The sequence below is a fragment of the Rousettus aegyptiacus genome, unplaced genomic scaffold (assembly GCF_014176215.1).
Source record: "Rousettus aegyptiacus isolate mRouAeg1 unplaced genomic scaffold, mRouAeg1.p scaffold_m13_p_4, whole genome shotgun sequence".
NCBI lineage: Eukaryota > Metazoa > Chordata > Mammalia > Chiroptera > Pteropodidae > Rousettus > Rousettus aegyptiacus.
The window spans coordinates 87345242-87489420 of NW_023416307.1; the positions used below are offsets into that span (position 1 = coordinate 87345242).

The window sequence follows — 144179 nt, forward strand, 5'->3', positions numbered from 1 at the left end:
AATAAATTCATTTAGCTTTTCTTGTCCGAGAAGCTTTTTATCTCTCCTTTGATTCTATAAGATAGCCTTGCTGGGTAGAATAATTTAGTTTTTATGCACTTGTTTTTTATCACTTTAAATATTTCTTGCCAATCCCTTCTGGCTTGCAAAGTTTTTTGTGAGAAATTAGCTGACAGTCTTATGGGAGCTCCCTTGTAGCTAAGTAATTGCTTTTCTTTTGCTGTTTTTCAGATTTTCTCTTTGTGCTTAATCTTTGGCATTTTAATGATTTATCTTGGTATGTTCCTCTTTGGGTTCATCTTGTTTTAGACTCTCTGTATTTCCCAGACTTGTATGTCTATTTTCTTTGCCACATTAGAAAAGTTTTTTGTCGTTATTTCTCCAAACAGGTTTTCAATTCCTTGCTCCCTCTCTTCACCTTCTGGTACCCCTGTGATGCAAATGTTAGTATACTTGATGTTGTCCCAGTGGTCCTTTAAACTATCCTCACATTTTTCGGATACTCTTTTCTTTTCATTGTTCTGATTGGGTGTTTTCTGCGACCTTGTCTTTTAAATTGCTGATTGATCATCTGTTTTATCTACTGTTGATTCCCTCTAATGTATTCTTCATTTCAGTTATTGTATTTTTCATTTTTGTCTGGCTAGTTTTTGTTTTCTATCTTAATTTTTATGTTTCTTATCTTTCTGTTGAAGTTTTATTTGACTTTTTAAAAATCTCAATGTCTCTAATTAAATCTCTCATCTATTTACACATATAATGCATTCTTTCCGCACACTAATTATAGTTATCTTAAAGTCTCTATCTGGTAATTCTGAAACCTGGAACACCTCTGCATCTGCTTTTGTACACTGTGTCCTCTCTTTAACATGTATTATGTTTGCTTCTTTTATCAGTTGTCTCATAGCATTTTTTATTATATTTAGTCTAGACACAGCATGTAAAAGAACAGTGATGACTAAAGTAAAACACCATTTTCCACAGAAAAATTAATCCCTTTTTCTGTCACACTGTAAGTTAACGAGCTGGTAATCCTAATCTGTAATCAATCTATGTTGGGACATTATTTTCAGGTTTGCTTAGATTCAGTTTGCCACTGACTACAACTTATTTAAGAATGGGATCAGGAATTTCCCTTCAGTTGTGCTTGGAAATCTTAGCACCAGTGATACTCTAGGGATTTATTTGTTATTTTCGTCCAGCTTACAGCTTTTTGAAACATAAGCCATCTTGTTTTATTATTTATAGTCTTGATACTAGAATTTTGAGTCATTGGGGAGTTCTTTTCGCTTTTCTGTCAGAATTCCTGAATTTTAACCAAGGATCTACCAAAGACTGATTGTATGACTTGGGCTAATATACTAAACTTTTCCATCTCATTGCTAACACATATTAAAAATTACAACTCTCGTGTATATTAAGGTGCAATAACATGAAAAAGCTAATATGTGAATAGGAGAAATATAATGTATTTAGTGCTTATGTATAGTTCAACTAAATAGAAAAGTCAAAGTCAAATTTGCTATAGAAAATCAAATACTTTTTTAGATTGATCTATCTCTATCATCAATATTTTGAATTCAATTGCTAAATCAGCAAGTATTGACATTTCTCTACTACAGGCCCATCTCTTTACAGATAAGTGAGTATTAAATCAGTCGAAGTTATTAAAAGAGAGAGTGAACACACCTAATCAAATGAAAAACCATATGGACTCCTGAAACAAATTTTTGTTTGCAACTTTGTAATGACTTTCAGAACTTTAGAAAATGTAATATTTTAATGCAGAAATATTCTGTAAAACATATAACATGGATTTTCACAACATGCTGTAAGAAAGAAGGAAATAGGGATAATAAGAGGGGAAATAACTATGAACTTAGTATTTAGTATTACTTTATCAACCACTACAAAGGTTTCTCATTCTTTACTCTAGGATTATAGCCATATAGAGTAGCACAGAGAATTTCAAGGCTCTCTGTCCGTAACTGTGGTTCAAAAGAAGAAGTTTCCCACAACCACTCCAACACTTGTTACTTGACTTATTGATAACAGCCATTCTTATGGTGTAAGGTGGTATCACATTGTGGTTTTAATTTGCATTTCCCTAATAGCTAGGGAAGTTGAGCATCTTCTCATGTCTGTTGGCCATTTATATGTCTTCTTGGGAAAAGTGTCTGTTTGAGTCTTCTATCCATTTTTTTAATTAGATCGTTTGTATTTTTGTGGTTGAGTTGTAGAAATTCTTTATATTTTTTGGATATTAGCTCATTATTGGAGGCATTGTTTGCAAATATCTTCTGCCATTTGTTGTTTGCCTCTTGTTGTATTGATGGTTTCTTTTGCTATGCAGAAGCTTTTTAGTTTTACATAGTCTCATTCATTTACTTTTGCTTTTACTTCCCTTGATTTTGAGGTTAAATTCATAAAATCCTCTCTAAGACCAAGGTCAATGAGTTTAGTACCTATGTTTTCTTTTTATGCACTTTATTGTTTCAGGTCTTATATTTAGGCTTTGACCCATTTTGAGTTAATTTTTGGTGTTAACAGAGAGCAGTCTAGTTTCATCCTTTTGCATGGGGTTGTCGGATTTTTCCAGCACCATTGGTATGTATATACAATGGACTATAACTCAGCTATAAGATGAAATGTTGCCATTTGTGACAACATGGATGGATCTTGAGATAATTACACTAAGCGAAATAAGACATACAGAAAAAGTTGAGAATTCTATGATTTCACCCATATGTGAGATATAAAACTGAAAGCAACAAACAAGACAAACAAACAAAAACTCATAGACCAGGACAGCAGTGCAGCAGTTACCAGAGGGAAAAGGGAAGAAGGGTGGTAGATAAGGGTAAAAGTGGCCAAATACATGGTGACAAAAGAAGATTTGGCCTTGTGTGGTGAACACACAATGCAGTATACAGATGATGTACTGTTGAATGGTATACTTTAAGCCTACAAAATTGTATTAACCAATGTCACCCCAATAAATTTAATAATGTATGTATACAATTAAAAAATAAATGAAGAAAAAATAATAAAATAAAATAAATAAGAAGTTTGCATTGTTGAAATTACTCCATCCATATCCACTGCCAAAGATACATGATCCAGGGGCTAACATGTAATGAATGATACTATTTCTGAAATCTGTGTTGTAATTAAATGTCATAGTCTTAATGTCATAGTCTTGCATATATTTTAGACAACTCAGCACTGAAGTCAAGTCAGGTCACTGATAGAAAATTATTGGTCAATGATCCCATTAAGCAAGTGAAGACATGCTCTATATTCAAAATGACTTTATCTTCTCTCAGGATTAAACCACCACATGCTCCCAAAGGATGTCTCATTGTCCTCATGAGAACTCCATTAAACATTAATATCTCAACCAATTACAATAAACTGTCATGAGACTTCAAATTCCTTGTGGTGAAACTTTATTATAATGAGAACATTGCTAGGAAAAAAATATTCTGAAATAGCAGGGTATAAGGTCAAAAAAAGTAATTAAAAGAACATCTTCACCTTATTGTCTCACAATAAGACCTATTTGCACTTCAAGATTGCTGTGGCATACAATGTACCATGCCCATATTTGTAAAACCCTGTACTAAAGGCCAAATAAACTTTAATACTGAAGTGTTTCTCCTGAAATCAGGGGAAATAATTTCACCATTATAAGTTCTCATAAGGACAATTTCTGATATAGCATAGACTAAACATACATTATATTCTCCCTCTCACTCCCTCTCACTCTCTCTCACATAAAATAACAAAAGCAGAAGTATTTTTAAAAAGTATTAAAAGTATTTTTAAAAGTATAAAATTAGAATCAATAAACCACAATGTTTTGGAATTTTGAAGATATAGAGAGATATATACTCAGATCTTCATCAAAATAAAACTCGAGTAAAATAAAGGCTCCAATGAATGTAGAGAAATTTGCTGTGGAGGTAAAAGGTTTGAAAGTCTCTAAGCCCAGTGTCAATAACTCCAAGAATTAAGAGAAAACCCTGGAACATTTAGAAGGAGTTTTAATTGAAGAGCTTAATTTGGAGCAGTCAGGTAGTCAGTTTCTTCTTTTCTCATTCTTTTGTGCTACGTGAGCTTTAACACTTGGCTAAAGAAGAATTTGGAGGTTGACGAAATTTTGTCGTGGTCACATAGCTACTGATTTCTGGGAGTAATGAGAATTCTCATTTTTGGAATACAAGTTTCCATTCCAAATGTTTGCTCTGTAAATTGGAGACAGGTTATACAAAAGGCACATTAATAATGATTCTCAAAATTAAAGCTAAAGGCACCCAAAAGGCACTGAACATTTCAAGTCAATAATACAGAAGCTAGTCAATAACAAAAAGAAGAATGAAGCCCCTACAGAAGAGTTAATAAAGCTAACAAAAAGACTTAGAAGTATAAATATAGTTAGACTGAGTTGAAAAAACATTACATATATGAAAATTATTTCCTAGAACTCTTAGAATAAAAACAAATCAGAAATGAAAAATTGCAATAGGTAGGCAATCACAACAGTAATACATACTACATAACAAATTAATGGGATAAAAAAATTCACCTGAGATATTCTTATCTGGAGTAAAATCTATGGACAAAAAAAAAAAAAAAAAAAAAAAGCAAAGGCAACTATAAGTGTAAAGTGATATAAAGAATACCTTTAGAAATTCCAAAATGCAAATTACAGAATGAGAGAAAAGAGAAAATGCAGAGAAATATACAGATGACCCTTGAACAGCACACGTTTGAATTGTGTGAGTCCACTTACATGCAAATTTTTTCAATAAATTTGTAAATATATTTCTTCTCATAATTTTCTTAATCACATTTCTTACTTTACTGTAAGACTATAATATTTCATACATATAACATATAAAATACATATTAATCGACTTTATATTATTGGTAAGTCTTCTGGTTAAAAATAGTCTATCAGTTGTTAAGTTTTGAGGAGTCAAAAGTCATTCACAGATATTTGATCGTGTAGGACAGAGGTGAATTCAGAGCTCTAAAACCCCCACTTTGTTCAAAGGTCAACTGTAGAATCAAATAATTACCAACAGAAAAATTTGAGGTCTGAAGAAAGTATGTATCTTCTAATTAAAATTGATAAGCTAGGCTTTAAAATAGCTAAAGCCACATGCATCATTGTGAAATTTCAGAATTTCATGGATGAATAAAATCCTAAGAATTTTTAGAGAGGGAAAAAAAATAGATAACAACAACAAAAACTGAAAAATCAGCCTGCTGTCAGTTTAACTTCTTATGAGCATAATTCAATACTAGAAGATAGAGATTACTATCTTCCAAATCAAATGGGAAGGGAGAGGAGACAATTATTTCAAACCTATAATCCTATATTTGGCCAAACTGGCATTAAAGTGAAAGACAGTATAGATAATTATTCAGATAATCAAAGCCTGAGAATGTTTACCAAGCTAAGAGATCTCTGAAAGAATTAGTTGAGGATACACATCAACAAATAAGCAATGCATCCAAGAAAAAGAATATGATATAGTCCCAAATATTCAAAGAGCAGTAGCAAACTTATGGCAACATCTAAATAATTATTGACGTGCAATGCAAAACCAAAAGCACAATAATTACTTGGAATGAAAATTTCAGTGAAATGCAATATAAGAAGTGTCTGGGTTAGTGAAGAAGAAGGTGAAAGTGAGATAAGATCTTTACTTTTTCAGAAGAGAAAATGTATATATTTTTAATACTAAATATCAACATAAAAATATAAATTTTTTAAAGTGTGTTGAAATTTTAACAGTAAGTATTAGCAGGATAGGATTTACAGTTTCTCAATCACAATGTAAAAATAAGTGGATCTTAGAAATAATACTAACTTGAAAGCGCTTTCAGTCTTCCTCATACCTTTGAGGTAGATGCCAAATGCAGTCATTTTCTGCCAAGACTGCATTACTTTTGCTGAAATGTTTTCTAGCTATTTGTCTATTAGTATATTATTTTACAATATATGCTACATCATGTCACAATGCCAAGAATTACCTAACAACTTAAAATTCTCTGAAGATAAAAGAGACTATTAGAGCTACTGAGTACAGTCTGCCATATGTCTTCAACTTCCTTCAAGTTAAGTTTAATCAGTGGTTCTCCTGCAATGCACTTGCAAAATTTCCATAAAAAACTCCCATTCAAGCTGTTACCGTAGTACTGAGTTCGAACATAGTCTTCTGAATTTTGAATGTGTCTGTTTTATACATTCTGGTATAAACTACCATTTGAAAAACACCCTGTGATTTTCATAGATGAGGACTGCATCCTGATATGTACGAATGAGTCTTCCCTTAAATCTATTTAGACACAGAAAAAGATATTCAGAAAAGAAAAAACACAGGTAATTTTATTACTATCACATGACAAAATGTTGCCATTTATAAAACTAGATTATCTCTCTTTAGTTGGTCCAGGGAAGGGTCTTGAGGGAGATGGAGCGAGGGTGGACTTGAAAGAACCACTAGGTACCTGGGGACCCAAAGATTTTATTCATTGTATGGGGTCTTTGTTGACACAAGGACAACTTTAAGGTCATATTTTATAAATTTTGAAAGATGGTTGCTCCTTTATAGCTGTGTGCTTTTAAAGTTATCATCAGACCATTATTGATATTTAGTAAATTTAACTGATAATTAGCTGAATATTCACAGATATCATTCATACATACAATGTAATTAGCAAACCTTTGTTGCAATTTTTCTATAATGTGCATCATTTTAATGAAATCATGTGGAGTAAAAAATGAAAGCTCCAGAATGAATTTAATCTAATAAATCTTAGAAATCAGTAGTGACTTGCTAGACATGTGTCGATGAAATCTACCTAACATTTAGCTATTCTTCTCCTAAAAGGATTTGAAATTACTTTAATGAAATGGAGAATACAGAGCTTGCAAAAACGAGCAATTGCTTGGCTTTGTCAAACAGCATAGAAAACCCCTGTAATGGATTCCTTCTATCTCGAATTCAGTCCTTGGAAAGAAGAGATGAGATTAGAAATGGAGTTACTGACACTTCCAGCAAGTCTCTCTTCATATGCCCAAACACGTACTCTACCAACAACAGCAAACAATTTCAGCAGAGAGTAAGATCTTATGGGTAGTGCAATGTCTAATCTGATGAGATGACGTGGAATCTTGGGTGTGTACTTTCTGTCTGAGAACCACAGGGATTGGGTGTTCCAGCATTACATTTCATATGTTACCAAACTTTTAAGACCTCTTGCTGTGTAGAGAAGGAAAATAGAAACTCTAGATTTAATAGTACCACATAAAATTCTTGAAAGATCTTGATACCTCGTTCGTTTGTTTGTTTGGGGGGTGTTTCTTTGTTTTACCTCCTATACATTGTTAAGAGTTTCTAATATTTAAAAGTCATAAAGGTTACTATAGTTAAAAAGATATTACTGAATGTTACTGCTCCTTCACAGAAATTCATCCTCTTACTCTTTATTCAACTAACTATTTATTCAATTGAACTCACGGAAGAGAGCTGCACTGCAAATATTTAAATGGCTCTTGTTAGAGACAAAGTGACAGCATAAGTAGGCTGGGGAGCTCCACTGGCACAGCCTGAAAACAAATATTTGGAATAAAGAGCCCAATTTTAAGTCCAGGACACCAGCCTCAAGCAGTTCCATTACCAACGAGACTCTAAGTTCACATTGCTTGTGCTTGAGATATATAAAAGTGCCATTTAAAACTTAACAAAAAAAATCATACTAAGAAATGGTAAGGGGAGGGCAGAGAAAAACCCAAAGTCTGAAGCAACAGGAAATAAAGCCACAACTCAGTTTTCCTTCCTACCTCAGGCAAATAATTGACTTTGGACCCCATAATGACCTGCTTATAGCTCTTCAGAGTGTCAAGTGTCACCTGGTTTCGCGTCGCAGAACAGAAACAAAGCACAGAAAAAGAAGGGCTGAGGTATTGGGGGAAAAGGAACATATAAATTGTATCCTGTAATGTCAATCTTTTTCAAACAAATGTAAATACTTAGATGCAACTGAATCATGTATTTTGAAAACCCAACAGAGCCTTTCCTGGGCAAGCTGGAAAGATTAAAGCAACAATAACGTTTGCTTTGCTCAACTGATTTTCTAGATTGAGCTGACAAAAGTGCTCTTGCAGAAACCTGGCTTTGCTTCCTTTCACCTACAGAATTAAAATGTTCCTCCTGGTTACAGTGCCAGAAAACCACAGCAGAAGTAATGTAGGGAGGAGGCAAGAGAATTAAAATGTTTATCAAGCCACATTCAGAGACTGCAATATGCTGATCAGTTCTGCAGGCCAGAAGGACACCATCAGAACAAAGAAAAATTTCTACTGGATTGCTAACAACCCATTCCCTGTGAAAGGGAAACAGGAACCAAGAGTCATTTCCTGTGGCTAAAATCATGGGGAACCTATGGATTAAAGGCTGGCAATTGCCAGCAGGCTTCTCACTCTACATATTTTTACCTTTTCATACCACATACTCTTTCCCTTCCTCACTGGCCAAATCAAAGGAAGTGGGAACTGAAGAATGATATCTAAACTGAATTCCCTGAACATTTTGCTCTTTCTCTGTCTCTCTCTCACTGACCCTACTCACTGTCTTTCCATGTCTCTCTTGGTCCCTTTCACTCTCTGCCTCTGAGAGGAGACCACACGCTGTGCAGTGTTACCCCTTTTCTAATAAACTTTCCTTTTGGCCCTAACTTTGGCATGTGTGTTGAATTCTTTCTATGCCCTCCACCAAATGACCCTCTTCTCTCAGTGCAGAGCTTGGCCTTCCCACCCCACCGCAGGGAAATTTGCACTGCACTGCATCAGAAAGGTCAGTGAAATCATAGCAGAGGTGAGCAACCCAGAGCTAAAAGGTCTGCATTTGAACCACATATTGACTGATTTTATTTATAGTATTATGATAACTTTTCAGATTGAGCTAATCTGCTAATGAACAACTTCATCTGTGACTGTATCTGATCACATTACCAATAAACTGGGAAGGTCTCGATGTGCTAGGGGAAGAGTGGGAAAGTTTAATATAGCTAGAGAGTAGGATGCAGAGGCAGGGATGAAAAGGAAGGGACAAAGAGTAACCAGGGAGTTGGAAGAAATAACCACTGAGGTAGGTCACTGTCCAGACTGCTGCTCTACCTCCTGCCCACTATGTATGACTTCACTCCACCACTCTGAAGTTACGTGTGCCAAAGTCACCAATGAATTTTTTCTAACCGAATACATGGGTCATTTTCAGCCCCCATTTAACTTATTATGTAGGCCAGTAGAGTACCAAAGGCTGGGCAGTGAGAGTGGAGTCCATCATGAATATAGTTCATAAAGGGATATATTTTCCATAAAGAATTTAAAAGCAATAATAAAAATTTACAAAACTTAGTCATTTTATTTTTATTATTGCAATATACCAGCAATTCCAAACAATGTAAGTATAAAATAGTTCTTCCCAAAACTCTTTTGTTTTTTGTTGATCCAAGTTCTATGCAATCACTATGGTTTTATTGCAATTTAATAACATTATTGTTATATCTGTATATTATAGTGCATTATATGTATATGTGTGCAAAATTCAAATAAACCCCTTTTATTATTTATTCTTTAAAAATATCATAGTCTACCTGAAAGCTAATTTCAGGATGCTGCACTTATGCAGTTCACTCCAGACACACATGGACTCATTTACATGTATTCATTTCAAGAGAAAATCCACAATTGTTCAGAATTATTCCGGCTTGCTTTGGGCATGCTTTGTGGCCCCAACAAGTATTCCCATGTTTAGTCAGTGGATTCATAATAAACCATGATGACACAGAGATTGTAAAGACAAAGAAACAGAAACTGAGCTATTTTAATCCTGTCACTTCATGTTGCCACATGTTAGGAGTTTTTACTTACATCTAAAATTGAAAAAAGCAAACCAGAGTGTGACCTGTGAGATGTTATTTGCTTGGTAAATACAAATTTTGATTCATCCATGGAATAGTTTACCGAGTTTAAATTATTCCTTTAAAAATAAAATTTATTCTTTGAAAATTGTGTTTATATTAAAATTTAAGAACAAATCATGAAAAAGATGATTATCGATTCTTATATTATGATGACTGAAAACAATTTCACCATATGGGGGGGGGGGGGCTTCCACCCTGGGTATTAAATGTACTTGGTGCCAATCAAGGCTGCATTCAGCTTTTCTGACCATGCCATCCTTCGCTAATCACTCCTGTCTTGAGCGCCTATGATACATACTCTCCCGGTTGTTCTCCTATTTTGCAGTTTCCTTAGCAAGATTCTCTTCCTCTCATTCCTTAACGCAACATATTTCTCAGGGTTCCATCTCAGGTGTTCACCTGCAAGTTTCTCTCAGCAACCTTTCTGGGCTCCAACGGCTTCAATTATCGACTGCATGCCGACAACTCCCAAATCTATTCCTTGGGCCTAAATCTCAATCCTGAGAGAGATTTGGATAAAATAACTTGTTTATCCAGCTGTCTGCTGAACATCTTCTCTTCAAATAACTTAGACATCTCCAACTCAGTCACATGAAACTGAGCTCATTGACTGCAACTACTACTTGGTGACGTCTGGGAAACCAGGAGTCATCCTTAACTTATCCTTTTCCTTTTCTGCCCCATGCATACTCAGTCACCAAGGCTGACAACTGTCTTTCCTAAATATTTCTTGTGTCATGCATTCATCTGATTCCTTACTATCACTACCATTACCTAGGCCACCATCACCTCTTGCTGCAATAGTTCCAATAGGCTTGTGGACAGGGAGCTCTTTCTAAAATGTAAATTAGGTGTCATCGCTAACCCACTTACCACCATTTTATAACTTTCATTGTCTTTATTTACAAGATGCATATAAAGAGGTCTCTTTTTACCTTCAGAGCCTCATCTCTCTGCCATAGTGATCTTAATTTCAGTCTTTTAATCTTTCACATTATCTCCTGCCTCCAAACCACTGCTCACACAGTTTCCATTCTCTAAGTTCCAAGGAAAATGTTATTTCCTTTGCAAAGCCTGGCTGCAGGTCAGATTTGGGTTCCAGGCTTTTCTACTGCACCCTATTAGAGCTCCGACTGGTAATTGCTGTTTGTCTGCCTCTCCTGTTAGTCCTTAAATTAATTAGACTTTAAATTCCTGAAGATCAAGCACAGATTTGTCTTATTCTTCATTGTATTTGTATAGGACATTACACAATGCTTTTTTTATAGAGTGGGCACTAATAAATCCATTGTTAACGAATGAATATATTTATGAATCTCTTTTCCCCTAATGATAATTTCTCTGTACCATGGATCATGGCTGTTTTGTCTATGGCCTATGGCAACAATTGTTCCATTTTGACTTATTTAATTCCTAGAAAACTTTTCCTATGATTTAATATTTATTATTACATTAATGATTTATCTCAGAATACATTGTAATAGCAAAACGGATACATGCTAAATGAAATTTGGCAGGTATTACTTTATATTTTTACCTCAAGAAGAAAATGTGGATGATAAATACATTTAAAATCCACCACGTGGGAATGGAATATAGGGCTTCTGGCCAACCTTAGAATCATCCTTTCAATTTTAAATCTATGTACCAAAAGTGATGATCATTTTAAATCTCTCTGGGCTCTGAGCTTTCAGGGGAGAATGTGTAGAGTGTATCTTTTCTGATTCTAAATGAAGGAATATGCAAAAACTACTGAAGTCAAGGCATTTCATTAAGAAAAGAATGAGACTTTTATCACTGAAGAGGCCCAACTAAAATCTAACGCCTAGGAAGAGACAAGGAGGAATCTCATCATAGTTTCTAGCCAGCATAACCTTCCCTTCATGCTTATATCAATAGCAGTGGCTGCTTCCTGGTCTGGTGTTTACATAAAGATAAAGGGCAACTATATACTCTGCTCCTTGCTGGCCCAAGGCAAGGCTGACAGCAGCAGGTAACAGCACCTGGGCAGAGCTCCCCACAGGCCATCAGGGGTTCTAATCAGTTTCTCTTAGCTGGCAGATTTTGAACAGTGGGTATGTTCCAAATGTGTCAGGGCATATTTTTCAAACATCACTGCGGATTCATTTGTTATGTCTTGCCATTTTTTAGACCTTGACAATAAAGGGACATTTTTAACCAAGGAAGGGAAAGAGAAGCTAGTGCACACTGATGTTTTATGACACGCTAGGATCCACTGTGAGATTAACCTATTTCTTTGAGATCTTTGGGGTCCTATTATCTGTGACTCCTTGTTATTTTCCTTTCTATGACAGCAATTGTATCTCCAAAGGGGGAGGATTCAAATTACACTTTCATGTTTATGTGCTCTGAATTCTGACATATTTTAAAGTGTGTATTTCAGAGTGGATTTTGAAGAAACATAGGGCTCTGTACTCTCCTCCAGGTGTTTATGTCTGTCCATGTGTGTCCAGCTTAGAATATAAATAATTGAAGCATGAGAATCTTATCTTTGCTTTATTATTCTCCACAGGACAGTAAACACTTGATACTTCACAAATTTCCACACACATATAAAAAAAACCCCCAAAATCTCTAATGTATTTTGTGCTGTTTACCGGAGCCTACACTTACCTTAGGAAGATATTTGAGGAATAGAATTAGGAGCATTAAAATGAGTTTCTTTGTATTTCATTCATTTCCTGTGCAGCAGCAAGTTATGTATAAATATCCTAGGGCTTCTGTGACAAATCAAGCCATAAACTTGGTGGCTTAAAACAATAGTAATTTATTCTCTCACTGTTCCAGAGACCAGAAATCCAAAATCAGTTTCACTGGGACAAAATTAAGGTGTTAGAAAGGCCATAGTCCCTTCAGAGGCTCTATTGGAGAATTTGTTCCTTGCTTCATCTAGTTCCTGGTGCCTGCTGGCATGCCTTGGTTTGAGGCCTCATCACTTTAATTTTTGGTTCTGTGGTCACATTGCCTTCTCTTCTTCTGTCTGTCAACTCTCCCCTCTACTGCTCACTTGTAAGAACTCTTGCAATTGTATTTCATAGCCATTTGTATAACCTTTGATAATCTTCCCATCTCAAAATCCTAAACTTAATCTCATCAGTAAATTCTATTTTATCATGCATATGTTCCAGAGATTACATTATGGATATCTTTTGGGAGCCATATGTAGCCTAGCATAGGTGGCGAATGCATTACCTTACTAAAAACAAATTTCTTTCTGTGATACAAGCTTCCCAAGGGAAATCAAATGTTAACAGGAATAAGTCGTGTCAGAAAGAACCATCCTCAATAAAAATCTTATGTTGACTATGACTTAGAAATCAAAAAAGAGTTTCCAGACTTTGGAAGAAGATTGTGCTCCAAAATTCTGGGAGGCAGTTGTGTAAAGTTTGGTCTTAGAACACTTTTTTGTAGAAATAACAATATTTAGGATAGTATGATTCTAATGAGCCATGTAAAGCTAATTCAATGTAACTGAGGTACGGAAACTATTAGCTTTGTCTTCTAAAAACCTACTCTATAGAAATAATCAGAAAAGCAAAACAAAATGTGTGTGAAAATGTTTTTGGTAACACTATAAAAAGGATGGAATTACAAAAATGTTTACATAAATTATAGAATATTCACACAATGGAATGATATTTAGCCATATTAAGTTGATGTAAAAACTTTTAAAGGCATGAGAACATGTGCACACAAAATTTAAGTAAAGCAAATAATGACGATATTTGTTTTTAGGGGGAATTTGTAATTTGGGCAGGGCTCACTGGGGACAGCTTGTCTCCATTTCACTTGGTGTCAGTTGTAACAGCTCAAACGCTGGAACCATCTGAAGGTGCATTTGCTCATATGTTTAGTAATTGATGCTGTTAGTCAGAACACCTACACATAGGTGCTCCATGTAACCTAGGCTTCCTTGGAACATGGTGGCTGAGTTCCAAAGGCCAGTGTCCTAAGAATGAGAGGCAGGCAGAAGCTATACTACTTTTTGCAACCTAGCCTTAGAAGCCATACAACATCACTTTTACCACATTCTATTCCTCAAGGCAACTGTAAGTCCTGGTCAGTGATACATGGAGGGAAAATAAGACTCTACCTCTTGATGGAGAGGCAAGGTTCTGGCACTAAAAAAACATTTTGGCCATTTTTGGAAAATACAGTCTGCCATGGAGGGACACATACTATATGCAGAGTATGATTCTGACAATATTAAACATCAACATTAAACTACTAGCAGATTAGAAGAAAATAATAATAGCATTTTATGTTAATAGAGATAACTAATAGCATTGATATCTTGGTAGTAAAATTGTAAGTAACTTATATTTTCTTCATATACTTTTCTGAATTCTTCATAAATTTTATGAATAAATATAATTATGATTGAAAATATAAATATCTTCTTTAGAGAAAAGAATATATGAACAGTACTTTATATAATACCCTCACATGTAATACATCATGTGATCCTAGAAATAATTCAGTGGACAAGAGGTACTAAACTCATTTTCAAGCCAAGAATCTGAGCTTAAGATAGGTTCACTGCTAATTTGTGATGGATCTAGACTTCAAATTCCAGGCTTTTGATTCCAAAGTTTTGTTTTCCATTGTACCATAGTTCTTGTGGTTTCTCCTTAAAAATGGGGTGAAAATTGCAGCCATATATATACAACTTATAAGATAAAATCTCTTCTTTTTCCTTCTTCCCTATGCCATCTCTTTAGCTCTAGAGGTTAGTGGTGGGAAGAGGGAAAACTAAACACTCTCGAGAAGCTTCTGGAAAGGTTCAGTGAAAAAGAACGGGGGATATAGAAATTTGGGATGGGGATTTGGGGGAATTCTAAGCAAGAGTATGGAGATAATTTGGGCTCTCGTTGAATGTAAGCTTAAATAGCACAGGTAGGGACAGGGGGCATGTCTTCACCTTGACCATAGTAATGCTGAGACTAGATGAGAAGAAAGGAGGCAGGGATGACTTTCCCAAGGACAGAAATTTTTGTAAGGAAGAGAAGTTTCTGGGGATTGAGTGAACTAAAGGAGTGCCTAGTTCTAACAACTGTTCGTAAATAAATAAAGGATTTTCAAAAGATGGGTGCTGGTAAGTCAGAAGTTACTTGAAGAAAAAAAATGTTTAGGTTCAAATGGAATATCCTACTTTTTAGAAAGAATATAAAAACTTTAATAAACAAACCCAAATAATAAATCAATAAATGTATATGAATATACAGTTATGTGACACCACGAGTGAACATCTCTCTATTGTTATTCTGAGCCTAGTTGAAAAGAATTTATCCTCAGTCATTCTGCATCTAGCGGTGTCACCCTTATCAACTCTACCAGTCACATATTAGATCTCATGCCCTGACTACTGCTGGCTTCCTTATAGTCAGCCTACAGAGCTTATGTTACAACTTGTCTTTTTCTTTTTCTTAGTAAATACTCTTTGAGCCATTAAGGCTAGTTAATCTTAGCTTCTAGTCTCTAGTCTGAAGAGGGAAGGCAAACATTAAAATATAATCAAATTAGGTTTAGTGATCAAAAGATCCTTATTTTATTCTCAGAAAAATTGAATAATAAAAGTAGTTTTACTGAGTGCTCATCAATATTTCTGATTCTTCTTCTAGCTACACTATTTAACTACAGTTCCAACGCCCTGAAGTAGATTAAAGCTTTGTTTTACATAATGTGAGGTGTTTAGGTCTTTTAAAAGTCAATCAATGCTCAATGTACCATGTTTTTCTGCGATGACAAATAGTTAATTTCCAGATAGTGGAGGCTCCCCCACCCTGGGTCCCAGTGAGCACGACCATGAACAGAGACCCCTGTCAACTCAAAATGAACATGTAATAAGAATGTAAAATAAACTTCCACGTTTTTCAGTCACTGAGAGTTTAGGTTGTGTGATACTGCAACATAACCTACCCTATTTGGATTGACATGTCCAATGAAATTGATGGGCTTAGAATTGAAGTAACCATCAATTTCTTTTGATGTACCTATCAAAAAAGCTTTTTTTTTTTTTTTTTTGAGCCAAGGAGTGGAAGAAAATTTCAATTACTAGAAGGTAGGCTCTGCCCTCTGAAAACACATATCGAAACTTTTATCCAAATAAAAAGCTGTTCACTAATGTTTATAGCAGCTATATTCGTAATTGTCAAAAGTTTGGAGACAACCAAGATGTTCGTCAGTAGGTGAACAGATACATACAATGGAATATTATTCAGAGATTAAATGAAATGAGCTATCAAACTACAAAAAGACATGAAGAAAAAATTACACACTGAATACATAAGAGATGGCAGGTTGTTGCATTGCAGTTGGTCTGGTGGGTTCAATTGTGGAACACTTGATGGGCAAGAAAAGTTGTAAATCTGAATATTATCCCAACAGAATAAAAATAAAATTCTTGAAGAGATAAGAATATATTTAGGTAAATTATGGTTAATGGGAGGGAGAAAAAGAGTCTTTTAAAAGAGCATGCAATTTAGTCTCTGGGGCCAGAAATATGCCATCCTATGGATAGAAACAATGTTGCAGCTCAATGTTGCATAAGCAGGAAACTCTGGAAGACTGTGGCTTTGAGAACACTTATGATAAGGGATCCACTTTTGGAATGGAAACCTGAGGAGCTCTGTAAACCAGCTCCTCAGCAAAACTATATAACTGGCGAAAATTATTTTTGAAAAATACATTGAAAAATTTCCCAAGGGCATATGGTAAATGAAGGTACATTTATGCAAAAAAACCTGCCAAATCTTCGTGAGAGCAGTAAGAGTCTATGGTGTTTGTGCCATGACTTGCTCCTTCTCTCTCGCCTCATCTTGGCGCGGTGGAAGCTACACTCAAGTTGGGTGTGGCTGAAAAGATGAGGATCACAGGTAAAGGTGTCAATATCACCTTGGGAAGGCCAGGTCACCAGACTTTCCCATCCTCTGTGTTGCAGAGGCTAAATCACAGGTGTGTGCTGCTGAAGGTCAAGTTTCTCTCTTCCTCTACCCAGCTTTCATGCTGAGGGCAGAGAATCTACTCTAAGTGTGGCAGGCCAAAAATATTTGGCTTTGATCCCCCAACCTCAGCTCACTCACACAGGGTAGAGGTTCCATATTCAGGACAGTAAACTGAGAAGACAAGAAGCTCTAATTCCCACCCTGCATCCTGCTTATAAAATAAGAGTGTCAATCTGAGAGAAGCAGGCCACTGTCTCTGCCTCAGCAATGGAGCAAGGTTCATAACACCAGACCAACCTCAGTGCAAATTTTGAGGACTCACAGTTCCTGATTTAAAAAATGACTACAAAGCTACAGTAATCAAGATGGTGTGGTACTGGCATAAGATAATCTTATAAATCAATGGAACAGGATTGAGAGTCCAGAAATATTCTCGTTGTGCACGTGTGGCAATAACCAAACCAAGTTTTGGTTTGTTGTCCACCCTGTTTTTGAAGAATGACTACAACAACAAAGTTCTTGGCACAATTATTCACAAAAATGAAAACAATACAAATGTCTACCTACCAGTAAAATGAATAAGTAGAACATGACATATATACATGTAATGGGAAATTATTCAGCAATAAAAGAGAATGAAGTACTGACATATGCTAGCACATGGATGAACCTTGAAAACATTAAGTGAAAGAAGCCAGTCACAAAAGATCACATTTTATATTATTTGATTTATATGAAACATCCAGAATATGTAAATCTACAGATATAGAAACTGGATTAGCTCTAATGCCTACCCTGCACCCTACTTATAAAGTAAGAGTGTTACTCTGTGGTTATCTAAGGCAATGTGAAGAAATAGAGTTTCTTTGTAGGGTGAAGAAAATGTTCCTAAATTTATTATAGTGACTTCATGAATATACTATATACTATAAATCATTTTGTTGTATACTTCAGATGGGTGAATTATATGTCAATTATATCTCCATAAATCCATTACATCGAGGGAGGGAGAAGGAGGAGGAGGAGGTGTGGGAGAGAGCATGGATGGGAGGAATAATCTGGTAAGTAGGGTGTTCTGACTTGTTTTCTTGCTTGAGTAAGATTTTACTTAGTGATGATCAGAAGCAGCCTCTAAGTACTTTATGGTCCCATTCACCTAGTCGCATCAACATCACCATTATCTTACAAGTTGCACTTTGTATACTCAAAGACCCTTGGCTTCTGGGAACCTTCTTCACATTACTATCAGTTACAATTTGGAGCAAAGGAGAGTCCTGAAGTACTACATTAGTGTAATCGCCCCACCCTTAGTACATCATACACCGGTTCTACAAGTCTACAACCTTACCCAGGGATGAAGAGATAAATGCTGGGAAAAATCTGATCTTAAATGTCCAGTTCACTAGAAACTCCTTTCATTTGATGAAAGTATGAATTTGATTATCCTCTATTAGAGTAGTTAAGATTAGAAGCCTTCTTGATATACTCACGCTATACACTAGGAAGAATCGGCTTAGGGAAGGTCTCCTCCTTAACAAAACTAGAGACACTGTGCTTCCAATTTCTCCATCCTCCCTCTAAATCCATCTGTCTCTAATGTCCCTCTAATTACATAAACACCTACATGAAAATGTTCCCTTTATTTGAGAAAGACATTCTCGAAGCTAGAGGTTTCCATCTGTTTCTTCCCCATGGCCTTATATGATTTCTATCAAAATGAGTCATGTTTATCAATCCTGCTTGGCTATGGAAAGAATTCCATTTCCACTGCAAACCAACATCATCATCCTGAATATGCTCTATATTTGAATTTTTCACTGCCATTTGGACACATAGCAAGTGCAGTTTCAACCAAGACCTTAATTCCTCTCTTGGGAATGAGTACAGGAAATATGGTTTTTCTGAAGAAATAAAATGCAATAGTTAAAAATGTTTATCACATCAATTTTATATCAGAATAAAAAAAAATTACATCAGCCCAATTACACATATTTAAAAAAGAGATTTGCCCGCATTCACAATTTAACACACCGGTATTAAGAACCTACTTATGGTTCTTATTCAGTGGAACAAATGTGTTACTTTTCTAATACTCTCGAAACCTGGTGTTCTGGTCTTACAGCCCTCAAATGAATGTTCACGCTAGTGGACTAGTTTATCTGTAGCACAGGTTTCTCTCCTTTCTTTTCTTCTTTTACTTTCTTTCCTTTCCTTCCCTTCCTTTCCTTCCTCTTTTTTTTCTTCCTTTCTTCCTTCTTTTCTTTCTTTTTCTTTCTCTTTTCTTTTTTTCTTTCCTTTCTTTTCTCTCTCTCTTTCTCGATGGTGGGAAAATGAGCTCAAAATATGAAAATGCAGGCAAGGCCAGAAGTCAAAGGGCACACTATAAAATGTAGCAAAGCTAACTGACACACTCAAAGAAGTCCTCAAAGTCTTATAGGGTTTGCAGCTTACTTACAAAACGATTATCTACAATGGCTGCCAGTCAGCCCTTCCAGTCTGGAGAAAACTGCAGTTTAAGAAAATCATCTCACTGTTCTATCCTTAAAGTATCATTTTATACCAATTAGCTAAGGTAAAATACAATCTCAGAAAAATGTACTCATACTGTGGCTGTTGGTGTAGCTTACAAAAAATACAGGTTATGAAATCTATACGATGTTAGGTCATTCCTTTCCTTTTCCAGATGTGATCGCAGAGATGAATGTTTATAAGTAAAAATTAGCAAAATGGACAGTTCCAAAAGGATTGTACATTTTTCTCAAAGTTTAGAGCACCTACTAATGAGGTTTGGTAAAAGCAGGCTGGAAAATAGAAGCTTGCCTAGGTCTTTGTATCAATAAAAAGGCTGTAAAAAGACTGAAATGGCTCAAAATTCCTCTTCTTCTGGCTACGGATGTATACTATTTAAAAATTTGGGTTACTGTTGAAAAGGTTTATCCATTTGCTTTTAGACACTTAAAAGAGGATATCTTAAGTGCAGTAGCATTTCCCTGGGGCTGGAATCGATAAGATTTGAATTGTAGTTCCAATCATTCTGCTACCAATTAGAGTACATTAATTCTGGTCTTTTAGAGCAGGGGTCTTTAACCTACCTATGAAGATGGCATTTTAAAATGTTGTAAATATTATTGTACCATTTAGAGAAACGAAATAGTGCTAAATTATGCTAATAGTTAAATTCCTCCACCAACTCTTACAGGGTGGTAGTGTTAAGATACTTAGGTCTAAGTTCTATGGAATAAATGAAAAATGGCAGGCTTAATAACAAATATTTAAAATCTATTTTCTGTAACCAAACAGGTCATAGTTTAGTGATATCAGTGGCAGAACAAAATTTTCAAAATTATTTTTGTTGAGATTCCCACATTAACAAACTTTAAGAACTTTGCATAGCACGGGTGATCATAATCTGATTTGATTATTGAAGACTCTCCATATTAAAATCATTAGTAGTACCTTATAGTCAAGAATTACGGATGGTTCTCTTTAAAATCCCTCTTAGACAATTTAATACTTGATGCACTTATGTTTTACCATGTAAATCAATAAAGCATGGTTGTGCATTTCTGAATCTGAACACAGTGTCTACATATATATCAAGATTTAACTTTTCATCATTTTAATAATGTAGAAAAGCTGGACGTATTTCTATTGGACATTTTTTAGGTAATGTTTATAAACATGTTAGAAAAGCTGTAAATTTTTCAGATTATAATAGGCCTCTTTTGTTGCCAGAAAATAGAAACTCATCTTTGGGAAAATGATTTTCTCCTGAACTATCATTAATAATATGTGAAAATAAAAATTTCCAGACCATGTTTTTTTCTTTTTAAAACAAAGTGGACTTTATTACTTATTACATATGTATATTGCTTATGATTTTAAACTACCTATGGAGTAAAAATTTATATATATGTGTACTCACACACATTTATTTTAGAAGAATGATGGAAGACCTTCTTTTATATAAAATGAACTTAACAGTGAAACTTAAATAAAAATCTAATAAAATATTAAAACAAGTATATACGAAATCACTTTATTTTTAAAAATTGTATGAACTCTTTTCCACTTTAAAAATCTAGTGATCATTCCAGTTACACAACAAATAACAGAATCAACACTAGGAAGGACAGGTAGATTATCTTTTCGAGCTATGCTCAATTGCCCTGTCTTTAAATACACTAACTTGCTGGCATTTTTTTGTTTTGTTTTGTTCATGTTTCTGAGAAGGGCAAAGCAATCTTGGAAACTTATTGCTATTTTCATGACCAGAGACTTTTATGTCTATAAAAAACCTAAAAGCCAGAGAAACCCACAAAATAACAGTCATTTCAAACCAGAGATAATGCATTTTTCTCATTTATTCAAATTCACTGCAGGAAGTAAACACTAAAAGATTAAAAAAAAAAGACAAAAAAATTCACACTGCAGTCTGTACAGTTTCATGACATCACATGAAGAAATTAAGTTTCTAATAAAAATGACAAATTATATTACTGAGAGCACATCAAAATTGTGTGTAAACCCCAGAATTCATACCATGAATGGTAATGCGCCTGTATTCCAATATGCTGGAATACTCCTGTTATATTGTTTTCAATGGGATTAAAAAATTCATGAAAGTAGTTGTGAGAACTCTTTATGTTGAAAAATGATTGACTTGATTTTAAAAAGTTTTAAGACCCTTGGATTCAAAGCACATTCTTTCACAAAGCTTAAACCACAGAAGTCATGTCCAGGAATGGAATACTGTCATGTTGGGATGAACATCCGATTTGACTTAAGACAGTTTGCCAAATGCCAGATGCACAGATGCACAGGGTCCCCCATGCACTTTTCATGCAGCAGGTAATCACAACTTAAATAAAAGGTTTATTCTATACATTTGTCCAGACTTGCAACTGTATACATACATGCACAATTTTTAAACCTGTCTGATTATATTTACACTTATACATGGAATATACAGAAACCAAAGAGATTAAAAGGCTTTTCTGTTGCATTGGAACAATACAAAATATGTATTTTTCATTAAAGAAATCACTATTTACATCACCTTTAAAAACCAATTTTAACATCTTCATGTAACAAGTCTATATATATATACATGTTATATATATATATATATATAAAATATATACTCTCACCAGTTTACTCTTCTGTAAGATGCAGCAGAGAATAAACAGGTAATGCTACCTTACCGATGTCATTGAGAGCTGCAGTACCCTTTCACAAATGACTTCATTAGGAAGAAAATGTCCAGATATCTAAAATAGTCCTTGAAAATGTGTATATGTGCATCCTTGTATCTACATGTGCATTAAATAAAGTGAATTTATGGATGTATGTCCTTTCTCACAGCTCTTCTTCAAAATCATCCTAAACTCAAGCTGTGGACATGTTCTAGTAAATCAGAATAGCATTGTGTGTGGTCATATTTACGTATGTATTACATACCCTCATTCCTTTAACAGTTAACAACAAAAAAACCCAACCAACCAACCAAAGAAACAAGGAAAAAACAAACAAACAAAACAAAACAAAAAAGCAATGCTGGCCCTTGATGTTCCTTTCCCTGACCTAAATTCGTAAAAGCCTATTTTTTGTAGTATATCTCTAAGGCTCCAGATCTTTCACAATGGGAGAAAAAAAATGACTTGTTTAAAACCTTATTTATAGAGTGTAGACAATAAGATTGTCACAGAGTAAATATGGGATGGAGTAGAATATATTTACTGGTCAGTGGAATTTTCATTTCAGAATAAGCATATGCCTTCATCTCTCCATGATGTAGCGTAATATTCACTCCTATTTTATGATATATCCAATAACTATTTACAAATCATTTTGAGAAAAAAATAATCATTTAGGGTTTTTAGGTCATATTAGGAAATAACACCCATTTTTAATATAAAAATTTTAAAACTAACTTTGAGTCAAAACAACTTCAATTAGATTTCCTTCTAATAGTTGATTATATAACAATTTTCGATAGGTCAGTTGCCACTCTGGTTCATGATTAAAAACAAAAATATCTGGTGAATGAATTGTGGATTATAAAAACTGAACTTAAAAACACGGACTTTGTTTCCAGATTGGAACCACATGTGGCTCAATAATACGTTAAGTTCTTCCAAGACAACATCGATGTTTACTTTTAACCACTATTTTAAAATACTAGATCAATGAAGTGACTGCGTACAATTATATTGTCATGTATACGTGCCTTTTGCACTTTTCTGTTTAGTTGATCTGAGTTAGTGCCATTCTTGAGTTTGAAATAAATGTTTTCATCTTTTCAGCACTGTTATTAGGACAATGATTTTAAAAGAAGTTAAGGATGTATTCAGGAGAAGTTTCTAAACCACCCTGGAATCACCTGAGTTTGATAAGTGGCCCTGTTTTTTCCATCCCTAAGGCTAATTAAGTAGATGTTACTCATTAGAACACACAATAATCACAGATTTTCCTGAGATGTTGAGCCAGATATGAAAGTTGTCCCCTCCACCCAATTTTTTTGTCATAAAAAGTGTTCTGAACCTGATATCCAAAGATATAACGGTAATATATGAACTACAATACTGCAAATATTTAGTTGATGTGTGGTTGTATTGGGGAAAATATAGGCATCAAATATTTTTTTTACAGTCCTGTGTTCTGAGAAAAGTTATAAGCGACAGTTCTGTTACTTCAGTGTGTAGAAGGAACACCTAGGGAGTTTCTTGTTAAATGTGTTATGATGCAGATGGAAGATTCCCAGGTCCACTTTGCAGAGATTCTTTTCTGTAGAGCTGAGATGCTGCCTAGAAATCTGCATTTTAAAACGAGTGCTCCAAATGGTTCTAATACATGTGGTCTGAGTCCAGCTTTAAGAAAGCCTAGTCATGAGACTCATAGGTACCATAGTAAAGGTGAGAAATAACTTTTACAAGAGATGATGAAAACTGTCCAAAGAAAAGCCATTTTGCTTCTGTTAAAAACAACTTAAATATTCAACTATTCAGGAAACCATCTGAAGATAAATGTTAACTTTCCTAATTCTGTAAAAGGAGAAATATTAATTTAACAAAATAGTTACAATACAAAAATGGAAATCTACCTTTTTTTAAGGATCTATCAAATGTCCGTCAATTGTAATCAATTTTTACTAAGTAGTACAAGGTTTAATGAAATAGATATTGAAAAGGACTGGGGTGGAACAGACACATTGGGAACCACAAAATCCTTTCCAAGAGTTAAAAATAAATATGCTTTTTTAGCAAAAGTGAAAAATGTAAGCATATTTTTTTCTAATTTATTTTTGAATTGGATAATGAAAAATGAATCGGCACTAGGACCTTTATTCAATATTACCCTTTAAAGAGTTATTTAACAATTTGGACTTTAAAAAAATGTGTTACATAGGCTGACTTCTGAAAAGCAAAATAAATTACCCTAATAAAGGCAGCAAAATGCATTAATCCACTATGGATGGAAATTTACATTTTAATTTATGCCTATTATCTGTGATTATAAAGAATTTCATTCATAGGCTACTCACAGTTGTCTGATGCATACAGAAGTGTTAAACAACCAATTGCTAGTTCAGTAGTTTCCTCATGACATCTAACGTAAAGCAAAAAGTAGTATGCATATTTAAACATCACCAGTAACCAATACTTTTCAAAATGAAAAAAGTTTCAATTATACCATGCTTTTCTCAAATCATGCTCTTATTTATACAGATCTCAAGTTCATACTATTTAGTTTTAAAAAGATCAAAGCTGAATGGCAGGTATATTTTATTCTGATTCCTTTTTTATTGTTAGCACGTTTCCCACAAGTCCATAAACTTCTCCATTTGCACTGTGTGGACAAGAGGCATTATTTCCCATATGGCTATTATAAGGGCTTCTTATATTAAAGAAAGAAGCTTTAGTTTCTATAGCAGGAAGTAACTCTTCTTTGACTGTAACCTGTGAGACACTTTCAGCAGATGAAGGCTCCCTCCAAATGTCCTTGTCCTGTGTTTCTCGACTGGTAACAGAATTGCCTCCTTTCTGGAGCATGTAATACAGTATTGGGTTAGTTTTGGTCAGTCTTGGAGAATCTTTTTCATACTCATTCTTATCCACATCTGTGATAACCCACTTAATGGGTCCTTTCTCACTGGGCAGGGAACACCCATTCAGAAGCCCAGATTCTGATCTGGAAACCGCACTACCCAAGTGTTCAGGAAAAGGAGGACTTGTGGGAGTTTTTACTGCTGGGTATGGAAATGTCCTGTTATCCATGCAACTGCTGGGCTGAGAGGAATTGTACATCAGTCCATTTAAAGAAGAAATGCTGAATTCAGGTTTGCTATTGGGCACATTACTTTTGTGTCCTTTCTTTTTACTTTCGGCGACAGAGTTACTCCTGTGCTGGGACAAATCTCTCACACAGTTTTCTGAGAGAAGAAGCTGTTTCAGCACATTGAAGCTTTTGCTCTCTCTGGCCCAATTCCTATGTTCACTTTCACTAGCTGAACCATGGCTGGCAGGATATTTAAATTCAAGATCATTTCTGCTAAATTTCAGCTCTTGGGGGTTTATCAAGGACCCATACAGTACCTCTGAAGCACTGTGACTGTTTGCAACATCAACTATGTTACTTTTCCTCTTTTTAAATGGATTTTCTAATGGCTCAGTATAAAGCTTCCTTTTTTTGGGAACCATACAAAGATTCTTTGATTCTAGGAGTGTCAGTTCACTGTTTCTGTGACTGTTGTCCAGATCATCTTCCAGGTAACTCTCTTGATTTTGTCTCAGCAATCGACTTAACAGACCATTTTTTGAGAAAGAAAAATCCTGAGGTGAAACAGGCTCCGATTTAAAGTCCTCGGAAGCTGGTAAGGCAGCTGCGCTTCTCTGCACTGGAGGAGCCATACCTAAGAATGAGGCACCCTTAGCATCATGGCCCAAGTGCACACTTGTATTATGAATACGTAAGTCATCACAAGGCTCAGATTTTATTTTTACCATCAATATTTGTTCACTTAAAGCTCTATCTGTATGTTCCTGAGTACTGTCATCTCTTAAAGGAATTTTTTCTCTCTTTTCACTCTTCCCTTTGTTGGGGTTTCCCAGGAGCAACTGGAGGACAGTGCGCCTTTCAAGCAGATTTTCTATTTCAGAACCAGAAAGTCTTGCTTCAGAACCTGTTGCTTGACTACTGAATGCTTTGTTTTCTTCAACTGCATTTGTTTTATTTGAGAGCAGAGGGCTACTTAATCTATCGATCACACCCATGGGTTTATCTGTATTTACAGTTGGCAGTTGTTTACTGGGTCTTTGCTCTTCCCCTGAAGTAGAAGACTGCATTCCACACTGCGCTAAATTCTGTAACAGTTTACTGGCACTGAAAGTTGCAGAGTTTTGTGCACCTTCATTTTGGACTGCTTTCTCTCCTTGTGATTCTTTGCTTTTCGTAAGGTCCATTAAGTGGTTAGATGTGATATTTGTTGGCTTTTCAGACTGAGTGCCACAGGTGTATGGTGAATTCCATTTGATGACCAGAGAGTGCTGGGAAAGATTGATGGGAGACTCTGCTTTGGTGGATGCAAGTAATGGTGGAGTGCTCACAGGAGTAGTCCTATGTGTACTGGGGCTTTCTATCACAGAAGTTCTCATGTAAGTCTGTGTATTAAACTTTGTCACATCACTCTGTATTTCCTGAGGACTGCTGTTCCTTTCTACATTGTCTTCATTCTTATGGCCGAGTAGCAACTGAAGAAGTGTTACTTTCTGGTGTGAATTTAGCTTAGAATTCTTTGAGGTATGTTGATCTTCTTTGATATCTACATTGGGGACTTTTGGATCCCAAGTGTTCAGCAAGGACTGAGTTAAGTTATCCAGAGAAACAGGCTGGTCCGGTTCTGGTTTTTCAATTCTGTGTTTGCAAGACAAGTCTATGGGAACACAGTTGGAGTAAGAACTTTCATCACCACTGCTATCATCTGTAAAACTAGGATTGTTATCTGAGTATTCCTCAATAGTTGTAGGTGTACTACTATCCTCAAAAATGCTTCCTCTCTCACTGTGATTGTGTCCATTCATTGGCTTAGGTATGGTCTGGCTTTTAAGAAGATGTAAAAGCAAACTATTATTAGCAGCTTGTTTTACGTTGTTTCTTTCTTGTAAATTCTTACAGCTTGCATTTTTGGGGGAAGAAGAAACGATACCCATCGGATTCTGAAATGCTGCACTTCTGCTAGCCATTAGTTTGCTTGATGATGTTCTTGCCTGACCATTAAGATGGCCTGATATTCCTTTTGAGAGCTGGAAACTGCCAACATCCTTCTGGCCATTTTCTTGTAATCTGGCCATAGCAGCAAGTCTTTCACTTGCTGCTTGATTTGCATTTTGGGTTTTTAAAGCATGTTCTCGAGAATACTGCTGTAAATGGGCTTCACTTGAAAGGAGTAATGCTAACTGACTACAAGCAACACTAGGTTTGGGTGAGGTGGCAGGACTAGCCCTTTTTTCCACCATACTTGCAACAGCCTGTAATCTTGCAGCACATGACAAGGGTTCACTCATAACCTTTGTTCCACTTTGTCCAACATGGTGAGGTGACTCTACAAACCTATCTCTGATGAGGTTTTTAGTTACGTCAGGAAGATTGGTATCGGGCTTTTGATCTTTAGCTTTACTTTTCTTCAACAAAGTTTTTAAGTGACTTGATGCAACACCATAGCACCTTAAATCTTTCTCCACTTTTAAAGAATCATGACTGAGGGCATATCCTTGCTCCTTGAGGCTCTGCCTAATTTGTTGTGACAGAGCAACAGTCTGCAGCCTGGAGCTGAATGACTGAAGCAAAGAGGCCAGTAATGTGCTATCCTGTTTGCCTTTAGGCACACTGTCGACCATGCCAGCTAGCAAAGCTTCCTTCTTTACGTTTAAATTTACGATGGAATCAGACAGCCTCTTCCGCTTCGCTGCATTCCAGTCCTCAGAAGATTGCAACAGTCTGGCTTTTTTGAGATGCAGCATGCCAGATCCCTGATATGTATGTGTATTGAGAACTGGACCATTACTTTGACAGGTGGGAAATGCATTACCAGAAATGTTAAAGTTCTGATCTTCTTCATTATGCCCAGAAGACTTTTTGTCGATGGCAGTACCTGATCCCTCTGCTGCCTGATGCATTAGTAATCCTTCTAGGTAAGTTAAAACAATAGAATCCTGGTGCACATCAGAGCCAAGCTCTTCTCCATGAGTCATGTTCAATAGCAGTGTTCACAAGGGCTTGGTTTCTATCGTTTTAAAGAATGGTTTTCTGTGGGTGAGTGAGACGTAACTTTAAAAAGTGAGTGTCAGTTTATTACCTTCCATAGTCATTAGACAGTGATGTAACTGTTACATTCCAATCAGGATTTCTTCTGGCAATGTAAAGGTAAAAAGCAGTCAAACTCCAATGCAGTCTGATCACAGAGCTGATCAACTCCTAAGCAAGAAGCAGCAGCAGAATTTCTTAGTATGTAGATCTGCGGCAGCAAGCAGATGTAATCCTTAGTGAATATCCTGTTTCTCCTTCATCTTTTGTTCTTCATTAAATGCAAATATCAGGATTCTAAAAATATAAAAAAAAATAACAGTTGAGGTGCAGAACTAGAATTGTGCTATAATATATATAAACAAATACAGTATTTTGTTAAGTTTATGTGTATATATACATATATAATATACATACATATGTATTATAGTCTTTTTTAGTAATTATTGCCATTCTTATTAAATTGGAAATCCTTCTTGGAAATCTTATGAATTAATCCATATTATAAAAATGATCAATTAGAAAAAATACTTTAATATTATATAACTGTCTTCCAACGCCCTGTAAGTTTTTGAATTTTCATAAGTAGCTTTCTGCAAAGTACGTGAATGCTAAGTCTTGTTTAATAGCAATATAGCTCTATAAAGGAGCTGGAATTAGCTTCCTTACATTACCGGGAGCTTAAGGAAGGAACCAAAGTGGAAGTGCAGAAAAAGGAAAAGAGATGCACATGACATGGACCCATCTGATGCATCTGATGTGTGATGGAGGTCTACAGAACAGATTCACTTCTGACATCATCCTCCAAATATCAGATATTCCATAAGTAATTGTTAGAATTCTGTTTCCAAATAAATGAAAGCTAACAAGTGTAAGGTTATTTTGTAGGCCTGTGCAAAGTGTGACAGTTTTAGTCATATTCACATTTAAATATTCACCTGTAATTTTACCATGACATTAACAATAGCAGAGAATGGTTCTTTAGATGCTCATTCAGATATATTAAAGGTTTAATGTGTCCGCTTTTAAATTTTTACTTATGTGCTTTGTGTATAAATTTTAATGTGAGATCCATTCCTATCAGATGCAAAGACAAGATACAGATAAACCTGTAATCCTAAATTTCAAGGATATTCCTAATATAAAATATTCATTTCACCACCTATGCTATTTCTTTCTTTTTGTGACTTGGTATCAATAACTATTAATATATTAAAATATTATCTGTGATTTGAAAAAATCTTTTAAGAAGGTTTTAAAATAAAAATTATAATTTAAAAAAGTGTTAGGGTACTTGTACCAATTTTTAATTACAATATATAGTTGCTGTACTACATATAACTATAACCATGTATATACACTGAGCTTATCATATTGTGCTGTATAAATGTGAGCAAGAAACAAATTTAGAATAGATTTGAATGGAAAATAAATAAATGCTTCCAGAAAGTTTTGTCTAAGTGAAAGCAGTTATTTTTCATTAATTTCTTTGAAAAGAAATTCTATAAACAGCACCAATTACACGTAGCAGTGAGAGGAAGAGCTTCACATAAAACTTGTTTTTTAATATGATAAATCTGTAAATCAAAGATTATGTTTACTGAGACTGCTTCAGGTGCCACTCAATGGCAACAGTTACCACCATTCTAGGAGAAAAGCAAACATTTAAGAAAGAAGGAATTCTGAGACTACTGAAGGCCAAAATTCACTCAGTTTCAACAATTAAAAACTCTTCAGGAAACTGAGACAAATTTCTTCAGATTAATGTCCTTTTCTATTCCTTGAACAACTAAAGAGGAAGAAATCAATAACAATCTTTCCTATACCTTTTCTAAGTTTTTCCTTTTCATTTCTACAGTACAGAATTTAATTGAGAAATTTAGGGGAAAAGGAGGCATGAGACTTGGATACAACACAGCTCGTTAGGACCAACAGATATTATGGCATTATGAATATAAAATATTACCACCTAATAAATATACTTCATAAGGTTAAAATTGTTTAATTTTAAGTTAGTATTTGCCTGACTAATTTTCTTTTAGTAAAAAGACGGCCACATTATTTTTAATCACCAACATATAGTTCACTTGCTTGACTTTAAATACATGTTACTTAAGAATGTTGCCTGGTGTTCAGCACTACTTAAGTATGTTCAGTTAAAAACATCTAAATGTCAACACATATTTAAGAATTTGGCTTCTTCTATACCCAATCTATAATGTACATCCATGCAGCATTACTGACAGCAGTTAAGATATAAACAAACCAAATGTTTATCGATGAATAAACAGATAAAAAAGATGTGATTATAATATAAAATGAGATTATTCGGCCATGAGAAATGAGGCTATCTTGCCATTTGCAACAACATGGATGAACCCTGAGTATATTATGCTAAATGAGATAAGTGAGAAAGAGAAAAGTACTGTACAGTTTGACTTATATATGGAAACTAAAAAAAGTCAACCTATTAAAAACCAGAATAAAATGGAGTTACCAGGGGGTAGGGAATGGGGGGATAAGACGGATGGTGTTTAAGAGTGTAAACTTATAAGGAGTAGTAAATAAGCCATAGAGAGCTAATGCACAGTATAATTAATATAGACAATAATATTGTAGTATAATGATGTAATGTGATAAATATTGCTTCAATGGTAATTATATTGCAATATATAAATGTATCAAATAGGCTGCGTTCTTTAAATTTATAAAATGTGACATGTTAAATTTATCATCAGATAAAAAAGTAAAAAATAAAGAATTAGGGTTCTTTAGATTCACAAGCAATATATTCTAAAACTGGAGTATTTTATGAAATATTATGATTCACTAGCCTGTCAGTGTACCTATTGGCTTGTTTGTAACTTCAATGATAACTTTATTAGAGTTTGTGTACATGTCTATTTAAAGATACTCAATATTCTCTTTATTCTCATAAATAGAATCTTAAGAGACTCTACTTGCATGGCATATACTTGTTAAGAGACTTCTGTGTAAAGGGAACAGAATTATTCATAACGTTTGGTTTATGGAAGGTAAGAATAACCAAAGAGAGTAAAAGTAAGGAGGGGGCAGAAAAAAAAAAAAAGAAAAAAGAAATTCAAATGAACATCTAACAAATTTTGCAACTCTCAGGAGGCTTTAGAAGGAAAAATTTAGCTTAGCAACTAAAATAGATTATATTAATATCTTGTCTTTAAACAAGCAAAGGAAGGATAGATTTCTTTAATGAATAATAAAAATACATTTCTTGAAAAATGATACAGTATTGATGGGCTATGTAATTAAAACTGCTAATGATGACTTTATGTCATTAGCCTTCTAGGCAATTACATTATTTTCTTTCTGGCTTATTATTTTGGTCTTTATTTGGCATAGCTTGAAATAAATGAATTAATTTCTAAGATAAAATGGCAAAATGCTTAAAGATATAGAAAAATTTCACTAAGATTCCACAATATATTTCTGATTATAAAAGGCTTCAGCGGTGGACACATATGGTAACAGCAAAATATGTTTCTTCTATTGAAGACACACTCATCAAAACTTTTTAAAAATGAAAAGTCATGTAATATAGTCCTCCCTACTGGTTATATGTATAATTATATATATATTAGTTATACATTATATAAAAACTTCAAAAACTAAAACTGGGTCCAAAGAGCTCAGACAGTATACAAAGGGTTAATGCATTTCATAAAAATTTAATAAAATTCATGCTTAATTACTGTACAGTGTTAAAATTATAAATGTCTTCTTTTTATTAATTTGAAATTATGTATAAGCATTAAAATTTTAAATTTTATAAAATTGAGATTTTACTGGTCCACTGGCATGTAGTGAAAAAAAAAAACTACTATGACGGCAAGGCGGAATTATTTAAGAAAAATAACAAAATCATACTAAACCATGAATGAATTCCTTGTAGGAATCTTGACCATATTCATTAACGGATTATGGGAAAGATCCAAGTTTCGACACAAAAACTAGTTTAATAAAATATCTAGTAAAATGCTTGAATTCAGAGTGTATTTTTTAAAAAGCTACATTTTCTTTTGTTTAAATAGCTAAAAATATAAAGTTATGTTGAAGTAGAACTTTTTTTAGTCTTTAATCAATAAAGGGCAGTTGTAAATAACTTACATATGAAAAGTTCCCAAGTGGGTGTTATATTCATTCTCTGAAGTGAACCATTTCCATTGCAATGTATTTTATACTTTCTATCTGGAAACGGTTTATTCAGCAAAGGGAAAGTCTGCTGAATTTTTAAATGCTTTTTAAAATGGTAAAGTTAAAGTGATAAAATTTTGGATAAATGAAGGATGCAGCTAATAGGATTCTTCTATGTGGGACTACTTTTGGTTGAGAATAGATAAATAATGATTAAGGTCTTTCTCCAGCTGTTTTTAAGAAAAGAATTCAGTATCTTACTTGCAATCAAATTCCCCATTAAAACACATTTCAACGATTAAACATCTATGAAGTTACTCTGTATGCTAAATTACGTCTAATGAATATCTCATGTCTTCCAATAGTTTCCATGAACTCTCCTCCAATTTCTTTTACATTATCAAATAATGTAATAATGTAAATAATGTAATAATGTAAATAATGTTTGAGTACTAAATTTAAAGGTGCTGCTTTAATAAGCGTTTGGATTCTTGGTTTTGGTTCCTCAAAATGCAGAAGTGACTAAAAGGCTACTTAATTGTGGTATTCAAGAATAACTCCTATTGAAAAATATTATCTAAATTCCACTGTTGATTATTTGGGGATGTTGTTTATACAACAGGATAAAAAAACATTAAGATGTTTTATTAAAGATTAGAAGAAACATATCTTAGTACAAAGTCCTAATTATTGATCCTTTTATTTAAGCAACAAAAATCCAGGTAAATAATTGAGAGAACTCTTGGTGTTCTCTAAGATGAGACTGAAGAAGAAAATCTTAAAAGTTGAACAGAAAAAAAGAACCCAAGAACAATTTATCAAGAAGATATAACACCAAACATTTTATCAAAATGAGTAAGATTAGCTTTCTAAATCAAGGGTCAATGAAGAGTTAGAATACATAAATCTGAACACTTGATTTCACAGAACAAGATAGGAAAAGTTACATTTCAGATAAGGGTCCTGGGGATTCACTGAAAAGTGAAGACTACAGTGAATCATCTTTATAAATTTAGTTTTTAAAAAAAATTAAGAAAAAGAATAAAAGAAACATTCAATTGCTACCATTTCACAGCAGGAAATAATAACTACATAGTAGGAAAGTAGGCCTGAAATTTCATTTATAGTATTTCTAATTTTTGGAAAAAAAAGGAATCAAAATTAGTATATATTCTTGGACATAATTTGAATTCCAAGGTAACACCTTTCTTTGTAGTAATATCTTTATCAAAAGATGAATGTGTGGTTGTACAATTTGATGGGTGCCAATAAAACAAATTTAGCTAAAAACATTTTGTTCAACTGAGGGCCTCGACATTTGAAATTAGACAATAATAGCTTCTTGCCCTCTCCCAGGGGTCCTCATTTTAGATGTAAAGTGTCTTCAGAGATTGGTAACAGAAATCACTGAAACTGCAGTGAGTAAAACAGTTGTCCGGACTGCTCTTCACTGCAACCTGAGGGACATATATTTTTGCCAAAGGCCAAATTTGCTCCTAACTTCCAGGTCCATCAGCTTTAACTTGCTGTCGGCCGCTTCCATCAGAGTAAAATAATGTCACTCACATTTTCTATTAAAAGGGACTCACTAGGACACACTAATGCTTGACTGACTTGAGTGTTCAACACAAGGACATATGTATCTGAAGATCTCTTCAATTCTAAAATTTTATTCCTACGATTCCAAGTAATTTGTCAAATTGTAGTTGATAAAAATGACATGCATTTTAACCAAAGAGATGATATTGCTGTCAAAAATATCATCTTTGTGGAAATAGCCATGACCAATATGCATTATAGTCTTTTTAGTGAATTCCAGGGTAAGGAAATGATTCTAAAATAGCCATACCTTTTACCCGTCCAATCCTCAAAAGTTATTTATCTTCATTACTTTCTTCAATGGGGTCACAGAATTTCAAACATGTTTATTTATAAGCTAAATACATACTCAAACTGGAGCTTTTGCTTATCTAACAATGGCTATATACTGAATAAAGTGCAACAGTAAAGATTTAGGATCTCTAATTACATAAATTCATGAGAGAGGTGAAATAATTATCTTGGTGATAGATATGAATATCCCCTATAATTGATAAAGTGAATTGATAAGGGTTTCTTTGTTCCAAATTACCCTCAGAAGGCTTATGTATGTAAATTAGGTTCAATAATATCTACCATCCATTTACTCTGCCTATACAATTTATAAAAAATTAATTTTAAATCAAAATTAAGATAAAAAAGTTGGAAATTGTAAACTAAAAAGATGCACAGACACAAAGGTTATCTAGAAAAAGAACTTAACTGCCAATTTTTATTCCAAAAAATGCAATATCTTCCTAGTTGCTGGGTTGCATTATCTTGAAAACACAGAAAACTAGAAATTGTTAAATAAAATTCTAACTACAATCAAACAAACCTAGGAACATAACTGTATGATAAAGAATACACATGATATTTATTTAGCATTAATATTAATGTGTTCACTGTCTTTTACTGTTCTCAAAAACAGTAAATGTTCTCTGAAGAAACATAATCATTAACAAATTATTTTGGTAGCACGTAAGTGTGAAAAAAGGTTTAAATATAAAATGAACAGAGAGTATAGCTTAACCTAACCTTTTCTGACAGCTCTTCATAGTAACTAGTGTTTCCTATCAGTTTCAAAAGCATAATATTTTCTAATCTTTATCAAAATATAAAATATAATGGAAAATGTATGTGTGTGTGTGCGTGCACGCGCACATGTGCACACACACACACAATCTTTTGAGATTGGGGCATAAATCTTGTTAAACTCAACTATGGTCTCCCCATCCCTAAAAATAGATTTGACATATAGACACAAGCACAAGGTCAAGGTCACAGATCAGTAAGAAAGATTACCAACAGAACTGATACAACAGCTGGCATTTGATCAAAGCTCCTGGGGTTTCTGGTACACTTACTAGACACTCTGCATTTACTCACAGGGTACACTCTGTTTTAAATATGTTCCCCATCTTTGAAGACAAGATCTTCATGTACTTTTTGTTACAAAGCACATTCTGCTAAAAATGTTGCATTGGATCCTAGAATAAGAGAAAAAAACAGGTGTGTGTTTCAGAATCATGAGTTTTTACATGTGTGTATGTATATGTATGTATGCTTACATATTTATTTGTTTATTATAACTGATCACTGCTATGTGACAATTCTGAAATTAACTTGCAGGTCTCTGAATCAACTAAGCTTGCTTGCACCACCAAACCTTTATACCAGTTGAAATGAAAATTAATTATACATTCCTCAGTATCTTGGGCCATTTCACAGATTTGAAAACACAGATTTAACTGCTACAGATTTAACTGCTAAAAATTGGTTCAACCAGGGAAGTTTTATAATGTATTCATACTGTCTCCCATGATACTTTCCAAAGTATACCTATAGGAATAAACTTTGGTTACCGACATCAGCAATAAATGTGATTTTTAATGGAATATATTCTTAAACACTGCAATTATCTAACAAACCATGCTTTTGGTTTCAGTTGTTTAAACAAAATATTAAATTTATCTTAAATTAAATTTATGAAACTAAGAATTATGTGATGAATGTTCTTACTGAAGTAGTCTGATCAAGAAATCTTTTTTTAAGGATGCATAATGCTATTGAGGTAAATTTATAATATAAAAACTTTCCTTGTTAAATCGAGTATCACCTACTGTAGCTTCATGTGCAAGTAAATGTTCTCAATTATCAATTTTTCATTTTGCAAAATTATCTTTTCGTGAATTAAATAGGTTTGAACAAAAATACAAAAATTGTACTATTGCAGAATCATATATATTATATATTTATACACACACACACACACACATATCATACATAAAAATAGCAAAACAAATACCACTGAAAATTGAATCTTCTTTACCAGGCAGAAATAAAGTGTGGGTATATACTAGTTATGGACACTAATTTGTACATCAAGCTTCAACACAAAAATCTACCAACATTTTCTTTTAAATAGAATTCTTTATAAAATACACTATTAAGGTCTATTTAGAGGAATAACTTATCAACTAATAACTACATTTTCTTTATATGCTGCCTGAGTGAAGTACAGCCTTGCTATGAGTGATCCATGAATTCTAACTTAATTTTCTAGAAATGGTAAACGTTATGATATCACTCATGCCCATAATGGCCCAGACCACAAAGCTTTCTAGATTGAAGATTTTAGTCATTCTGTGGCAGAGAAATAGCACTATAAACACAACACATGGCAAGAGAAACATAGTGATATCTATCACTATGAAGTCAATAAACCTGACGGGATTAATTAACAAAAAACAATATGCATGATGTACCTAGAGAATTTCTGTTTTTAACTATTAACAGGTAACATTAAAATATGTTCCTCAACTAGGAAGATAAAGCTAGTGGCATACCATCAGTAGGCTATTTACTTTAAATGATCTCCTTTTTATTGAAGAAATTGCCACCCATACGCTTCCCTGACCTCTATTTTGCCCATCTGTACACATAGGCAAATGTCTGCAGTAATAATCTTAGTAACTGTAGCCAGTAATTGCCAATCTGAGACCTAGCTTTGCTGCTATCCATATCTCAAGCATGTTCAGTATGTACAGTAGGGACAGCTTGCATGTGGCCCTTAACAGGGTACATGACATTAAAACATAGATATATACTGTGGGGAGAGGGAGTATAAGGAGTCTTTTGAATAGATTTCTATGAGCTGGAGAGAAAACAAGAATAGCAATCTAGAGAACAAGGCTTTTGTGACTTATTAGACAAAAAATATTTTTACTTTTTTACATTTTTACTTCATAATAAAGATCATTAAAAAAATTATCTATTATTATTATTTAATAAAGTTAAAACATTTTAACACCAAAAAATTAAATTCTTTAGCTTATGAGGATCTCAATCTCATAAAATATACATTTTTTTTTGTGATAGAATGATGATATGTGGAACGACACACATATATTATACTTATCACTTTTCTGTTTAGTTTGTCCAACTTTAGTATCAATTACTTAAATTTTTAAATCAATATTTCATACTGTTTATATATTGCTTTGTTGTTTTGATCCTTAGCATGCTTTCAATTATAGAATTTATATAAAATAAATCATTTGTTTTATATTCTTGTCATCACATGTGAGGATAAACTAAGAAATAACAGTGGGAGAAATAATGTGGTATAGAATAAAGAGTGAAGAACCTCTGCTTAGTGTCCCCCCCATTAGCCCACACAATCTCTACTTTCATCATCATTTGATAAAATGTATAAGACGTAAAAATACATCATATAATGCAATTTTGAATCCTATAGTAAAGCCCCATTTGCCATATAACATCTTTATTCTCTAAGTCTTAGCTAAGGATTCACCCTGACTTGGGCAGCCTTACCTGACCGCCAATCTAAGGACAGTTTCTCATCTCTGGAACTTCACAGCACTCAGTAGATCTTTCTTTAACCTCATTACAAAATTGTATTTTGGTTTGTTTATGCCTGGCCCTCACCCAGAGTGTAAACTCCTTATGGGCAAGGATTACGTCTTTGTCACCCTTATGTCTCAGTACCTGGCAGAGACAACATTCCCCATAAAACATGCGACAAGTCAACCTCTTGAAGCCTTAGTCTGTAAAATGAGAGATGTTACCTTAAGATTTAAAATGATATGATAATGCTACTTGTAATGTTTGGTTTCAAATTCAAGACATAAACTAACAAAAAAAATCAGAAAATTAAAGAATAATAAAGTATTTTATCATACACAGGAAGGTCTGTGGAATTGGAAATCATGTGTGACTAGTGTCCTGTTATATATATATAAAAAAAAGGTTTAAACACTTAAAAATACATATATATATATTTTGTAAAAGATTGTAAAATTTTTACAAGAGGATCTTTATTTTAACACCTGACTGATCATATTCATTTAATTTCCTTTAATCAGTGTCACCTTAGTCAAGGTTTATAAGATCTAATATGCCCATAGACCATACCAAAAATGAGCAAATGTTTTAAAATACACGTTTCCCTCTCGAACTCTAAAGAAAGTTGAAAAAAATCTGTTAACATTAAAATATTACACATTAATTTTTCTTACAACAGAGATGCAATAAGAAATGAAGTATCATATTGAAAGATTTATTCCATAAAATGAGACAAATCAAACTAATCCTAAAAAAGTTATAATAAAATAGGGAGAGCCTTTATGAATTAACTTTGTACCATAGCAATCAAAATGGGAGAAACTGTTTCCCTGTGTCCATTTTGAAAATCAATCACTGAAATAAATAATAATCCCATGTTAAAGAGTTAGAACCCTTTAAATTGTGTGACAGATTAAATCAAATTGGTCAAAGCTATTCTTAGGGGAATCTTTTTCATTTGAATCTATATTTTTGGAAGAGTATTAAGTAGGAGCTAGCTTTCACTGTGTTTGGCTAAATAAAAACAATATTCTACCATGAAATGATTTAATTAGAAAATGTGAAAGTAGTAAAATTAAACCTGATAAACTAAAAACTAAATAATTTAACAAAAACAAAAGTTACCCAAGCAACTCCTAAAGACTGATGCAAGAAGAGTCAACAAATCATTGCCATGGCTTTTCTACGTCTTGCAGCATCTGCATGTTGCTGTTAGCAGCAACATAAAATCAAGGAATTTCACTCCTTTGACCTATATTGAAGGGGTAAGCTTCAGGTCCCTTCCTGCTTTGTGGCATGTTATTAAACCTAAATAATGTTTCTCAGGTTTGAGGAGGCTAAGAAATCGTGCAGGTCCAGAAAATATCTAACTTTGATGTAGATGTATAAGATTTAAGAAACCCAGTTTTCTAAAATGTACAGTAAGATATTCTCTTATAATAAAAACAAATGTTATATATGAAAAGGTATTTATTTAGGCACTTAAAGATACTACACTACCAAATTAATTTCCTTGTCTATCATTGTTTTTTTTTTTTTTTTAATTTTTTTGGGCACTTTATTCACTTGGACTAGTGACTTCTTTTTAAAGCTAAACTGACAAACACCTTAGCTTTCATTATACTGGGAATACAAATTAATATAAAATTTGCAGAGCAGCTAATTTTTAGAGAAATCTGTTTGCTATAATGATTTTACAGTACACCTTGCAAATTGATTCTACAAACGTGATAAGGTTATAGAATTTAAAAGTTAGAAAAGAGTTAAAAGATCATCTGACTAACCAATCATCCCAATTGGTGTGTAAACACCTTTATAGACTATCTGCTAACTCTAGCTGTCTAGTTCATTTCTGGAAACCTCTAGTGACTCTGGACTATTTTCCAAGGCGGTATCTTTAGGGATCAAATGGCTCTGCATTTAATTTCTGGTTCTTCCACTTACCAATTATTTAATCTTGGGCAAGTTAACTACTCTCAAAAGTTTTATTTATAAATGTGCAAAAACGAATACCTATTTCACAGAGCTACTGAGAGGAATAAATATAACAATGTTCATACAGTTCTCAGCACAGTGCCTGTGCACCAAGCAGGTGCTCAATAAGGGTTATACATTATTCAGAGAACTGTTCCATATTTGCACAACTCCAACGGTATAAAATTCTTCCCTGCAATGGGCTATAATCTCTCTCCAGTTAGTCTGATCCACTGGTCTTTTTGGAGACACAGAAAGCAAAGCTAATCCTTCAATTATCCTTCGAACACTAGAAAATACCTGCTATATTCTACTGACTTAGTTTACCACCTTGTTAAAAGTCCAGATAAGAGCTAAATTCCACTGCTGACAAGAGTTTAGCAAAGGGCAGACAAAGGAATAAAAATGCTCCTGGGCACCAGTTTGTGGTAGGTGCTACAAAGATGCAATTCTTTACAAGTTCTTGACTGGCCAAAGCAGTGTATAAAAGCTCCTGGGAGCTCTCTGTCACAAAATATTCACTCCTTCCAAGTTCACTATACATTAAAAAAAAATCCCTGATTTTTTCCCAACTGCTTTAAGCCATAATTCTTCCTCAAATGAAATACCAAGATATATTTTCTTTGTTTCTCCTCAAAGGGTTGGTTAATATTATATTATCTTCATTTACATTTTAACAAACAAGAATAGGAGCAATTAAGTGGTTAAATTGGCCAGTAAGTGGCATCCAAAACCATATTAGGGTCTTCTGATTTCTAGACTTTCCTACTATATTAAATTGCCACACATTATAACAAAAGTGAATTTGGAAACATTTGGTAAGGCAAATACTTTTGTAGCACTTTGACAACTTTGGGTTACTTTTCTTACTCTAAAACTTTGTCTCCATTATTTGAAATCTCATTTTTATTAGAAAGGCAACAAAGCACAATACTTTAGCAGAGTCTGTATTCTTGATTCTGCAGTTCCTTAGTAGGTTGATTTTGGTAGTTACCCATCCATTCTGGGGCTCAGTTTCATTAGGTGTAAAATAGGAATCATTATAGTTATCTACCTCATAAGGTGTTGTAATAAATGCAATATGCATGTAAAATTCTTAGACATTTAGTACAACACCTGACATTTTCTAAGCACTTGATTAATGTTAACTATTCTATTACTCATGGATATAGCCCCAGAACACAGGACTTCCTCAAAAAAATTTTACTTCACTCGCCAGTCACCCCCACATACAGTTCCTTAAGAGGTGGGATTGTCTTCTGCATTTGTATCTCCATGCCTGACAGTTTAGAGGCACTCAAAATTATCTGTCAAAAGCTTTGATATATTCCCTATAGTTCATGAAAAAAACAACAACAACAACAACAAAACATTACTTTGGATTTGTAAAATAATTTAATAACTTCCCTAATTAATTTTATAATTTTGTAACACATATTCACTTAAACCAGTGAGTAGTTTCTTATACAAAAGATGCCTATCATTTATTTCTTACCTCTATCTTTTTCTTATAGAACCTGTTCCCGGTCTATTAGCCACAAGGGTAATAGAACCAACTTTGGGAACTAGACAAAATTGGCCCACTTCATTTTCTCTCTTGGGATCTGGAATTCTAAGAGACTGAAAACTTTCATTTTTTGGCTTGCTTTAATGAGGCCACATCTAATAAATTAGTACAGAAAGTAGTCAATGTTGAAAGAATGAAATAGGAAGTTCTGATCAAGATGGCAGAGTAGGTTAATACTGTGTTTGTCTCTTCTCACAGCCACATCAAAATTACAACTAAACTGCAAAACAACCATCACTGGGACTCACCTAATGTATAGTTGAACAGAAGTTACAACTGGGGACATATACAAGAGGCCATCCTGAGGCTACGAAGAGGGGGACTTGGATTGGAACTAGGAGGGAGGGAGACTTGGACTGGGCTAGTTCCATACCCATGTGTAGTAGTTAAAAATCTGGATGGATTACTTGGTTGTGAAGGCCCCTCCAGAGAAGAGAGGGTCTTGGCCCCACACTTGGCTCCCTAGCCCAGGGCTCCAGCTAGGAAGAGAACTCCCCAGAACTTCTGGCTGTAAAAACCCACGGAGACTGTGGCGGAATAAGATGGAGGGCTATGGGAGATGCAGACATTCCTCTTAAGGGGTTCGTACACGAATCACTCACTGATGGACTCTCTCACACTGAGCTCCAGCACTGGGGCAGCAGCTCAACAGGCACAAGAAACATCCAGGGAGGAATTGAATTGTCAGGATTCAGGGAAAGGGCTGGAAGGTCAGCTTTCTCCCAGAAAGAAGTGCTAGCAGAAGACATTGCTTCTTTGTTGAGCCCAAGCCCTTCCTGCTGAGCAGAGGCAGCTGGCAGCCGTATCTGAGTCTCCATCAAACTGGCTTACTCTGGTCACACCCCACACAGGGTGAGACCCTGCCCCACATAATTTGCAAGCCTACCCAAGCCACTTCCAGTGGCTTTTCCATACAAATGGCCTGCCCTGGCTCATGCTGCAAACTTTCCTAAAATCTTTCAAAGGTTTGCACAACTCAAAAACAAGCAGCATCTGGCCTCAGTGTGCCCTGTAGCTCTTGCTGAGCAGCCCCAAACCTGGCACTAGCGGCAGCCAGCCTTGGTTTCAGATTGGCCTCTCAAGGCACTTCCAAGCACAGGAAAGGTGGGGCCATCTGTGGATTCCTTGGTGACTCTTGCCCAATGGCCAAGGTAGGGCATAGGCTGTAGCTAAACATGGCTTGCAACTGGGACACTCTCAGAATGCCTCGGGGCTGGCATGCCCCATGGCTGGCTTTAGACCCAGCTGAAGCATCATCCCTCACTGCATCATAGGATGACACACCCGAAAGGCAGACTCTGGGTACCAGGACCCTGCTTAATTGAATCCTGCTCTATAGGGTCAGCCCCTTACCAGCCAGTCCTCACACATCAGCATCTCCCAATGATGAGCAAACAGCAACTAAGTTTTGACTGCAACAGAAAGGCACACACAACCTATACAAGGGACACATCTGGAGCAACTGGCCCAGGTGACCAGAGAAGACTGTGTCAATGGGTGCCATAGGACACCTACTACATAAGGCCAATCTACTAAGACATAGCAGCCTTACCTAATACACAGAAACAAACAGGGAGGCAGCTAAAATGGGGAGACAAAGAAACACCTTCTAAATGAAAGAACAGAACAAAGTTCCAGAAAAGAACGAAACAAAATGGAGACAAGCAATCTATTAGATGCAGAGTTCAAAACACTGGTTATAAAAATACTCAAAGAACTTAGGGAAAGAGTAGCTAAACTCAATGAGAACTTTAACGAAGAGATTAAAAAAAAAAAAACATGAAAATGAACCAGTCGCAAATGAAGAATAACAAATGAAGAATACATTAGAAGGATCAACAGTAGATTATAACAAGCAGAGGATCAAATCAGCAATTAAGAAGATAAGGTAACAGAAAACACTCATTCAGAACAGCAACAAGAAAAAATAATCCAAAAAAAAAGCTGATAATTTAAGAGGCCTCTGGGAAAACATCAAGCATATAAACATTTGCATCATAGGAGTACCAGAAGGAAAAGAAAGAAAGCAAGGAACCGAAAACTTATTTGAAGAAATAATGATGGATGACTTCTCTAATCTGGCGAAGGAAATAGATACACGAGGAAATAGATATCTTGTTTGAGAGTCCCAAACAAGATAAACGCAAAGAGACACACACCAAGATAAATGATAATCAAAATGCCAAAGCTGAATGACAAAAAGAGAATCTTAAAAGCAGGAAGAGAAAGGCAGTTAGTTACCTACAGGATTTTCCCATAAGACTATTAGCAGATTTCTCAACAGAAACTTTGCAGGACAGAAGGAATTGGCAGGAAATATTCAAAGTGATGGAAAGTAAGTACCTACAACCAAGAGTACTATTCCCTGCAAAGCTATCATTTAGAATCAAAGGACAGATAAAGTGCTTCCCAGACAAGAAAAAACTAATGGTGTTCATCGACACTAAATGAGTTATACGGGAAATATTCGAAAGATTTCTTTAAGAAGAAGAAGAAGAAGAAGAAGAAAACAGATCAAAAATATGAATAACAAAATGTTAATAACTACATATCTATTAACAATTATTTAAATGTAAATGGATTAAATGCTCCAATCAAAAGATAGGGTGGCTGAATGTATAAGAAAACTAGACCATGATATATGCTGCCTCTAAGAGATTCACTTCAGATTAAAAGACATACACAGACTAAAAGTAAAGGGATGGAATATTTCATAAAAAAGGAAACAAATAAAAAGCTGGGGTAGCAATACCCATACCAGACAAAATAGACTTTAAAACAAAGACTATAACAAGAGACAAAGAAGAACCCAGTAATCCCACTTTTGGGTATTTAGTTAAACAAACCCAAAACAGTACTTCAATGGGATATGTAAATCCATATGTTCACTACAGCATTATTTACAATAGGCAAGATATGGAGGCAAACTGGATGTTCATCAATGAATTAATGAAGAAGAGATGGTACACATATACAATGGAATACAATGGAATATCACTCAGCCATAAAACAAGAATGAAATCTTGCCATCTACAATGATGTGGATAGACCTAGAGGATATTGTGCTGAGTGGAGAAAGTAAGACAGGAAAATCAAATGCCATATGATTTCACTTACAGGTGTTATCTAAAGAACAAAACAAACAAAACAAACTCATAGATACAGACGTTTTGATGGCAGCCAGATGGGAGGGGGTTTGGGAGTTGGGTGAAAAAGGAGAAGAGATTAAGAAGTAGAAAATAGTCATGGGGATACAAAGTACAGCATAAAGAATGTAGTCAATAATACCGTAGTAAACATGTATGGTGTCAGATGGGTACTAGATTAATCGGGGTGATCACTTCGTAAGTTGTAATGCTAACTATAATTGAAAAATTAAGAAAAATATATTAAAAAAAAAAAAGTAGGTGCAGAGAAGCAGAGATGAGGAAGGCAAAAGGAAAAGAGAGGAGAGACAGCCAGAACTGCCAAACAGTTCTTCAGTTTCAAAGAAGTGCAATGCACACCCACTGCTGGTATCCTGAGGAGCCTACTGCATGTCTCTAATAAATCCTCCTGTGCTTGAGCTTGCTGAGTGGGCTTCTGTCCTGTGCAATCACAAGCATCCCTAAGATACTGTGGTAATACTATATAAGACGAACTGTACCTTTTAATCCATGGCCCTAAGGACTCTACAGATAATCAACATTCTTTTCCCTCACTTTTCCTGTAGTCCCTCCACCTCGTGCATGGTATAAGGGCAATATATACCTCTAATTTTCAAATGGGAATAGTTAATGACACAAAGAGGTAAATAAGATGTTCAAGGTCATCTCAGAATTTGTAGGGGCATAGCTGATAGCAGAATTTCAGATTTCTTATTCCCAGGAGCCTGAACTAACCAATAAACCAGCTGCTTCCCTTGATGTAACTAAAGTATGCCAATTATCCAAACTGTGTAGAAAACATTGACCAAAACAGGGGTTAATTGGACATTGGTTGTTTTAATTCCATAATCAGCTCTTTCCCTGAGCTACCCTGGGCGTGAATAACATATCTTTTGCAAGAATGGGAAGGAGGCCAGCACAGGCCATCTGGCTGAACATGTCCTTTCATCACGTTATCCCTGCAGCTGTGAAACTTACTGATGTTGAAGAACGTCACAGTTTAATTAGTTTTATCATTTCCTTCTAATCTATTAAATTTAAAAGTAGAAAAATCTTTATTTTCATATTAGCCGAGCAGTTTAACTGATTCTGAAGTCACTACATGAACGTGTATATTCTATACACATGTTTGTGTGCACAAGAAACTGAAGTTTTCTGTTGTTAAAAATGATTTCTCATATTTAAAAAATGACAATTTATTTAGACCATGGCCATTAGAAAAGAAATAAAGACTCATTATTCTTTTCACATGAAAAGTAAAACAAAATATTGGTCTTCCTCTCAATCAAGAAAAAAGGAACAATGGAAGAACACAGGTAGCCTATTTCCTTGTCCATTCTTGATTTCTTTCACATTGTAATTTTGCCAAGATGACATAAATCTGGACTATGAAACTCAAGAGCACTTCTAACACTTCAGAGTCAGAGTTACATCCATTGAGTGGGTTAAAATTATGACCTTAGTGCCAGGAGCCTAAGGCAATAGTCAAGAGTTACTCTAGTCCTTAAGCATGTATTCCCATTGAGTGAACTACTTCTTACTCAATCCCTTCCTGCATGTCATGTAAAATGTATCTTCCTATTGACAGGAAGGACCTGGGTAGGATCAACAGAGGGAACTCAATGAATCTGGTCTTATGGACCAAACCCTGGAACTCTGGGGCTAAGAGAGAGAGAGAGAGTGAAGAAAGAAAAAAAGTGACCATGTGCTATTACTATCTTTTTGTGTCTCACTTTACTCATTGAAAACCAGGTGGTTCAATTAGCTTCTCCTTAAGGTTCTACTGCATCTCCCCAGGCTCTAATTATTTTAGTTCCTTAAAGTTTCTCTTGAGAATATTTTTAGTTTAGCTAAACTTAATCATTCCACTTTCTTTTCTCCATCTTCTAGGATTGATACTTCTTTAAAGAGTAATCTCACTCTAGATGGAATAAAACGCCTTTTTTCATCTTTCTCACCTGCAAAAGGGAGACTTTGCAAGCATCGTTCCTTTTTTTAATTTTTTTTTTTTTTTGCAGTTAAGCTTCAGAGATAATTATCATGGATATCAAAAGGAAATAAAAATACAGCTGACCTTTGAACAACACAGGCTTAAAATGCATGCACCCACTTACAGGCAGAGTTTTTCAACAAATATACAGTCAGCCCTCTTTATCTGCAGGTTCTACATCCAAGGATTTAACCAACTGCAAATGGAAAACAGCATTTTCAATCCCTGGCTGGGAATCCGCAGATGCGGAGGGCCGATTATGTATTGTTCTATTCCGTTTTATGCAAGGGACTTGAGTATTCACAGATTTTGGTATCTGTGTAGGGTCCTCAAACAAATCCCCCACAGATACTGAGGGACTATAGTCAAGTTTCCGGAAAGTCAAAAGTTACACTCATATTTTCAATTGCAAGGGGCGGAAGATGACTAAAAATATTGTCCATTTACATCTGAGATGGTACAAACAAACCTCACCCAGGATTAAAAAGCAACTTTTTTTTAAGAACTCCTCCGCTTCTTTAACCAATATCTTCTCCTCTATTCTGAGTATCCTGCAGCACCTAAAGGAATTCGGCCTATTTTTGAAATAAATTACAAAGGGAAGAATATCCCTTAAACAATATCACTCTAACCTAATGCTTGAGTGAGTTTTTTGGTTTATGATATACTCATCGAAATGGTTGATAAGTTGATAAGTTTCCATTTACATAAGAGAATACCATTCAAACTTTAAAAATCAAAAACCTAGTATTATCCCAGAAGAGTCTAACGGTAAACAGGAGTTTGCTACAAAATAATTACCAAAGTTGACTTTACCAAGTAAAGTGTCTTTCCCCCTCACCTCGCAAAAAAGTAGGTACATTACCAAAATGTTCTCAGGTAGAGTGACATAGGGGAAGGAAAAAAAAAACCTCCCTCAATACACTTAAAAAAAACTAAAATGTACTAAGAAAAGTCCCTATATTTAGCAATATTTTTGTCTAAATATATTATTTGGTAGCATAAACACTGTGAAGTAGAACTGACTAGAATACACTGTCAGAATAAAAGGGCTAGGTGGAGGTTGTACAGCAAGAGAAATGGAAGAACAAAAATCATAGATTAAAGCATGCACATTGGAACAAAACTCAGTAAGAATATGTCTCAAATCTCTAAACTATATAATCAATCAAGAAAAATGGTCATTGGATAGTTGATACCAGTCAAATCTTATTAGTAATATTATTACTAGGAAAGGATAAACATAACTAAAACTTCTTAAAATCTGTTTAATAACCAGTTTTTAGTTATTAAAAAAAAATGCCAACAGGAAACACACTTCTATAATTGTAGAGGGTAATATTTATATTTTGTGGTGTTAAGTATTTATACTTTCGTGTTATCAGTGATGAGCCTTGGGGATAAAAGATGATTGGTGAATGTAACAAGCTAAAATTGAGAGTAACAACAGAAAATAAGGACTGAGAAACTTGACTTCGTAAACTGTTTTACTGTACTGGCTACTCATAAGACTAAACACCACTCTATCAAACTAGCTATCAATCTCAATAATTTAAAATGAAGAAAATCTAAGAGTCAGATTTTCCACAGTTCACTTCTGAAAGAGCTTTTATTACAACTTCCAACAAACTGTATAATCAAAAACTACTTCCAGCTTTCATTTCTAAAATATACCAAGAGCTTTAAAAACAGTAACACTGGGGCTCATCCACTAGCTCTGTAACTATCATCATAGTATGTATGATGCAAACTAATCTAATCAGATGGTTATGAAGATTAAATAAAGTTTTATAAAATATCCAACACAAATCTTCTAGAAATGTTAATTTACTTTTAACCTCTTTGTGCTACTTATTATTTATATATCTAGTAGATACCGATGATCATTTACACAACTGTTTTAATATAACTTTACGCTAATTAGACAAAATCTATCTTTTCTAAAATCAAACAGTATCATGAAAACTAAAGTAAGTAGCACTACAATGTTTTGGATACGCAAATATTTTAAATAAGCTTTTATATAATACTACTACATACCAAGTATCTGGCATATTTAATTCCTAATTAACAGAATCTGAAATCTAAAGCAGAATCATATATTTATGTATTTTACTATGACTTGGTATGTTAAGTTACATGACATTGCTTAGCCAAAATAGGCCTATTGATTCCACTATTCTACTAATTCACTGTTTATAAAAATCATTAAAAAGCAAACTACCAGATACTTATGCTATACAATGAGAGCTTCCAGGAGTACTATCTGATTTAAAAAAAATTTTCAACTAGAAGAGATAAAATTATTAATTTACCTAAAAGTATCAGCTCTGTCAGCAATAAAACAGTGATTAACTTTAATGTCACTAAAAAAAGTAATTTTTTAAAAAAAACTTTAAAATTCAAATCTTGAAGACTTTAAATTTCAAATGGCCTTTGCTTTTTACAGTGAAAAATATGGTGACCATGTAAATGCTCACCAGAATTCTGTGAAAATAAATTTCAAAGAGATCTAAAAAGTGGATAACAATCTGAAGCTAAGAGTTCGAACTCTGAATCTTAGTTAAGATATTAACTTGTCTGAGAGTCTGAGGATAACGTTACCTTATTTAACAGGGCTGTAAAAAAGATTTAGTGAAATAAAACATGTAAAATACATAGCATTGTGGCTAGAATCCTCTAAGTATTCATAAATGGAAGCAGATTCTACAGCAAACAAATTATATTTTTCCCTCTAGAGCAAAAAAAGCAAAAACAGTTTTAAAAAAACTAAACTATGGTACATCCTCACTAAACACTGTTGATAGGTTTTAGGAAACTTTGACTTTAAGTGAAATGACATATAATGAAACTAATTTTACCATAGGCTAACTAATATAAACAGTAAGTGAAATATCCTATGGCATATTTCTGGTCACAAAAACTTCACCAAACTTCTAAATAAAGATGTAAAACACTTCTAATATTAAACATTGAAATATGTGTTAGCTATGTAAATATATAACAAATATGAACAAAAACAAGTAAGAGAATTACTTTCTAGCCCGCTTATTCCAGTTCAGGGCCCTGTAATGGCTCCAGTGAATCTAAGCTATCTTATCTCAAGTCATTCAGTGTCTTGCTCATTACACTGACTAAGGTGCTGTACAACAGAAATGTAATGAGAACTACAAATATAATTACATTTTTTAGTAGTTATATTTTTAAAAAGTAAAAGTAAATTTAAATATATTTTATTTAACACAATATATCCAATATATTACAGTATCAATATGAAATCAATATAAAATGATTAAGATATTTTACATTCTTTTTGTCATATTAAGTCTTCTAAATTGGTGTGTATTTTACACCTAGAGCATATATCAATGTGGCTCATGGCTGCTATATTAGACAGTATTTAACTCTAGCTAGAGATTTTCTGTAGTTCCAGAACAGACTGGTCTTTCCAGGCCTCTAGCCTCTACATGTATGTATGGTTCCTTCTTCCTGGAAGGCTCTTATCTTGGCTGTTCCTTTGCTCCCTTCACCAACAAAGCTTACATATCATCTCCTAAGACAAGCCTTTTCCAATGGCTTTAGGTAAATGGGTCTCCCTATTTAATCCCTAGCAGAGCACCCAGGAGATCAGAATTGTTTTAGAACTTCTCTCATTCTACAATTTTTTTTTTGCTTGTTTTTCCTTGCTTTTTTAATACTTGCTAATTGCCTTTCTTCTACCACAACATTGTAATTGTTGCTCCATGAGTCAAGAATTAGTATTTTTTTTCTGTTTGACACAGGCACATTTGAGGCATTGAATTTTTGCTAAGTTGCTATCCATACATATTCTTAGTTTCTCTCTTATCACTTAATTCTATACACAATACTGAAAAACTGGCAGCATAAGAAATATAAATACAATTACTTAAATTTATCATGTAAACCAAGATAATTACAAGATATAACTTTAATACTTCTGATTTTCGAGCAATACGATTTTAAAAAGAATGAAGAAATAATCACGTCATTTAAAATTATAAGTACTATCTCTAAATGAAAAAGTAAAACTTTATTTAAACTCAGATCAAATCATAGGGCATTTCTAATATTCTCTTTTTCTGTACCTTCCAGGGAAAAGTGTTAATTGCTGTTTATTCGTCATTCACATTTGCAAACTCAGATCACCTCAGTCTCCTAAAGAGACTCAGTCTACAAAAGCCTATAATTGCTAAGTAATTTCTATAAAGGGGTAAAAGAAAAGCCTGAAAACTATGAGTGACATCTGAAGCTATATTTTTTTAGCTAAAATTTAAACAAATTAAACATTATGTGCTCTAGATTTTCATTTTCCAAATTATTTGCTATAATTCTAAAACGAGATCCATGATTCACTTATGCATTTTACACTGTGAGGTGGAAAGGCGGTAATTGCAAATTTTGCATAGTTCTTGATACATATTTTAATAAAGTCAATACAAAGGCAAGGAGTACGTACATACTTTTGAGAAGATATCATATTAAAGTTATAGACTTTTTTTTGGTTGAAATGTGAAAGTAAATGACTGATAAAAAATAGGAGTAAGAGTTATACACAGCTTCATCATGTTGTATATAAAGATGAAAAGTCTGTATCATTCATTTCCAAATATCCAAACAGCACTACTACATCCTATTATGGTTACCTAGTCAAGACCTCTGTTATCAATAGTGGTGTAAAGACTACATCTGCCATAGGGAATGGCTATCTTATATTCAGACACACAAATACACACACACACACACACACACCCCCCCCTGATAACAAGTTATCAGATATGTATACATAATGATCCAGGCAACATACATGTGTCTTCTCATTTAATCTTCATACTGATCTAAAGAGCCAGATAATCCCATTTCTGAAGATGGGCAGACTGAAGATTAGAGGTTAAATAGGTTGCCTGAAAACTGTGCTCTGTCCAACTGTTGAACCAAAGAGCTAGGTGTGAAGCTTTCTTTCCCCCCACTAAATACAAGGAAAGGCTTAAAAACAGGCCATCTCCTGTGACTTGTAAGCTTCATATAAACTTATTTTAAGCATGAGACAAGACAGCCAGTTCCTGAACCACACCTCTACTACCCACTAGTTTCTTCACTGCCTTGCTCGTTTCTCCGCTGGAAATAAAAACCTAGTTGTGAATCTCAGCCCAGTTGGATGAAGGCAAGTCTAGTCTTGTTTGGCAATGATTTTTGTATGGACCTTCTCAGCCTTTAAATTAGATACCCATTGACATGTACTGCTGGGACCTATCTGTAAACCCCAACTCCACCTCTGGAATCCAATCTTTCCATGAACAATGTGAATTAAAATATTTCTTGCATTTGTCAATTTGGTATTTAATTATGCTTGAAGGAGGCCATGCCTAGCTAGTATCACCCCTTAGAGGTCCCTCCTTACCCAGCAATAGACTAAGCTGGCTGTCCCCTTTCTCTGCTCAGTTAAACTACACTATTAAAGAAAATACTGCATATAGTATTAACTTTTAAGAGACTTAAGTATATTTTAAGTATATTTATTGTGATTGCACTATTCATAAGTTTATTCTAACACAGACATGATACCATAATTTTATATAAATCTTTTTCTTATCTTTTTTAAAAGTGATACCCAATATTTTGTCACTCTTCCCAGTACAAAAATGCATGGATCCACAAGATCATTCAAAGGGAGCAATCCGAGAGAGAGAGAGAGAGAGAGAGAGAGAGCGCGCGCGCGCGCGCACAAAATGATGTAATATCAGTTTGCTTCAATTTATGACTTATTTGAGTATGAATTAAATTTTACTGTAGCTCTAAGTATAAGATTTGGCTAACATCAACATAATTATTATTTTAGAAGATTAAAATTGGGTAAAAGTGACATCATGCAAAAAAACAATCACTTTTTATTAAGGTAGGCAGAGTTTGTGTTTTAGCCCTACCTCAGCTACTAAATAGTTTTATAACAGTGGCCAAGTAGCAATCTAAATCTCAATTTTCTTGTTTGTTAAATGTACTCTTTATAGTAACTGATTTCTAAGATTACTACTGTTCAAGCACTCTGGTCCAACCGTAGCTAATGTTGGACACCAAATAATAAAAACATTTGCTCATTAACTGAGTCTACAGAATTGTCATCTACATGTTTAAAGCTGTCCTGAGTGACTTCCATTTCATGGCTTAAATTAATAGTCATAATGACATGCCAAACATGTTTTCTCCATAGACTTAATATACCTAGATCTCTTTGACTAAAGTTAACATGCAGTTTTCTTAGATGTTCAAAATAATTTGTTGATATTGGTTAATATAATGTACTTATATCCATAAAATAAATCTAATAAGAAAGAGATTTCACAGCTTTAAAAAAAATTCAACATTACAGTAGGTCAGCATAAGAGGAAGAAAGATAGAGGCAATTTGAGGTGAAGAACTCTAAGCATATTAGTCTAGACATGCTTGTCTATGTTTGGAGAAAAAAACAATTTAAGGTACAGTCATCTAAATTACTCTGAATGTAAAACAATTCTATAAACATGATTCTTAGGCTGATTCTAAAGCACAGAATTCCTCTTCCTTCGACACATAGAATATTTTCAGAAGAAAAGCTGATGCTCAAATCTCACTACCATAAACACAGCACAAATTGAAATGATAAAGAGACAAGAAAGAAAAACGTGGGATGGGAGCGGGGGGTTGTTGGTTGAATGTTCTTTAGGTATATGACCAAGAAAAATTTATTAAGCAGTTATTAAGTGCTAGGTATAGTGCTAAGCACTGTGGATACTTTGATAAACAACAACAACAACAACAAAATCAACCTCCCTCTTGACCAAAAGAGTAGGACAGTAACAAAAAGAAAATAAAACATAAATATCAATTTCTTTTACATGGTATTCCCTCCTTTATCTTCCCATTCTGAGTTGGCTAAATGTTAAATATATGTATGCCATGATTTCTTTTTAAAGGGTGAAAGATTATAAAATTTTCAAAATTTGTAATTACAAAATTAAAAACTAGAAAAAGTTTAGGACATATTTTATTCTAGAAAATTAAATATTTTGATTCTTAGTCATGGTTTTTCCTCTTGATTTTCTTGGTTTACATTTTTTTTCAATAAAAAAGCTAAATGTATAAGAATATAGTGCTAATCATTTTGATGCCTTATATTCAACTGAAAACATATTTAATAATCTTACTTTTGCTATCGAGTTCAAAAGTTCTTTGAAAATATCCCCTTTCCTTTATAGATTACATGACCTCACATAGCTAATTTTAACAAATGTTTTAAGTCAGGATTTGGTATGTTTGTGTTCGTTATTTACCAAATGCTTAAAAGTGTTTCTCCATTCACCTATTTTCTATAAATGTATCTGGGTGCAAGTCCATCCAATGTCCACGGCCTCTGATTACACTGATTTTCTGTATCAGGATCTTTTTATGACATATAATAAGTATGTACAGAACAATTATTCGCATAATTTAAATGGAAGTAAAATGTAATTTTAAAAATGTAAAACCATATACTAATTTCAAGAATGTTAAAGTAAATAGAAAACAACTTTAATTTAATCAATGAGCTATTTTGCTTATTCTCTCTCCTAAATCGAGTACTCCGATTATCATCAGGATAGGACAGGAACAGAGAAGTCGAGGGGCACTTGTAGTTCACATGTGACAAGCAATTTAGACAAGAGGAATTTCTCCTCCCCCTTAAGAGTACAGATTTAGAACCTAAAAAGCACAGCTACAAAAACATTCAAGAATGCCTGAAAACAGCAAGAGATCAAATCCCAATCATAGATATTTCAATCGTTTTGAGAAATATTAAAACATTTATTCAATTTATATTAAGGGCAATCCTAAATTTTACACTCCAAGTGTCTATGTGAAAATACATTCACAGAATTCAAAAGAAAAAAAAATGTTGCAATTTCCTTTCCCACAGCAGAATCAAACTATAAAATGTTTACACAAATGAACTAGTAAAAAATAAAGTAAAAAATATATTTCTTAATTTCCTTAATACAGTTTAAGATGGTATGCGATTTCTCTTTTTTTAAGTGAAAATCTCCTTCCTATTCTCTGTACCAGTTATGTAGGATCTTTAACAATATAATGTATTGAAAAATAATTATAAATTATTCCCTAAACTAATTAGGTCCACGACCACCTCTATGACTTCTTCCATTTATCTTGTGGTTAAAATCTTACAATATTAGCTTGAATTTCATCTCTGCCTCAAACGTTTCAAGCAATAAAGTAGATTAGTGCCTCAGAACACTTTATAGGGTTTTGTTATCAATCAAGTTATGTTCCCAGTGACGCCTTCGAAAAAATTATCCTATTCGGATGAACTCTCACAGACTGAAGTAAACAAAGCTGTAGCCCACTGCTCCTGCATACTTTCCATCCATTTACATCATTTTTCTTTAGTTAGACTTATAGTACGTGCCATAGAAAGAGCTCATGTTAAATATTCCTGGAGTGTCACAATATGTAATACAATAAAACAGATTACAACCCTACCTTTCTTTTTCACAGCAGTGGTGCCAAGCACAGGTACACCGGAGCAATCAATTTGTTCTGCAGACAATAAGGCTTTCATAGAATACTAATGTAAAATCTCTTTTCTTTCTCCTTTGCCTTGACTCCCCAATGCCCGGGTCCCGACCAATGCAAGGAAGAGGGCGGTTTGTCTTCTGCTGAGATAACCACAACTACTAATCAAGTCTACGTGTACAAGGGAACAGGATTAAACCTCCACCAAGCTTGAGTCAGGGTTTGAGAGCGGCTAACACATACACAGCACGGTCAAAATTAAACACACACACACACACACGCACGCACGCACACACACACCATGCACATGCCATGAAAATACAGATGTGTCTACTTCAGTGAACTAATTCATCACACTTTACCACTGATAGTTTTTTTTTTTTTATCTCGGGAGCATAACATTACCTCCTGTTGAACTGAGGGCTTATATCCAACAGTGCCCAACAATAATTATGTTTTTCCAGAAATGAGAAACATGATCAGTATTCTGTGCATTAAACTGTTCACTTTTCAAAACAAAGCATCTTTCTAAATTTGATTATCCAATACAGTTTACATGGACTTATACTTTCAAGTATTAACATAGTGTTAATAAATTCAGCAAGGATTCTTAAGATTTTCCACTTAAAAAAGGTACCGTAATTTAATAGCTCAAGTCCACTTCTTCAAGAAAAGCATGTACATTACCAGTGATGAAAAGATGTCCAAAAGATTTTCACTTATCTTGAAGATTTTACATTAAGTATAACCCCAAGCTATTTAAAAAATATTTTCAGGTTTCAAAAATTATGTTAAAAAAAAAATAAAAAACCTTTAACATTTCATAATTATGGTAGCATGGTGGTATATCTGATCTTATAAATCCTGTTTGGAGGTTCCTTTCAATTAACCATTTTTGATGGTTTATTTTTACTTTATTCAAAATATGAAAGACTAAGATTATGACAGAAGTTGTTAAAATATTTTTTAAGAGCACACATTACCTCATTTTAATTTGCTTGCCTTAATTTTCAAATAACTCTTAAAAAGTACTGATAATCAAGGGGCTGCAAACTAGGCAATGATTAAGAACAAAATACATAACTGGAGAAACTTATGAGGAGGCTTCTAAACCAGCTCTATTTTCATGTATACAACTGCTTTAACACTGCTATAATATGTGTCTTATTTTGTACTTTCTTAAAAACAAACAAAAAAAAACTGAGCAGAAACAATTAAGAAATACTAGGGACTTCAATGAAGTATTGCAATCATGTTTAATCGATACTGATGCTTTTGTCCTTGACACACTGACCATGTCATCAGGCTACTGTCATGTGATATCATGTCATTTCCCCACCTGGCTCATGACCTTGTCCTCTAAATGACCTAAAGCTTCCCTCGAGTAGCAGGAGGCCCCTTCCCGCTGTCTCAGCAAGGTCGAATGGGTCAGCGTGTCCTCATCTATAATCCACCACCATTTGTCAGCAGGGAGGCTGGAGGAGGCAGGCTTGCTACAAGGGGAGAATGCCCAATTAGGCAGCTGTCACACAAAGCATAGGCTGCAAAATTATCCCCTGTCAAAAGAAAGAGCAGCTGCGGGTGCCAATTACAGCAACCTTTCAACCCTTTAGGTACTGGAAACTACACAGAAGTAAATGAAGAACAATTAGTGATAACAAATCGATGAATTAGGACAGTAAATTAGAAATTACTAGCAGGTGAGCCTGGGTCATACATGACATAAGGGCATACCACACTCCAGGCAAGGACAGGGATGCACAGAATCACACTAATCATTTCCTTGCATATAGATTTCCCCTCCAGCGTTTTCTTTTTGCAAACCTAAAATCCTTTAAGGTTTTTACACTCATAACCTAAAAGTGTATATACCTTTTTACTTTTCATGGAGGACCCAAATAAATTGTTTCTCGTCAGGAGGAAAATCCTTCAGACTAAAAAGTCTATTTAATTCTAAATTGTTCTTAATGCAATCTATCATGTTATCCCATCAAATTTAAGTGTGGATCAAAAAATCCAAAATGTCAGTTCAAATAATCACACTTAAAACAGTATCTATCTTCATAAAGTACTGGCCCTGATTCTATTTTAGTCACACTTACAGGGAAACATCTCTTTAGGAAAGCAACTGAGTATGAATTCTGAGAAAACTGTTATGCTAATACCATAATGTTGAAGTTAAATTTTCTACACGATGTGATTCTGTGTATAAAAAAACACTGCAATGTGTGCTTCTATATTGATATACATAATGAAAATATCAACTATAAAATTACTCTTTTAGATTATTCTGCTCCAATCCTATGGAGTCTCAAGCATAGAAAGCCAATTTACTTGGACTCTGTCCAACTAAGGCCTGATAGTTAGCACTGCAGGCAACAAAGGAGGAACAAAATGAGGAAACCGAGCTGCACAAAAGAGAGAGAATCCAATATGGCTATTAAGTGTTTATGGACATAGTTTCCTTGTGCCTTATCAAAGTTATATATATTCAGAAACAACTTTTTTAAAGTCCATTTCAAACTAAATTGACATTTTTTACCTTAGAAAAAAGCATGCGTCCTCCCTACATCGCTTCTTTAAAAGTTGAGAAATCTGAATGCTATGTGGTATAATTTCTAAAGAAGCAGGGGTAAATTGCTTAACTAGGATTCTAAATCACAAATGGGTAAAACTGAGGAAGAGAAGGTGAGGCAGTAACGAAGCATTTTGTTCATCCTTCTCCAACACATTATAAATGAATCAGTTACCAGAAGGAAAAGTTTATGATTCCTATTTCCTAGTTAAGCCATTAGATAAAATTTCTAGGAGATAAATATCATGAGGAGAATAATTCTCCATTAAAAGTTTATCTAAGAATTTGATTTATAATTTTCACTTTTAAAAAAAGGGCATTTCTAAGTTTTCTTCAATTTAGAATGCAACCTTCTAAAGTCAGACATAAAGAATTCAAAGAAATGGCAAGCAGAAAGAAATGAAAGAGTTAATGCCTTCAGAATTCAGCTTCCATCATACAAGGGTGACTATCTCTTTAAATAATTTAAATCCTCTCCATCAACTACAAAGCTGTTTTGAAGCCATTTAGCTTTGTTCTTTACATGTGTTCTAATTAAGAAATGACCTTGTCATCACACACACCAGAAATCCGGGATTATTTCCTATAGCAAAAATTCACAGAGCCCCCAAAAAAAGAAAAAGGGGGGGAAAAAGACTTCTTCCTCAGTTCCTCACTAAAGGAAGTTGTTGGTTAGCTGAATGCTGAAGCAGTTTCACCGCATAATTTTTTGTTGCTGAATGTCACAGGGCGGGTTAGTGTGACCTTGAGCTACATCAGCAGCACAGCAAGGGTCGAGATGCCTGCAGGCGCCCTTGTACTGGATTTGCAAGACAAAAACCTTCAAACTGGCTGAAGGACATCTTAAATCTCTTCAAAGGTTTTCTGAACTAATCTGGGCTGCTCTTAGCAGGATCTGTGCCAGTGTGAGAAGCAAAATTAAAAACAAGGTCTTTGACAGGATGTTGTCTCCTCTTAACCCTTCCCAAGCAGAATAAAACAAATCACAATCATTCTGGAGAGATGGTTTCCCTAAAAACACTCTTTCATAGCCAATTATGTAAGCAAGAAATCACAAAGGATGGAGTTGCTATTAGTACTCAAAACTTAACACTCCCATTGAGCTAACTGAAGAATTCAGGTGCAATTTTTTCTTGACCATATTTTCGTAGAGTGAACATACAACTTAAAGCTCTAGTTGTTATCTTTGGATTTGCAGCATATCTAGCTATAGGTTACATAAGGAAATATTTCCATTAACATTAACTTCATTTTTTTTAAGAATAAGCTTTTAGCTGGTTAAATCACAAACTTCACACATATTACATATAGCTCACTAAAATTACGGCAGGTAATAAAAACTACATCATACGTTTACTAAATTCTTTATTCCTAACAGGATATATACACTGTTAAGAGGGGGGAAAGAATCAGAATACAGAGAAAGGGAACCTATGTAAAAAAGAGCAAGCAATCTCAGTCTTGTTATAAGAAATCAGCATGACATTCTGTTATTGTGCTGTAGTATTTCCAATGTATGGACCAAAAGAGGACCAAAAGAACATATTAAAGTCAGCGGAGGGTATGACTCTTCCCTGGCAATGCTCTCAAAGTTTAATTTAGTAGCTATAGCTCTCAAGAAATAGTCTAGGAAAACGAACCACTATGATACTCAAAATGCAATATTCTAAAATCAGTGTATTTTCATCTATAACATGTTAATTAGTCATCATCAGCTACAACGCATGTCATGATTAGCGTTGTAAAGAGTATTTAGTGAGGTGTAAAATTTATTAAAGTCCAATAGGTTGCAAATTATCCCTTTAAGAAAAATAAGTAAATTCAAGACTATGCTAAATAACAACCACATTTTCACTCGAATTCAGAAATGCCTTCTTGAATGGGACAGGAAAAGGGTAAAGTAATACCTCGTAAACAGGTAACAGGTGAGGGTGAGTAGTACATGTAAATTCTTTAGTCATTATACAAAAGGAGACAGGAGTATTTACTGTGCTAAATGTTAAGGCCACAGTCTGTAAAAAGTGCTCTAGGGACACGGAGTGAGCAGTAACTAGGTTTTTAGTTTATGTGTGTGTACGTGCTCTAGGTGGTGGTCAGTGATGGTTAAAAATGATTACGCGCAGAAGAGAATGACAGCCATTTTAGGTTACAGAAATAGCACTCAAAGGGAGGGAAGAGCTGAGTGTGATACAGGAAGGGGGTGGTCCAACATGACTAGAGATTAGGCTCCAAACACAATTGGGACCAAGGACTTTGAATCAAGCCTGTGCCAAGAAGCTGGCCTTTATTTGGTAGGCAGTGGAAAGATTATGGGCAATGATATGATTAAATGCATGTTAAAAAACAAAAACAGAAGCTGTAGAGTTGTTAATGATTTGGAGAGAAGAAATTGAGATGCATTAGTAAAGAGAAGAAAACTGTCAAAATAAGGCAAGGGACGGAGAGTCGAAGAAAAAGATAACTCTGAAGGCTGGTTTGAATATTAGAAAGCAATTTGTATAACAAAAAGTGTTATAAAACAAGGTATTTTAAATAGATTTATTAACTCAAAAAATGATGAAGATAATTACTGTATCTTAAGCTTATGTTTGTAAAACACTAAGTTGACATGAGGTACAAAATTTAAAGAAAACTAAGAACTCTTGTAGAGGCAATTTAAAAAAGAGGCAGAATCAGATTCTATTGGAGATCTGAATATCTGACATTTCAAAAAATAATCTTCATTAAGTATCAGGAAAGGATTTTGCTTATTAAGGAAGCAACATGTACCTTTTCAGAATGGTGTGACAGCATTTTTCCCTTGGCTATAAGATAAAGGGAGAGGTCTGGCTTAAACCATAATGTGGTTGCCACAGCTAAGAGTTTCATCAAAAACCACTAATGAGAGTAAAATAACTCAGCCATTTATTGAATGCAAACTATGTTAGGATGCAAAATTAAAAAATAAAAAGTCTCCAAGATTTTATCGGTTTTGGGCTTCCATTTTATCACTTATAATGATAAACCCCGAAATTACAGCTCATACGATGACACCAACACATATTCAAAAGACCATGAGTAAAAATAACATTGTGCTGTCAGTGAATGAAGATGACTAGTAGCCATCTTGGTATTCCCATGTAGCTGACAGGTATACGATGCTTTCCCAGAACTCTCTGGGAAGACCCAGTACTCATGTAACTTGAAGAGAGTGGTCAAATACTACAGGGACTGACTGTCCTGCTAAGACCTCAGAAAGAATTTAACAGAGTATCAGCCAAGGTAAGAGGGTGGGAGTGAAAAAGAACAGGAGTCAGTAGAGCCAAGCAACTATCTGCCAAAGAGCAGACTGTACTCTCAGAAAAGGAGAGCCAGCATCAGGGATCAGATTGAAGCAAGTGGAGGGGAAGGTCAAACAAAGGAGAGAAGCAGCAAAGATTTCCAAGGGATGACTTCTCAGTGCTCCTGAATAAGTAAGCGTTACTCTGGAAAATCATTAAGAAAACGACCAAACCTCCAAAACCCCTAGAGTAAGAAGAATGATCACAGGAGAAGTATTTGGAGGTTCACAACTCATTAAAAGGACTAGCACTTAAAAGCCAGGGTACTGACAGCGCACAACTAGGAATGACCTTACCAAGTATCCACAAATAAAATGACTTCTTGAGTAAGCATCTCTGTCTCATAGCTGCCAAGCCAACACTGGTAATATGTTCCAGCACATTCTATGTCTAGACATTAATAGAAGGGTGGGTAATATGATAAGCCTTCCAGATATTTTTTTAAAAACCCAACAATTTACTAATCCACAAACACAAAAGCTAGATTACAATACTACAGAAATGAAAATATACAATATTAATTATTCTTTTGGCAATTAGACAAGTCATTTCCTGTAAAGCACCAGTTCTCGAAGTGTGGTCCATGGACCCCCAAGGGTGCCCATAATCCATTTAAGAGGCACATGCGATCAAGCCTACTTTCATAACATTAAACTGTTATCTGCTTTTTCGTCTCTTTATCTCATAAGTGTACAGTAGAGTTGTTCAGAGGCTAAATGGTATGTGTCACTGTACTGATGGTTAATGGAATATATCCTTGTGGATTCTTTAAAAATTTTTCTCAGTTTATATTTCTAATATGGTAAATATTGGTTGATGTGACTGTTATAAACAGCTCTCTTGAGTCCTCAATAATTAAGAGTATAAAGGGGTCCTGAGACCAAAAAGTTTGAAAACTGCTGCTGCTACCAAAGTCTACTTAAAGAGATTATAATCTTCAAATGAAATCTCTAGTTTCTAATTTTCAAAAATTTACACAATTAGGTCAGATAAATATTGTTCTCTGTGCAGAAATCTCTCCAAGACCCAAGTGGGAAAAGAAAAGATGATCTTTTTTAAAAGATCAGTAGACTTAAGCGGATATGAAATAACTCCCATCTTTGCACAGTCACTACTATTCTGAATTTACCATACAAGAAACAACAAATCCACAGATATTTATATAGAAGGTGCTCTGTGTTAAAAGCTGAAGATAGAGGATAACTAAGTGATAAGCCAGCTGTGAGTGGGCTCACAATCCTGTCAGGAAAAATATAATCAGCAAGATAGTGAGATACTACTATAAGAAAAGGAATGAATGAAGTGGAAAAGGTATTGAAGGGCCAATTCTGGGGAATGAGATGGGTAAAAAGACAGGGAACACTTTTCTTAGTGAAGGCACTCCACTGAGGTGGCATGTACACTGGCCTCTAGCAATAACCAAGTTTTTGCCAATTGGAAAAGAAGCTAAAAAGCATCCTTTAGGTAGTGGGAGAAACAGCAGCCCCAGAAGGGAAGCATAGCAGCATATACTGTTTTAGAATGTTTAAGTAATCTACTCAAAAAATGAAAACTGCAAGTAATTAGAAGCTTTTATAGAATTTGATAAAGTAATTAGATGTCTGTTTAATTTAATGATGAAAGATTGGGACTTATAGTTTATATACCTTTTTCTTAATTTCCAATCTGTCACAGTTAGCTTTCTAAAAACATAATAAAAGTAATTAACTTAAAAAATAAAACAAAAACAAAAAGTGGTCCTTCACTACAGATATTTTGAGAAGCTTAGAAAATAAGTGGCAAGATGGCAGGAAGGAGGAGTGGCAACGGCAAGAGATAAAGGTGTCAAGCTAGAAGTCTATAAATTTTACTATTGACAATCTTCCTATAAGTAGATGCAAAAAAGAAAATAAGTGAGGTTTAAAAATTATTAGTATATCTCTCATCCAGAATAGTGGAATTCTAGCTATCTAAATAAAATGCATAATAAACTCTATTGTCAGAATCGCACTATTTCAGTTGTGCAAACCACAGACCACAGAGCAACGAGGAGAATATTAGGTTTGGCACAGTTAATTTAACTGCAAAAAATCACGGTCTGTGTAAGAAGAGAAAGGGAACTGACACTTTGATCAAAACCTTTAAAAATTATTTTAATTATTTCATTTGAAACCTTTCATGGGAGAAGAAAACATCTGAGTTGACATGGAAGCTTGGCACAGTGAGAAATCTCCCCCCCCCCAAATGCTGTTAGTTATAGCAATTAAGATATTAAGTAAAAGACTTAAGAAAAATCAATTATCTGAAGACATCAAATTCACAAAAAAGTTAATTATATTAGTGTTTTCTATTGTAACAGTAAATTAGGATTGATTAAAGAAGACCTGTTACTTCTCTATGGTCATTACGTGATTGGGATTGCTGAATTATTTTGATCAGAGAAGTGACACAAGAAAATTGGAATTTTAGGAAGATCTAATGGCTATGAGAGACTGGAGCATGGACATAAGAGACTTAGCAGCACAAGTGCTCCAGATTAGAAATGAACTCTGAACGAAGACGTTGGCCATGGGGAAGAGAATTAAAGAGTAGTTGGAAGAAGCCATGTTGGAAACTAACAATGAATTATTTGAGCTAAGCAGCTGTCCAGGTTTTCCATGAATCCAGGGAAACATCACTTAGACAAATTATTTATGGCAATTAATCCAACTAAAATGACCCACCAAGATTCTGGATAGATCTGGATTGATTGTTTCACTAGTATCATGTTTTCACTGAAAATCTTGAGTAGGAGTTTAAACACTTTTTCAAAGTGTTATTTCTTAAATTAAAAACATTGCTTTGAGGAGTATTTTATAAAGTTTGAGCAAGGCATTCCACGTAGACCCACTTTACCAACCTGTTAACCCAATCTGTTAGAACCAGCTGAATGCCTGGCCATTTTTGTCTCTTTAGACAGATTCTTCTATATCTGACACAAAAGTTTTGGCACTTAAGCCATCTGTTAAAACAGTCATCAACAATTTAGTTGAACTAGAAAAAAATGTAAAATAAGGAACTCTTCCCAGTAAGAAATTATGAGAAAGAATAAGCAAAACTCCACTTAAGTCAGAAAATGAGTAAATTTAAGTAGTTAAGCTAAATTGATTTAGTCAATTATCTAGTTCCACCTACATTAGTCACTGTTTTTTGTATATTTATCAAAATTAGCTAATAAATATTACACTGAGATAAACAGAGCATAGAAAGTATATGGAGTCTTATAAAATATAATAAAGGGTGATTTTATTTTGTTAGTTAAATGAGATAACTATTTCTTCCAAAATGGGAAACTAACAAGTGAACAAGAGAAATCTGGCCTAATAAACTAAGAAGCTTTATAAACACTTCATGTGTTCTAAGGGTTGCAATATTCATTTCATCAAATTCTTGTGCTTTTTTTTTCCTAATCACCCCCTTTGGCCTCTCATTCAGATGGACGTTACTACACAAAATACAAAATGTAACTATTTTTGGAATGTAGCCACATGATAAACTATAATAAAACCTCATGAAATATATTACTTCAGTCCATATATTCTACTGAATGCAAGTCTCCTGAGAGAGATCTGCACGCGCGCGCACACACACACACACACTCCTTCTTTCCGCTAATAGAAGTCTTACTGAAAGGATTATATATGATTCACTTTCTCCAAACTTATGTGACTATGGGATGCTCATCCAAAGGATAGAACTGTTTAATAAAACATTTTTTAGAAAACATACACTTCACATATTTACATTTAAAGTCCTGAAATATTTTTAAATGTGATATATCATTAATAATTAATTTTTATATGCTTTCAAAGTTCTTCGCTGTACATTCTAAATTATCTGTCTCCTTTTCTATATGGGAGAAAGATCTAAATTTAATCATTTTCAAGGACAACTTATTGGCTATGTTTATTTACCAGCTATCTATCTACGACATATTTATTCAACTGTCGTACATTGTCATTGGTTATTTGCTAAAACAAGCATGTTGACAAATTAAGAACAACAACAAACTATATCTTGCGAGTAAAAAGAATATGTATGGTTACAATTTTCATTTTAACAAAATTAAAAGCTGAGAATTAGAACTCAATATCAACTGTGGTTCATTAAATATAAAAGCAGATTTTACACTATCAAACAGTCATAAACACATAATTATACCTGAATGAAAGAACACTTACTATTTACAAATAAGTCTGGTTGATTTAAAATTTCAATTTTGGAGAAGATAATACATGACTATGTGAAGAATGACTAGCAACCAAATAATTACAAATACTTTTATAGTCTTTATTTGATAAAGGTTTTAAAGATTTTCTTTCTTTTATAAGAAAGAATACACAGAGTGATTAAAATAAAAGTAGAATGAGTAAAATAAAAATTTCATCATTAGGTTTTCTGAATATAATCAAAATGGTGAATAAAAAAAGGAGTACTATCACTATGCCAACCATATTATGCCTATAGTAAAAGAAGAAAGTTGGCTCAAAACTGCCTTTCTGAACCTTCTGAAACATTATGGCCCATTAAAAAAGTTTAGGACATTGTATCTGCTTTTTCTCTTCTGACCAGAGTTTTCAGCTAGCTAATTGAAAGTAAACTCTTCACTACTGATAAGCACAATAATCAATCACTGTGTCTTTTCCCAGTTTATTTGGAGTGCCTCCATCCAGGCATACGCAGCATAAGTCCAAGAGCTTAAGACATGAGAAATTCATTATAGGTTATACCTATACTAGAAAATAGGAGTGTTAATCCAAGTAGAATTAGTCATCTGTTTCTGTTGCATTGCTCACCCAGTTGTCTTAATCAGATTATTTCATCATTTCTCAGAAACGTTAATATGTTTGCCTTATGAGAGGTAACTATTTTATTTAATTCGAAAAGTAATCATTGACTTAGACTATAATAAGCCCGCAATAACCAAATATGCTTCTATCTTGCCTCAACACAATAATTAACGTTTTATCTGAAATTAGACTGTTATTTTGAGTTTTGAATTAACAGTGTTTTCTCTGGCTTTTAGTAAAAATCAAATTATTATCAACACAAATACTATTTATTTCAAGATTCCCAACCTCCCTCTTCAGAAGTAATCTACATTTTAAATTCTCAAGAATATTTTTTGCATCTTTTTATGGCATTTAGCCTCTACTGTTTGATTAAACGTGTTTATTAATATTTATTTTATATTTATTTTGTATTATGTTGTATTTATTAGTTTTATATTTATTTATATTTATCCTTTCCCGGTAAGTTCTTTAAATATAGGATTGTATCTTACTCACTTTTTTAAAAAACTACATTACCTAATGAAATAATTTGCACAGGTAAAACAAAAAATAAAAATCTGATGATTACAAGCTAATTTATAACCAATAAAGGACTATCTGAACTATATTAAAATCACAATGATTAACCCTTAAAAACTCAGAAAAAATATTCTCACCATCTGTCTCTAAGGTTTGAGTCTCTGCTTTCTGAGAAAGGAAACTGAGAAGGCTGTTGAAAAATAGTTCTGACGTTATCTGGAGTCTTCAGATTCCCTGCTCCTTCTTCAGTCTAGAGTGCATCTTAAGAAGAGAAAAAAGATAGTTTGGCATCTATTCCAAATAAGATTCTGGAATGTGTTTTGTAAAGTTCTGTAAAGTTTTCCCAGTATCTTTTCCTCGTTCAAGCTCAAAGTAGAAGTAGTCATTTCACAAGAGAAATATGGATTGTTTATGAAATACAAATTGTTCATTAAAGAGAAGCAACGGATCTTTGCTTTCTATACATTAACTTGATAAAAGTAGATGCTTCAAAAAGCAAACTGTAAAAAATGTTTATAGTTGCTATGACGATATGCTCATTAACCTTTGTTAATTTCAAATTTTTCCATCAAATTAATTCAATTACATATAAAAATTCTAAATCTTCCCAAAGGTATATTCTGCCTCCTCCTCCCCAAAGGAAGTAAAAAAACAGCTACAGTTTAAGCCTTTTGTTTCAAAATACTACCTATGTAACCTTCCAGCACAAAATTTATAATAAATATCAAATGCCTTATGTCCATAGAAAGACTTATACACCAATGTCCAAAGCAGCTTTATTTTTTAATAGCCAAAAATTAGGAACAACTCAAATACCTATCAGTAGATGAATAAATTATGGTATGTCCTTACAATGGAATATTAACTCTTCAGCAACAAAAAGGATATAGTATTGATATAAACAACATGGATAAATGTCAAAATTAATTATGCTGAGTGCAAGAAGCCAGAAAAAAGGAACACAGTATGTGATTCCATTTACATAAAATTGTAGAAAATGCAAATTAATCTACAGGGAAAGAAAACAGATCAGTGGCTGCCTGGGTATTAAGGAAGGAGGGATTACAAAAGGTCATTATCTCAATTGTGGTGATGGTTTCATGGGTGTAAATGTATGTCAAAATTCACCAAACTGCAACCTTACATATATGCAACTTATTATATGTCAATTATACCTCAATAAAGCTGTAAAAAAAAAAAAAATTCTTACAATGTATGTGTCTATGTAGCAATTCTAAGTCTAGCAATTATCCTATTGGGGAAAAAAATGGCAATATGTACAAATATTTAGCCATAAAAATGTTATATGCATTATTTCTAATAGTAAAAATTTAAAAAAGCCATTAAATATCAAAAAGTTTGGAACTAGTTAAATAAATTATAGTGAGATAGATACTAGATAACCATTATATATTAAGTGATAAAAGCAGAAAACAACATTTATGTTCAGTATAATTGAATTTGTTTCAAGTGTATAGAAAAATAAATGCGGCAATTATTTATGCATTTAGAGGTAATTTTTTTATTTTTTCTTTTTGCTGAGTTATATTTTGTTTCTTTACAATAAACATATATTGCTTTTGTAATAAATGAAACATATTAAAGGATAAAAATAGCAACAGTCCACACTATGCACTCTCTAGCACAAGTAGAAAACAAGTACTCCTAAGAAGCAGTTTGGTACATATTACAGAATTCTGGGCTATCTATCATGTCACCCCCAACAACAACGTACCAAAGAGTAGACAAAAGGGCAAGTCTGACAGGATGAACTGGAATAATAATTAGTAAAACACATGCTTTACAAGTTACAAAGTACTTTCATGAACATGACCTAATTTGATCTTCATAACTCAGTGAAACAAGCAGAGAACATATTATCCCATTTTCTAGAGTGGAAACAGACAATGAACAGGGCTGTGAAGTGTCATTCCCCAAAATTATAGATCTTGGACTCACACTGGGCCTTGACTATAAATTCTGATAGGAATTCTAAAGAGTAGGGAACAATACCTTTTCCTGATTACTTGTAACTGGAAGGCAGTGATTTACACAAGAACTTACAAATAACTATATTTGCAATCAGATTAGTATTCCTATTAGAGTGTGCCATAAGCCTTGCTAATTTTCTAAATTCCCAGTACCCAACTTTGGAAGCTATACCCAAGGCAAACGCATCTTGCCCCTTGTCAACATGACTTATTAAACCACTGAAATTCAAGTAGAATGTAACTGTTCAGTTTTCCATTACATTCTTTCCTTCTTGGAAAAAAAACAAAGGTATCATCTTTTATTTTAAAGTTGTAAAAAGAAAATAATCATAACTACATTTATGAATGCTGTAAACAGTGACCTACAAGTTGATGTCAAAATATCTAACTTAACAGTATTTTAAAATACTACCTTTTGGGCCACATCTTTTTTGATATGTTTGTAGATAAGAAACAACCTCCAAATAGAGCATATTCAGTGAAGAAAACAATCAACTCTTGACAAGAGTAACCATCTTTAGAGGAACATTATTGAATTGGTCAGTATCTGGTGATAGGCCTTGAAGCATAAGGAAACTTTACACCTACCACTATTACCAACACTCCCAGGACTCCTATGAGACTTGAAGGTAATGATAGATCTCATTTACTGAGGAAGTTACTATGTGTCACACATTTTGCTAAGCCCTTTATATATGATCATCGCATCTCTATTTTATAGACAACGAAACTGAGTTTAAGTTGCCCCGAATTACAAACCTAATAAGAGCTTAAAGTGGCATATTTTCCTTCAAACGAAGAGAGCTTTGGTAGTTCTCAAGAATATAAATTCTGACTTTTCTCTAGTACTACCACCTACAATGGTCTCAATTCGAGCAGTGAAAAACACTTGGCAATGGTACACGAAGTTCAAGAGTCGACATTTTCCATGTGAAGAATTAAAAATCACCAGAACCCACAATTTATGTTTTGAAAAATTTTGAAAAAGAAGATTAAAGTTACAGGACTTACTTAAACTACCTACTTTCAAAACTTACCATAAAGTTATAAAGCTATAATAACCTTCGTAGTGTGATACTGGCATAGAAATCAAGATACAGATAATGAAACAGGATAAAGAAGCCAAAATAAACTCTCACATTCATGGTCATTTGATTTTTGACAAATGTGTCATGGCAATTCAATGGGGAAAGAATAGTCTTTTTAATAAATGGTGCTGGAACAGTTGGCTATTCACATGCATAAACAAATAAACACCTTTCTCTTAAAACACCCAAAAATGATAATTCAAAATGGACCATAGTTTGAATTGTAAAAAGTAAAACTCCAAAACTTCTAGAAGACATAGGAATAAAAGCGTGTGACCTTAGGTTAGGAAAAAATTTCTGAACTATGAAAAACAAAAGTGCAATCTATTTAAAAAAATTTAAAAATTGTGGACTTCATCAACTTCTTCAGAAGACATAATTTAGTTCAGATAAGCTCCAGAACGGGAGAAAATATGTGCAAATCGCATACATAATAAAGAAATGGTAGCCAGCAAATTAAAACTCTTCGACCTCAAGGATAAAAATAAAAAATGATTTTAAAAAATGGGCTAAAGATCTGAAGACATTTTACCAAAGAGACATGAATGTTTAGTAAACCCACAAAAAGATGCTCATCATTACCTATTAGAGAAATGCATATAAAACATAATGAGTAAAAATTTCAAAGGTTGGGGAAGACAGGGAGAAACTGAAATTCTCATCCAATGTTGATGAGAATGTAAACTGGCACAGCCATTTTGGAAAACAGTATGGTAGTTTCTTAAAATGTTAAATATACAATTATACATTTAACCACATGACCCAGAAATTTTACTCTTAGATATTTAAACAAGAGAAATGAAAACAAATGGTAATAGCAGCATCAATCATAATAGTCAAAAACTGTAAACAATCCAAATAGCCATCAAATGATGAAGGGAGAAGCATAAAGCGGTAACCAAAAACAAAACAAAACAAAACCACAAAATAATTCACGCAACAAGGATGAATCTCAGACACATAATGATTAATGAAAGAAGCTAGGTACAAAAGACCATAATTAAATTTATATATGAAATGTCTAGAAAAGCCAAATTTACAGGGAAGGAAAGTAGATCATCTCCTAGGACAGAAGGGAGCAGAAATTGATCGCAATGAGCATGAAGGAACACATGAGAGTGATGAAAATGTTCTAACACTGGACTGGGGTGATGGTAGCACATCTGAATAAATTGACTTAAAATCATCATACTGAACACTTAAAATGGATGAACTGTATGGTATGTAAATTATACCTCAATAAGGCTGTAAAAAAATTAAAAAGATATGCTCAATACAGAATTGCTTTAAAATGAATCTGATGAAAATAAGTTGTCATCTCTCTCATTATTTAAAATAATAATTTAAGATGAACCTAACACATAACATTATTCTTTAGAGAATGAAAAAGTAGATTTAAGATGACTATTCACCTCTCTCACACACAGCTGATAGGAATGTAAAAGGGTACAAACACTAAGAAAAACAATTTGACACTTCCTTAAATATATAGTTACCATATAACCCAGAAATTCTTACTCCTAGGTATAAACAGAAGGGAAATGAAAACTTATGTCTATACAAAAATCTGTATATGAATGCTCATAACAGCGTTACTTGTAACAGCCAAAACTGGAAACAACCTAAGAGTCCATCAACTGATAATAATGAATGGATAAACAAAATGATTTGTCCAACACAATGGAATGTTATTCAACCATAAAAAGAAAGTAGTGATACATGCTATAACACAGATGAACATTAAAAATTATTATGCTGAGTGAAGAAAGCTAATCACAAACAAAACAAAACAAAACAAAACAACAAAACAAAACATGTTCCATAGAATTGCATTTATGTGAAATATCTAGAAAAGGCAAATTCAAAGACAGTACATCAGTAGTTGCCTAGGACTGGCGTGGGGGAGGAAGGGAATGGAGAATGAATCCTGATGGGTTATGAGGCTCCTTTTTAGGGTCATGAAAATGTTAAAAAATTAGATGGTGGTGTTGATTACACACCTGTGTGACTATAAAGAACACACTGAATGAGTGAATTTCACTGTGTATGAATTATATCTCAATAAAGCTATAAAAATAATAAAGTCTTTTCACCTGGTATTTATTAAAACATCAAAAGTAATTTCAGGGTGCAAGTGTGGACTTCTAATTTGATTTATTTGCTTATAAGCATGTCTCCCATTTATCTGAGCAGGTTTGTTAGTATTCAAGTCATTGTGGCTGAATATGTCACTTTTTTTAAAAATCGACATTTTTATACATTAGTAACGAATAGAAAATAACACTTTAAAAATATCCAACAATAAAACATACATGAAGATTAAAAGTAACTTGCAAATACTGCAAGTGATGTATGGGGAAAATATATAGAAAGACATTAAATACAACCTAAATAAGCAGGATGACACACTATAGTCTTGATAGACAATATCATAAAATGACAATTCTCCCCAAATTGAACCAGTACATTTAATGCAATAACAATCAAAATCGAAAAAGTTTACAAATTGATTCTAAAACGTATAATAAAGCAGCAAAAGCCCGTAAAAGAAAAGCCATGACCTAGAAAAAGAATATGGTAGGGATCTTGCCCTACCTATACTGAGATTTGCTTTAAAACTGTATCAATTAAGTTAGTGAGCTCCTAGAAAAGAGACAAATTTGACTGTTGGAGAAGATACAAATCTTCACACATATGAAAAATGATATTTAACAAAAATTGATTGCAGATCACCAAAGACTCAGTCAATAATGCTGAAACAAATGGTTACTCATTTGTGGGGGGGGGGGGGAAGAAATAAGATTCCTATTGTATAACATATACAAAATAAGTTTCAGAGGGATTAATGTTTTAAGTACAGAAGGAAATATTTTCTAAATAAAACATGACTATTTTTATACCTCAGAGCACAGAAAACTTTCTTAAGACATAGAAAAGACTCACTCTAAAGTATGAATAAATTCAACTGCACTATAATTAAAAACTTCCATTCTCAACAAATATAAAAAAGGAAAAAATGAAAAGATTACCTACAACACCACGAAGCACACTGGCCCCCCAAAATCTTGGTATCCGGAGAAAGAGAGAGAGAGGGAGAGAAGGGGGAGGGAGAGGGCATGAGCATCCTATAACATTTATTTTAAGGATGGGCAAAACACAAAGGGGTTATCCCTAATAAAGGGTGTCAGAGCCCAACCATAATAATGCAGTCTGTGGGAGAGTGGAGGAAACAATGTGGTGTGGGTGTCTGAGCCCAAGCTCTGGAAAGGTGGTTTGGGGTGAGCGGGACTTTATTTACATGGCAGTGGTCCAACAATGTGTGTCAATGCATGAGCAGAGGGATGAGGGTGCTCATAAAAAAAGATGTGCCATGTTGTATAATGTAGGAATCCAAGTAGAGTGAGAGGGCTTCTACATGAAGGGTCTTTGGAGCTCAAACAGAATTTGTTAAATGGAGCGGGGAGTGCAACAGATATGGCAGATTGATTACATACGGTGAAACTGATCAAACAAGTAAATAAATGTAGGTAATGGTAGGCAAGTTTCTCTTGTTAGAGAGAAAATGTAATTTAACTCTATAGTATGAGAATGAAATTGGAGGTAGCAGTATGACTGTCTGATGAATGACAGGTCAAAAGAATACAGAAGCCCAGGTAGGTGATCACTTCATAAGTTACATAAATGCCCCATCGCTATGTTGGAGACCTGAAACTAATACAATATTGTGTATCAACTGTAATCAAAAAATTTTTTTAATTAAAAAGAAAAAAGAACACAGAAGCCAACTTGAAAAGGATCCCACTGGCCAAATCAGGTCAAGATGAGCTCAAAATAAGTAACGACAGTAACTGATTATAGCTTACCGAATAAAATACAAAATCACAAACTCGTATGATACAACTTAATTAATGGAATAAAAGTTTGATCAGGTAGGAGATGTTTACATAATTTCAAAGTCTCTCAACACAAAATAATTATTAAATACAGTGGGAAATGAGTAATTTCACAGTAGAGAAACATGGCAGATACCATCTTAATCAAATAATCCTAATGAACATCACCAATAATGGGTCAAAATGAAAATTGTGTGCCACCTGATAAGCTACAAAAAGACATCTGTGATATTGTCAATTAAGTATCTGTAACTTGCATCTAATCCTTAGGAAACAGCAAATAATATTAAAGGCAGAGACATTCTTCTACCAAATAACTGGCCTAAGGAATCTTAAAAAGTGCCAAGGTATTGAAAGTCAAAAAAAAAAAAAAAAAAAAAAAAAAGACTCAAGAATTGTTCCATATTGAAGGCAAATGAAAAGAAGTGATAATTAAAATGTAAGGTGTGATTCTAAACTGGATTCTCTTGCTATAAAGGACATTATTGGGATGACAGGTGAAAACTGAATGAGATATGAAGATTTGACAGTAGTAATGCATCAATGTTAATTTCCTGATTTTGATGGTTTTATTGTGGTTTATCTTTGTAGGAAATACAGTCGTTTATTCAAGGGTGATGGGGCATCAAATCAAATCTTCAGGAGAAAAATTTTCCTCTTTATTGTACTTGCAACTTTTCTGTGTTATTAAAACTTAAAATTATAAAAAATAAATTTATTTAATGCATAGTTTAGGTACATAATGAAGAAAAGACATAAATAAGCATTCTGTGAACGAAAAATACCAATGGAAAGTAATCACATGAAAATATGTTCAACCTCATTAACAATTAAGATCACAATAAGATGCCATTTTGCAGCCACTATATTGGGAAAACTTAAGAAGCCTGACACTTTCAAGTTTTGGTAATGATAATGGCTCAATGGGAGCTTCTGATATATTATAGTGGAATGTAAACTGGTACAATGACTATGGAAAATAATTTGGCATTATCTCGTATAACTGGATAGTCTCTACACTTCTACTCTTAGGTATATACCCTAGAATTTTGGACATATGCACCAGAACACACATAAAAGAACAATGACATTTGCAATTCTTGATATATATATACACACACACACGTATGTGTGTGTGTATATATATGTATATATGTAGATAAATATCATATATACATATATATGTATATATGATAGCTATACACACAGAGGTATCTGTTTTGATGTCTTAGTACATCATTACAGCAGTGATGTATTGATGTACATCAGTACATCAAAAACAAACAAAATGAGCAAACAAAAACACCCAACAATAACCCACATATCCATCAACAGGATAAGTAAATTCATACAATGGAATATTACTCAGCAGTGAAGTAAATGAACAACTACATATAACAAATATAAAACTACCACAATGAAATTAAAAATAAGTCTGAGACTACTTACAGAATGCTATCATTTTTACAAAACTTAAAAAGTAAAAATTAAACAGCATATTATTTAAAGATCCACATAATAAAATCAGTTATTACTAAAAAGAAAGCAAATGATTAATACAAAATTGAAGAATAAGAGGGTCAGGGAGGGTGGTGGGGCAAAGGCATTACAGGAGAGGCACATACTGATAGATACAACTTTATTAGTAAAGTTCTGGTTCCATATGGTGGGTGGGTTCTTGGGAGATCATTTTAAAATTGCACTTCATGACTTAAATATAGTCCTGTTTATATAATAAAATATAAGCTGCTATATTGTGGCATATCAATTTTATTTTGACAATATTTTTTAGATAAGCATCTTTTAATAATTTGCACACATGAATAAATGCTAAAACCCAGGCAACAGATTTTCCTAACTCCACTTTTTAAAAAACAAAAACAAAGGAGTATAAAAAGAGATGCACTCCAAAGAACTTGACAGTAGACGTGTAGATAAAAACTTATAGCTTGGTCAATCAACAATTGAGGCTAATTCATATCTACTCAATCTGGTCTCAGATAAAACTAGTATAAATGCTTGCTTAATTACTGCAAATTTGCAGAACTCTCTCATGGGAGGATGGTCATTTTGTAAAAATTACTTAAGAAACAGGCAAACTGAAGTAATTCAATATACACGGGTTCTGAACAAATGGTATTTCCCCTCTAAATATAAACTTTACCCTTCACTGGTCATATAAGCCAGCGGTCCTATATTAACCCTGATTGTCCAAAAGTGTGATGAGAAAAGACTAAACCATTTTAAAAAGCAACATACCTTTGCCCAATAAATAAATCCTTATATTTATTTGAGTTATTTTATCTGACAATACAATTATAACTCAATTTTCTCAATTTGAAATTATAAGTAGGGCACAAATTATCAAGCAATGCCTACTTCATGCAGTGTAATATTTTTAAAGTTTTTAAATAAATTAGAAATGTTAATGATGTTCTAAAAAAAATTTTCTATCTAAATATTTGAGTACCTATGAGAGGTACTTTATGAGGTGATCTCAGCATTTTATGTGATGTATACAGATTTAAAAATCTTAGCTACATTCTGAATCCTTGTTATACACAAATGAGTACAAAAATCTGGTTCAAAGGTATTTTGGGCTAACTCCTCTTCAAAAGAAAAGCCACTCATCCTGACATATATGTGTGTACACACACACACACAGGCATTGTATAAGATATCACATATACAATATATCACATAAGATATATTGTAGCAATTCTTTTTCTTGCCTTGGGTAGCTATTGAATAATATGCTAGAGCATTAATTATAGGCTGCACAATACTAAGGAAGTTGGGGTGAGGGAAGATAACCTAGCTGTTAACTATGCATGTCCTTTAGAGGGATCACTGCATCATGTCACAGAGTAAAGAGACATATAAGAAGTCCTTCTGGTATATTTCTTTTCTTATGTATATTTTTAACAAGGTTTAGGGCTTCAAAAATGAAGTATTAATCCAAAGAATAAATATGCTTAATATGCAATTTTTGAAAGTAGAATATAGTAGGCACTAAATAAATGCTTGGTATATAAATGCTTCTTTGAATACTCTATTTTAAAATTATTTCCTGTTTCCCTGTATTTGTTCAATGGAACATAAAATATCCCTCCCCATATAACAGTTTATTTCCCCATTACCTATTTTCTCCTTATTGTTGTTGTTTTTTGAATTTATACACTTTTAAGAGACATTTTCAATTATTAATGGCAAATCTCGTCCTTTTGAAAAATATATTGTTCTGTCCTCAAGAAATATTTCTATATTCAATTGTTTGACATCTCAAATTTAACATGTCAATATTCTCAAATTTAACATCAGTTACTGACATGTTACATTCAGTCCTATTCTTCCTAATCTCAGATAATATCAACTCTATTCTTCTAAATGCTCAGGCCAAAAACCTGGCTGCCATTCTAGGTGCCTCCCTTCCAACCTCCTCTCACAGCCCAACTATGATTCATCAGCAAAGGCTGTGCGCTTTGCCTTGGAAGTATCCAGAATCCAACTACTCCTCATTGTCCCATTAAAGTTATCACCATCTCTCCTGGATTAACAGCCTCCTAACTGCTTTCCTTGCTTCCGTTTTTAATGACCTTCGGCCTTTTTAACACAACTGCTAAAGTAATTCTGTGAACATATTATAATGAGTCACTGCTCTGTTTAAAACTGTCTAATAGCCCCCCACTCCACCTCACTTCCTGTGATTCTCCTCCATTCACCCCACTCCATCCATGGGGCTTTTGACTAGAATACTCTTCTCCCCAGATATGTGTATCACTAACTCCCTCACCAACTCAACCTTTATGCAAGTAATCTTCTTAGTGACACACCCCCTGCACATAATCTAAAATTTCATGCACCCTGTCAATGCCTAGATCTTCCATGCTCCATTCTCTGCTTCGAAATTTATTTAGCACTTGTCAAAAGATACCATAAAATTGAATTGCTTTATCTTATTTGGATATCTCACCAGTAACATAATAAGCTCCAAGAGGGCAGTATTTTTTTCCCTGCTCTATCCTCAGTAAGAGCAGCAGAATACTGTAAGCACTTAAAATATATATATACAGTGAATGAAACATGGCATCACTGCCCATATTTTATGATCTCATAAGACAGTTTGCAGAAATTAACAAAACTGTGAAAGACACTGTGGTAGCCCTCTCAAAGACACACCTCCCACTTCCTTATTTGCTGTCAGTAATGCTCACCCTCTTCCCCTTAGGAGGTGAATCCTGATTAAGTCAAGCCACTATGGCAAGTAATATTTACTCTGTCAATCAAGGGTTTAGGCACAGCCATATGATATAATTATGGCCAATGAAGTTTACTAGGAAATGTTTTCCTCATCTAAAAAACGAAGTACCATGGAAAAATGGCCATACTACAACCATGAATAGTGACACTGTCAAAACACTCAAGATGGAAGAGTAGAAAAATGGAAAATACCTATGTGTATTCTTGTTAACATCATTATGACAATTAAACAATTTTAGTAGGTCTACTATTACTTATATTTTAATTATCACAGAAACAGATTTCAAATATACTGAATGTCCAAAAATGTGTTAAGTCAAACTAAAATGAAAATGGATGCCAGGTGTTTTTCTCCTTTTATATAAACATGTCATATGATAATAAAACAAGATCTCTCAATGTGAGTCATATTTTTTCATAGGAATAATTTTATAAATAGTGTTTGTTGTTAATTAAGAACTGAAAATAAACATATGACCAAAACTAAGGAAGTTCAGATACAGAGCTTTAAAATAATTTAAATAATAAAATTATGCACTAAACCAACATATGCCTATCAGGTTCTACAGAACTATTAGTGCTCATCCAAAAGAAGGAAGAAAGGGAAGGAGCGAGAAAGTTGGGTTTAGGTAAGGAAGGATGGGAGAGGTTCCAAGGCCAAATAAAATCAGGATGCGATAAGTTAAACATAAATAATTATGTTTCCTTTGTGTGTGTACACACACAGGAAGGGAGCTAGGGTAGGGGTACGTTCATCAGTCTGAGACACTTCCTTGGATCATTGAAGTAATCTTAGATTAGAAAAGAAGGGGGTTGTGGGTCACTGATGGTTTAAGTCAAAGGGCTAGGAGTTCTAAGGTTTTGATTTTTAACTCAAAGCCAAAACATCAGTAACGAAGCCAAAACTATTACTATCCAAAACTATAATTCCTCAAGCTCCCAGTATAACAACTACCAAACCACAGTGCCTCCTCATAATGGAGCCCAAAATAGAGGATATAAAAAATTAACTTTATATAGCATAAGCTTAAATCTATATTTAATACCTACAATATATAACTATTTAATTACCAATTTTATTAGCTGTCATTTTGAAAAGTTACTAAATTATGACTCTGCAAAAAAAAAAGTATTAAAAGCCACTGAGAAATGTAGAGATTTCCTTTAAAGTCTTCTCACTATATTCTAAAGTAGTGAACAAAACCAATAAAATTTATTCTTCTGGTAAAACTTCAAAAAGTAGTCATGAATCAATTAAACTAAGACCTTTAGTCCTGAGAGTATATCTGATCACAGTAAGGCTGACTATCTATTGACCTCACATACCTCTCTTCCTTACTTCCTCCTGCTCTGCCCATTTCTTCTTTGGGTTATTCTACATACAGAAAATGAGCAGGAGGGAAAGCAGATGCATGAATAAAGACTGGATGAAAAGTAGAGAGCCATAGAATGACAAAAACAAACAAACAAACAAACAAATGCTGTATTAGTCCAGGCAGGCTTTTAGAACAGAATACCATGGACTGGGTGGCTTATAAACAACAGAAATTTACAATTTTGCAGAATAGGAAGTCCAAGATGAAAGTGCAGGCAGACAGTGTGTCTGGTAAGAATCTGGCTTTCTGGCTCATAGACAGTCATCTTTTTACTATGCTTCACATAGCAGAAAGAGAAAGGGTTCTCTCTCAGGTCTTTTTAAAATAAGGGCATTAATTCCAATCATGAAGGTGGAGCTCACCTCCTAAAACCATCGCTGTGGGGGATTAGAGTTTCAACATATGAATTTTGAGGGGACACAGAAACAGTCATGCCATATTAGATTCAATGTAAAAATCTGTTTTTACAAAAGATAAATTAAGTACTATTTTGATAAGATTCTGAATGTAAGTCAATTAGATAAGCATTATAGAAATGAAAAAAATATATATTTAATCCCCAAATTCCAACATTAATCATTACATCAAAAATCCTGAATTATATTTCCCTCAAGTACTCAAGGCCATGTCCAAAAGGGTATCTATGGATTAACAAGAATAACTAAAGCTTACCTGTGCAGTATGTGCCAGGAACTGCATTAAGTGCTTTCTATGATTTAATTCCTTTAATTCTCCAAACAACCCTATAAAGTTATTCTCATTTTACAAATGAGAACACTGAGCCTTAGAAGGCAAGATGATTAACCCAAAGTCAGCAATTACTAAGTAAGCAGCAGAGTTAGGATTCACATTTGTTCAAAACCAGAGTCTCAATCCTTGTCATATTCAGTTCAATTTACCTGTAAACAACTGTTTCGATTCTACACTGATTTCCTAAAGATTTTTTTAAGAAACTTCAAAGATATTTTTAAACCTCAATAACTTGCAACATGGAATACAAGTTTTTAAAATAACTATTTGGAAGATTAAATCCCAGCTATTATGATTAACTTTTATTAATGGGATGGCAAGCAAATGACAGTATTGACAGTGTTGTCATTTATTATCTCGCTTAATTGTTATCTATAAAATAGATATTATATAACTTTACAGATGAGTGAAGTAAGGCTCAGAGCGATGGAGTGACTTGCCCAAAGTCATACAACAAGTAAGGGGGTAGACTCAGGATTCAAATTCATGTCAGTGCCCTATTGTAATGCATTCCACAAACCACTACAATATAACCACCAATGCATCAGGCTCAATGACTTGGGCAACTTGTCCTCTGACACTTCACAAAAAACTAAGCCTGTTTCCAAACCACTGGTCAAATTTTCTGCACCTAGAGCTATGATGAAGACACACTAGTTCTTGATGTCTCCCACTAGTCTCTTTAAATAAAAATACATCTCTAGGGTAGTCTAGCTTCTGGTAATTTCTATTAACAAATTCACCAACTACACTGCTTTTACTACTACCAGCATAAACATTCTGAATTCTCCTTACTAGAACAAAGCCTGTTAAATCTTTTTGCAGGAAAATCTCTAGGACTTTTATAAATATCAAAAAAGCTGAGGAAATGTTGATATATTAAAAATAAATTTTGACCCAGTAAGAACTGGCAGTAGATCTTTTATTTTCTTACAGTCAGCAAAAAAACTACAAAACTATAAAAATTCAAATAGTAATTAAGTTTTGAAGTGCTTGCATATGTGGTGAGTCATTTCACAAACTTATAGTTTACACTGAGAACATTTTTAAACTGAATATGTAGGCAGAACTCACTTTAAAAAACTATAACTGCTCTACAATGAAAGAAAAAGCAAGTCTGTGTGGGGTTTTATTGTTTTCTCCGAAAACTGTTTTCCCTAGGGGAAAAAAAAAGAATAGTATTACTAGCTCCTATGCACCTTGCTTCATAGCTCAAATGCTTTCAGAAGCTGCTGTTTCTAAAACTGTATTAATCCAGATCTTCAGAAAAATCAAATGAATGCCAGTTTAATCACCCAACAAAAACAAGCAAGTGTGTAAGGGGAGAGGAGAGTTGAAGGAAGTGAATAGAACTAGGTCAGCAGGTGGCAGATGTTAACTGATTCAAAACTTGAAAGGAATTCAAAAGCATGTTTGGGGTTTGTGAAAATTCTTAAAGTGGAACAGAATACAAAGAAAGAAAAATGCAAAATGTGTGGAAGAAAAGGTCCTAACTTAGAAAGATGTGCTACCAAGTAAAACAGTGGTCATCCAAAAAACTGTTCTGTTTCTTTTGAAAAATACAGAATTCTGAAAAATACAGAAAAATGCATTATCTTTCTAGAACATTACAATGGTGACAACAAACTTTATTTCCTCGTTTCCTGTGCATAATATTCCTGTGATGTAGGCTGCATCTTCATCTTAACAGATCAAGAGACTGAGGCTCAGGTTAAATAATTTGCTAAGAGCCTGTGTGGTAAGCTACTGCTCAAATAAAAACCTTATGATTCTAAGATCAGCAATTTATACACCACAGTGTTAAAACTCTGGTCTTGATGGTGGCTACTCTTAGTTACCTACACAAGAGGTCAAAGAGTAACATATCCTTTGATTTAATTTTTTTTAATAAAACAAAGAAACAAAATAATCACTTCTGCTTCTCTCAGGAGAAAACAGGAATCCTATGCCTAATCAATGTTTTCTTTTAAACTACAAGCTTACAAGTGAATGACTAGTGATCAATCATATGATCAGCCTATCAGATGCAAGCCTAAATGCTAGACCTTGAATGATTTAAACAAGCCATATATATTCATTTCAAGCAATTTTGGTATAAAAAAAGAAAAAGTCAGCATGGTAATCTCCATTTTACATTAAAGTAAACAAGATGAAGAGAGGTTATACTACTGTAAATGACTTTAGGAAAATAGCATTCTGTGGTCACCAGATTAAATTTAAACCGTACATGACTTTTGAGCAAATACTGTAATGTTTTTCACTCTTAACAAAAACTCATGAGAGTACTTAAATAAAATGAAAATATTTTTTATTTCTTAATTCTAAATTACTATGAAAATGGCAAATTAGCATACACTCAGTATAAAAACAAACTCCATGCATATATCTTTAATAAATTTCTCAAAGTAACTTTAATAACATTCACCTTCAGGTTACACCATTTCTGTTAGGATAAACAGATTTTCCTTCAGGATTTTAGTCTATAATATAAAATAAAAACCTAAGGATCAATTTTTTAATTATCATTAAAATAAAAGGCTAAATCTTTTCTAAACTTTATGACCTAGGTCATAAAATAAGGGATTTGTGTAACGACTGCCTAAATATATCTGAGTGGCCTACACAAAGTTAATTTCCCACTCCTCTTTAGCTGCCAAAAGAATATTATCCAAATTGCACATCATACTTTGTTATGAGTAAGGAAGACTTACAAACTACAATTATTGCCACCTCCTTACAAATTCTGCCTGTTACCACTTTGTGTCACCAAGATCTGAGCATTTAAACACAATGACCACAAGGGCCCTGCCACACTTTCAGGACCTGCTTGATGTGATGACAGTATTTATGGTTTAAGATTCTGGTTCTATGAAACTCATTTCCTCCCTGAACCTCAACTCATCTCTTTCTTTGAACTAATTTACAGCTACCACCCTAATACACATGATACCCAGATTTTGTTTTTAAAGGGAGGAAAAAAAATGTCTGAATGTCAGAAACTTATTCCATTCTTATACTGCTCTTAGCAGTGGGTCTATATACTCCAATCAAATAAAAATATTTTCATCATCACAAAATTCAGTCTTGTTTAGAACGTCCACTAGCCAGGTAAGCTATTTAGTTTTATATAGCCCTAGGTAATAGAATTGACAGGGATGGAGTCACCTTTCAGAAATTTATGGAAATCTGTGAAACGATGCCATTCAAAAACTGTATTTTACCCTAATGTAATTCAATAAGAAGAATTAAGAATTAATTTTGAAAATGAAAAAAACTTCTAAATTTCTTCATCTTTTAAATTGTTGCATTTCAAATAGGTAATTTATTACTTTCAACAAAGGCATCTGTATTTTCTTTCTTGTGTCAGATGGATAATAAACTTATTATAGTAAACATTCAACTAGCATTAAATCGATCTTGCCATTATTCAGGTAAAAAAACATTAAAACAACATTCTATATATTTCACTCTAAGTTAAGCCAAAGAAATTTACATATTCAACAAAATACAGTTTGAGTACTATAATACTTGTATCACACTTTAGAATGTGCAAATTTCTCACACTATAATTTCACCTTCACACAGACCACATGCAAAAACAGTTTAAATAATGTGTAGTATAATGCAGAATGAATTTTTATTTTTTTTTATTGTTTCTAAAGCTACAGGATATATTCTGGAGTTGTTTCATTAATATTTTATTACCCTGTATACATGAGGCATCAAGCTTGCTGCTTTGTAAATCACAAATTTATAAAAGATATGGACCCTTCCCTTTAGAAGTTTATACTCTTGCTGAAAAGATGAATAAAATAAATACAGTGTGAATAGTACTCGATAACTACTAAGGAAAAGTGGAAGAGGGCACATGTTCCTTTCTTTGGGGTGATTCTACAAATCACAGGACGGAGAGCATTTTGGTAGAAGAACATCAGTGGGGCTCACAAGACATCTGAGAGAAAGATGGCACAAACAGAATGGCAGTATAAGAAATGTGTAATTAACATGTTTTAAGATGAGGCAAATGAAATATGATGTTGGGATAAGCAGGTGCCAGATAGAAATAGGACTTGGTCTTTATCTTATGGGCAAAAGTCTTTATTCAGAGTAATGATACTTCCTTCAGAAAGTTTTATTGTGCTATATAGCGTGCAAAATGTATTGGATAGTAAAAACTAAAAGGCAAAAAACCAGTTCGAACTAATTCAATTTATCAAAATGTATTATTATATATACAACTGAATATTTGTTTTCCCTTGCTTTTTTAAATATTCCCTGCCCCAGAAAATCCATAAAAGCACATTTTCAGGGGTAAAAAAGAGTTTATCTTCTCCATGTATTCAATAAATATTTAGTCAATAAATACTTATAAGCTCCTTCTATATGTCTAGCAATTTTTTTAAAAACCACTTTATTAAGGTAAAACTGATATACAAAAAGCTGTACATATTTGTATACAATTTGATGACTCTGGAGATAAGTATACACTTGCAAAATTATCACCACAGTTAATGCCATAAACATATCTGTTACCTTCAAGTTTCCTCCCATCCTATATTTTTGTGTGTGATAAGAACATTTAACATAAGATCTACCTTTTAGCAAATTTTTATGTTTAATATACAGTACTGCTAACTATATGTATTATGCTGTACAGGAGATCTGCATTCATCTTGCATAACTGAAAGTTTGTGCCTTTTGAGCAACAACTCCATGTTTCCTCCCTCCCCCAGTTTCTGGCAACCACCATTCTACTCTCTGCTTCTAAGAGTTTCACTATTTTAGATTCCTCATGTAAGTTGATCATGCAGTATCTGTTCTTTTATGTGTTTGGCTTATTTCATTCACAATAATGTCCTCTAGGTTTATCCCTGTTGTCACAATGGCAGGATTTCCTTCTTTTTTAAGGTTGAATAATACTCCATTGTATGCACATATCACATTTTCCTTATCCATGCACACATTGATGGATATGAGGGTTGTTTCTGTCTTAGTTCTACTTTTAATTTTTTGAGGAACTTCCATACTGTTTTCCATAGTGGCAGTACCAACTGATGCTCAGCATTATTCTAGGTTCTTTCCACTATATCAGTAATGAACACAACAGAAAAAAATCCTAGACTTCATGGAGTTTTCATTTAGGTATTTTTAAAGGTGATAAGTGTTGTGGGAAAAGAAATGAGAAGAGAGGAAAGAAAGGAGGCTTCCATAGTCCTACCTGAGAAGATAGGTCTTAACAACTAATGCAAGAACTTTAGTTTTACTGCAATTGAGATGAAGGCTTTTAAGCAGAGAAATAATTTTCTTTTTTTTTTTAAATAGCTAATAAGATGTAACATTAGAACTGGGTGTCAAAAATAATAGTTGATTTCATTTAAAGGAAAAAGATAGTACTACAAAAAAAAAAAAAAAAACAACGTGTTGGTGGATAGGGTTATAAAACTACCTCAGATCTGGAACCCAAAATAACAGTTAATGTGTGCAATTATGGCAGGTATTAATCAAGACAACTCCATATATGTGATCATTTTCACAGATCAGTAATTAGTTCCTTATCCATCTTCCAAATTCTGAACACCTGACTTAAAGGAAACCAATTCAGTAACAAAATGTGACCCAGGTTCACACAAGATACCTTACGGTTCTTGATTTATCCTACTTGGCAAATACATACATGAAGAAATATTAACCCTCGAAATCTAGGTAGCCTTTAAATATTCTAATTCTTGAAAAATCATAGGTATATCTATATATGTACACATTCAACCTGTTGTGTTTAACTGCTCTATTTTATTTAATAGAATTATACCATATGATTTATCACAAATTAAAGCAAGCATGCCTTAAAACAGTAAAATTCCATCAAGCATATATCTTAGAGTAAGATGGAAGGTGTGAATCTGTTCTTACAGATTTTGATTTTGATCTCATACTTTAAAGATATATATTTTTTCATACAACATGCCCCCTAAACACTGGCTAATTGTTTTATCTCATGTTCAACCAAAGAAAGTTTTATTTATTCTAATGATGAAAGGAAAACAGGCTGATTGGGACCTACTAAAAATATTATATTAGCGTCTGACATGGCATCTTTCTACTGGGTTTTTAAAGATAATTTTAACTCAATACAAATTTAACTAATGAACAATCTTTAAAAAATCTAAGATGTAACTCTACAGCTGTGCTTATCTAAGAGAGTAGCCACTAGAAACATCTAATATAGAATATTAAAATATGACTAGTTTGAATTGAGATGTGCTGTATGTGAAAATATTCAAACTTCAAAAACTGTAATATGAAAAGTGAATGTAAAATATCATATAATTTCATATTAATTACGCAATGAAATGATAGAATTTGGCAGATGTTGGGTTAAATAAAATATTGATTAATTTACCAGTTTCTTTTTCCTTTTTTAATGTGCCTACTAGAAAACTTGCAATTTTATATGCAGCTCACATTACATTTCTACTAAAAGCACTACTCTATAGTAAACACTGAGAAAAAGATTAATATACAAATTTTCAAGTACTTATGTTCTAGAATGAATAATTTCACTTTAAAACACCAAACAGATTAACACCAACACAGACAAAGGTAGCAAGAAACAGTCATCGGAAATGCTTAAGTTTTTTAACTCAAGTGTATCTATTAATTTAGGTATTCAAAGAGGTATTCAAAGTTGAACAATAAAAATCTTCATCATACAAAATGTCTAATTTGTTTCGAAAGCCATTTTCAGTATTTGCAATGTTATAGATTTAAGTTTCTTTCGTAAATCAAGTCTGTCACAACTGAATCAGAAAATAAGCAACTTATCTTTAAGAGGAAAAATTTATAACTCCTAAAAAACAACTTTAGAGTTTATATAAAGTTTGTGAAAAATAAGTCCATATTAAGATCTATCATTAATAAAAGATACACTGATGGACATTTCCTAAATATCCTTAAAAGCATCCCAAGTCTCTATTGTATTAGATATATACATATATCAGAATTCAGCAGTTCCATTCCTGTGCATAAATACCTATCAGAAATGAATGCTTATTTCTACCAAAAAAAAAAAAAATACAGATAAGTTCTGAGTAGCCTTATCTGTAGCCCCAAATTGTAAAGATATTCAATGTCCATTTACAGTAGAAGGGATAAATGGTGGTAAAATCACACAATGAAATATAGATTTGGGGGGGCGAGGAGACAACACAAATGATACAAACACGTCTCTCACAGACATAATGTTGTTCAAAAAATTCACAAGAGTTCATAATTCATGATTGCAAATGTATAAAGTTTCAAAAATAGCCAAAACTAATGTATGGTAAATATGCCAAAGACTAGTTTCTATTGTGTGGAGGGAGTACCGACTAGGAAAGACAGCCTTCTCGAGTAGAGTATTACTTATGCAGAGTTTGCTTATGTAAAGAAATCATTAAACTAGCAAGTAAGACTGTCTGTTTGACTATATGAAGCTATACTTCGGTAAAATGTTTTGAGAAAATAAGTAATATTTTTTTAAAAAGGGTCTAACATATGAGTTATTTGCAAAAGAATTACTTAAAACCAATTCCTATTCTGAAGTTATATGAGAATTTGTCTACTTAACCCTGCATCAAAACTTAACTTCTTTGCAGTTTCTTTATAATAAAAAATAGTAACCAGTTCAACGTTATTCAAACCTACTCTTAATTTTGTGACTACATAACTTTCATAAATGGATAATTCCTAATGACTTTAGAAGCATAACAATCCTCTTTATAACAAATATAACTATTTGAATGTTTACATCTTCAAATATTTAATTGTAATAGTTAATTCTTATCTTCAATTTAAAAAGATAACTTTAATTCCCACAAAATCCAGTTTCTGATCATATTTCTTCCACTGATAAAGTATACACAGTAAAAATTAAATATTTTGGGTTCATTTACAAATTCTTTTATAATCCAATAAGCTTATTTAAATGTCTTACTTGCTTTTACCCTCCCCCTCATAAATGAGGAGAAAATGCTGCTTTGCCAATAGTGAATAATAATGACACAGTTTCTACTTCACTAGTTCAATAAAATATGCTATGGAAACATAAAAGACTATATTCATCCAGTTCTAGAAATTCATACTGCTTAATGAGTGATTAAGAAAATCTGTCAAACTGATTTTTGTGTTATTCCAGGCAAATACAAATCATGAATATCCAGTAAATAATATGTATTAAAAGAAGTTGACCTACTGACTATAACTTTAACAAATATATTATTTTATTAAATGTATTTATGTGTCCTTTCTTCATCTATTTCTATTCTAAGCAAGAGAGCTGGCAAGTTTTTTTAAAAGGAAAACACGAGACTTAGGGGAGGTATACAGGTGGGCACTTTGAAGGGGACCGTGTTCACCGATGACTAGCAAAATCGCTAATATATCCACATGGAGTCTTGAGGATGCAAAGACAGAACACAAAGCAATTAAGTTTCTCAACTGATGATCTTACTATCCTTCCTTCCTAGTAATATATCACATGTCCTGAGACTCAGGGACAGCAAGTAGATGATTTATTATTATTACATCAATTTAACCACATATGATAATATGGACAGGGAATTTAGTAGACGGATGATTAGAGGCAGGGTCAGGTGATGTGGCTGAATATGTCCCATGGATCCTGATGAAAGTCTGCTGTTGAAATACAGGTGGCAGCTGATCCCTGTACTAGAAAGTAGAGCTATCTTACGCAGAAAGGACTTTAAGACTGCCTAATTATTTAATGTATATTTCACACTATCTTAGACAAACAGGAACATTTTAAATTTCAATTTTGAATTAAAATATTCTTTTAAATAGTTCTGTAATGAAAAGGTAAAATGTAAATACTTCAGATGTTTAAAATAGGCAAAATTGGTTCCATCTAAACCAGATTTCTTTACTTACACTAAATTCAGAATTTATCAACACTGAAAAGTATCCCTGTCCTGTTACAAATGTCAAACAACTAGTTTATCAATATCTGAAACTTAAAGAAAAATAAACAACAAAATATAGCATAATATTCTTTCCTATAACTGGAAAGGCTTAATAACTACATTTAAAAAAAAAATGGAGCAATAAGACAAAATACAATACCTTCTGGATATATTTCTCCCACATGTTAAAATAATGGGTCCTGAGAACAGAGCTCTTAAATAGCTCACAATCCAAACACTCCCTGAAAATTAAGAGAAATAAGTGTTACATCGAGTAGATATTATCTGAAAAAATTTCAACAGCACGTTTTACAACAAAATCTGAACTGCTGACTAAAATAAACTATCTCAAAAAATAACAAAAAAATATATATTGCAATCTAAAAAATATTCTTAATTATATATGTATTCCTTGGGCACAGCTATTGACATCTGATGACCACATCTACATTATAAAATTATTTACCAAAATACACTACCTGTCTGTTTGTATACTATATAAACACTGTCAGTTATTTTTAGGGATGTGAAAAGTTAATGTGAATGATGAAGAGGAATTTTTATCCAGAATTTTGAGATAAAAAGTATTAAAATTATTTGGTAGTCAACAGAGTTTGAAATGCCTAGTTTTTTTTTCTTCCTAGACCGCAAGGAACAAAAAAATGTTAGAGTCTGAATTAGAACCATCCTAGATATACAGTGACATCAACCTGTGGGAAAGTTTATACTTTCAGGAATAAAAATGAAATAGTTTGGGGCCAGAAAGAGACATAGACTACATTTTAATATTGTGGTGTTTGAGGAAACTTTATATTGATCAAGAGGCCAATGCACAGACAGTGAAGCCAGTCAGTAATAAGGCATGATGTAAATAAACTCCCTGATTCCACTCTATGGAACATTCCATTTGCAACATTCCATTTGCATCAGCCACTGCACTTATATCTGGTTTACATTTCTGGAATTCTCAATTCCTATCCTATAGCCTACGACCTGTTCTCATGGATGATAGCTTAGCCCAAAAATAATTTCATAAACCTGAACTTTAACTTCTCAAATTAAAGTAGTTATTTTTCATTATTATTTCATTTTACCAGTGCCCTTCAGTCTCCTTAAAACCATTCGCAGGTACCAAAAATGTCTTTTTGTGATGTTTCCTCAACATCCTAGCAAAGCGGGTTCTTCAACCACTGTTCCTCTAGGTCACTGTCTTTGCATCTTGTGAATTTATCATCCATTTTTTAATCTCCCAATACCTAACATGGTGCAAGCTATAGAGTAAAAGTCTGCTCAATGAATCAGTGAGTCTTAGAGACTTTATCAATTAATACATCATGCCAAAATAAAAATACCATAAAAGGAAAGAAAGTTATATGGTCCAACTACAAGAAAGAATACTTGCCTTTCTTTTATTACTCCATTCTCCCTTACTCCCTCTCCCTCCGTTTTTCCCTCCCTCCCTCCCTCTCTCACCCATTCGTCATCAGCAAGACTCTTCTAGTATCTATGTCAATGCTCCCCCAACCCCTACAGACAACCAGTTGAGCTTCGTGGCAGGTCTTCTTTCAGGTATGAATTGGGACTCTAATCCTGTTGTCCGAGGTTCTGCACCAACTGGTATGATAAATGCACATTAGAACAAATCCACTAAGCACATACATCAGCAGCTCCTAAGCTACCCTCCATCATAAGCAGGGAATGTCTCCTATATGTGTAAGTCAAAGATACCTAGAATCATACGAAGGGCAAAATGTTCCCAAAAAGTAGACAGAAGGCACTGCCTTAAAATAGAATTATTACTATTATAACTGAAGAAACCTCCTAGTAATTAAAAAAAAAAAAAAAAGCATTATCATTTCCTATTAGGACACTAATTTTTCAGCAGCTAAATAAAAACATTACCAAATCGGTTTATGTAATAAAATTTAACCTTATTCTGACCTTCCTCATAAAGCAAACAAACCTCTCTATCCAATAAGGTTCCATCTGAACTATGTAAGATGATAAGCAATACCTTAATTGCATTCATTTACATGACTTTGAAACTATTCTGAGCTGAAGTCACTTGACTGCAAGGTCACAGAATATAAAAAAGTAAAATGTATGCAATTTACCGAGGAGAAATGATCTACTTAAGACTGTGGTAGCACATTTTCCCACTCTCATTAGGAGATACCAAATGCTTACTGCAATCAACAGGTGCAGACATCTCTATTTGAAATATATGATATATATATATATTGATTTTATAAATATACTAAGAATATATATCTGAATATATTCATCACCTATCATGGCTTCCTTACTAAAATCAATTTGCCTGAATAGAGACAAAGGACAATTCTATACCGTACTAACAGCATTTAAAATCAAAACATGAAATAGAGATATTATATTTTCCAATGTCCCATAAAAATTTCTAACAACTAAAATTCAGGTTATGAAGCCATAAAAAAATTTAAGACAAGAACTGCAAACACAAGATTCTAAGTACAGACAATCCCTGACTTCCAATGGGTCAACTTACAATGTGTATGCAAAAGCAATATGCATTCAAAGCAAACAGTACTTCAAATTTTGAATTTTGATCTTTCCCAGATCTACCAAAATGCCATACGACACTCTCGTGACACTAGGCAGTGGCAGCGGGCTGTAGCTCTCAGTCAGTCATGTGATCACAAGGGTAAACAACCAATACTCTACAGTGCACTGTGTTGCCAGCGTGATTCTACATAATGCACATACATTGGTGATTCCTGCTTCTGGTGAGAAGAGAAACATGATTACTTTTGAGATGAAACCCAAGGTAATTGCCCAACTGCAGGCAAATATAAGCTGTTCTGAGCACATTTAAGGTAGTCTAGGCTTAGCTTTGACACTCAGTATCTTACGTGTATCAAATGTACTTTGACTTATGACATTTTCAACTTCATCCTAAATTGAGAAGTATCAATTTATTTACAGTTCCTGCTTCCATTTTTTCCCCTAAACAAGCCTATGTTCAACTAACTTGCTAAGAGGAGCAGAGTTTATATGTCTCAAAGCTATTACCATCACATTAGTAAAAGAAAATACAATATATTGACAGAAATTGACTACTATAGATTACAAGGGACAATGTATATTAAAGCCTCAGAATATATCCAAACATACAAAACAAGTTAACTATACAAAATATTTCCCTTTAGTTTACTAACATTTTAACATACACTAGGTATTACTGGAACATGAGTTTACCAAAGAGAAGGAAACTTTATATTAGTACAAAGGTAGAATGTCAAATATTTATTTTAGATTTATTATAACATCGCCAGGAAATTTATTTAAGAAGTATCTGTCAATTAAATTAGATAAATCTCCCACATTCAATTTACTATCCACGTACTTTTATACTACTTAAGCCAATCTTCTGCAATTTAAAGATGATTTAATGAATTTATGCTTCTAACCTTTTCTCCTTTCATAGAAGGGCAAGACTTTTTTTTTTAATGTAAATCTATATTAGACTCGAATCGTTTCAATTGATGTTACTCCACAAAGAACACAAGGATGAATTTGTATTTATTTAAGTACTACATTGCTAAATAAACTCCAATACCATGCTGTCACTTTGTCCTTTCTAAATGAAAGATAAAATATCTCGATTTCTTTCAGTAAATTAAGCCAATTCACTCTAGAATAGCTTAGTAGTAAAATAAATACACACATACATTTTAATAAGTATCAATGACTATTATGATCCATATGTAACTTTCAGTGACCACATCTTTAGATATTTTAATTTTCTTTCTATAAGAAATAATTCAGGGTCTAACAAAATATATATACAGTTGACTTTTGAACGACTGGGGTTTGAACCACACGTGTCCATGTAAACGTGGATTTCAGTAAACACCTGTACTGTTTTTGACCCTCAGTTTGGAATCTGATGATGTGGAGGGCTGACTATATGCATTTCTTGTTCTACACCATTTTATATACGGGATTTGAGCATCTGTGGATTTTGGGGTCCTTGGGGGTACTGGAACCAATCTCTCCCCCAAAACAAGAGACAACATATATTTTGGGGGAGTTGAAAATTATATATAGATTTTCAACTATTTGGCACCCCCACCCCCAACATCACTTAAAGGTCAAACTACATAATAGGCAGTTCATGGTTCATGTACTTTGATAAGGATAAAATAATAGGAGCCAATAAGAATCTTCTAATACTGTTTCTAGTGTTTCAGGTTATATTTTTATTTGAACTCAAACACAGGGTAATGATAATTTTATGACAAAAACAATTTTTTGTTATTTCTCAAGCACCTTCCTCTGTCTACCCAAAAGACTGAATGCTTATGTTCCCGAAGCTGATTATGATCACAATATCTAAAATTCTATTTCATCCATATAAAATCAGGATTTTCCTTTCCTTGAATACATTAAAGCCAATTTGTGTGACCACAATCCAGCCTTTGTGTATCTTTAAATGGGCTACAACTTTGAACTGAAAATAAACTATATGAATGGCATCACTCTTACAGCACTCAAAGAAGTCCGAGTCTAGGTTTAGGCACACTTCATTTTAACTCAATGCATCAATCTCAGGTGAGCATACATAGTAAATCCTATTCACAAACCAAGTATGCGTGTGTGTTATGTCTCTATTTTCTCTTTTCTCTTTCCTCTTCCCCAGGAGGTCAAAGAAAAAATATTACATTTTTTAAATATCTGTGACAGTATGGAAGTAAACTATCCATTGGTCTGAAAAAGAGGTACCTAAATAAAGACACCTATCAATTTTGTATGTAAAATTAATCCTGGACTGACGGAGCTGCTTAGAACACTCAGAAAAGAACAATGTGACTCCAACTATAGAGGATAAGCCAAAAACACTCCATAAAATCAAGTATATGTAGAGTAGGCCATATCTCCATTGAAATACCTGCTACAGAATATGTTAATTCACAATTCCATCTAGGAAATATTTTCATTCCTCTTTCACCTGTTCCCTCACCTCATCTTGCACTCAACTCCATAAACAGCAAGTATCCCCCATTATAAAACAGTTGGCAGTTAAAACAATGAGCCAACAAAGAAAGGACAATATTCTTAACTGACATTTACTGCATTGGCCTTGGACTTCTAATCTTTACCAGACAGGCACACAAATCAATCCATCAGCTCATAAAGGTGTGCTTTTTTAACCTCTGAAACAGATGGGATTGGCCAGAAGTGTCTGGCATGTCAAACTGCTAATCACTGCTGCCCTTTGCACAAAATAACCCACTTAAGTTGAGGCATGGTTGCACTGTAACCGACATTAGTCTGTGGGAAACCCATTTAACTGTCACACACTCCTGCCACTCCTGTTCTCCCTTAATTAAGCCTAATGCCTTATGCTTTGACCTTTTGTTCTAGCCTATTAACCCTATCTAGTACAAGTTCAATTATGCTAAACTAAAAACTTTGCTATAAAATATTAAATGTCAAGCTCAAAAATTCATAAGGGACATCCTCCCAGCCCTTAGTTCTATACACCCTGTTACTCAGTGCATGTGACAATAAAACCTCACTTTTGGAGTGATACTGAGTCTTATGAAGCCTAGAGTAGAGAAGAACCAAATTATTATTCTAGTCCACTGCCTCCCTTATTTTACAAACAGAGGCCAGAAAACATTAAATGGCTCGCCCATTTCATAGCTTCAGAGGACCCACACTGAAACCTATCTAGTCTCCAGCTCTAATCTCTTATTCTTCATGGTATCCCTGATTAATAGTTAAACTACCCAGCAGTGTGCTAAGGATACTAACATTTTCACCACAAATTATTACCTTCCACCATTCCTCTAGACTACACTACATAAATAGACCTAAAGCAAAATAAATGAACACATCGACATAGTTTAGAAGTAATTTTTTCCTTTCCTCTCCACACCAAAACTTTCTAGCCCCTCACTACTTATTTTTTTCTTAAAAGTAACAATGATCATTGAGAACTGCTACATTCTGTAACACTCACAAGGCAATATGCATAAATACAATTTTTTTCTTTCCTGATGCTTCATTTAAGTATTCAATAGAGTAAATGACTTAAGATCCAGAAAGCAATTACAACTTGCTACTTATCCCCAGTGGAAAACTTCGCAGCTGGATATCTTTAAAAATATCTCTTTTTTATATCTGTATGTATTTGGATTGCTGTTCACATTTACCAGAATTCTAAAAAATAAAAACAAAAAACATTAAAATTCACTGTAAAATAAAATCAAATGCGGTCCAAACTATTGTCATCATCACAGTGGTATTTTAGTTTTAGTATCTAGTAATGTGTGCTAGTTCTCTTTCCTTTTACTTCATACAACCAGAAAGAATTTTACTACTTTTGCTGTGACACATGAAAACAATTTAAAGATCAGTAACATAAAAAAAAAAAAAAAAAAAAAAATAGATTTCTATGATTCGGGTAAGGAAATGCAAATTAATTTTAGATTTTCAAAAGATTTAGTCATATTTTATCTTTTTTTTTTTTGACTGATTCAAAGGCCCATTTTTGCCTATTTTCAATATTAACCAAAATTGTCAATTTTTGCCTTTAGCAACCTGGAACCTTATAGGTTAAAGTAGCATGCTATTAAATGGAACATATAATATTTCAAAAGAAAGATCAGAGTTGTACTAAAATGATAAATAATTACAATGATAAATTTACTACTTGTTAAGGCATAAAAAGAGAATGTGGCACAAGAGTTTAAAACTCAAAAGTAAATATGTTCATGTTATTAGAATGATGCACAAAGACATATAAAATGTAAAATACACAGAGGTATGAGAAGTCAAAGCTAAAACCAACACTTGTACAGAGACAATGACCAGGAAACTAATGATTTAGATTCTAATTTTCCTTTTTAACTGCACTGGCTAATAATCTTAATTTAAATGAGACATCATGCCTTAGTTTCAAGTCAGTTCATAAAAACAGAAATTAAATTTAGATCTCTGCTGAGGAATCCAACAGTGGCAAGTTCATACTAATATACAGAATTAATATACTGACTGACAACAAACAATGAAAGGAAAAGGCAGTTCAGACACTCAGGATAACCACTGATAAAAGCAGAGTAGAATATACCACATAAATTATAAATCTGTTAGTTTTTTATCCTTTTATTTTGGACAATAGTCCATTAGCCTACATATCTTCTTTTGGTATAATTTACAAGCATGTGAACACAGATAAAAATATGTGAACCATGAGAAGAGATTTTTTGTTTACAAAAGACATCTACTTCCATGCATGCAGTAAAAAAAAAAAAAGAAAAAAAAAACTATCTTCGCAAAGCAAAACATTGAAACATTGAGTTAAAGTTGTTTTAAGAGCATTTGTTAAATCTCAATGCTGTAAAAAATCTCAGATAATCTATACATTTCCTTTAGCTTTGAAAATTGCTAGTCTAGAAATTTCTGAGCTCCATTTTAAACTAATTTTTTTCTGCCTTAGCATTATTAATCTAGTTGAACATGATAATGTTCTAGCAGTCAGAAAATTCACCTCTAGTAAAGAACAAACCTTAATTTATAAAAAATAACAAAAGGGCTTTATATACTACTTAAGTCTTATAACTTACTGGTTTGACTCAAGTCATCCCAGATACCTTATAACTTTTAAGATTACTGAATGCCAAAGTTAACTCTAAATATAAGATTTTCAGAGGCCTCCATCATCCCAACCAGTCAAATATAACACGATTAAATATGTCAAGCTAGTGGATCCTATGACTACTGACTTGAAGTGACTAAAAACCTTGCCTATTAGGCTCTAGAGATATTTTGTTTCATTTCCTTAAATGTTGCCCCCAAAGATTTTGCTGAACATGTTTTCTCGTATATTGTAATTTGTATATATTTGAAGAAACTTCACATTACAAAACAATTTCAAGTGCCAAGTAATTATAATGTCACCTACAGTTAGTGTCACTTTTTCCTTCATAATTAATATGCCTGGAAAGAAGATGATAAATCTTAAGGAAGAAATATTATTCCTTTTAGAAGTTCTAATTTAAATAGACTAAAGAAAAAAATTTAGAATAGCAGCTATTATGCATGTTATATGTAATAATTAGCAGCTAATATAAAGGCTCCATTGCTGACACCAAAAAAGCCAGATTTTACCAATAGTTAGGATTGGTATAGTTTAGTTCCACAAATGTTTGCAACAAACAGCCTTCTATGTGCCAGGCACCTACAGCACTGACATACACTGATGAATGTGTCCCTGTTCATGGAGTTTAACAGTTACTGAGGGAAACAGACATTGAACAAGGGTGATTATTACAATCAGGGGTACAAAGAACCATGAGAGACAATCTGATCTTGTTAGAGGCTTGAGGACTATAGTGAGTAGCTACACGTTCTTTTCCACTGTCCCATGAGTAAGAAAGTTCTTTTCCAATTTGCTTCACCACAGTCAGGAATGTAGTCAGTTTGTGGCCCATATAAACATCTACCATTAGGTTTTGTCTCTCTTGCTCTCTTTCTAAGGGGGTGGACCTAAGTGCACATGGTTCAGGGCATATTGTCACCACCAGTCCACATAGTGTCCTCTTATGTTGTTACCTTTTCACAGGAAAATGGTGTCCATACCTTTGCATTATGTTCCCAATTAAACCAACAGATCCAATCACTTCTACTAATGGTTTTAGGACATTACTCTTCAGTAGTAAGTAGAGCTGGCCTGTGAGTGCTCTCATCACATTTGTTGACTAAAGGTAGCTGGCTCTGTTAATCTACAAATAGAAGTTCCCCTACTGATTTTTAAATAGAACTATAAATGTATACAATATGTAGAACCAAAGCTGCTACATGAACAAATGCATACATGTACTGTAAAACTTCTCTTTTTAAATTCTCAGCTAAAAAAGTACCTTCCAAGTACTAGAATACCAAATGAATTGTAAGACTATCATGAAGAGAATATTTTAATAGCATGAGAAAACAGGTTATAAACACAAGGGTAACGTAGCTAGCCTTTGCTCCTTTTGGTTACTACAGACCCTTCCTTGGGATCAGCCTGGACTTGCCTGCTGGATTCACTACAAAGGTTATTAACCACTCCTTAACATCTGGTACACAAGCCCCTCTTTACGAAATTCATATAGCAAACAAACGAACAAAAAAGTGTGAAATAAATCAAGACTTGGTTTTTCATCTTGGATCTACTCAATGGTTAGTTGTATAAGTTTAAAAATTTATTTAAATCCTTAGGGGCTCAATTTCTTCCAACATAAAATGCAGACAATAAATGTTTTAGAAAATTTTAAATTAACAACAATAACAAAAATTTTGCAAGATAAATAAGCATTTACCCCCTTGTATTACATGCATACCCCTGTCCTCCCTCAAAAAAAACAAAAAAAAAACAAAAAAAACAAGTGAGAAATTAAGAAAGCAAAAGGGAAAACAGGGAAAAGAGGAAACCAAAATCAAAAAAAGAAGGATCAAGAGAAAACAGTATGTAAGTGCTAGATGGTAGCATTTATCACTGTCTGATTTCCAGTCCACACCGGTTACCTATCCTATGTGCTGTTCATTAAGCAAGATGCCTCTATAAACGGACTTGTTTGAAAATGGGGATGTAGGACAAGGTACTTCTACGACAAGTATGCTTAAATCCAGAACATCCATATTTTTATCAAATTCCCTTACAACCTGAAAATCTAAAGATTCTATGAAATTACTTCAATTTCTGAAAGCCCAAGCAAAAAAAAAGAAATCAAAGTTGAAAACACACACCAGAATAAAATGTTATGGTGATTCAGGTCAGTCATGGATTACCATATAGGTAAGAGCAGCATTTTACTAACAAGGTGAACAGTGTGTTCATTGCTTTGAGTTTTGCCCCAATAACACCAAACATCTGGATACTGAGAAAGAACCAGATGGTGAATAAAAAACTTCCATCTTTAATCTTTGGTCTCACACAGATTCAGTCTATTTTAATTTTTTTTTTTTAAAGCGTGAATGAAATAGGGAAAGAATATAAATACATATAAGAACTCCAGAAAAAAATTTTCCCAGACTGTTCATTTAGTTTGTCTCTTACTTGGCCAGACACAATATATTATCTTAATAAAAGATCACAGTAAAACATTCCTAGGTAGCTTTTAAACAAATCCTTTTGTTTATCAAACATTTACGTGGCATTTCAAAATCCAAAGCACACTACAAAACATTATGTATAAGAACCTTATTACTCACTCAGTCTTGTGTCTTCAATACAGTTTCAATTTGACTATACATTTTTAGTGCAGAAGGAACCACTCAGCTTAATTCTTTGGGGTTCAAAATTCCATAAATTTTAAATGAGGCAAGTACAAAGAGGAGAGATTTGTAACTCCATTTCTTAGCTCCTGAACAATAAAGAACAGGACTGATGTATACTTAAAAATATACCATATGTAGGCATATGGCCATGCCACCCTGAACACGCCCGATCTCGTCTGATCTCGGAAGCTAAGCAGGGTCAGGCCTGGTTAGTACTTGGATGGGAGACCACCTAGGAAGACCAGGTGCTGTAGGCATCAAATACACACACACACCACACACACACACACACACACACACACACACAAACATACACATCCCCATATGTCACACACCTCCCAATCTTAAAAATCTCTTTCCTGACCATGGTCTACTCCCAAAATAAAGTTTAATACTCATCTCTCTATTTCCGCTTCCATTTGATAAATTCACAAGTGCACTGTCAATTTCCTCTTTGTATTACAGAGTCTAGTTTTTAGCACAGCATAGTCTTTAAAATACAATTACTGTGAGTGAAGATAGGGCAGTAAAAAAAATCACGTTAAGAACTTTAATAAGTCAAGAGGTTTAACTTTTCAACCAGGAAGAGCTATGGCTCTGAACTCTCCTTGAAGTGGACAAACATAATTAGCCTTGGGAATATCTGGATTAAGACCATGACAAGCTATGTTAGTGAATTATAGCAAGAAACATAGTTGCTTTCTCTGTCTCTAAGAACACTATCTAATTCTGTGGTATACTTCACAAAGGTTAGCATTTGGGAGGGTAAAGAGCCTGCATAGCTGCCCTTGATGACTATATTTCTCTCTCAAGTGCAGGGAGCTGGACATCAGCTCTGAGAACTAACGAAGGTGGCAGCATCATCTTTTGGAAATGATATGCCTTCCCAGTGAGACTGGTTTTTGAGAATCCAGGCTGGGCAAACTGTATCTGCTGCATGAGTTCTATGGCTATCAATCAGTTTGGGAGCAGGGTTTTTATGACTTTCTAAAAATCGAATGGAAACTCTTTTTCTCTTCAAAAGGTGGCATAATCTCATAAAAAAGCAAATTATTATCAATGAGATTAACTGTGTAACCTCAGGCATGAGGCACCTCCCAGACTAGTTTTCTTTATCTGTAGAATAGAGAAAATTATACCTTTATGTCACCAGGGAACTGTAAAGTGGCCACCACAACCTCTAGAATGAAGTAGCTGCCCCAAAATCCTCTTCCCCCTGCTCCTCCTCCCAATAAAAAAGAAAAGGCAAAAGGCAAGTAAGCACCTTTTCTACGCAATCATCTCTATTCCTTTTAAAACCATAGGCTTTACTGCTTACTCTCAAAAACAGCAGATCCTGATATAGAGAATCAGAATTTAGAAATCTAACTTTGTTCTACACAGTCTACAGAAGTTGCCCAGAGGAAAAAAAGTACTTTTCTTTTATCTGTATCTTACAATGTTTTAGCAGCAGAATCTAAGGTAGAAAAGTATGTGTGGAATAAGAAAACAAAAATACTTTTTAAAAATGTTTTTAAAAAATCAAACTCAGCCTGCATGACCCATTGTGTAAATATTGCCTTTAGAGGGGGAAAAAATGCAACTGTGATTAATTCATTTTGAGGATATTTCTTATAACTCACTTGGGAGTGTTTCATATGTTTTCAAATACTTTTTCTTAATATGCTGCACTTTCTCCTGTCCTCCTTCTTTCTCTTAATTTCTCTTCCACTGTATAAATCGACCACTACTTGCAGAATATTATAAATTCATAAATCAAAAATTCGAGAATCAAAAAAAAATTAAAACAGTGTGCTTTTCAAAAACCAGTTATAATCCCTTAAACATTTCATCTCTCTCGATTTCTGGATTCCTCAAAAGTCCTTTTTTTTTAATTTTAAATTTCTAATTTTCAAACTTCCATTGTGTCTTGTTACATGTCAAGCTCTCTCATCTCTATTATGTCATTAAATCACCAAAACAATTATAATACTATTCTCATTTTAAGAGTACACATAAATGCTATTTCCTATCTTTCTACTGCAATGCTAAATTATCATCTGATTATTTTAATGCAGTAACATGTTTTAAATGTCCACATGCTACGTACAGTATAGGCAAACTCAACAATTAAAAGAACACAACTACAAGAACCTAGCTTATCCACTATATTGCTTAAGCTTTTACCTATCTCAAGATGATGACCTGATGTTTACTTAGTACCTTCGCATAGCTGGTAAAGAAAGTAAAAGGAAAATAATCAAAGCATGATACTTACAACAGAATCTCCTAATTCCTTAGTTCCTCAATCCATTAGAAAATTATGGATTGGGGATGGGGGGGAGAGGAGTGGCTCTGGCTACCCTTTAACAGGTGACTGAAAAATGACTTTCTTAATTAGAAGTCCAAGGGTGAAAGACTCCTTTCCATCAAAGCTCTAAATAAACACTGTCAAGTCAATAAGAGTTGTCCTGGTCCCTGTGGTATCTTAAGCTGATGACTCAAATTCTTAGCAGGCTTCCAGTTTGAGATTTTTTGATCTGCACAGTGACTTGGAATTTAAGGCAAATAAGGGTTTCTTCCTTCCATCCTTAAAGATATTTTTGCTAAATGACACAAAGCTAAAGAGAAAAGATTGGTTTTAATTTAGAACTTTATTCCCTGAGGTGTACAAAGTTAAAAGTTTTTAAGAAAGTGAAGTATGCTAGCTTTGAATTTCAAACATAACTTTAACCCTGTCAGAAAAGTAATTCTATTTCCAATTTTCTTAACAAAATGTTTGTTTTTTGTTTTTGTTTTTTTTTACCTTAGCCCTATTTACTATGAAGAGAGAGGAGGGGAAGGGAGGGGAAGGGAGGGGAAGGGAGAAGGGAGAGGAGGTAAGTAGGAAGGAAGGGTGTAGGGAGGAAGGGATGATAGAGGGAGGATGGTAGGATGGATGGTTGGATGGATGGATGGATGGATGGATGGATAGATGGATGGATGCCACAAGCACCTTCCCAGCCAAAGTTTCAACATATTCTTGAGTTCTGGAAATTTTTTGATCAAAAAGCAAATCAGATTAATTATAATTTCTTTTTTTTTTAGGAGAGGCAACCCTTGCTTGACTCACAGATTGCAAGGACTTTGTCAGTTTACAATCCCTTATTTTTTTAAATTTTTACACCTATGGCACCTGGTTGTCCTAGGTGGTCTCCCATCCAAGTCCTAACCAGGCCCACAACCCTGCTTAGCATCCGAGATCAGAGGGAATAGGGCTTGTTCACAGTAGCATGGCCGTAGACTATAATTTCTTTAAAAAGTGATTATCTATAACATTGTCTTCAAAAATAATTTAAAAATCTAGTATGGCCTTTAAAAAATATCTTACTACTACTAAGTAAATACAGTGGAGTTCCTTTTTCATAACTCCAGAGTGACTTTTTTCTACATTTTTGAGTTGCCAGTCTTCTGAATTCTTCAAATGTGCTTCTCATTATATAACTCCTAGAGTTCTAGGCTAAATGTTATCCCTAGCAGGGTTCAAGGTATTAATTTTAATAAAATCCTAATGCAATGGTAAAACGTATTTATTTTTTCCTTATCCTTGTTTTTCTCAATATCTTATGAACTTAAGAAAAATGATCTTATGTTCCTAAAATATCTCGTTTTATAATGCTTTGTGATATTTGCAAAATAGTGTAGGCAATTTGAATTTCAACGTTCATAAAGCAAAGTATGTACTATAACAGTGACAATAATTAGCATAACATCCTACTTATCTCAATACCTATATTTATTATAAAAGATTAATAGCAAAGTGAAAGTTCTCTCCTAAATGCACTAATTTTTAGAATCCTAAATATCCATACCCATCAAATGTGAACATTAAATTTCAAGGGATAAAAGAAAAAAAAGCAAAAACAGATGGGCATCTACATTATAATTTGCAAAGAAATCCTGATAAAGACTTTAGAGATCAATTTGGTCCCGATTTTCCCTCTACCTTGAATCATATGACAATGTGCTTAAAGAAAATATTTTTTCTGTAGTTATTTACATCGAGGTATTTTTATCCGATAGTCTATTAAAAAGTTCTCCAGCTAACCGCTCAAACCTCAGCACTATTTTCCACGTTCAGTTAGAACGTGGAAAACACCAGATCTTAAAAAAATTTTTTAAAAGGTAACCTAATATTAATTCGTTTTCTTCCAAACAAACTATAACTCCTAGGTCTACTCTGGTAACCAATTTTGATCTATATCTAAGATATAATTAAGTGACATTCAAAAACAAAGTGCAAATGCACAAATAGGGAATTTGTCATTTCTCCCCCTCAAACAACTATCAGTTATATAATATTGCTGCCCTCATAAAAGGAAATCCATTACCATCAGCAATTCATGTCCCTGCTTCAGCATCAGATGCAAACAGGATACGGAAACAAGATCTCCCTCCTCCATTTACTTTTTGTTCATTCCAACCTCTGGACATAATCTTCAGTTCCATTCCATTGGCCTGCTTCATTATCTGACACTCCTGATTTTTACCTTCTCAAGTCTTAGTGACTGCCCTAGTGTTACATTTCTCTGATTGTTGTGTTATCTAAAAACTACAGAATGATTATGCTCATTCCCCCCAATCCCAACGAACCCCTCAAAAAACTTCAACTTAAGAAAATATAGCTTGAACAATTTAATTCAAATTTGAGCTCATTATCCTGAAAGCCCCACCCTATTCTGTTAAAAACGTTTGACTTTTCAATAGTAATCAAAAGTTGCTTTTCATAAAAATATATCTCCAGTTGGAAGACGTGGGCACAAATGGGTTTGTTAGAACAGTAAATGCTTCTTCCCCCGAGTCTTCATCCATGTAACAGTAAATCACTATTAAAAAACAAAACGAAACAAAACCCACCCTGATTGTGTATTAGCCACCTGAAGCGGCATATGGAAAAAGCACAAGAGTAAAGAACCTTCACTCCACCTCAGCCAAGAAGGGAAGCAACAAATAAAGGCAATTTTCATAGAAGAAAACATCCAAAGATATAAAAACTATTTATTTTAGAAAACGGGAGGAGAGAGAGAGCAATAGAGAGAAGCTTATGGTAGACAGATAAACTAAAATTCCTTTATTAACCTACACTTTAAAAACTAATTGTAAAGTTTGAAAAGCAAAACTGAACCTATCAAAATTTAAAGTGAACAATTTTGTCTTGGTAAAAATGAGATGTTTTGAACTTATTTGGGGCAGAATTATCTTTTAGCTCCATATACAAAACTATTATTGCTTTCTCACAATCTTAAAGTTTTAACATTCAAAATCTAATCCCTTTATCCTATATCATATATACTAAACCTTTCTGGTATAAGATTACTTCTATGCCAGCATTTTCTAGTATTGTTTTGCAATGAAATCTGTACAATTAATAATAACCTTCTCTCTAATCTTTCTAGAGCGCTAAGACACATCTCCTTATCTCCCTATTTGTTCCATTAGACTGACATATTTTGCCTCATCTGTCACCTTCCATAAAACTCTGCTTTCAGATATGAGTTAATTCATTTTTAGTTGTCCTCAATGTTCTAAAATAGTGATGTTTGACAGAATTAATACAGTGCTCTAGTTCTCTCTGTTCAACTGGTATTTAATTAAAGATCTTGGAGGCCATTTTTTTCTCAGGTTATACCATTTAAAGAAGGAACATTACTTCCTCCATGGACAATATGAATACACCACACCACGTGGCAACAAAGCTGCCTTCCTAAGGTCTCCCATTTAACAGACTGTTTTACCATGTATAAACTACTAGCAAGACAGATTACCATTTTATTTCACTTTGATTTTACTTTTCATATCTTTGAACCACAACTCTACAATATCCTACATTCTCTTACCTTAGAATTTCCAGAATTTCTGGAGTTTTAACACTCCCTTACATATTAATTTTATCATTGCTTTTGTTTCACCTGGGCCTCTAAAAGTCCTAATGGCATTTAATCTGAAGAGCTACCTTGGAGCACAAACTAAAAATTCCTGTTTTAAATTCTTCTGAATTAACAGCTTTTGGAGAACAGCCCACTCTGGTATGTCATAACTTTCCATTCTAAACGTAGCATGGATAATTTAAATTGCCGCTTGCTATTTATTACACGAATAATTGTTCTCTTGGATGGCCTTTTGTAAGCTAGCACTTCCTAATCATTTTTTAGCTATATCGGAACCACAAGAGACATGTCAATTTAAGCAAATTTCAGAAGCAATACACTAACAAACAGACTCTAGGTGGTGGTATAGGTTATTTTTTATCACGATGTTTTTTCTTAAAACTGCAAGAATCAGAAGAGCCTTTAGGTTCTTTCACCGACACCTCTTCATTGGAAACTAACACTATTTTAGAGTGTTTAAATTAGTAAAATCCAAGTTCTGCAGAGTTTAGAGACACATGCAAGAAGTGGGTCTAAGTCTTTCCACAGGCATTAAACTTGGTTTTCAACTACCTCAAAGGAACTATAGAACACATCAGAATAAAACCAAACAATGAGAACTACTTTTTTTGTTGTTTTTTCCCTCACACACCTAGGGCAGATTCAGGGATAAGTATGGAAAGAGGTTTTTCCCCATCAGAGTATATGAAACAGAAGAGTAACATTTCTACAGCCTGCAGGGTAGTAACTGTTCCATTGACCGACTCTTCTTTGTTTCCAGCAACTAATTCCAAGCAGAGAAAAGTTACTATTGGTCATGAAGCCACTAGTCTCAGTACCAATAAAACTCAGTCCACATTACCAAATCGCTGGGCAAAACAAGTATAACTTACTTTGACACTGAAAAACATTTCAACATACTCCAGGCAGCTGAAGCACCATTTGTTTAAAAAGTCCTCTTATTTCAGTGTCTCTTCAACAAAGGTAGCAAACTGGTGATTAAACACTGAATAATTACATCAGGAAGATGCCACCCACTTGTTAAACCTATGATTCACTAATAAGCAGGTTCAATGCAATTCATAACTTTAAAGAATGAATTACCAAAACCCTTTGCTTCACAAATTCTCTCCAAAAATGTAGAGTATCCATCATACATACCATTTTTTTTTTACTTCGGACACATATAGACAGTTTCTCATCCTCTAAAGAGTTCCCTCCACCACACACAATCACATTTTAATCCATTTACATTACTGGAGACAAAATCCAACTCAGTTCCACCAACTGAGTGAAATGTCCTTCTACCTGGGAACGTCTTTTACTTCTTTTCCCCAAAAATATAATGTCTTATTAAAAAATATTTTAAAAGCTCAAAGGTATGTATCATTCTGTTCTTTTACTATCTTCTGAACCCAATTAAGTCATTAACGAGATAGATGGTAGAAACTCCCGCAATGCTTCGGAGATCAACATGTGTCACAGGCTCTCAGACAGTTGATTCCTTTGTTCCTTCAGACTGAACACCAACTCTTGATTAAAATTTGGAAACTACTTTGGAAAGGATGGGAGGGTTTGTAGAATATTCCCAGGGAAACTCTTTTAAAAGACAACAATATTCACTAGTAGTAAGGAGAACACAGATGTAGGTGGAGAGAAAAGAAGCCTCCTAAAGCCTCCCAAGACCTCCATGGGTTCACCCTAAATGTGAGCCTGTTCCTGGCTCAGGAATGAGGCGATGGCTGAGGCCTCGGGTCCAAGGTGCCTCACCCGGGGGAGGGGAAAGACAAGTACTGACGGGCCGGGCCTGGGGGTCTAGCAGGAGCCGGAAGCGCTGTCTGTCTTCCCACTCACTTTTCCCCGCGGGGAATCCGGGGCGCTCTGAGCAGGGAGGCGCCCGGCGCCGCCCAGGACGCCCCGGGCCGCAGGACCGAGAGCTGCGCGGCGAGGAGCGCCCCGGTCTTGGGGCCGAGCGGGCAGCCGAGCGGGACACGACCCCTGCCCGGTCACCCAGCCACCCGTGCCCGGCTCGCAGGGCAAACGGCGGCCGCCCCTCGACCCAGCACCGGCCGGCGGGCCCGGGGCCAACTCCACAACTTGCCGGCCTCGCTGCCGGGGGCCCCGAGTTCCCGGGGAGATTCGGAGCGGCGGGAGAGGCGGGATTCCCCCGGAAACGATTCCTCCCGCCGCCGAGCCCGGCCCATCGCCCGCACTCGCTCCCGCGGCCGCCGCGCTGGCCTCGCCGCCCCGACGCCCCCACGGCCCTGCGCGCCACCGCCAGCGCCACCGCCAGCGCCACCGCGGGCCGCGCTCGGGGCCGTTTCCGGCGGCGCCGCCGGCCGCTCCTCCGAGTCCCCCGGCGGCGGCCGCCACTCACCCGAGGCCGCCGCCGCGCCAAGCCTCGCGCTCCGTCAGTCTCACTCCACGAAGGAAGCCCGCCGCCCCGTCCTCGCTCGGCGCCCGGCGAGCTCTTCCCTCCGACCGGCCGCGCTGCCAAACGCAGCGGCGGGCGCGAGGCCACGGGCGCTCGGGCACGCGCGGGCGGGCGCGGGGTCGCTCGTCCCCCCGCCTCGCCGCCGCCTCCCGAGTTCGGGGCTCTGCTGCAATGTCTGCGAGGCTGACTTTGAGCGCCTCGCTCGCCGCCTGCCCGCAGCCGCGCTCCTCCCTCCGCCGCCGAGTCCGCCGCGGCCCGGTCCCTCCCCTCGCCGCTGCACGCCATTCAGCTCCTCAGCCAAGTTTCTTAACCCTTTTTTCCCCCTCCTTCCCATTGTCACGGGGCGGGAGGAAGCCGCTCCGGTCCCGGCAGCTCACTGGAGCCGAGCAGCCCCCTCTGTTGTGCCGTTTTCCTCCCTGCTTGTCCTCCGGATGGCCGGGCGGGGGCTGCGGGTCCCGGAGGCAGCGGGAGGACGGCGCCGGCCCGGGGAGGTGGGCGCCCCTCGCGCCCCGGCCGTCTCCCTGGACTCCCAGCTCTGTCCTGCCGCCCCGGACTCCCGAAGGCGCCGCGCCTGGATAGCTCTTCCCTGGGGCCCGGGGCGTCCTCCTCGTCACACAGGCCGAAAGCTCGCGTTAGGGCACAGGCTGGGGGCCGGGACGCACAGGGTCCCCGCCTGGATGCTGGCGCCCGAGGGGTCCCCTCCTCCCATTTCACCCCACAACACGCGGTCCCTTGGCTCCCCTCACCCACCTCCAACTTCTACCGCCTTGTAACCTGTGTGTCCTGCTTTAATCTTGTTGGGAAAGGGGACGGGCACTAACTCCAGGTCGCTTTGACCCCACGCCCAACACGTAGTAGGCACCCAGGAATAAATATGGAGTGACTCCAAGAGGAAAACTGGGAAGGAGACCTGAAGAGTGCCCCGTTCAGCTCCTTGGACGGACGTAGGTCTGAGGAATAGGGTTTATCTTCAGCTGCTTTGTCACTGCGAAGTCTCCAGCGGAGTCTGTCAGCGAATCTACTTACTCATCCGCGGGAGGAATTTGACCCTACAAAACAAGGCAAAAGGAACAGGGCTGCCACTTCTTCGGCAGCTCTCCTCGGTTCAGTCTCCGAATAAGAAATACCAATTACATCACGAGGCCCGGGCGGCAGCGCTGTGGAGCCTCTGGGTTTCCTGCAGCCTAATCTCTCTGAACCCGCCTCTAAATTGAGGGGATATGGATTCGTGAAGAGAGAAAGTGGAGGGAGGAGAGAGTCATACGAAACCGTAATTTCCCCTTCTTGTATTTGCTGTTTTAAAATCTTGCCCTCAACGCTCCCCAGACATCGAACTAGAACGATCTCCCTCAACACCTCCCCAGATGTCAGGTTTCTTTTTGACTCTAGCATCTAGCATTTAGTAACTCACCATGAAAAAAAAAAAAAAAAAAAAAAAAAAAAGATTACCAGGGGAAATGAGTGCCATTGCTGAAACTGTTTGTGCTTGATACAAAAACGCCAGAGGACAGCTTTGCCTCACCCTAAACTCTGAAATGGCATGCCTTGTTTTAAAACACTTATTACATAAAACAATTGAGTGTATGAAGAACTCCGTTCTTATATGTAGGTTTTCATATCCTTTAGAATTCTATAGCATTTGAAAATAGAGTTACTAGGGTAATTTTAAAAAATGTATCCAAGTCATAAAACAGCCTTCTATGCCTGTTATATAATGACTGTAATGTGCATTCAGAATTTCATTCAACCTTTAAAAATGTGAATGAGTGTTTCGGAATATTTTCACAATCTTAAAAGCAAATTTTCACATTAACTGCTTAATAAATCTGTCACCTAGCACAGTGCTGGGCACATGGTAGGACTATTTTACTTAATGGTGATAGTGCATTTTAGAGCAATTATTTTACATCACGCTAGCGATTAACCGTGCAATCTGTTGACATTCTACATAGTATAAATCTCATATAATAGTTTATTATTTGCAACTTAGTAAAGTCTGCTGTTCTTTAGAGCATCATTTATCCAGGATTGATGCAAAGCAAACTATTCCAATTAAGTGATGATCTGCATAATTAGGGCTTGCCCCTCTAAAGAGTTAAACTTTTTAAAAAATTGCCTTAAACTATTACACAAAGATTTTCTAATATGTATTATAAATGTTCCTATTTTCTTAAGCAGTTTGTTGGACTTCATTTGGCTTTCTCTTGAAAATTCAGGGTTAATTATATTAAAAGTGTTTATTATAGTAGGTTGTAGTGGCTTCAACAAATACATCAAGTTCCCATTCAACATAAGGCTTCTTCCTATGTGTTTGGGATGCTCCCAGGAGGTATGTAAGCTACCCTCACTCTACTGAAGGACTCTGGGACACTATGACCCTGTGATTATCTCTGCCTTTTATAGTTTCTTTCTCCCCCCTTCACTAACCAACAATCTGTTGTCCTTTCTCTGTTGCCAGCATGCCTGCAATACCCTCCTGCTCTTCTGATTTGGCAGCTTCTGGTCTGGTGCTGACTGAGAATCCAGATAGCCTCACTTGTCACAATTCAATCTAAAGTAAAACCTAGTAGGTTCTATGTACAGGGCTGATGTACTCACCAAAGGAGGAAGGCACATGAACCTTAGTGCATAGATTTTGAGACAGATATTTGGACTGTTCAAATGTTGTTTAAAAGCATATTTTTTCTCCTTTACTGGGTTTTTGACCATCGAGGATAGTAAATAAACAACCTCCTAATAATTGAGGTTACATAAATAACCTAACAAACCAAGCAAGCATTAGTCCTGCCTTTTAATACTAGCATTAAAAAGTCCACTGCCATGTGTTAGATGACTTAACAAAGCTACTCACCTATTATTAATATATCTTCTCAATGCCACAGAAATACAGTCATTGAAATCCTGGACTCTTTTTGGTAGTGAATTAATGTTAAGTAAGTTACACACCTTTTGTGGAATTTAATTTTACTCAATCATGCTAATTGGAGCCATTGTGTTGTTTTTATTGTTTTTAAAAAATTAATACCTAAATTTCCTGTCTAAGAGAGTCATTGTAAAGATACTGAGGCATGTAAGTCATATAAGAATGCCTGTTCATTAATTTGTATTTTTAAATTTTTATTTTTCAATTATAATTGACATTCAATATTATATTCATTTCAGCTGTACAGCATAACGTTTAGACATTTATATAACTTATGGAGTGATCCCTCTGATAAGTCTAGGCCCACCTCTCACTATACATAGTTATTACAATATTATTGACTATTCTCTGTGCTGTACTTTACATTCTTGTGACTATATTGGAACTGCCAATTTATACTTCTTAGTCTCTTTACCTTTTCTATCCACCCCCCACCCCTCTCTTAGATTTATATTTAAAGACAACTCTCATTTTAACTAATTGTGATGTGAAAATATGCCCTTCAGTTTATATACTTAAAAACACAAGTATTTCTATGAACCAAGATTCCTATGGGATCAGATACTTATAGTATAGGCTCAATATGTTTATTAACCACAAAGAAGTAGTCTAGGAGAGGTATGTTTATGATGTGCTCCCTGAATCTCCTCTCTAATAGTATTTCCCATATCATTTTGTGACTGACTGTTTACTTGTCTATATCCCACTATAAATGCAAGCACTATAGGCACAGCATCCATATCCCTCTCATTCACATTTAGATACCTCCACCATCTATCCCTATGCTCAGCAAACAGTAGGTATTTAGTAGATATTGGGCAAGATACTGTCATATCGCAGAGAACAGTGTTTATTTTTATTTAGGGTACAAGTGTGGGTAGAGGAGATTCAGAGAAAATTTTATAAAGAAAATAATGCTTCAGCTGACTATTAAAAGATAAGAATTTTCTAAGTAGGCAAAGTGGGAAAGGGGTTCTCAGGAGAGGAAGAAGATAGTAAGAGGTATGAAGAAAACAAAAATACGCATTGAGAAGTACTGACCTCACATTATACACTTTGAACTAATGACAACTGACAAAAATATATACAGGTCAAAATCCAGTGTAGTTATGCTATTATAGTCTCTTAGTGTCTAGAGAAATTCTGTCTAATAAAAATATAAAGCGAGCCACAAATGTAAGCTACATATGTACTTTAAAATGTTTTAGTAGCTATGTTGAAAAAAAATACAAAGAAATAAAATTAATTTTAATAAAATATTTAACCAATATACCAAAAGTATTATTTCAATGTATATCCAACGAAAAAATTATTCTACATATTGTACATTCTCTTATTTACTAAGTTTTCAAACTCCAGTGTTGTTTTTCATACTTATAGCACATCTTGATTTGAACTAGTCACATTCACGTGCTCAGTGACAATATGTGGCTAATGGCTGATATATTGGACAGAACAACTTTAGAGAATAAATGAAATCTTTAATGGTACAGTTAAGAAAAAATTTTTAAATGGAAATCTAAATCTCGTTTAATCTAAGAATTTATTTGTTGGTTACTGGTGTGTTAGCTATAGTATATTATAAAGACCACTTTCTTGCATCTAAGCTTTTTTGCCAGTTAGATAATCAGCAAAGTTCACATTTTATGTACTGTGTATTCATTAACCATACCACAGACACAACTACTCCTGGCTCTATTAATTCTAGTGGTGGACTCTAAATGTAAACTGGCTTTATGGCAGAAATAAAACACCATACATTTGAGTTGAATAAGCTTTTAAAGAGTCTTCCCTAGAACACAGAACTATGCTAGTTCCTGTCAAGCATTTTCCTAGCTATAGAAGCCCAGAGTTTTGCTCTTCAATTCTCCCATGCCCAGTAAACTATAAAATCCACCCCAGCCCTTGTTTCAGGCAGTCCCCTGCCTGAAGTTGTAGCAGTTATTATGTACTGTGGTGTCCTGAGTTTTGAGAAAGGTCTAAGGAGCTAAGATAAAGATGTTTAGATATCTCATCTGCAGGTTACTATGCAGTTTTCCCTAATGAGACTGGAGCCTTTTTCTTTCTGTGGGGCTTGAGTGCCAAGAACTGGCAAAAACAGGGCACTCAATTTCTACACTAAAATGCATCATGAAAACTGGCTCTTAAAAAAATGTCTGAAAATTAAGTGGTCTTTATAACATAGCATAGCTAAACACCAGTAACCAACAGAAAGTAGCCGAAAATATGTAAGAAAAAGGCACATACTTCAATGAAATACAAATGTGGACATCTTCTCTTTCCCCAAACAAGAAAATGCCTATTATAGTTGAAAGGCTAAAGCTAAGAAATCCCAATGAAGGTAAAGAAAACCTGTCAGTTTTGATGATGTGTCAGTTTACCATGTCTAAATGATTGAAAGTAAACATTATATAGAATCCTATCTTTTTAGGCAAAAATGGGTTATGTAAATTTCATTAAGTAGTCTTATCATAAATGAATATAAAATTGGGGGGGGGAATTTTACAAACATACATATGTATACAAATCAATTGGGTAAAACGCGATTCTATTTATTTTTAGAGATTTTATTCAGATAACTTTCAACTAAACCACATATCTATTTTCCCAAATAATTCAGAGTTTTGCAGGAGGAAACAAAGCTATAAAGAAAACCTGATGTGTATTTACCATTTGTGTGATTGTTTTGACCCTCAAAAGAAATAGACATAGACTCTGACGTCTGTTTTAGATTTATTTAGTTTATGAAACATGAAATTCTTATGCAGTTCATCTTCTCACAAAACTGAATTAAAATTACCTTTACCCTCAAACACACACACACACACACACACACACACACACACACACACACACACACGCTCCCCTAGGATTTCACATGATTTGATGGAGAAAAAATAGACTTTTCAAATGGTTCTGGAACAACTGGTTATCCACCTAGAAGAGAATGAAATTCGACCCTTTCTTCACACTATATTAACTTAAAATAAATAATAAACCTAAATGTAAGAACTAAACTATAAAACTCTCAGAAGGAAATAGAGCAATAAATCTTCATAAACTTGCTTAGGCAAGATCTTCTTAGATATGGCACCAAAAGCACAAATGGCAAAAAGAAAAATAAATATATTAGACTTAAATTAAAATCTTTTGTGCTTCAATGGACACTATCAAGAAAATGAAAAGATGACCCACAGAATGGGAGAAAAATTTGCAAATCATATATCTGTTAAGAGAATTATATCTAAAATACACATATAACTCTTACAACTCAATGCCAAAAAGACTAAAACTCAATTTTTAAGAGGAGCAAAGGGTCTAAATAAACATTTCTTCAAAGAAGATAGACATTAGGCACATGTGAAGAGGATCTATATTACTAGCCATCAGAAAAATACAAATCAAAAACACAATAAGGATACCACTTTACATTCACTGGGAATGGCTTTAATCAGGAATAAGAAGAAGAGGAGGAGGAGGAGGAAGTGTTGAATGCTGCTGAAAAATTTTAAATGTTGTAGCTACTTTGGAAGAATCTGGCAGTTCCTCAAAAGGTTAAGCATAGACTTACTGTATGACCCAGCAATTCCACTTCTAAAGAATATACTCCAGAGCAGCGGTCCCAAATCTTGTTGGCACCAGGGAATGGTGCTCCTATGAAAATCTAATGCCTATGATCTGAGGTGGAGCTGAGGTGACAATGATAGTGTTGGGAAGCGACCATAAATACAGATGAAGCTCCTAAAAGGCCACCAACCTGTACTGGACTGCAGCCCAGGTGTTGAGGACTCCTGCCCTAGGGAAATGGAAACTTTATTTCCACACAAAAATTTACACATTAATGTTCCACCAGTATTCTTCAAAAAAGGGTTAACTACCCCAATATCTATTAACTGATGAATGAATAAACAAAACATAATATATCTTTGCAATGAAATACTCCTTACGAATAAAAAAGAAATGAACTACTGGTACATGATACAACATAATTGAACTTGAAAATATTATGCTAAGTAAAATAATCCAATCACAAGACCACGTATTGTATGATTCCATTTATATAAAATGTCCATAATATGTAAATCTACAGAGACAGAAAGTAAAGTATTGATTATCTAGAGCTGGGGAGGAGTTTGGGAAGAAATGAGGATCACCTGGTAATGGGTCAGAATTTATTTTTTGAGTGATAAAAGTGTTCCAAAATTAATACTGGTGATACTTGCACGATCCTGTGGATATATAAAAACCATTAAATTGTACACTCTGAATGGGCGAATTACATGGTATGTGAATTATATCTAAATAAAGCTGTTATATTTTTTAAAAAACAAAAACTACAGAAACTTTCTAGATTCTCATTGTGAAAAAAAATGCCCAAAATTTTGACATGTATCAGAAAATAAAATCACTAGATGTTTTAAAAATGCCATAATTCAAAATTATTTTTGCTTGATATGACTTGTCAAAAATCAGCAAAAATCATGAAACTACGTGTTGGAAATTAACTTTGGCTGCTTTATGATTCTTAATGACATAGTGCAGTAAGGGTAAAGGACAGCTTTATCGAGAGACCTCAAGTGTCAGGAACACCATGCTAAGAGTGCGTACGTGTGGTCTTTTAGCAATGCCAATATAAAATTCCAGAGGTTACCTAGGAAAATAATTCTGGATAAACAGCATATACCACTAATGTCCCACAAAGCTGGCTTATGCCAGATACAAAACTCAATAATTTATAGTAGCAACTATTCCTACAAAGCTAAATGATTACTCTTGTTAGATGGGTGTACTATATTTCCTAAAAGCTAGATATTAGAGAAATTGAATTCCAGATTCCATTAGTTAACAACTACATTTGGCCACTAGTAACAGAGACAAGAATAAACAGTGACTTAACTAAAATAGTAGTTTTTTTTGGGGGGGGGGGTTGTTTAATAATACCATCATCATTTTCAGATTGCTTCAATTCAGTCATTGTTAGCTCTTGGTTTTCATCCTCAAGGTTGCCTCATGATGTTAATTGGCTACTAGAATTCCATTCTTCAGTTCTGCATTTTAGGCAAGAAGAATGTGAGTGGCCTACCACCTTTTTAAAGAAATTTCCTGAAAGGATGACCTAACAACTCCTAATATTTCATCGGAAGTATCCAGAGGGAATGTGGGGTATATTGTATTTTAACCAGGAACGGTACTCAAATAAAATCAAGAGTTTATTTCTAAAGAAGAAGATGAGACTTGATATTGAGCTGATGTATTTATTTTCTAATGCTGCATAACAAATTATCACAAAATTAGTATATTAAAATAAGAAATGATCATTTGGGAGGTTTCTGGTCAAGATGGCAGAGTAGATAATGCTTACCTTGTCTCACAACCACATCAAAATTACAACTAAACTACAGAACAGCCATCATTGGGGTTGCCTGAAGTCTAGCTGAAAAGAAGTTCTATAACTGGGACATACACAAGAGACTGCTTCAAGACTGCTGGGAGGGACAGAGACACATCATTAGTTGGTCCCAGAGTCACATGTGCTGGTTAAAAATTGAAAGGGATTACTCAGCTGCCAAAGTACCCCCAGAGGAACAAGGGGTCCAGGCTCCACACCAGCCTCCATAGCCTAGGGTTCCAGCTGGGAAGAAAAATCTCCCAAACTTCTGTCTGTGAAAACAAGCAGAGATTGTGGCAGAATAAGATGGAGAGCTGTGGGAGTCACAGACACTCCTCTTAAGGTGTCCACACATGAATTTACTCATTGATATACTAGCTAGCTTTGAGCTCCAGTGCTTGTGCAGCAACTCGACAGGCATTGGGGATATATGAGGAGGAACTGAATTGTTGGGTTTCAGGGCAAGGGCTGGAAGAGCAGCTTTCTTCCAGACAGAAGTGCTGGAAAAAGCCATTTTCTTTGTTGAGCCCACCCCCTTCCTGCCATGCAGAGTTAGGTGGTAGCCACATCTGAGTCTCCACCAACCTGGCTAACTCTGGTCACCCTGCCCAGATGATTCCCTAAGACCTCACTACGTCCAGCTTGCAGGCCTATCCAAGCAATATTCAGTGGCTTTTCCATACAAATGACCTGTCCTGGTTCATGCTGCGAACTTTCCTAAAATCTTTCAAAGGTTTGCATCTGGCCTCAGCATAGCCTGTAGCTCTTGCTAAGCAGCCTCAAGCCTGGCACTAGTGGCAGCCAGCCTTGTTTTGTGGATTGGCCTCTCAATTCACCTCCAAGCCAAGTATAAGTGGTGCCCACCTGCAAATTGCTTGATGGCTCTTGCCAGGTGGCCCCAGACAATGTGCAGACTGCAGCTGAACTTGGCCTGTGGCAGGGGCCCTCCCAGGAGGCCCTGCGGGTGGTGTGCCTCATGGCTGGCTTCAGACCCAGCTGGAGCACTACCTGGTGCTATATCCAAGGACAACATACCCAAAGGGCAGACTCGATAGGCACTATAGCCTTGCTAAATTGATTCTTGTTCTATAGGGTCATCCCCTCACCAGCCAGTCCTCACAATCAGCCTGAGGGTCAATCCCTGCCATTGATGTATGAACAGCAACCAAAGCTCAACTGCAACAGAAAGACACACACAACCTATACAAGGGACACACCTGAAGCATCTGGCCCAGGTGACCAGGGAAGACTGTGCCACTGGACCCTACGGGCCACCTACTATATAAGGCCACTCTGTTAAGACTGGGAAACAGAGCAGTCCTACCTAATACACAGAAACAAACACAGGAAGGAAGTCAAAATGGGGAGACAAAGAAACATGTCCCAAATGAAAGAACAGAATAAAGCTCCAGAAAAAGAACTAAGCAAAATGGAGACAAGTAATCTATTAGATGCAGAGTTCAAAACACTGGTTATAAGGATGCTCAAAGACCTTAGAGGAAGAGTACATGTACTCAGTAAAAACTTTAACAAAGAGATACGAAAAAAGATACATAAAAATGGAGATAGAAAATACAAAAAAGAACCTATCAGAAATGAAGAACACAATAATTGAAATAAAGATTATATTAGAGGGAATCAAAAGAGACCCACACCAAGACACATCATAATTAAAATGCCAAAGATTGAAGACAAAGAATCTTAAAAGCAGCAGGAGAAAAGCAGTTAGTTACCTACAAGGAAGCTCCCATAAGACTGTCAGCCAATTTCTCAACATAAATTTTTGCCCAGAAGGAATTGGCAGGAAATATTCAAAATAATAAAAAACAAGGACCTACAATTAAGATCACTCTACACAGCAAAGCTATCGTTCAGAATTGAAGGACAGATAAAGAGCTTCCTAGACCAGAAAAAGTTAAAGGAGTTTAACACTGACCAGTGTAACAAAAAATATTAGAGAAAGTAGAAGGAAGAAGAGGAGAAAAAGGAGAAGGAGGAGGAGGAGGAGGAGGAGGAGAAGGAGGAAGAGGAAGAGGAGGAGGAGGAGAAGGAGGAAAAATATGAATAGTAAGATTACAATAACTACATATCTATCAATAATTACTTTAAATGTAAATGGATTAAAGGCTCCAATTAAAAGGCATAGGTTGGCTGAAAATAAGACCCTCACATATGCTAACTACAAGAGACTCACTTTAGATCTAAAGACACACACAGACAGAAAGTAAAGGGATAGAAAAAGTAATTTCAAGAAAATGGAAATAAAGAAAAGTTAGGGTAGCAATATTTATATTAGACAAAATAGGCTTTGAAACAAAGGCTCTAACAAGCAAGAGACAAAGAAGGACCCAGTTATCCCATTTCTCAGTATTTATCTGAACAAACCCAAAATACTACTTTGAAGAGACATATGAATTCATATGTTCCTTGCAGCATTATTTACAATAGCCAAGATATGGAGGCAACCTGGTGTCCATTAGTAGATGAATGGATAAAGAACAGGTGGCACATATATACAATAGAATATTATTCAGTCATAAAAAAGATGAAATCTTGCCATCTGCAACAACATAGATGGACCTAGAGTGTATTGTGCTCAGTGTAATTAGTCAGAAAGAAGACAAATGCCATGTGATTTCAATTACATGTGGAATCTAAAGAACAAAATAAACAAAACGAAACAGAAAAAAACTCATACATACAGAGAACATTATGATGGTTGTCAGATCAGGTGGGATGAGGGGCAGCGGTAGGGCATGAAAGAGAAGAAGGGACTAAGAAGTACGGATTGGTAGTTGCAAACAGTCATAGGGATGTAAAGTATAGTATAAGGAATGTAGTCAATAATACTGTAATAACTATGTAAAGTGTCAGATAAGTACTAGATTTATTGGTGTGATTACTTTGTAAGTTATATGTCTAATCACCACATTGTATACCTGAAACTAATATATTGTATGTGAATTGTAATTGAAAAATAAAAAAAGAATATTTTAAAAAATCAGTAAAGTAAGAAACACTATTATCTCATAGTTTCTTGTAGGTAAAGAATTCGGAAACATTTTACCTGGATTGTTTTGCACAAGTTTGCTCATGAGGTTGCAATCAGGTATTGGCAGGGGCTTCAGTCATCTGAAGGCTTGCCTGAAGCTGGAAGATCCAATTTCAACAAACCTCCCTCACAAGATTGCTGGCAAAGGCCTCAGTTCCTCACATGGCTCTTGGCAGGAGGCCTCTGGGCCTTGCCACATGAGCCGCTCCACAAACTGCTTAAGTATCCTGATGATGTGGCTGCTAACTCCCCCAGAGCAAGCTACCTAAGAGAAAGCAATGATGAGGTAACAGTGTCCTATATAAGCTGCCCTCCTAATTCACAAAAGATATTTCCAATTTTTCTATTAATTAGAAGTGAGTCACTAAGTTAATTCTACTCTTAAGGAGAAAATCGTCTTGAAGGGAAGGGTATCAAATAATTCATGGAATTATTTTAAAACCACCACTGTAGGTCATTAGCATTTCTTGTCATGGTCTGTCTTTGGTTGTCCAAACCAACATGTACACATTTGTTTTCGTACATAGGACAACCTCACTACTTCTCCAAGGGATCAGGATATTAGTCTCTTTTTGTTACTGCATCAAATCTACTTCCTAAGATTTCTGGATAATGTAAAGCTCTCTCCAAGAAGCCCAGATGGGGCTCCTTGTTGGCTGGCAACCAATAAACTAAAGAAAGACATGTTTTCAGCCATCAGCACATTTAAGTTTTCAGTGGTAGAGAAGGAACGAATCATTGCAATAAACCTGTCCATTTGGAAAAGGAAGAATGAGAAACACACATTAGTCAGTATTCCATAAGAACTATCAAAACCTACCAAGCAGGAATAGCCAGGTCTCCATGCCCTAGCACTGAGGGAAGTTCTTTGGTTGGCTAAACCAGGGAGCTCCTGGTTCTTTCTCTCAAATATTTTCCTTTATGCCTTGTCCTCTCCTGCTCCTGGATCTGACCCTGGAAGATTTATACTTGTCAATTTTCTTCAGCAAGTATATCTGAGGTAAGTGACGATTGGGTGGGGGGCGGGGGTGGTCTTCTTGGAAACCTTACTAATTTTGAAATATTGAAGCATGGGATCATTTTACAGTTTTAATGATGACCGACTATTACAGACCAAGTTTGTATTTCCTTTAGGAAGATAATTTCTTCTAACATTTAGCGGACTTTGTTTCCTTCCTAGTTCATGTAAAAACTACCACAGTCAAAAGTCTTGCCCAGGTATGGTTTTTGAGCCTGCTGATTCTCATCTTTTATTTACTGGGCTATGTGATCTGCTCATCCTTCCGCCCCTTAAATTAATGGTGGCTACCTTGAGAGCATCTGAAATAAAACGCTTAGATAGGGATGCAAAACAATTCATCACTTCTTGCTAGCAATATTTATCACTGCTACTTTATGAAAAAGCAAGGGTCTTACCTCCTGCTAAGGTAGTTTCATGGCCACAGCTTAAAATTTCCTCAAGTTTAGGTACAAAGGCAGATGACTTTTTCAACATTACAAAGCCCAAATCGTTGGCCTCTCCGTCATCAGTGTCCTTAGCAAGCACAAGCGGAGAATGTAAATCTTAGTAAATCTTTCCTTCCTTCCATCTCTGCTTCCGTTAAGTTTGGTTCTATCCTGAGTTCACCTAATTCATAAGATTTTGCTAAAGATAAAAATTAACCTACCAATACTCTGAATTTGTTTTACTATTTCTCTTAATAGTAGAGTCTCAGCAAATAGCCTGCTTTTTGAGGTAAGCAAGCAACAGTATAAGCAAACATTTGGCTACCACATTAAAACTAGACCCTTACCATTCACTGCCCAACTGCTTCTATTAAATTGGCATTACTTGTACTTTGCAGCATCTCCTTTCTGGTACTAACTAATACATTAGCCATTGTTCTTTATTTCAGAAAACAAAATTAACTCTTGCTAGTTTAAGCAGAACAGGGTTTCTTATAGTGTAATATGTAATTTGCAATTTTTTTGCTAGGACCCAGGAACTAGGCTTAAGTAATATATAAGGGAAATATCCAGGTGCACAATGGGACAGCCAAGTGGACCTCCACTTGCCATCTGCTACTCATACCTAAGGAAGATACAAAGTACTAGGATCTCCATTATATTCTGTAGAAAAACTAATACTTCAATCATCTTACTTGCCAAATAGCCCCATAAATTCTGCCTCGGGATGTTCATATCTACCTTTTCTGTCTTATATAGGTGCATCTGGTTGGCAGAAACTGCAACATATGTGAAACTACTTCATCTGAGTCTGAGAAATGCATGTAATACTTGGCTTTTCAGTTTCTAGTGACCAGAAAAGCATGCTAAAAAGAGCTTAGTGTTTAGTATTTCATCCTATAGAATTGCCACAGTGATCAAAGGATAGTTTCCAGTAGAGATCAAGACCCCAAATCTCTGAAGCATATAAAATATATTAAATCGTTAAATGAACAATAATTCATCCAAAAATCATTAAATTAGGGTAAATTTTGCATTAACTGTATTTCATTGTATTGTTCCTCATGAAAAGTTGGTCAACTAGTGTTAACCAGTACATTATATCTTGATCTTACAGGGATACAAAAATACATTTACTCTTGGATAAGGCATCTTTGATTTTAAGAAAGACCTATGCTAATTAATTTGGGGGGGGAAAAAACAACTAAGGAATAAAACACATGGAATCTATGAAAATGCTTTCCAATAGCCCTCAGGAAATGATAGCTCTTCATTCTGGTGCTCCACCAATAATGTGCCTTTATTCTTCATTTGTTCAGACTGTCTATTGGTCCAGTTCTCCAAAGAGACAATTTGATTGACTAGTAACTAGCCAATGAACTATTTATTTTTCAGGCAAATATCCGCCTGGTCTAATCAGCTGTAGCCATAAGTGGAGGTGAGGGAAAGTTAATTTAGTCCAAAAACTGATATTCCCAAGCCTGCGAATAAAGCTAATAAAACTAGAAGGGTAAGATGGGTATAGTAGATCAATAAACTAATGTTTCTAGTTTAGTCATTATTTTTTGCAACACATAAATTAAGACTTATAATATTGTAACAACACCATTAACATTATTTACAAACTGCCTACAAATTAATACTTAGGATTCTTATATACAAAATAGATTAAACATATTCATTCTTTCACCAATTATTTATTGATTGTCTACTAAGTCCCTTGCAGTACACTTTATGAAGTTATCTTGACACTAAATAAATAAGCCATGCTTACTTATTCAGTGGTATCCATAGGAGAAGATAGTTAATATTTAGTTTGGTATGTTCTTTAATAAAGGTATGGTTAAGATGGGTGTTATAGAGAAAGGAAGCATTTGTTCATATTTTGGAGGTTCAAGGAAGAGTGTCCTCCTGTGAAGAAGTGATTATTGAAGTAGATCATGAGTGATAATTTACCAACATGCTTTTTTCCCCTTCATGGTTAACTTTTGTAAAGCTACTTAGTATAACATTCTGTCCTCAAATCATACATTGCAGATGTTATTACCCTTTCGGGAGGCTTCATCGATTATCAATGTGCCAATATTTAGAGCTACCATGTTATTTCATCAATTAGAAGCAGATTCAGATTCCTCCCATGGGGTAAAATTTGTTTTTCTAATAGCCAGATTGCTTGCCTGCACATCAGAACTTTTCATGTCTCTTTGTAGTGTCGATTGTTATTATTTCCATGACCTCTTCTGTGGTACCAAGGCCAGCTTTAAACAAAGTTATACAATGTACTAACCTTACTTTTGGTACCAATACATGTTCTTTTTCTAATTTGCTTTTAGCAGACTTCATAATAACATTGTACATTTATGTATGAATTTTCTTTCCAATATACCATCAATTGTCTCATGTTCTACAAAGAAGGAGATTGCAATCAAATAATGACACAATGCCTTCTTACATAACATTTTAATCTTAGATTTATCAAAAGGACACTTTTACACTTATTTATATATAGATTTTTAAAAATTATTTACTACTCTTATATATAAATAAAAGGACAATATAAGTGAAATGCATTGTTTAACATATTCCCGAAATGTTTTTACATTGTGTCTGTCTCCCAAGAATCACCTTTTGACTCAGATATCGATATCCATGTTTGTTTGTTTGTTTGTTTTAAACAAAATTTAACCCTTTTCATCTTCAAGAAGTATAGGCGATGCAACATTTCTTAAAAGGGTGTTTCACTATTATCTGGGGTTATTTATTACAAACTGCTGACTTCCATTGGACATGTTTTAATATAGATACACTGGCAAATGACACCAACAGATGATGACTGTAAGACACATTCCCCTTTCAACATGTTAAAACATTAAACGATAAATCAATGATATATGACAGAACCAAAGACACATGATCTTATTTGATAATTCATGTTTTTGTACTCTTGTATCTCTTGAATATTATCATAATAAAGTAGGATAATTCAGGTAGTCATTGATTCTCATTTTACAAGTGAAGTGCTAGATATCCCCCAAATTAAACTACTTGCCCTAGTGTACAAAGCTAATCAGGAATAAAGATGGCTCTATGTTCAGTAGAACTGTGGCATTTCATTCACAACCCAAGTCTCTTTCCACCAATTTGTGCTCCTTCTCATTATGTGTCTTGAATATTCTTGAATAGATCTATATTGTAATTTTCAATCTGCTACTTATTACTTATCCTCAACCACTGAAAAATTTAATTAAACAGTTGATAAACTATACTTTAGAAAAATAGCAATAAGACTTTCTGTTTTTCAAAACTAAATAATGCTCTTCTCTTCCCAATATGCAGGGAAAAATACCAACTATCAAGAAGCTTTTTAAATCAAAATTTCCTCATATTTTTTTCTTCGAACCTAGCTTTTGCTAAGTATTTGATTATACAAGAAATTATTTCATATGATTGATATTGAACTTATACAAAACAATTGATTTTTGTTTGCTGTAGTAACTAACATTTCAGGCTGCTGCAGAAAGCTTTGCCACCAGTGTTTCATTTCTTAAACAAATATCAAAAATTTTATTTCATTTATTCTCCTAGAAACCTGTTCTCTTCTGGACACAGATATACTAATGCCTCAGATACACTAATCTCTGTTAATAAAATGGCCGGTTATTATGTTGGACACCTTAAAAGAGATCTTAGACAATTCATGAGTGAATTGAAGAGTGGAAATTTGAGACACTCCATAGGCTAATAAGGGTTTTGTTTGTTTGTTTGTTTGTTTGTTTGTTAACTAGTTGAGCATTTTAAAATTTTTTCAATCACATAATGTGAACAGGTCATTCTAATCTTAGATTATCTTTACTGTCATCAATATTTTTTTCCAGCCCAATTTGTGGTGAGTAGCTAAATCTTGCATCAAAGAAGCAAATTTACAGGTTCTTTCCCCCCAAGAAGGAGCCGATACACTTTATTAATCTTTCCAGAAAGCCAGGCTGACTCTCATTACTTCAATGCATTGTACATTTAAAGCATGTATAATTTAATCCTGTTTGAATGATGTGTGGATGAGAATTGACATAAATAAAATAGCAAAAAAGCTCAATATAATTTAGGCATAAGCATATTTAATATGACCTTTAAAGGAAATTGAAATGTATTTGATTGTAGGAAAATTTTTAGTATAGGTTTAAAAACTATCAAACAGCATCTGTTACTTTCTCCATTTTGATTAAAACATGCTCACAGGGAAGCTAGTAGTTTGTCTGTTAAGTCAAACACTAATGAAACATTTGCTAAAATAATCTCTAATTTGGATGACATTTGGCACTAAAGTGCACTCATTTGATCATTTGCCTATATTTTGATCTTTTAGAGTTAACTGAGCATAGCTAAGTCTAATATGGTAATGGACTCTTTGTTAAAACCTGGGCATATGCATTTCTCATGCTCTATTGTGTTCTACTCTGTTGAAGGGAGATAAGAAATGTTATTGTGATGGCATTAAAGGTTTCTCATTGCCATATCTAAATACCAGGAGCCTGAACTGTCTCATTTTGTCATATCTTATTTCTATATGTTTTTTGGATCAAAGGCACCCTAACTATAAGGCTCAGGTGAGTAAATGAGGATTAGCAATATTAATCAAGTCATTACAAAAGAGTCGATAATTAATGTTCAAATACCGTGTATATGCTTTTTAAATTAGCCTATGGTACTTAAATGAAATCACAATACTTCTGGCATGTGAAACAAAATAAACCCAATAGTTAATATCAGTAGAAAATAGAAAAAACTCATATTACCACTATATACTATTATTTTATAGAAATCAGACTAAAACTTTTAGAATTCAAATTCTTGTTTTTAAATTACTGCTTTAAATTGTATATTTGTGTATATGCATACACACACAACATCTTTACCCCAACACCCACGCACATATAATAATGAACTTTATCTTAATAATCTACTAAATGCGGCACATTAGGTTAGAAACTAGTGAACGAAAACAAAACAAAAAAGCTATCCTTTTAGCTTCTCCTGGCACCCTCAAAACCAGAAGCGTCATTCACACAATATATACTTTGAAAAACTGACCTAAATATTCCCTTTCAGAAGATATAAGTGCCTGGATCATCATATTAAAAGCCTTCATTGGTTTTGGGTTTTTGTACTATTAAAAGAACAGTAAAGTAATACCTTTTTGGAAGTTTATGACATTACTATAGCCTGAGATGGTCTTCCTCTTATTTTTTTGTCTGCCAAAAGACAGAGTCAGCACAAATACATATCTCTACATAAAACTTTTCTTTATCTGTAATGTTTTTTATACATTGTTAGTACTTAACTTCATCCAGGTTGATTATGGTTGAATTTCTGTTAGACCGTGAATTCTTGTAAGGCAGGGACTCTGTCATGTCTGGGATCAGCTAGAGGCAGTGTTAGTGGAGGCAGTGTTTGAGGGGGTACGATGGAGAGGAAAAAACATGTGGCAAGAGTGGCAGGGGCTGCAGCAAAGAAACAGTTGCCGGCAGGCATAGCAGAGGCAAGAGCTGAAGAAACAGAAAATGTAACAAAAGTGGAGCCATGGGAAAAGAAAGTCAGTGAGCTTGGCTTCAGGTCTGCTGGTCAGGAGCAGACTCGAATGCTGGAAGATATTCCCATATCTCCTCCTACATCGCTGCTACCACCTAGAACTCAAGTTTTGAGTATAACATTTAGTTTGGGAACTTTTTTTTTTTTTTTTATCATAAAGGTGTCACTTAACATTGTTTCTCTAGATTAGTTCTTTCTCATCTCTGACACTGGATGCCAGAAACAATTTCCCAAAGATCTTCTTGGATAAGGGTCAGGGACAGGAGCATATGGGTATTAAATAATTAAAACGTCAGAGATAATCCCTATATACCAGTTAATTGTTGAGAGACTATTACTTCTTGGTCAAGTATTCCCAGGGATTATCACAGTGCCTGGCCCATATTCAGACCTCAATAAATATTTGAGAGACTAATAATAAATAATAATATATTTGGGCTTATATATGTCAGACATGGTACAAATTACTTTACAAACATTGTGTCATTTAATAGTAGTTACTATTATTCCTATTTAATAGGTGAGTAAACTGGAACTTGAGAGATTAATTTGTTCATTTACGTAGCTAATAAGTGGTGAAATTGGGATTGAACCAAAAAAACCTACACTCAATATATTACATTACCTCCCTATGCCAGAAGCTTGAAAGAATGCATGATTGAATATTCCACACTTGCATAAGAGACAATCACTCTCTAGGTTAATGCTGCTCCAAGAGTGAAAAATTGCTTAATGCAAGTGTAAAGGCTCTGGATCTGCCCATCCTTATAAAGAGTTAGTTTATGAAACAGTAACTAATTTTTGCTTATTTTTGACTTGAAATCGATAACGTGCTCTATTAAAATTTTCAAACTTTACTTTTAAACTCAACACATCTACATGATTAAAAGAAATTTAAGATGACAGCTACTTCAGCAAAGAATGATAAGTGAAAGACCAGATGCTACATATTTTCAATTGCAAAAATATCACGGGAAGCCAGCTGTAACTTCTAAAATTTCATGATGTCATCATATGGCTTCAGGATCTATTTAGTTGGTTTATAATCTTATTAGCTTATCTCTGCTTCCAGTCATGCACTAGGCTTTAATTGCATAGGTTTGCTTATAACATTGTTAGAGTTAGAGTTCTGGTCTCATGTTTCATGCAAGAAGTGTCTTACTGGATAGTGCACAAAAACTTGCTACCCTGCCTAATACTTAGTGACCTACCACAAACTGATGTCACTACCCCATTTTTCAGAAGAGGTCATTGCTTCCTGGGATAGAGCTATCACAAAGTGACTCAGAGTTTTTGATCTTGTTCAACTTTTCCCAAAAGTTCAAGTCTAAGATTATGATTTCTAAGTGTGATGGGAGCAAAGTGTTTCAGTTCAGCAAGTTTTAATGTCACTGTGAAATTTACCATGTTTTCCAGGCATCAGTTACACTGCCAGGTTCAGAGAGATTTCAATTATATGAGGGATGGGAATAATTTTGCATTTCCCACACTTCTATTCTTAGTTTCACTGTCCCATCTCTTTGCCCCCCAATTTCATTCACCTTTTTATTCAGTCTCAAATTGACATTCTGTCACAGGTCAATATTTCCTATTATAAAATTTTAGATAAACTAGTGTCAAATATTTTCTTAGAGAGCCCACATCAAGGACTGTTGTTTTATAAATTTTGGAAAGTGAAACCACTAGCACTCATTGCCCCAGAAAAAAAAGCCTGTTTCTCATGGCACCACCAGAGCTAGATCTGGTTGTCCTAGAGAATGAATGGCCAGTTACTTCCATTAGACAGGACTCCTATCTGTATCAACTGGTTAGTCAGACAAAAATGAGACGGTGTTTCTTTGCCTTTGAGCCTCATATGAGTAAAACCTATTATTTAGGAATCTTTTCTATGCAATGAAAACTCAATACAAACGATTGTAAGGTGTTGGGGAAGGAGAGACTTGAATTGCTTAGCTCATGTAACTATGAAGTCCAGAAGTAGGGATGGGTTCAGATGGGGGCGATTTGGACAAGAACTCAAGCAATGTCTGGTGAGTCCTACTGGCAGGATGCAGCTCTCCACCCTCCATGTGTTTCCTTCATTCACAGCTTCATACACAAAAGCAAGATGGTAGAAGCATCTCCTGACTTTAAATTCCCCAAATACCTAGTTCAGTAGAAAAGGACAAATGTAATTTCCCCCCAAATAAGTGTCAGTAGCCCTATTATCCTGATTTGGGCCTTCAGATCACTGGAAACCAATTACTATTGCCAGGAGAATGTGATGCTTTGATTGGTCAGTCCTGAATCACAAGCCACCTCTGGAGTCAAGGTAGCATATTCTCATCAGACACCATAAAAACTGAGACTGGGAACAGATCTCTAAATAGATCAACTGGAAACAGTTATCGGAATAAGATGAACAGATATTAGGCACCTACTAAACAATATGTGTTCACTATAGTGCCATTTCAGTTATCTATTCCTACCTGCTCCTACTCCTTCTTATCTTTGGATATTTTTCGTTTTTCTTTCTTTTCCAAGTTCCTTTAACAAGTATATTGAGCAGTTACTCTCTGTTTTATTTTGAACAGTTTGCTTCTGAACAGTCACGTTATATCTAGTCATTCTATATTCATGTGTCATGTCCACAGCACTTTACTTTTTCCTTTTTATGTATTATTAAATTTTATTGTTGTTGTTTTCTTTGGTTACAACTCATTTCAACACCTGCTACTGCATTTGTTTCTTCACTTTATATTGCCCATATTTGGGGATAAATTTTGGAATGTTGAATGGGCAATTCACCATCTAAATAGTCTTTTGTGCAGATAATTACACACACACACATACATACATATACACACATATATACACACATACATGTATATATATACACACACACATACACACACATATATACACACATATATACATATATATACACACATATGTGTGTATATATGTGTGTGTGTATGTGTGTGTATATATATATACACACACATACACACACACATATATACACACATATGTGTGTATATATATGTATATATATATATATACATATATATATATATACACACACACACATATTTGGTAGCAGCAGAGAAAAAACTGCTTAACAGTGGATAACTGTGAATTAAGTATGAAAATAAAAAATTAATTAAAATTATTAAAATGTCTCATTTTAACACTAAACTCAACCTTTTCTTTTAAAGCTATTTTACATGTGCAATTAACAATAACAAATAAATTTTGAGTTTTGCTTCCCCTTTATGATCATGTCCCTTGAATCTGTTACTGAGCAGGAAAATGATTAAGAGGCAGGTGGCAGAGGAGCTAAGGATGTGAATCAAAGAGTTTAGCTAGTACACAAGCTCTATAGTGAGTGTTAAATAATTAATCTCTGAATGTAGACAATATACTCATCAGGGGACACTGAAATACAGGGCAAAATACTATTGATACTAAGGATTTCAGGTTACCAGGTATCATATACCAAGAATGATTTTTTATATTTAATTCTTATTATGATACAATCCATATTTTTGAGTCAGCATATTCTAAAATGATGAAAAGAATGCAAATTAAAAGTTAAATGAGAAAATAATATTTATCTGTTTAATAAGCAAATAATAACAATATAATAGGAATAATAAAATCTATAATGCCTATAGTCAATTGGTGAAGCCAGAACCCTGGTAATATTTTGTGGTTTCTTTCTGTTTCATCCTCATTTAATCTTTCAGTAAGGCCTGCTTCATCATATTCTAAAATACGCATGTTATATCTCTTCAGAGGATATAGTTAAGTTGAAACCAGATTCTTGACCCACAGAAACTGTAAGATAATAAATGTTTATTGTTTAAACCACTGTGGTTTCGGGTAATCTGTTACACATCAAAATATAACCAGCACAAATCTAATAGTACCTTGTTTTTTATAGTCATGGTACTTTTTAAACTTTGTAATTGATCATTGAGATATTTATATTGATCATTGTGACATTTATTTAGTGGTTATTCTTCCCCCTTTACTGAATAGCCAGGAGAGCAAGGTTCTTGTATGTTTGGTCCCAAAGTATCTATAGAATTTATCATAATTTATGAAATTCATTTGAATTAAAAAAATAAACAAATGAACTGACAGTCCAATGTGCTGCTGAGGGGAGAGTGTATAAGTTTATCTTTTATAGTCAAGTTTGTCGATTTATATCAAAGGTCTTAACTATGTAAACTCTTTGACCCAGTAATTCTTTTATTAGAAATTTATCCTAAAATATAAAATATAACTAGGATAACATTTATTGTACCTATGTTTATAATAGCCAAATAGTGTTAGCAACTTATTTTTAGCAATAGAGGATTAAATTATGGTATATCTCTTGTATACATTAAAAGTCATGGTATAGAAAATATTTATTAGCATGAATATTTAGTGTTTGCTAGTTACTGTGATACACATCTTTTATGTGTGATCTCATATGCATATATATATGAAGAATTACAGTGTGTGTGTGTGTGTGTGTGCGCGCATTTTTGTGTGTGTGTGTGTGTGTGTGTGTGTGTGTGTGTGTATTAATGGACCTGGAAGACATCTGGAAGGCTATACCATTAAAATGCTTACAGTGGTTACCTCTGAAAGGAAAGATAGAATTCTTATTTTTGCTTTTTTTTCTTTCCCTCATTTTTCTACAGTGGGAAGGAAGCAAAGGCCTCAAAATGCCAAAAGGACAGCTGCCAAATGATAAGAGTCATAGATACCAAAGCTAGAAAAATAAGCCAGATAGACAAAGAGTAGAGCAAAAGATTAGGATTTAGACAGTGATCCAGGACATGCCTACCATAAGGAGCTATTATTAATGGTTTTGTGGAGACGTGCTGCCACTTTTCTAAGATAATACAGATCCTGGAAAAAACTCTGGGTAGAAACTTGGTTAGACATTGACATGATCAGGCATTCACATGCTGTCCAAACTGAATTGTCTTGGTTATAGTGACAATCTGTATGGTCAGAAGGTCTCCAGATCATAGGAACTTTCGGTGAGGTGCCTATCCTACTAAACCCTGCTTTTTTATGTGACCTGGTAGCTGCTTGATGCCAACTGCCCAAGATTTAGACAGTGTGCAGGTTGAAGCATTTAAAGAACATAGCCATTTTACCTATCATTTCTTGTTGCCTCAGCTTTTCTACATTGCAATGTTAAATGCCTCATCATCACTTGCCTAGAGACCTGACTCAAACCTGGTATCGACTGCCAGAATTTCCTGTTCCATGAGCAGTGTTGATTGCAGGCCGGACCAAGTTTCTAGAGATGTGGGCACTGAGATTCCTCTTGACAGAATGCTCTTGTAGCATTGGCTATGACGGTAGTGGAAAGTTAGGTAATGTCAGGATATGGGTCATAGCTTTCAACTGTTAGTAGGCCGAAGCCTCGTTTATGGGCCAGATTACCTAATTCAGTTCCTGAAGAGGTCTTTATTTAGATGGTCAGAGTGAAAAGGCAGGGAATGAACTCCTGCTTGAATACAGAAAATTCCAGGAATTGTTGCATATCTCTGATTGTTCTCCCTTCCATGATTAACAATACTTGTGTTGTTCAAAGAATTCCACTTCAAAACTTGTCAATAAGTTACTGGTGTTAGTACAGAGATGGTATATTTACATTATGTTGAGAACATACCTAATCAGGTACTGATGGAAAGAATCTCAAATATATATATCAACATTTAGAGTTTGGTTTGGTGTAGAATCTTTAGTATCAACACTTAGAGTTTGGTGTAGTGTACAATCTTTAGAATCAACATTTGGGACGTGTTGAGAATTACAGTGTATTCAAAAGTCTGAGGAACCATCTTTCATTTGCCATCCTCACAGATCAAGGGTTAAAATTGAGTCTCACAAGTCAGATGGAAGTAGATGACCCCAAACTTTTTAGAGTTTGTTCAAGTATAGGTAAGGATCTTAAAAGGGAATCTCGTTAAGGCTGTGACCAGTGTGTGTGTTCTGGGGGGAGTGAAATCCAAGACTTTTCTGTTATTTTCCACATGGAGTACCATGAGGGTTAATGAACTTTGCATATAGATATCTATGTAACCTTGAATATTTACAAAACGAATATACTTGCTGAGCAGAAACTCAAGTGATAGGCAGAAGCAGTTGCCCAGAATAGTCTTCCATCCCTGGTTTGCCTTATCAGATTTCCCAACTTGGAGCCCCATGGTACTGCCTAGTCACATGGGAACAGATGTGTTTTAGGATAATTCCTGGGTCCACCGGATCAGTGTGTAGATAAAGCAGCTATCTGATACCTCTGAGTTTATCCAGGATCAGAATTGGATGTGTCTCCTTCTCTAGCTTTAATTCCCTGGGATGCAGAACATCTATCTCCTCTCCACCTAGGGTATGATGAGGGTTTGAAAGAAGGCCTGCCTGTTTTCTTCTTGAGTGAGTTGGTGACTCTTGGATTGGCCACCTGTGCACAAACTAGCTTATCATCACAGTTTTGCCACTTCTACTCTATGCAGTGAATGCAGCCTGTATGCACTCTTTAACCTTTAAGTTTTGTTCTGTAGTGCCACAGTCCATAGGTACCAGAAGTTTGTCCGTAACTTCAAGCATCTTGCTTAGAGAATGGGAAAGAAAAGGAAAGGGTGGATGGCAAGATTCCCTGGGGTGTTAACAGCATCGGTAGAGATGTTTAAGCAAATAGTCAGCTTAAGTATTGTTTACATCAACAAGGGGTTGCTAGTTAAGTCATTCAGTGTGAGTCTTTCAACCTTTTTATTATTATTCAGTGTAAATTGCACGTATGGACTAAAAGAGCAGGCCAAGAGACCCCCTGAATTATTTATTTTAATCTGAGAACAAGATAACCATGTATAAATAAAAGCTTTTTTTTTAGTAAGCATGTAATTTTTTTCATAAACACAATTGGAAACTAAAAACTAAGTTTATTTGTGAAGCAATGAAAAATTAAGGGATCGTTCCATAGAAAATTAGTGTATCAGAATTAGACCTGAAACTAAATCGCCAAATATCTTATATTGAGTCTTCTATCTGGCTAGATTATTGACCACCACATAGTTTAAATTTATCTTATTGATCTAAGTAGGATGAAAAGAGAGGAGATTTCCTGGAAAAAGGATGGCTATTTCTTTAATATCAATATTTTTTGACATCTGTCAAGTCAAACACACATTTGTTTTTAGTCATTTCAAGTTACTAAAAACTATTGCTTTATGCTATCATTTTGGAATGCAGAACCATTGATCTTTCTGGAAAAATTACAATAAAGCATGTTTGGTCACCCTTTTTCATGACCCAGCTCTATCCATCTTGCAGGAAAAAATTCCTATAAAAAAGATCTAGGTCATTATCAAGAAAAATCATTCTTCAAAGCTCTATTGATTGCCAAAAAAACTATTACTGTGAACAGAGAAATCTTCAACTACTCCTAAAATAATTGACTGGACATATGTTATGTGTGACCCAATGGCACTAAAAAGAATTCATTTAATCAACAAAATAGATCTTTCACATAAAAATTGCCCTCTTATAATGACATACAATAATCACCAATTTTATAGTGCACTCCAATTCTTAAGAAGCCCTTCTGAAAGCAATTGGCTTTTAAGTGATCTCTTTTTTACATCATCAGATTCACCTGCTGTCCAAACTAAATTGTCTTGGTCAGATGCAGTATGGTCTGGATGGGCAGGAGGTCCCCAGGTCAGAGGAGCTTTCAGAAAGATGTCTGTTCCACTGAGCCCTGCTGGTTTATGTGACATGGCACCTGCGTGGTGCTGATTGTTCAAGATTAAGATGGTGTGCAACTTCAGCAAAAGATGACCACATCCAAGTGTTTGGGAGAGAAGCGTGCTCTCTCTCTCTTTTTTTTAAGAGTAGATTGAGATTTAGGAATTTTTGGCTATAATCTAAACAGGTCACTTTTTGTTTTGTTTTGTTTGGTTTTGTTTTTGGTTTTGTTTTTTAAGCCTTGGCTGTCTTATCTGAACAAAGGAGGAGGGAATTGAATTAGATAATGTCTAATTCCCTTTCACCCCTAAGATGCTATGGTTTTATTAATGCATACTAATGCCTGTTAATACATTAGTGGATGACAATGTGTTGGAACATTTTCATTTCAACCTAAGGTGAGATTTCTTTTTTAATGACTATCAACCTAAGTTTCATTTTATGAAAACTCCAGTTTTAGCCAGTTTAGTCCTTCACTTAAAGTTATTGCAGATTTATATTTTGTGAGAAAAAATTATTTCAATAGCAAAAAAAGTAAAAAATGTAAAACAACAGCTTTTCTCCTGTTCACAGAAAATTCTTTGAGAACATGATGTTCCTGACCCAGCCGATATCTTTGGTCATTTGGGTAATGAAGAAGGGAAGAAAGGAGGGAAACTATGTGCTCTGATGTGATTAGAGAGTGGTCTGCAACCCCTCGAAAATGAAGAAATGAAATTAAAACCACAAAAACTGTCACAATGAAAACTATAAAAACATATTAGCTGTCACCAAGCATTATAAATAAGTAATTAGTTTAAAATAGAGTAATTCCTGTATTGAAAATCTAGATTATCCATAATCATTTCCAAGCATATTTGAATAAGTTTTACAAAACAAGTGTTTACTTTAATTTTCTCATTATCTTGACTTAAAATTGATTCTGTGTCCACATGTGGCTATTGGATCTATTACTTTTAGTTGAATCCTTTTTTTTTTTTTCCCTATCTTGATAACCCAGTTATGTTCAGTTGATCACACCAGTAACTTATTCAACCTGATTCAGTGAAAAGACCATTGAAATAATAAAATCTGTTTTTCACAAATAGATCTTCTGCCACATAAACCCAGGATTAAAGTCTACTTTGTCTCTATTCATTTAAATTTAACATTATAGATCATGGAGTACAGATCTCAGGTAAGGTGGTTTCTTCACAGATTGCCAAAGGAATGCAAAATTGCCTTTACTATTAAATTCAACCTATCTCTAATTTAACTTCTTTTTTTATACATGTGCATGCATATATACTCACACACAAGTTACATAAAGAAATACTTGTACAATGCTGTAGAAATTTGGAAAATTTAAAGAAAAACAAATTTACTTGTAATCCTATCACTGAGCCATTGACATTTTAGTTGGCTCTTCTAGTTTTTTGCTAAAATATATAACAAACACACATGTGTGTGCACACACATGCAAATATAAACAAAATGGCTCTTATCTGTCTTACCTATATCAATCTTTTTGCATATATGGATATATATGTACATATATATAGATCACACTATGTTTATCATATGTTTCTTTTTTATTTATTTTTAAAAATTTCCACATCGAGTCATGGGTGTGTTCCTATATTGAGTAGTCTTCAAAAATATGATTTTATTGCTGTCTGCATAATAATATTTATCAAAATAGTGAGCATATTTGTTTATCTATTTCTTTATTATTGAACATTTAAGGTTTCATTGAGAATTATTTTATTTTTGAAGACTTCTTCAAAATGTCCTGATCTTCATATTTATTATGTTTAATAAATAGTTAGAATGATTATCTCCTTGACTATAGTCATCTGGTCAGGACCAGAGTGAAAGGACTTCCTATTGTCATTTTATTTTGACGATACCACATATCAGTAAGAAAACAACTATTTTCTTCCAAACAAACATTTCTTTTCTCTTTAGTGCCCAACTCAGTGTCTTCAATTATATACATAAAAATAATCTGATTAACCCAGAAAAGGGAAAAAGAATTACCAGTTACTTGGTTTACTATGACAGTTACTTGGTTTCTAGAAAGATCCATACCACCTCAAGATTGTGGTTATCTCTGAGGGAGGGAGAGGAATAGAATGAGAAGTGGTATAAAGGGGCTTCAACAGCATCTCTAACATTCTATTTCTTGAAAAGAAAACAATGTCAAAAGCACATTTAACAAATTATTAATATTCATTATATCTGGGTGCTGGGTGGAAGAGTGTTATATTAATCTCTGTAATTTTCTGTATATTTGAAATGTTTCGTAATTTTAAAGCTCCTTAAATATATCTTTAAAAGTTCTGCTGTAAAATGCCATGGAGAGGAGACTAAAGTATTTGTTTTGCTGTGAGGGCAAGTAGAGAGGTAGAAGGACTGAGAGAGAGACTTGGTGGATGGTGGGGGTCTGGTGGTAAGCCAGATTGATGGTCACAGGAAATTGCCCCTGAAGAGAGTGGACAACTGCCCAGAAGGACTACCTGGGGTGGATAGCCACAGGTTGCTGAAGGGAATTGTTTGTGTGTCAAGCCTCTGGCAGCACAGTGTTCCCTTGAAGAACTTCCTGCTGCTTGCCTGCCTTAGGCCATACGATAAGTGCTCTTCTTCTCAAGCCTGGAGAAGACTAATGCTCTTACTTTACTGTCACAAGCCAGGTGTGAATGACACAGACTTTGCTTGGTCTCTGAATTATTATGCCGGAGGAACATCTCCCACAATGGCCTAGGATGGCTGGAAATTGAAAGCCCCTAGTTATTGAATGCAAATGAGGTTGGAAACTATGCTACATGCATCTCTAACAGTCCCACTTCCCCTTTCTCCTCAAAGTTAACAAAAATATCAAATATAAAAACAATTTGTTATCAAAAAGAAGTGGCTTATCTTTTATAATGCTGACAATGGTGGTAAAACTGCCATTTTGCTCCCTGTTAGTGGGATTGCAAATACGACAATTTGCCGGTGTCATGAACCTTACAATCACTATACTTTTTGACCTTCTTTCTTATCCTAAAGAAGGAATCAGACACGTGAATAAGTTGTTCACAGCAGTACTATTCATAATAACTATTAAAAACAGCTTAAATGTCTAACAATAGTGAAATAAGTGTCATTACATCCATTATAATGAAACATTCTACAACCATTAAAAATAATGAAAAGCTTTGCAATCATTAGAAATTATAGTATGAAAATACATATGTCTACAAGAGAAAAATGTCCACAATATATTTGGTTTGAGGAAGAGAGCAAGATATAATATAGTATATACATATTAGCTCCAATTTTATAATATATGAATACATATTTGTATATATAAGTGACAGAGGAAATGCTTCAAAATGTTATTACCTTATGATTTTTATTTATTCTTCATTCATTTTTATTTTGTAAATGTCCTGCAATAAATGTGTTTTAATTTCTTTAAAAAAAATAAATTTTAGGAAAAAATTCAATACTAAAATTTTAAATATTTTTAGTCTTTCATTCACTTTTATAACAGACATTTCATGTAGAAAGAGATATGGTCTAGAAGTCAAAAGTCTCAAACTCATCTTTCTTCTAACATTTAATTTCATATGTCATCTGTAAAACTGGTGATAATACACAGCCTAGCTAGTAAGTTAGTATGCTGATCTGTGCTTACTTTCTGCTTTTAACTTTCTCTGCTTTGAACTTTCTCTCTTCCACTCTCCTATCCTTAAACAAAGAATATTGTGGACATTTTTCTCTTACAGATATATGTACTTCCATACTATGATTCCTTCTACTGTGAACCGCATTCAACTGCTCCTCTCCCTGCAAACCTTTTTCCCAGCCCATGTAGAAAGCACTGCCTCTTCTTACATGCATTTACCACCGGCTACTTACTGTATTTGTTTTCATCGCCCAAACTGTGAACCTCTTGGGGTCAGTCATAATGTTATGTTTACCTTATCCCGTTAGTGCCCTGCACAATTCCTGACACACTGTCAGTATTTGTCAAGTGAATAATTAAAAGAAAACATATGTTGTGAAAGCAATTTGCAAATTGCAGAGCTATAAAGTATCTCTTCCTTTAGATATTCAAAAGTCTTAATATTAAGTGTACATTAGCAAACAATGCAATATGTAGGAATTAAATAACAAATTCAAGATTATAATGACTATTTGTAAATTTGACTAAATATTCTGGAAGTTTTAAATAAATTAGACATTTTCTTAGTCCACACCACAAGGAAAAGTTAAAACAGAAACAAAAGTTAAAAAGAAATCCACTAGTATCCACTAAGAACAGTGAATAAGGTAAAGAAAGCACTTAGAAAAAAGGAGCCCTATCGATACTTAGTGAGAAATGCTTAGCTGATGTCATCTTCATAATATCGTGGTTGTTAAGCACTCTTACAATACTGAAGTGCAAATTAGAGTAGCCCATAGAGTGGAGCCATGGGTGCCCATTTGTTGTTATGAAAGCTAATATAACATGGGGATATGCTTGCACACACTACTAAGTATAAAATGCTGTGGTGGCCAGCAAACCATCTAGAAGCTCAGGCTAAGCCAGGCCCACAGAAGGCTTTGTCCCATTTGGGGCTCTCTATTTTTTAAGTGATTGGGAAAGTTGGAAATGTACCAGAGAAGAGCAACAAAAATAATTAGTGTTGGCAAATGGACCCATGGGGAATAAAAGGGAAAAGAACTTGGAATTTGAGCTGAGGAAGAAATTGCTGCAGGGTGACCTCACAATCGTTTTCAACCGATGAAAGGGTATTGTAAGGATAATAAGTGTTGGGAATAGAGGATGCCAACTAATTGTTTTCCTCTTCATTTATGCTTTTCAGATTTCCAGAACCAGATTGAGGACAGACGCAAGCAACCAGGTGAGAATTAAAGGGTACAATCGGCTTTACTAACCTCGATAGTCATGGTTTCTTGTGTTGAAGGGTGCATCTCTAGACCAAGACCCTAGAAAGATGCTCTGTCACTTTGCTTACTTTCCTTCCTCCACTCACCACTCTATTTTCACTACTCAACTCCACAAATATTAAATCAAGGCTCAATCAAGGAGAGGTAGGTCTACAATGTAAGACACTTACCCACGGGCCCAAGGATGTTTACAGTCTGTGTTCACATGTAGTTAAAAAAAAGAGAGAGAACCAAGCAACCAGGCCAGCTAAGAACAGTGATTTTGCTCCAATCTTACCAACAAGAAAAGCAGTAACAAAGAAAGAGAGAGATAGAAAGTGTTCTCCTTGAGTGCTGCTTCTCAGGAAGAGGAGCTCAAGTGTTCTTCACTCTGTAGAAATAATGGGGAGCTGGGTAACAGGTATTGCCCTTCCCCCTCAATAATAAGAACAGAGATCCCCATTTTCTTAATAATATAGAGGCAATGTACCAAAAAGAAGTTTTCTCTTGAAGTCAAGAATAATGCTGAGTATTTTTGGAAAATGATATAACTCTCAGAAGGACAGTTTAAAATTTTCTCTGGAGATCATTTGGCCATTGTAATCATTTGATCATTATTCAAAGTGCATTTCTATGTAACAGTGGTTCCATGAGATGTTAACAAGGATCATATGAAAAAAAGGGTTCTGTGGTCAAATCCATTTGAGAAACTCTGGGTAAAAACAAGTGAAATCATTTTCTATACTGAAGGTCATAATAAAACTTTTAATATTATACAAATTTTTGTGAATCTCCACATTTCCAGAATCTCTCTCTCTCTCTCTCATAAAGTATGCTTTGGAAAATGTAGCTTTTGATGGTTTCATTAACTTAACGAATGTGGAAACAGATAAAAAAAAAACTGATCTCGTCTACGAGGCTCTTCTGGCTCTACTATTTCACTAAGTTTGGTACAGCGACTCATCTTATTACAAACTGTAATCACAATCTTTTATTAAGCTTAAACCTACAAGCAAGTGGTGCAACTTTTTTTTTTTTTTTTTTTTTAATAGAGAAGAGGCCTGGATTGGACCTGGCTGACTACCTCCCATTGGCAGACAATACAACTTTGTATGATCATTGTATACTGAAGAAAAGAATGCAAATGCACATAATCCAAATTCACTTACACATGTTTCTGTGTTTATCCATTTTTAGCTCAATGTGGTTGTTGCTCAGGTGGTTCGAGTATGGTACTACCAAGCTTAAGTTTAATACTCGATGCTACTTTATTTCATTGTCATTTACAACGTGTACTGTGCCTTGACTTAGGAGGTGCTCAGCAAGAGTACAGCTAGGACAGGGAAAATCTATGGTTGCTTCTGCATAATGAATCATGGTATAGTTTCCCCCCTGGCAACATTATAGCACACTAGGGAAGAAAAAGTTCTCCCTCACAAGGGAGGGATATTATTAACCTAAAAGAACCTGTGGTATCTTTTGTTTTGTTTTACATAAAAGCCTTGTGACAATTTTCAAATTCTGAAAATGTTACCTTTAAAGTTTTCTGTTCTTATAGATAATGAAGTGGCATCTGAAACAACATACTCCACTCAGTTTGGGGCTTTGGCAGGAAGTGGCTGATAGAAATTGCTTCCATAGGCAGGGAAACCTGCTGAGGCTGCACAACAGTCATGGAGGGAGTACTCTCTCAGCTGTTTTCAGGGTTTTGCAGCTTGGTTGGCTAGTCCAGCGGATGGTAATAAAAAGATCCCTTCAAGGGAAAGAAATGCTTCAGGAAAAGCAAAGTTTATGAGTAAATTAAAAGTTTCACAATTCTGATGCCACATGCCACATGTAGCTGGAAGTGCAGACTCTTCTGTGACTCAGAGGCATACCTGAGCACCCCTGAGAAAACCCAAAGTCTCATTTTATTTCTCATGCAGAGCTCCAAGTTTCTTAAAAGATGCCTCACCATCGGCATAAGAATGCACCACTTTTTATAAGAGAATACTGAGAATGAGAGAACATATTGTATTTCCAGCCCTGACATACTTGTTCCAGCTATCTTGTTTGGAATCTGCCATTCAGGCTGAAGATTTACCAACCATTCTTTGTCAGTTCTATCAGGAAATGACTGGGTACAAGGCTTATCTTGGATGAACTGATGAGAATGAAGCATCTAATTGATGAATGAAAAGTCGTATCTGATCATAGGTGTAGGTAGAGTCTGGTCACATATTGCAAGGAGCCAAGATAGCCAGATCTGTACTTTGAACTTTGCCAGAACAAACAGAGCTAAATATACACATATTTCTGTTGCCCACTAACCTTCAAGCTTTCACCTACTTTTCTAAGAAACTTAATGCTTTCAAACAAAGCTACAGCCCTGAAACATAACCCATGTCTGCACAAATACTAAATCTCCTTCACAACTCAAATTCTCTTGGTTACCAATGACCTAGAATAAATAAAAGGGATTGGGTCATGCAATGTCCTCTTTGAAGTGAATTTTCAAATAACAGCACCTAAGACCACCAGCCCCTGCTGGGAATATATTGAGGAAATATTCACAGCTTATTGCAGGTCTTTAGGAGAAGAAATTATTTTTTTTATGTTGCACTATAAATAGAAATAAATCATTTTTTAAAAAGTAAATTCTGTTCTTCCTCCAAAGACTTATAATCTCTCATGGCAATTGGTATATATCAATATCTTCCAAAGCTAAGAAGAACATAAAACATTTTCACCCAAACTGTCCCAGTAGGAGGATTTTAGGGGCTCTTAGAGAAAGAGTAAACCTGGTTAAAGAGACAGTAGTGGGCCAACTCCAAGGAGAGAAGAGAACAGAGAGTCACTTCAGGAAAGGCAAATGTTGGGGAAAACAATATCCCTCAGGCTCTTCAAATAACCATCATTGTTATTTTTAGCGGTGATGTGAAAGAAAGGCAACCTGGAGATAAACAAGCAAAGAAAATGAGTAAGCATTTGGAACACCTAAATGGCCAATAAATGTAGGGAAAAACATATGTTGTCAACTTAACTAGTTACTAGGGAAATGGAAAATAAAATAACAATGAGATATCACTACTCATTCATCAAATTGTAGAACAAATGGCTTATGTCCAGTTGCCCGTTAATTTGTAGGAAAAATTACTCCCTATACGTTGCTGTAGACATGGGAACTATTTAGGCTATCTTGGGAAGGACTTTGGCAATATCCATTAATATCAATATATGTCTGCATATATATACCCATATGCTCTTCTGGATTCACAATTCTGCTTTGAAACACGATGCTATAAAAATAAAAGCACCAACATATAAAAATATCTATTGCATCATTATTTGTGATAGCAAAAAAAAAAAAAAAAACTGGAAACAATCTGGATACTCATAAATAGGAGAATAATTGAGTGAATTGTGGTACATTCATACCAGGGTTTATTACACAACCATTAACAGGAAATGTGTTAATTTTATCCCAGTTGCCCTTGAAGGGGTTTAACAATATGTGACTAAGTGGGGAAAGTAAAATGCAGAGAAATATGTGAACTAGGAATCCATTTTGAGGTAAAATAATAAACTCCTTATATAATATATTTGTATATGATTGATCGAAAGAAAGATGAGAATAAAAGGAGGAAAGAAAAAGGATGAGCAAAAAATAATGTATAAAACATAAAGTCATCATGGAACTTTAAAAATCATTACTATGATCATATTTAAATAAAATATATAGGTAAATATTTATAAACAGATAAATGGGCTTCTGAGAGGTATAACTTCAGGTAAATTTTACTCATACATTTCTGTATTTTTAAGTAGTGAATATGTATTATTTTTAAAAGAGGAATAAATATATATCATGATTAGATAAAAACATTAACATAAAACCTCACTATTGAGGTTTTATTCTACAGAATATTTTTTACAGTATGAATTTCGTAAGTGGACAAAGAGAGTGGTCAAAGAGAGGAAGGAGAGAAGGGCATTTGAGCCAAAATGTGCATTTTTTTTTTGTTTCCTGCACTCTGGATCTGTTCATATCTCCTCTCTTGCTGAGGGATTCAGTGCAGAACTAAAATATGATGACTTACTTGGCAACAGCAAAAAAAAGAGCACTTACTCAAATGCAATAAAGATAAGCAATAAGTTTCAATGATGCATATAGTATGTTCTCTGCTCTCTTGCTTGTTCTTTCTTCTCTCAGCAGTTGCTTGTTCTTTCTTCTCTCAGCAGAAATTCGACTGAAAATAAGCTCCAACGGCAATTCACCAAATTAGCTAGTCACCTCACTTGTGACCAAATCACATCCTACAGAGAGATGCTAAACCCCAAGCTTTTGCTTCCTGACATTTATATAATTTGAAGAGACTTCACTTAGCAAGTGAATGGGTAACCTAGCCCATGTGAGTTATCTGGAAATGAGATGCATGAATAATATTTGTGCATGATCTCCATACATAATTCTCAAGTTAGCTCGCCACAAACTACTCAGCTTTCAAAAAAATGGCAATTCAAAAAATACACACGTTCTCTTTATTCTGTCCTTTTCCAACTACAAAAGAAGGTAAAATAATAATTACTTAGTAACATCCTAAAAAGAGATTTGTAGGAAGAAATAAAAAAAGAGACTAGAACTTCAATAGAGCAGTGGCTGGAACATCAAGAATTTGAAGTGTGGTACAATCAACCTTTACTCACAGAGGCTAGGTGTATTTAGTGTTTGTTAGTATTTCCTATCTCTCCTTGATGGATCCCCTGGCTGATAGTGCCTTAGTACTATGAACAATTCTGAACCAATCATAAACAGAAGCTACTATGTGTAGTTAGGGATTCTGATTGGCTAACATGAAGCAAGTGTCAACCCACTGGAGGAAGAGACTGTGTTTTGTAAAATCATCCATCAGGAAGAAGGGCAGATTCCAGAAAACAAAACAAAACAAAATGCTAGGCACACCAGAAAGGATGAACTGTTCACTGTATTAATATGATCTCAAGCAGTTTTGTCCTAGCTGCTATCCTGGGACATTTTTTTACTATCCTATCTTTTAATGTATTTGACTAGTACGAACAGCATGTAAATGCAAAATAATTGATTCTTTCCATAGGGATCCAGAGTAGAGGTGTTACCCAGAGCATTTATTTTGAAAAATTATTTCTAGAGGTAACGCCTATTTGTTTTTCTTTTTGGCCACTTACCTTCAGAAAGGGTAATACTTGATTCTTCATAGTAAACCATTTTTGTATACTATTAGGAAAATCAAAATATTATCCTTTAGTATCTCTAATTATTGATTAAAATTCTCTCCCATAAGATTTCTCTTTAGGCAAATATAAAATGTCCTTCTTTTTTGAAACTAACCCTAACTATTAGAACAGGTATCCTTTCTCTATGTCAAGTCACTCCTCAGGCTGCCTGTTAGTTTTCTGTTGCTATATAACAACTTATCACAATCTTAACAGCTTAAAACAACTTGCACTTAATAGCTCACAATCGTGAAGGTCAGCAAACCGTGTAGATATATCTGGGCTCACTGGCCAGAGTCTCCCAATGCTGATATGAAGACATTGGCCTGGCTAGGCTGTATTGTGGAAACTCTGAACAAGAATCCACTTCCAACTCATTCAGGTTGTTGGAACAATCCAGTCCCTTTGGTTGTAGGACTGAGGTCACCATCTCTTTGCTAGGGAAATTCTGTTTACCACCTTGTTGTCTTTACCTCCTCCTCTCTCTCCTCCTTCGCCTCCTCCTTCTAGCAAACATTTTATTTAGTGCTTGTTATGTGCTTGACAGGTGCTATGTTAAGTGCTTCATATGGATTATCTTATTTAGTATTTACAATAGCTCTTTGAGGTGGCTACTACTGTCAGCT

The 144179-nt window shown here is 34.6% G+C and overlaps 1 protein-coding gene and 1 non-coding gene across 7 annotated transcripts; one reads left to right on the top strand and one right to left on the bottom strand.

The window, feature by feature from the left end:
- Window positions 1-21313: 21313 nt before the first annotated feature.
- Window positions 21314-108539, bottom strand: NRIP1 (nuclear receptor interacting protein 1). 6 transcript variants are annotated; one of them, XM_016164048.2, is made up of 5 exons: window positions 108200-108539; window positions 88823-88904; window positions 66485-66608; window positions 35406-35506; window positions 21314-28565 (listed from the first exon to the last, which is right to left on the bottom strand). In XM_016164048.2, the coding sequence occupies exon 5, from the start codon at window positions 28214-28216 to the stop codon at window positions 24752-24754; it is 3465 nt and encodes a 1154-aa protein (XP_016019534.2). In that variant the 5' UTR covers window positions 28217-28565; window positions 35406-35506; window positions 66485-66608; window positions 88823-88904; window positions 108200-108539; the 3' UTR covers window positions 21314-24751. The 6 variants fall into 6 exon arrangements, with proteins under 6 accessions (XP_016019534.2, XP_016019530.2, XP_016019531.2 ...); XM_016164044.2 differs by lacking the exon at window positions 108200-108539 and adding an exon at window positions 108040-108156; XM_016164045.2 differs by lacking the exon at window positions 108200-108539 and adding an exon at window positions 107233-107467.
- On the top strand, window positions 99109-99227 carry LOC118602186. The gene has a single exon (XR_004950635.1). It is a non-coding gene; the product is annotated as a 5S ribosomal RNA (ribosomal RNA).
- Window positions 108540-144179: the final 35640 nt, after the last annotated feature.

Bases quoted from the DNA above. Each gene is read 5' to 3' on its own strand.
- NRIP1 (XM_016164048.2), bottom strand. From the start codon at position 28,216: ATGACTCATGGAGAAGAGCTTGGCTCTGATGTGCACCAGGATTCTATT.